Genomic DNA, 144,179 nt, shown 5'->3' on the forward strand with positions numbered 1-144,179 from the left:
AACGTCTACTTCCCCTACACCGCATCGAACTCGAACCCCTCCGATAACGCACTCTTCGAAGGTATAACCCCGAGACGACCGCCCGTGAACAAATGCATGTGTGATGTATGAGATGCTCGTGCTTGCTCCGTGCTCGAATTGTCGGTGCACGTTGCCCCTCTTTTTCCTTGTCACCGTCGTCGACCCATGGGAACCCGGTAACCGGGATCACCCCACCATCTTTTACACGCTCCCGCCACACATTCTTTTGCACTGACGTCTCAATAAGTTGTCGAAATTGGAACGTTGCCGTGGCACCGTTTCGTTATCGTCGCCGTGGCACCCCTTTTTGTTTCCGCCACGATGACAAATGCCTCATATCTTATCATGCCAACATTTTCATAAATATTGCATAAAACTTGCATGTCATCCGCATCATGGTAATAACATTTAAAATGTTTAAAATTGTTGTTGCATTAAATTGCTAATGCATATGGGGATTTACCGGAATTGTTGTTTGTTATTTCCGGCCTCATTTAAACTTGCCTAAATGTTTAGTTTACTTATGCTCCACCTCTTGCCATGTTAACCAACATTTAATATTGTTGGGTACCTAAACGAGAGAGAACTAAATAAGTCCCGTGGTGTTTCGTCAATATGCAATTCGTTGCATATTGAGCTCCACTTAACTTGTAGTTTTGCTTGTGCACTTTGCCATGTCATGCCCTCTTTAAACCGGACATGCTTCATACTTGGTTGTGCATCGTGCCATGCTTATGTGGTGTTTGTTTACTATGTTGTTTGCTTCTTTCCGGGTTGCTTCTCGCGTTAGCCTTGGTTTCGTTCCGGAGTTGTGAGGATCCGTTCGACTACGCCCGTTTGTCTTCTTCATGGACTCGTTCTTCTTCCTTGCGGGATCTCAGGCAAGATGACCATACCCTCGAAATCACTTCTATCTTTGCTTGCTAGTTGCTCGCTCTTTTGCTATGCCTATTCTGCGATACCTACCACTTGCTTATCATGCCTCCCATATTGTTAAGCCAAGCCTCTAACCCACCTTGTCCTAGCAAACCATTGTTTGACTATGTTACCGCTTTGCTCAGCCCCTCTTATAGCATTGTTAGTTGCATGTGAAGATTGGAGCTTGTTCCATGTTTGGAACATGGAAATTTTGTTGGGATATCACAATATCTCTTATTTAATTAATGCATCTATATACTTGGTAAAGGGTGGAAGGCTCGGCCTTATGCCTGGTGTTTTGTTCCACTCTTGCCTCCCTAGTTTTCGTCATATCGGTGTTATGTTCCCGGATTTTACGTTCCTTACGCGGTTGGGTTATAATGGGAACCCCTTGACAGTTCACCTTGAATAAAACTCCTCCAACAAGGCCTAACATTGGTTTTACCATTCGCCACCTAGCCTTTTCTTTCCCTTGGGTTCTGCAGACTCAAGGGTCATCTTTATTTTAACCCCCCCGGGCCAGTGCTTCTCTAAGTGTTGGTCCAACTGAGCGATGTCCGGAGCTACCAGGGACAACTCTGGGCTGGCCCACCCGACGTCTTGCTCATCCGGTGTGCCCTGAGAACGAGATATGTGTAGCTCCTATCGGCAGTTGTCGGCACATCTTGGTGGCTTTGCTGGTCTTGTTTTACCATTGCCGAAATGTCTTGTAACCGGGATTCCGAGTCTGATCGGGTCTTCCCGCTAGAAGGAATATCCTTCGTTGACCGTGAGAGCTTGTGATGGGCTAAGTTGGGACACCCCTGCAGGGATTTGAACTTTCGAAAGCCGTGCCCGCGGTTATGGGCAGATGGGAATTTGTTAATGTCCAGTTGTAGAAAACCTAAAGTTGATCTTAATTAAAATACATCAACTGCGTGTGTAACCGTGATGGTCTCTTTCCGGCGGAGTCCGGAAAGTGAACACGGTGTTGGAGTTATGCTTGACGTAGGTTGTTCTAGGATCACTTCTTGATCATAGTTGCTCGACCGTGCTTTTGCCTTCTCTTCTCGCTCTCGTTTGCGTATGTTAGCCACCATATATGCTAGTCGCTTGCTGCAGCTCCACCTCATACCTTTTACCCTTCCTATAAGCTTAAATAGTCTTGATCGCGAGGGTGTGAGATTGCTGAGTCCCCGTGACTCACAGATACTTCCAAAACCAGTTTGCAGGTGCCGATGTTACCGAGCAGGTGACGCAACCAAGCTCAAGGAGGAGCTCGATGAAGATCTTGTCCTTTGTGTTGTTTCGTTCTCGTTGATCAGTAGTGGAGCCCAGTTGGGGTCGATCGGGGATCTGTGTAGCTTTTGGGGTAGTCTTCTTTTTATTTTGGTTCCGTAGTCGGACCTTGATTGTATCTGGATAATGTAATGCTTTATTCATGTAATTGTGTGAAGTGGCGATTGTAAGCCAACTATGTAACTCTTTCCCTTATGTATTACATGGGTTGTGTGAAGATTACCTCTCTTGTGACAGTGCTTTCAATGCGGTTATGTCTCTAAGTCGTGCTTCGACACGTGGGAGATATAGCCGCATCGAGGGTGTTACAATATCGGCTAGGGTAGTAAAGGGAGAACTACTGCGATTGTGTCCTGGTTTATCTGGATGAGCACCTCAGCAGAGAAAGCCAAAAACTGACTGTCATGATGCGGCGTGAGCCGGTCAGCTCTTCAGAGGTTTCAAATCTTTAGTGATTTTTCCGCATTATGCGATGAATCAGTTCTTATCCGATCAGGTGTTTACATCACCCTAGTTCGAATACTAGAGGCTGTGCCTAAATTTTTTATTGTCAAACTCCTCTAAGTGAGGGTGATAAAACCACATAGTCCAATTGCCTGGTTCGTTGCGCTAAACACCTCCTTCAAGGACCAAATTCGTGGATAAGAGTGTTTAGATTCATCCCGAACACCCCCGTACTACCTACATGGGGGCGGAAGCCGACGACTGGCCAACTCTTAGACTTGATTAAACGGCCGCACAGGAGGTAAAACTTTAAATAATAAATAGCAAAGCATTATATTACATATCAGCATTGTTTTCATCATACAGGATGGAATAACATGAATGTATTCATTCAAAAATAATGTCCTTAGCACATTGCTCCGCTACAATGCAGGATCCCTTCAGAACATCTTCAAAATACCGCTTGGGCGTGCAGTGCTCCTTGCCCGCAGGCGGTCCTTCGGTCGCGAGCTTGACGGCGTCCATCTTCGCCCATTGTATCTTGACACGGGTGAAGGCCATCCGCGCACCTTCTATCAGACCGACCGCTTGATGGCGTCAAGCTGAGGGCAGGCATTGACCAGTCGCTTCACGAGTTCGAAGTAGCTCCCGGGTAAAGATTCTGCAGGCCACAGCCGGATTATTAAATCCTTCATGGCTAGCTCAGCCACCCTATGCAGCTCGACCAACTGTTTTAGCTGGTCGCTGAAGGGCACCGGATGTTCTGGCGCAAGGTATTGCAACCAGAACAGCTTCTCCGTTGAGCTCCCCTCTTCGGCTCAGAAGAATTCCGCAGCGTCAGACACACTGCGCGGCAAATCCGCAAACACCCCTAGAGAACTCCAAATCGGGGCCAGTAAGTGATACGTCTCCAATGTATCTATAATTTTTGATTGCTCCATGCTATATTATCTTCTGTTTTGGACATTATTGGGCTTTATTATCCACTTTTATATTATTTTTGGGACTAACCTATTGACCCAGAGCCCAGTGCCAGTTCTTGTTTTTTCCCTTGTTTCAGTGTTTCGAAGAAAAGGAATATCAAACAGAGTCGAAACAGAATGAAACCTTCTGGAGAAGTTATTTTTGAAAGGAAAGCAACCTGATAGACTTGGAGTACACGTCAGGAAAGAAACGAGGGAGCCACGAGGTAGGGGGGCACGCCCACCCCCCTAGGGTGCGCCCTCCACCCTCGTGGGCCCCTCGTGGCTCCCCTGACGTACTTCTTCCTCCTATATATACCCATATACCCTAAAACGATCGAGGAACACAATAGATCGGGAGTTCCGCCGCCAGAAGCATCCGTAGCCACCGAAAACCAATCTAGACCCGTTCCGGCACCCTGCCGGAGGGGGAATCCCTCTCTGGTGGCCATCTTCATCATCCCGGTGCTCTCCATGATGAGGAGGGAGTAGTCCTCCCTCGGGGCTGAGGGTATGTACCAGTAGCTATGTGTTTGATCTCTCTCTCTCTCTCTCTCTCTCTCTTTCGTGTTCTTGAGGTGGTACGATCTTGATGTATCGCGAGCTTTGCTATTATATTTGGATCCTATGATGTTTCTTCCCCCCTCTACTCTCTTGTAATGGATTGAGTTTTCCCTTTGAAGTTATCTTATCGGATTGAGTCTTTAAGGATTTGAGAACACTTGATGTATGTCTTGCATGGGATAACCGTGGTGACAATGGGTTATTCTATTGATTCACTTGATGTATGTTTTGGTGATCAACTTGGAGGTTCCGCCCATGAACCTAGGCATAGGGGTTGGCACACGTTTTCGTCTTGACTCTCCGGTAGAAACTTTGGGGCACTCTTTGAGGTTCTATGTGTTGGTTGAGTAGATGAATCTGAGATTGTGTGATGCATATCGTGTAATCATACCCACGGATACTTGAGGTGACATTGGAGTATCTAGGTAACATTAGGGTTTTGGTTGATTTGTGTCTTAAGGTGTTATTCTAGTACAAACTCCAGGGCTGTTTGTGACACTTATAGGAATGGCCCAACGGATTGATTGGAAAGAATAACTTTGAGGTGGTTTCGTACCCTACCATAATCTCTTCGTTTGTTCTCCGCTATTAGTGACTTTGGAGTGACTCTTTGTTGCATGTTGAGGGATAGTTATATGATCCAATTATGTTATTATTGTTGAGAGAACTTGCACTAGTGAAAGTATGAACCCTAGGCCTTGTTTCAACGCATTGCAATACCGTTTACGCTCACTTTTATCATTAGTTACCTTGCTGTTTTTATATTTTCAGATTACAAAAACTATTATCTACTATCCATATTGCACTTGTATCACCATCTCTTCGCCGAACTAGTGCACCTATACAATTTACCATTGTATTGGGTGTGTTGGGGACACAAGAGACTCTTTGTTATTTGGTTGCAGGGTTGTTTGAGAGAGACCATCTTCATCCTATGACTCCCACGGATTGATAAACCTTAGGTCATCCACTTGAGGGAAATTTGCTACTGTCCTACAAACCTCTGCACTTGGAGGCCCAATAACGTCTACAAGAAGAAGGTTGTGTAGTAGACATCAAGCTCTTTTCTGGCGCCGTTGCCGGGGAGGTTAGCGCTTGAAGGTATATCTTTAGATCTTGCAATCGAATCTTTTTGTTTCTTGTTTTATCACTAGTTTAGTCTATAAAAGAAAACTACAAAAACAAATGGAATTGAGTTTGTCTCACACGCTTCATCTATTTAATATCTTTCGTGAGTATGATGGAAAGGAAAATTGTGCCAAGGTGTTAGAAGAAGAATGCATTAGAATGTTTGGCACTAAATATTTGAATGATGAGCATGATTGCAATGTTGTTAGTATGAATTCCTTGAATATCTATGATGCTAATGATATGCAAAGCCACAAGCTTGGGGAAGCTATGTTTGATGAAAATGATATTTTTTGTCCCCCAAGTTTTGATGAGCAAATTTATTATGATGAAAGCATGCCTCCTATCTATGATGATTATTGTGATGACACGTATGCTTTAAAGAACAATGATAACCGTGAATCTTGTCATCTTGATCTTAATTTTCAATCACATGATAGTTATTTTGTTGAGTTTGCTCCCACTATTATTCATGAGAAGAAATTTGCTTATGTGGAGAGTAGTAAATTTTCTATGCTTGTAGATCATGAAAAGAATGCTTTAGATGCTGGTTATATTTTTGAATTCATTCATGATGCTACTGAAAATTATTATGAGGGAGGAACATATGCTTGTAGGAATTGTAATAATATCAAGTTTCCTCTCTATGCGCTTAAAGTTTTGAAGTTATGCTTGTTTTGCCTTCCTATGCTAGTTGATTATTGTTCCCATAATTTGTTTGCTCACAAAACCCCTATGCATAGGAAGAGGGTTAGACTTAAATGTGCTATTCATATTCTTCATGATGCTCTCTTTATGTTACAATTCTTATCTACTATATGAGCATCATTGAAATCATCATGCCTAGCTAGGGGCGTTAAACGATAGCGCTTGTTGGGAGGCAACCCAACTTTATTTTTTGTTCCTTGCTTTTTGCTCCTGTTTAGTAATAAATAATTCATCTAGACTCTGTTTATATGTGGTTTTATGTTTTAATTAGTGTTTGTTCCAAGTAGAACCTTTGGGAAGACTTGGGTGAAGTCTTTATGATCATGCTGTAAAAAACAGAAAATTTAGTGCTCACGAGAATTGCTGCCATTTTTATTGGAGAGTGATATTTAGTTAATTCTTTTTTCAGATGATTAATAGACAAATTCCTCAGGTCCACCAATTTATTTGAGAATTTTATGGGTTCCAGAAGTGGTCGAAACCTACAGATTACTACAGACTGTTCTGTTTTTGACAGATTCTGTTTTCATCGTGTTGTTTGCTTATTTTGATGAATCTATGAGTAGTATCGGAGGGTATGAATCATAGAGAAGTTGGAATACAGTAGATATTACACCAATATGAATTTAGAATGAGTTCATTACAGTACCTTATGATGGTGATTTGCTTTCTTATACTAACGGAGCTTACGAGTTTTCTGTTAAGTTTTGTGTTGTGAAGTTTTGAAGTTTTGGGTAAAGATTCGATGGACTATGGAATAAGGAGTGGCAAGAGCCTAAGATTGGGGATGCCCAAGGCACCCCAAGGTAATATTAAAGGAAAAACAAGAGCCTAAGCTTGGGGAAGCCCCGGATGGCATCCCCTCTTTCGTCTTCGTTCATCGGTAACTTTACTTGGAGCTATATTTTTATTCGCCACATGATATGTGTTTTGCTTGGAGCGTCATTTTATTTTATTTAGCTTTGCTTGCTGTTTGAATAAAATACCAAGATCTGAAATTCTTAAATGTTAGAGAGTCTTCATATAGTTGCATAATTATTCGAGTACTCATTGATCTTCACTTATATCTTTCGTAGTAGTTTGTTGTTGCTCTAATGCTTCACTTATATCTTTTTAGAGCACGGTGGTGGTTTTATTTTGAAGAAATAGATGAAATCTCATGCTTCACTTAGATTATTTTGAGATTCTTAAATAGCATGGTAATTTTCTTAAATAATCATAATATGCTAGGTATTCAAGATTAGTAAAAACTTTCTTATGAGTGTTTTGAATACTAAGAGAAGTTTGATGCTTGATGATTGTTTTGAGATATGGAGATAGTGATATTAAAGTTGTGCTAGTTGAGTATTTGTGAATTTGAGAAATACTTGTGTTGAAGTTTGCAAGTCCCGTAGCATGCACATATGGTAAATGTTATGTAACAAATTTGAAACATGAGGTGTTCTTTGATTGTCCTCCTTATGAGTGGCGGTCGGGGACGAGCGATGGTCTTTTCCTACCAATCTATCCCCCTAGGAGCATGCGCGTAGTGCTTGGTTTTTGATGACTTGTAGATTTTTGCAATAAGTATGTGAGTTCTTTATGACTAAAGTTGAGTCCATGGATTATACGCACTCTCACCCTTCCATCATTGCTAGCCTCTTCGGTACCGTGCATTGCCCTTTCTCACATTGAGAGTTGGTGCAAACTTCACCAGTGCATCCGAACACCGTGATATGATACGCTCTTTCACACATAAACCTCCTTATATCTTCCTCAAAACAGCCACCATACCTACCTATTATGGCATTTCCATAGCCATTCTGAGATATATTGCCATGCAACTTTCCACCATTCCGTTTATTATGACACACATCATCATTGTCATATTGCTTTGCATCATCATGTAGTTGACATCGTATTTGTGGCAAAGCCACCGTTCATAATTTTTCATACATGTCACTCTTGATTCATCGCAATCCCGGTACACTACCGGAGGCATCATATAGAGTCATACTTTGTTTTAGTATCGAGTTGTAATCATTGAGTTGTAAATAAATATAAGTGTGATGATCATCATTTTCTAGAGCATTGTCCCAAGTGAGGAATATAAAAAAAGAGAAAGGCCATAAAAAAGAGAAGGCCCCCCCAAAAAAGAGAAAGGCCATAAAAAAAGAGAAGGCCCCAAAAAATGAGAGAAAAAGAGAGAAGGGACAATGCTACTATCCTTTGCCACACTTGTGCTTCAAAGTAGCACCATAATCATCATGATAGAGAGTCTCTTGTTTTGTCACTTTCATATACTAGTGGGAATTTTTCATTATAGAACTTAACTTGTATATTCCAACAATGGGCCTCCTCAAGTGCCCTAGGTCTTCGTGAGCAAGCAAGTTGGATGCACAACCACTTAGTTTTTTTGTTGAGCTTTCATACATTTATAGCTCTTGTGCATCCGTTGCATGGCAATCCCTACTCCTTGCATTAACATCAATCGATGGGCATCTCCATAGCTCATTGATTAGTCTCGTTGATGTTAGACTTTCTCCTTTTTGTCTTCTCCACATAACCCCCATCATCATAATCTATTCCACCCATAGAGCTATATCCATGGCTCGCGCTCATGTATTGCGTGAAGGTTTATAAAGTTTGAGATTACTAAAGTATGAAACAATTGCTTGGCTTGTCATCGGGGTTGTGCATGATGAGAGCATTCTTGTGTGACGAAAATGGAGCATGACTAAACTATATGATTTTGTAGGGATGAACTTTCTTTGGCCATGTTATTTTGAGAGGACATAATTGCTTAGTTAGTATGCTTGAAGTATTATTATTTTTATGTCAATATGAACTTTTATCTTGAATCTTTCGGATCTGGATATTCATACCACAATTAAGAAGAATTACATTGAAATTATGCCAAGTAGCACTCCGCATCAAAAATTCTGTTTTTATCATTTACCTACTCGAGGACGAGCAGGAATTAAGCTTGGGGATGCTGATACGTCTCCAACGTATCTATAATTTTTGATTGCTCCATGCTATATTATCTTCTGCTTTGGACATTATTGGGCTTTATTATCCACTTTTATATTATTTTTGGGACTAACCTATTGACCCAGAGCCCAATGCCAGTTCCTGTTTTTTCCCTTGTTTTAGTGTTTCGAAGAAAAGGAATATCAAACGGAGTCGAAACGGAATGAAACCTTCTGGAGAAGTTATTTTTGGAAGGAAAGCAACCTGATAGACTTGGAGTGCACGTCAGGAAAGAAACGAGGGAGCCACGAGGTAGGGGTCGTGCCCTCCACCCTCGTGGGCCCCTCGTGGCTCCCCTGACGTACTTCTTCCTCCTATATATACCCATATACCCTAAAACGACCGAGGAACACAATAGATCGGGAGTTACGTCGCGAGAAGCCTCCGTAGCCACCGAAAACCAATCTAGACCCGTTCCGGCACCCTGCCGGAGGGGGAATCCCTCTCCGGTGGCCATCTTCATCATCCCGGTGCTCTCCATGACGAGGAGGGAGTAGTTCTCCCTCGAGGCTGAGGGTATGTACCAGTAGCAATGTGTTTGATCTCTCTCTCTCTCTCTCGTGTTCTTGAGGTGGTACGATCTTGATGTATCGCGAGCTTTGCTATTATATTTGGATCCTATGATGTTTCTCCCCCCCTCTACTCTCTTGTAATGGATTGAGTTTTCCCTTTGAAGTTATCTTATCGGATTGAGTCTTTAAGGATTTGAGAACACTTGATGTATGTCTTGCGTGGGATAACCGTGGTGACAATGGGTTATTCTATTGATTCACTTGATGTATGTTTTGGTGATCAACTTACAGGTTCCGCCCATGAACCTAGGCATAGGGGTTGGCACACGTTTTCATCTTGACTCTCCGGTAGAAACTTTGGGGCACTCTTTGAGGTTCTATGTGTTGGTTGAGTAGATGAATCTGAGATTGTGTGATGCATATTGTATAATCATACCCACGGATACTTGATGTGACATTGGAGTATCTTGGTGACATTAGGGTTTTGGTTGATTTGTGTCTTAAGGTGTTATTCTAGTACGAACTCTAGGGCTGTTTGTGACACTTATAGGAATAGCCCAACGGTTTGATTGGAAAGAATAACTTTGAGGTGGTTTCGTACCCTACCATAATCTCTTCGTTTGTTCTCCGCTATTAGTGACTTTGGAGTGACTCTTTGTTGCATGTTGAGGGATAGTTATATGATCCAATTATGTTATTATTGTTGAGAGAACTTGCAGTAGTGAAAGTATGAACCCTAGGCCTTGTTTCAGTGCATTGCAATACCGTTTACGCTCACTTTTATCATTAGTTACCTTGCTGTTTTTATATTTTCAGATTACAAAAACTATTATCTACTATCCATATTGCACTTGTATCACCATCTCTTCGCCGAACTAGTGCACCTATACAATTTACCATTGTATTGGGTGTGTTGGGGACACAAGAGACTCTTTGTTATTTGGTTGCAGGGTTGTTTGAGAGAGACCATCTTCATCCTACGCCTCCCACGGATTGATAAACCTTAGGTCATCTACTTGAGGGAAATTTGCTACTGTCCTACAAACCTCTGCACTTGGAGGCCCAACAACATCTACAAGAAGAAGGTTGTGTAGTAGACATCAGTAAGAGATACCTCTTCCTCACATAATTGCTTTGCATAATAAAAGCCTTACCCGTCGTGATCTTCTTGGCCTCTTGGATCTCCCGGAGGGCGCCTTGGGCTTCGGCCCGGGTCTCTTGTGCACTTTGGCGGGCCTTAGCGAGTTCGGACTCTTGGTCCACATTCTGGTGCTCCAAGGACTCGTATTTCTTCACGGCGTCCTAGAGGTCCTGCTGGACCTCACCAACCCCGGCCTCATGCTTTTCTCGGGCGCCTTTTTCCTTTACCGCTCTCTCCTCGGCCTCGGCCAGCGCCTTCTTGAGGGCCTCCACCTCGGTTGCCACCCCTACGAATATATCACGGCACCGTGGTCAGCGCAAAAACATTCATACTTTCTGGACATGCATAAAATGATTGAATACCTTGATTGTCCTCCGACTGCTTTTTTGCACGACCGAGCTCTTCCTCGGTCTGCTCCAGCCTCTACTTCAGTCCGGAGACTTCGGCAGCATGAGAAGTCGCGGCCAACAGCGACGCCTGCTTATTCACATAGACATATATGGTTAGTCTCCTGCGAAAAACTATTTGATCCTCTGTTTGGCTCTTCTTTCCGAACCCCGGACAGAGTCTCAGGGGCTACTGTCCACACTGTGACTTTCTTTTTACATAATTGTATTGCTTACCTCAAAGCCTGTTAGAAGGCTTGTGCAGGCTTCGGTCAGTCCGCTTTTTGCGTACTGAATCTTCTCAATCACCGCACCCATGAGGGTACGGTGTTCCTTAATGATGGAAGCGCTTCGCAGCGTTTCTAGTAGAGTATCCGGTGCCTCTGGTTGGACAGAGGTCACCGGCGGAATGGGCACACCTCCTTCTGACGAGGGAGGCTGCTCGCCGGACTCCGGAGACGTATAGGTCTTTGATACGTCCATTTTGCATCATGCTTTTATATAGATATTTATTGCATTATGGGCTGCTATTACACATTATGTCACAATACTTATGCCTATTCTCTCTTATTTTACAAGGTTTACATAAAGAGGGAGAATGCCGGCTGCTGGGATTCTGGGCTGGAAAAGGAGCAAATATTAGAGACCTATTCTGCACAGCTCCAAAAGTCCCGAAACTTCACGGAAGACATTTCCAGAATATATAAAAAATATTGAGCGCAAGAAGTTCACCAGGGGGGGCCACACCCTGCCCATGAGGGTGGGGGTGCGCCCTACCCCCTGGGCGCGCCCCCTACCTCATGGGCCCCATGGTGGCCCTCCGATGGCCATCTTCTGCTATATGGAGTCTTTCGATGAGGAAAAAAATCATAAGCCATCTCCTCGGATGAAACTCCGCCGCCACGAGGCGGAACCTTGGCGGATCCAATCTAGGGCTCCGGTAGAGCTGTTCTGCCGGGGAAACTTCCCTCCGGGAGGGGGAAATCATTGCCATCGTCATCACCAACGCTCCTCTCATCGGGAGAGGGCAATCTCCATCAACATATTCACCAGCACCATCTCCTCTCAAAACTCTAGTTCATCTCTTGTATCCAATTCTTGTCTCCAAGTCCGGGATTGGTACTAGTAGGTTGCCAGTAGTGTTAATTACTCCTTGTAGTTGATGCTAGTTGGTTTATTTGGTGGAAGATCATATGTTCAGATCCTATATGCATATTAATACCCCTCTGATTATGAACATGATTATGCTTTGTGAGTAGTTACGTTTGTTCCTGAGGACATGGGAGAAGTCTTGCTATCAGTAGTCATGTGAATTTGGTATTCGTTCGATATTTTGATGAGATGTATGTTGTCTCTCCTCTAGTTGTAACATCCCAAGATTCTAAATTTTGGAATGTTATAATAAATAGATAGATTGATTGATTGTTTGATTGTTGTGTGATTGATTGAGTGAATTTCGAAAGTTTTTGAAAGTTAAATGAGAGGGAATAAAAGGACTTTCCCAAACTTTCACCTTTTGCATTTTGATCTCCGTGAATTCAATCTTTTCATCACAAAACCCTGGAGAGAAGATGACATGACTTCTTCCATTTAATTAAATGAAAAGGGGTGTTGAAAATATTTGAATTTCATTTGAAAATATTTCCAGTTCAGAAACTTCAAGCAACTCAATGATTTTCATGGGAGAAGATAAAATGACTTCTTCAAATTATATGAAATATGAGTTGGGAGTTTAAAAGGATCAAAATTTAAAATCCTTTTTAAATTATTTTCAATTTGGAGTTATTTGGGTTTTATTCAAATTATTTTTCGCCAAAAATAAAATATATGGAAAATAGGGTAACATGATTCCCTACATCAGAAAATTGGAGAGAAATGAATTTGAATTAATTTTGGTATTTTTATAAAGATTTTTATTGGATTTTATTAGACCAGTAGCACTCTTTGAATTATCTGAATTTGTGTGAATTTTATTTAATGCTAGGAAAATGTTCACGTTGTAGAAAATCTTTTTCTGAAAATTTTGATATATTATATGCCTATATAATATTTTTGTTATTTCGTTTTATTATTTTAATTGTCTGGAAAATGTTTTTCTTAAAAAAACTTTCCCCGACTGGGCCGGCCCAGCCCAGCGCCAGGCCAGGCCAGCCCGCTCCGCGTCGCCCCCGACCTCCGGACGAACTCCGGCTCCCGCACGCCGCCGCGCCGCCATGGGAGGCCGTGCCCGCCCCGGCCTCCTCTGCCCCCTCGCCCACGCCACGGAGTCGCCCTGCCCCTCCATAAATAGCACCCCGCCGCCGCGCCGCTCCCGCCTCGTCTCGCCTCTCACCGCCCGCTGCCGCCGCCGCCGCCGCATCTCATGCGCCACCGCGCCGCTACCGCACTTCCCGCCGCCCGCCGCCTCCCCTCGCCGGTCGCCTGCGCTGCCCTCGCCCTCATCGCGAAGCCGCGCCGCGCTGGAGCTCGCCGTCGCTGCTGTCCCGCCTCGCCGTATAAAAACCGCTGCCGCCACCGGTTCATCTCACCCGACCGGTATAAACCGAGAAAACCCGTCGGTTTTTTGTATATAGTTCGGTTTTTCTTTTAGTACGGTTTAATTCTTTTGGTTTCGTTAAACAGCGAACATCCACTATTTGGATCTTATAAACGAGCGTTCGTTATTTAGTCTTTTCGTTTTCTGGTTATTTACGCCAGGGACCTAGTTGTAGTTGTTTTATTTTACAGTTTAGCCCCTGTTCTTTAAACGCTCATAACTTTTTGCTCGTTAGTCGGAATTCGATGAAACCAATGCCCACGTCTTCGTTATGATCCCCTCTATCCAGTAAAACAACTTAAACTTGTTTTTGAAAGTTTAAAATTTGAATTATACCAGATTTGAATTCAAACTTCATTTGAGCATAACTTGAGTTCCGTAGCTCCATTTGAGTTGATTCTTTTTGCAAATCGAAGCTCTTGACCTAAACTTTCTGATCAGGCCAAATTCACATAATTTTGGTACTGTTAGAATTTGTTTTATGTTGCAAGAGTTATTTGCTTGGTTTTTATGTTTCCCGAATCATTTTCTTCGATCTTTCTGATCTTTTGAGTGATTGCTTATGTGTGGTTACTATTGCTTGCCTATGATAGATTGACCGGAGTGTGACGAGTAGATCTATCAAGAGTTTTGAGTGCGAATCATCTTCATCAACATTGCAGGCAAGTTCACACTTTGATCATATCCCCTTTCACACCCAGTTTTCATGCATTAGTTTCACCCTCAAACATTGCATGAGTAGGATTGATAACATGTGGGTACTGGGAAGTAGTTGATGAGGTAGGAATCTATTGCCCTGCATTCAAACCTTGGGAGTTACTATTATGTTATGCTTATATTGTCATGCTATGCTCGTAGACATGGATTGGGCTTGAGAGTATTCATGACAGATGTGAGATTGTTACTTAATGGTTCAACTTAAGGTGGCAACTTTAACACACATTTGGGTGGATTGAGGCACCTGGGTATTACAGCGATTGCCTGTCTAGGCACCTGGGTATTCCAGGATTGCCTGTTTTTTTATGGACCGCCACCCAGGCTCAAAGGGATCATGAGATTATTCATACTAGAAACTTCCGTGTGCAGCCACAAGCTACTATGGGCTCTAGCATAGTTGACTAAGTCGTGCGAACTCTTATAGTGGTAGACTAGCAGATGTAGGGGAAAGTAGGTGTAACGGTCTACCCGATCGTAAGGTGCTAGCACTTCTGAAAGACTATGTCTTGGTCATCCGTTTCTCAAACATCATGTAGTGCGAGAATCCCAAGGGAGGAGATCAGGCCTTGTGGGGAAAAATGCGCAAACCTCTGCAGAGTGTATAAACTAATCATGGTTAGCCATGTCCCTGGTTATGGACAATTTGAGTATCTAGTACTTGGATTATCATGTGAATCTCATCACATTCCTTTAAATTAATTTTGTTGGGTTTAATGATGTTACTTAATTGGGATTGGGAATGCTCTCAACCATTCTCAATGTTTAACAACCACCATGATAGTTAAATAAAATTTATTCCTTTGCAGTAGGGAAAAATTGGCTTTTCGCAAAAACATTATAACCATAGAGCTTTTCCACCAGCCAAATATGCATGTAGTGATAGCCATTGTTCATCATTCCTCTTATGGTGTGAATTTGCCAGTACATTCAATGTACTGACCCTATGTGGCTGCAACATCTCATGTTGCAGGATTTCTTACGACGAGTAAGTGATACGTTAGGGTTGCGATTTCTACACTCAACTTTGCCGTTGGTGTTGATGGGAATCCACAACCTTGTTGCTTCCGCTATTTGGATTGAGGTAATAGTATTACTTTTACATGTGATTTACCTCTGTTATAAACCCTCGAGTACTGTGTGTGTCAGCATACCGATCCAGGGATGACACTTAAGCACAGAGACTTGATCCATTCGGGTCGGGTCGCTACACTAGTGGTGTTATGTGAACATCGACTACATAACACTTCACCATTGTTTGTGCCTAGAGGAAGGAATTGGGAAGTAATAAGTAGATGATGGGTTGCTAGAGTGACAGAAGCTTGAACCCTAGTTTATGCGTTGCTTCGTAAGGGGCTGATTTGGATCCATATGTTTCATGCTATGGTTAGGTTTACCTTAATACTTTTGTTGTAGTTGCGGATGCTTGCGATAGAGGTTAATCATAAGTGGGATGCTTGTCCAAGTAAGGACAGTACCCAAGCACCAGTCCACCCACATACCAAATTATCAAAGTACCAAACGCGAATCATATGAACGTGATGAAAACTAGCTTGACGATATTCCCATGTGTCCTCGGGAGTGCTTTTATCTATATAAGAGTTTGTCCAGGCTTGTCCTTTGCTACAAAAAGGATTGGGCCACCTTGCTGCACTTTATTTACTTTTGTTACTTGTTGCTCATTACAAATTATCCTATCACGAAACTATATGTTACCACTTATTTCAGTACTTGCAGAGAATACCTTGCTCGAAACCGCTTATCATTTCCTTCTGCTCCTCGTTGGGTTCGACACTCTTACTTATCGAAAGGACTAAGATAGATCCCCTATACTTGTGGGTCATCAAGAATCTTTTCTGGCGTCGTTGCCGGGGAGTGAAGCGCCTTTGGTAGGTGGAATTTGGTAAGGAAAATTTATATAGTGTGCTGAAATTTACTGTCACTTGTTACTATGGAAAGTAATCCTCTGAGGGGCTTGTTCGGGGTATCTTCACCCCGACCAGTAGGGCAAAGAGTTGCTCCTCAACCTACTGAACCTACTGAAAATGAAAATGTCTACTTTGAAATTCCTTCGGGTATGATAGAAAAACTGTTAGCTAATCCTTTTGCAGGAGACAGAACAACACATCCTAATGAGCACCTAATATATGTGGATGAAGTTTCTGGATTATTTAAGCTTGCAGGTGTACCCGGAGATGTTATTAAGAATAAGGTATTCCCTTTATCTTTGAAGGAAGATGCATTGACATGGTATAGGCTATGTGATGATACGGGGTCATGGAACTACAAACGATTGAAATTGGAATTTCATCAGAAGTTTTATCCTATGCATCTTGTTCATCGTGATCGCAATTGTATATATAATTTTTGGCCTCGCGAAGGAGAAAGCATCGCTCAAGCTTGGGGGAGGCTTAAATCAATGTTATATTCCCCAATCATGAGCTCTCAAGAGAGATGATTATTCAAAATTAATATGCCCGACTTTCTGATAACAATGACACCTAGTTTTGATTGTGTTAAATCTTTTATGGATACCGATATTTTTCGTAAATTTAGCACTAAATATGGACTTGACTCTGAGATAGTAGCTTCTTTCTATGAATCTTTTGCTGCTTATGTTGATCTCCCCAAGGAGAAATGGTTTAAATATCATCCTCCCATAGAAGTAAAAGTAGCTGCACCTATTAAAGTTGAATAAAAGACTATCACTTATAATGATCCTATTGTTCCTACTTCTTATGTTGAGAAACCACCTTTCCCTGTTAGGATAAAGGATCATGCTAAAGCTTCAACTGTGGTTCGTAAAAGCAATATTAAAACATATACACCTCCTGAGCAAGTTAAAGTTGAACCTAATATTGCTATTGTTAAAGATCTCTTGGCCGATAATATTGATGGGCATGTTATTTATTTCTGTGATGAAACTGCTAGAATTGCTAAACCTTGTGCTAAAGATAAACCTAGACCTGTGGTAGGCATGCCTGTTATTTCTGTTAAAATAGGAGATCGTTGTTATCATGGCTTATGTGATATGGGTGCCAGTGCTAGTGCAATACCTATTGACCTATATAGAGAAATTATGCATGATATTGCACCTGTTGAGTTAGAAGATATTGATGTCACAATTAAACTTGCCAATAGAGATACTATTTCACCAATGGGAATTGTTAGAGATGTTGAAGTCTTGTGTGGGAAAACTAAATATCCTGCTGATTTTCTTGTTCTTGGTTCCCCACAAGATAGCTTTTGTCCCATTATATTTGGTAGACCCTCCTTAAACACTGTTAATGCTAAGATAGATTGCAAAAAAGATGTTGTTACTATCGGTTTAGATGATATGTCTCATGAATTTAATTTCTCTAAATTTAGTAGACAACACTGTGAAGAAGAATTACCTAGTAAGGATGAAATTATTGGTATTGCTTCTATTGCCGTACCTCCTAGTGATCCTTTAGAACAATATTTGCTAGACCATGGAAATGATATGTTTATGAATGAAAGAAGGGAAATATATGAAGTATTCTTTAAACAGGAACCTATTCTGAAACACAATTTGCCTGTTGAAATCCTAGGGGATCCTCCTCCACCCAAGGGTGATCCCGTGTTTGAGCTTAAACCGTTGCCTGATAGTCTTAAATATGCTTATCTTGATGACAAAAATATATATCTTGTTATCATTAGTGCTAACCTTTCAGAGCATGAGGAAGAGAGATTATTGAAAACTCTGAAGAAGCACTGTGCTGCTATTGGGTATACCCTTGATGATCTTAAGGGCATTAGTCCCACTCTATGTCAACATAAAATAAATTTGGAAGAAGATGCTAAACCAATTCGTGATCATCAACGACGGCTGAATCCTAAAATGAAAGAAGTGGTGAGAAAGGAAATACTAAAGCTCCTTGAGGCAGGTATAGTCTATCCCATTGTTGATAGTCAGTGGGTAAGTCCTGTCCATTGTGTCCCTAAGAAAGGAGGTATTACTGTTGTTCCTAATGATAATGATGAATTGATTCCTCAAAGAATCATTACAGGTTATAGGATGGTAATTGATTTCTGCAAATTAAATAAGGCCACTAAAAAGGATAATTACCCCTTACCTTTTATCGATCAAATGCTAGAAAGATTATCCAAACATACACATTTTTGCTTTCTAGATGGTTATTCTGGTTTCTCTCAAATACCTGTGTCAGCCAAGGATCAATCAAAGACTACTTTTACTTGCCCTTTTGGTACTTTTGCTTATAGACGTATGACTTTTGGTTTATGTAATGCACCTGCTACCTTCCAAAGATGCATGATGGCTATATTCTCTGACTTTTGTGAAAAGATTTGTGAGGTTTTCATGGACGATTTCTCCGTCTATGGATCTTATTTTGATGATTGCTTGAGCAACCTTGATCGAGTTTGGCAGAGATGTGAAGAAAATAATCTTGTCTTGAATTGGGAAAAGTGCCACTTTATGGTTAACGAAGGTATTGTCTTGGGGCATAAAGTTTCTGAAAGAGGTATTGAAGTTGATAAAGCCAAGGTTGATGCTATTGAAAAGATGTCATGCCCCAAGGACATCAAAGGTATAAGAAGTTTCCTTGGTCACGCCAGATTTTATAGGAGGTTCATTAAGGACTTCTCAAAAATTTCTCGGCCTCTGACTAATTTATTACAAAAAGATATACCATTTGTCTTTGATGATGATTGTGTAGAAGCATTTAAAATACTTAAGAAAGCATTGATCTCTGCACCTATTGTTCAGACACCTGATTGGAATTTACCCTTTGAAATTATGTGTGTCGGTGTACTAGAGTAGGGGTACCGTAGTATCCCGAACTTGTGCACGGGCAGTCGCAGCATCCCGCGGCAAGGCTTGCCGGGTGACCGCCAAGGTCCTCCGTGGTTCCTTTGGAGCCATCCAAGGACAAAGTATCCAAGCCAAGGAGACAAGACCCCGGCAAGAGGAGTTTGCCGGGAAGGCCAACCAAGGCATCTCAAGGAACTTGCCGCGATGCGCCACGCGTCCCGGCAAGGCCCGGTGAGCGACAAGCTCCCGGGCGCGACAAGACAACGACCGCGGCAAGGCGCTTGCCGCGGCAAGCCACCACTCTGTGTCCGTGCTCCAGCACATCCACCAACGTGTCGCTCTGGGACCCTTCTAGGCGTATGTGGCGGGAGGCTGTGCAGCCAGCGGTGCGCGGTGGCAAGCGGCGCTGACAAGATTGCCATCGTGGCGAGCGGTAGCGTCCCTGACAGTCCCTTTTGCACTATTTAGGCGACGCAGACGGGCATTTAATGCCCTTGTCCCCTACTGTCAGGGTTAGGTATGATACACTGTAGCAGGTAGCTGTACCAACTGCAACACCTTTCCATTTTTACCCTTGTCTACGTTGCCACCTGTCGGTGACCCCTTGAGCATATAAAAGGAGGCCCATGCGCAACGTAGAGAGGGGGAGAAAAAGGAAGAGAACACTCACGCTCGGTCTCGTTAGCTACTTGGGTGTACTGTAGCACTCCGCGCTCCCGAGCAAGAACTCAATACAAACCACAAAGCAGGAGTAGGGTTTTACGCATCCGTGCGGCCCGAACCTGGGTAAACTGCTCGTGTGCTCCGCCTCGATCCGCTCTTCGTGCGACCTCCGCCCCCGCCGAATCGAAAGGGACTTGGTCCGCCGGTCCCATAGGTGCTCGTGGGTTAGTCCCCGACATCTTTGGCGCGCCAGGTAGGGGCGTCGAGGTTGTGTGAACCAGATCCGGCGTTCACACGAGCTAGATCTTCATCATCTTCATCGACATGCCACCGAAGAAGAAGGCTTCGGAGGCGGCTGCTCCGTCCGCGCCGAAACCACCACCGCCAGAGCAAACGGCTGATGGGGCAGACGCCGGCGGAAGAACGGGCATCGACGAGAGAGCTCACGGTGCTGCCAGGTCTAAGGACAAGGCTCGCTGCCCATCGACGGCGTAGCCGGCTCCCACAACGACCGGGCGCACTCCAAGACCTCGGCGTCCGTACATGCACCGCGCCCATCTCAGGAGGCGCGGGACCGGCAGCGTCATGATACTCACGGTACCATGCGTTTGCTGGACCAAGATCGAGCTGGTGGATCTCGGAGTGCTCAAGACCAGCATGCACGCCAACATGCTGGCACGAGCGAGGCACGGTTGCCTGGACGGGATACTGCTCCTTCTAACATAGTTAGAAGTCCGAGCATATCCCGCTCCTCGCACCGTTCGCCACCGCCACCCGCCACTACAGCAGAAGCTTTGGCGCGAGCTCAACTGCTCCTGGACTACCCTCCAACGACAGACAAGATCGACGACTGGAGGGCCACCATTCAGAGTCTCATCGGCTTCACCAACGGCGACACTCAACGGCAGCCGAGCACCTCGCAGCCGCAGCAAGTCAGCCAGGCACGAGCCGGTGGCGACAAGACCGGTGGGGGTGCAACCACTGTGCACTCTCCGCCCTGAAGGCCAAGATCGCCGACTCGCCGGATCCACCTCGACAGCGACTCCACCGCGTCATCAGATCCACGAGCTCGTCGCGATCAGCACCAAGTCCTTCACGAACGACAGCAAGAAGACGCTCGTACTCGCATCGAGCGCCGAAGAGAAGCGCGACGTCAATCGGACCAGCGCGCTGGGCCCTCTGTCGACATGCATGCGCCAGGGGAACCAGGCGACTTGCCGTACGCGGTAGGTTGCCCTGCGTTTACTCGTGAGCTGCGGCAAGTCCAGTGGCCCAGCACGAAGAATTTCAAGCCAGACGTACCAGAGAAGTACGACGGCAAGTCGCATCCGTCGGAGTTCCTCAGCATCTACACCATCGCGGTGCAGGCTGCTGGGGGGCGGGACGACAAGATCCTTGCCAACTACTTCCCGCTGGTGCTCAAGCCCAACGTCAGGTCCTGGCTCATGCACTTGCCGGACAACTCCATATCCTCCTGGGCAGACCTATGCCATCAGTTTGTCAGCGCCTTTACAGGCGGCCACAAACCTCATGGCCAAGAGAGTGACCTTCATCTGCTCGCCCAGAAGGAAGGAGAGCCCCTACGCAAGTACATTCAGAGATTCAGCCGTGTACAGCACAACATCCCAGATGTCCACCCTGCCGCGGTCATCAGCGCGTTCCATCAGAACGTGCGTAACCGCAGGATGCGGGAGGAGATGGCGATGTGCAGGATCAGAGACGTCAGTGAGCTGTATGCCCTGGCCGACAAGTGTGCACGTGCTGAGGAAGGGAGGAAACTCCCCGGAGAGAATACAGGAGCAGGAGGATCTGACAGCGAGGATGCTGCCCCGACAAAGAAAAACCGGCGGCGGAACAACAGGAAGAAGAAAGGCAAAGATGTGCTAGTCATTGAGCAGTCCGGCAACGAAGGTGGCGCCAAGAAAGCCAAAGCTGGTAGCTCCGGCAAGGAGATTGCTGCATGCACCAACTGCCAGACTGTGGCGGTCGTCGACAAGCAGGACGGCACCGACAAGCAGTACTGCAAGATCCACCGCACCAAGGGCCATGACCTCCAGAGCTGCAAGAAGGTCGAGCAGCTTGTCCAGCAGCAAAAGGCTGAATACGAGCAACGCGACAAGGAGAGGGCCCAAGGAGGCGCTGGAGAATCCTGCAAGAAGCGCGCCGGCCGGGGAGGACGCCGCGGCAAGGCCAAGCAGCGGCAAGGAGACAGACCTCCCCGCGGCCACAACAAGGATGAAGATGACGACGACGACGAAGACATGGATGGTGTCGAGACCAGTGAGCAGGAGTTCCAGAAAGCCACAGAGGTCTTGTGCGTTGACGGCGGTGCTTCTCTGCATACTTTGCACCGCCAACTCAAGCAGTGGGTGCGGGAAGTCAATGCGGCGGAACCACCTGTCGAGTCACACAAGCTTCTAAAATGGTCCAGCACGCCTATCATCTTTGATATTGAGGACCACCCTGATCGCACAACTACGGTCGGGTGCTTGCCGATGTTGGTTTCACCAACTATCCGCAACCTCAAGGTCACTAAGATGCTAGTTGACGGCGGGGCCGGCTTGAACCTGATCTCCTCCGCTGTACTCCAGAAACTTCAGATCCCTGACAGCGAGCTTGAAGAGACCGGCACATTCCAAGGAATCAACCCGGGAAGGAGCAAGCCGAAGGGGAAGATCACGTTGCCAGTAACATTTGGCAGCGAGGTGAACTTCAAGACTGAGAGGGTCACTTTTGACGTTGCCGATTTTCCATTGCCTTACAATGGGATACTCGACCGTCCAGCACTCGCCAAGTTCATGGCAGCCTCTCACTACGCATACAACATGCTGAAGATGCCAGGCCCGATAAGCGTCATCTTTGTCCCTGGCGACAAGAAGGATGCTCTTATCTGCGCCGACAAGATCTACCGGGAAGCGGCAGCCGCAACAGATCGCAAGTCACCTGCCGTTGAAGCTCCCGGGGGGAAGAAGAAGACCAAGTCCGGCAAGAGTTCTGATGCCCACTCCGGCAAGCGCACCTCTTTGGAGTGCTGCGCTGCCATCGAGGACGCACCATCGAGCTCCACCGGCAAGTGTAAGAAGACAATGGCAGCTCCGCCAGAGACCAAGAAGGTGTCCGCCAAGGAGGACGGCACTGGTGGTACCTTCACCATCAGTGCCACTCTCGACCCTAAATAGGAAAGCGCGCTCATTGCTTTCCTGCGGGCGAACGTCGACGTGTTTGCGTGGCAACCGTCCGACATCCCCGGTGTTCCCAGGAAAGTAATTGAGCACCATCTTGCCGTTTGTCCTCATGCGCAGCCCGTCAAGCAGAAGGTCAGGAAGCAAGCAGTGGAGCGCCAAGAATTCATCGCAGAAGAGATCAAGAAGTTGGAAGCAGTAGACCTTGTCAGAGGAGTGCTCCATCCTACGTGGTTGGCCAATCCTGTAGTCATGCGCAAGGCGAACGGGAAATGGAGACTTTGTATCGACTTTACCGATGTTAACAAAGCTTGTCCCAAAGACCCATTTCCTTTGCCGCGCATTGACCAGATTGTTGACTCCACGGCCGGATGTGACTTGCTTTCATTTCTTGACGCATACTCAGGATACCATCAGATCTTCATGGCAGAAGAGGATGAGGAGAAGACCGCATTCATCACTCCATGTGGCACGTACTGTTTCATACGGATGCCTTTTGGTTTAAAAAATGCTGGTTCAACATTTGCAAGGGTAGTCCATGTCGCTCTTGAGCCACAAATACATAGAAATGTGGAAGCCTACATGGATGACATAGTGGTCAAGAGCAAGGACAAGGCAACTCTGATTCAAGATTTAGACGAGACCTTTGCAAATCTGCGCAAGATCAGCCTCAAGCTCAACCCCGAGAAGTGTGTGTTTGGAGTCCCCTCCGGCAAGCTTCTCGGGTTCTTCGTGTCTCAGCGGGGAATCGAAGCCAATCCCGACAAGATCAAGGCCATTGAGCAGATTGAAGCACCAAAGCGCGTCAAGGATGTACAAAGACTTGCCGGTTGCGTGGCTTCTCTCAGCAGGTTTATCTCTAGGTCTGCTGAGCACACCCTGCCGTTTTTCAAAATATTGAAAAAGGCAGGTCCAATGAAATGGACTCCGGAAGCGGAGGCTGCGCTGCAAGACTTGAAGAGATACCTGTCCTCCACTCCAACACTTGTCGCACCTAAGCCACAAGAGAAGTTGCTGCTGTATATAGCGGCAACCAATCAAGTAGTTAGTGCTGCGTTAGTAGCAGAGAGGGAGGCAGATGACGAGCCAGCAACCACGGCAGGCGCATCCAGCGACAAGCAGGGGGCTTCCCCGACAAGCTCTGGTCCCGACAAGGATGGATCTGCGCAGACGCGTGAGGAGATACAGAAGAGAATGGTACAACGCCCAGTTTACTTTGTCAGTTACCTTCTGCAGGGGGCTAGGTCAAGGTACTCTGGCGTGCAGAAATTGCTTTTCGGCCTTCTCATGGCCTCGAGAAAGCTGCGCCATTACTTCCAAGCACATGAGATCACAATTGTCACTCGTTTTCCGCTGAAGAGGATACTACAGAATCCAGAAGCGACAGGCAGGATTGTTGAGTGGGCACTGGAACTGTCAAGCTTTGGCATCAAGTTTGAGAGTACTTCAACTATCCAAAGCAGAGCATTGGCAGAATTCATAGCAGAATGGACGCCAACACCAGATGAAGAAATTCCAGAAACGAGCATCCCCGTCGAGGAAGCAAGCAAAGAGTGGCTGATGTACTTTGATGGTGCCTTTTCGCTGCAAGGCACCGGCGCTGGCGTGCTGCTTGTCGCACCCACCGGAGAGCACCTCAAGTACGTAGTCCAGATGCACTTTCCAAAGGAGCAAGCAACAAACAATACTGCAGAGTATGAAGGCTTGCTTGCCGGTCTCAGGATCGCGGCAGACCTTGGGATCAAGAAGCTCATTGTCAGGGGTGACTCGCAGCTTGTCGTCCGCCAAGTGAAAAAGAGCTATCAGAGTCTGTTGATGGAAGCCTACGTCGATGAAGTGAGAAAGCTAGAAGAGCACTTTGACGGCCTATAGATGGAGCATGTTCCAAGAGCTCAGAACGCCATTGCCGATGGCCTATCAAAGTGCGCCGCACTTAAGTTACCTGTGGAACCAGGGATCTTTGTGCTCAAGCTGACTCAACCGTCTGTAACGCCATCAACTGGATAGAGCAAGAAGAGGAAGTTGATTTCTGGTGACTATTTTCCGACAAAGCTTCCCGAAGCCGCCGCTAAGAAGGTCCCCAAGATCAACGCCAAGAGCGCTGAGGAGCAGTCTGCTCCGGCAAGCCCTAGGTTTTGTTCCGTTGAAGCAGAAACTCCCGACAAGTTTTGCTCCGGCGAGCTTGCCGGGGAACGTCAAGCTCCGGCAGAGCCGCAGGTTCTCGCCGTAGAAGCGGATGTTCCCGCAGCAGCAGATTTGCCTTTAGTCCTTGTTGTCGAGCCACAAGCTCCAGCATGGACACATCAGATTGTCCGTTTCCTTCAGACAGGAGAACTTCCCGAAGAGCAAGAAGAAGCGGAAAGAGTAGCCCGGCAGTCAAGTATGTACCAGTTTGTCGACAACACACTGTACAGAAGAAGACTCAACGGTGTGAAATTGAAGTGTATTCACCGGGAAGACGGACAAAAGCTGTTGGCAGAGATACATGGAGGCATATGTGGTCACCACATTGGTGCAAGAGCACTTGCCGGCAAAGCATTCCGGCAAGGTTTCTTTTGGCCGACAGCCCTCCAGGATGCAACTGCACAAGTAACCAAGTGTGAAGCGTGCCAGTTCCATTCCAAGCAGATACACCAACCAGCTCAAGCTCTCTAGACGATCCCTTTATCCTGGCCATTTTTGGTCTGGGGGCTCGACATCCTCGGCCCCTTTCCCCGAGCAGTCGGGGGCTTTGAGTACTTGTACGTTGCAATCGACAAGTTCACAAAGTGGCCGGAAGTGGAAGCAGTGAGGAAGGTGACAGCACAGTCAGCAGTCAAGTTCTTCAGGTCGATTGTTTGCCGCTTCGGGATCCCTAACAGGATAATCACCGACAATGGTACGCAATTCACGAGCCGCACCTTCATGCAGTACGTCCAAGATCTTGGCGCCAAGGTCTGCTTCGCTTCTGTTGCTCACCCGAGAAGCAACGGTCAAGCGGAGAGGGCAAATGCTGAAGTGCTACGTGGGCTCAAGACCAGGACTTTCGATAGGCTGCACAAGTGCGGAAGAAACTGGATCGAGGAGCTGCCGGTGGTTCTTTGGTCGATCAGGACGACGCCAAATCGAGCCACTGGCCGGACACCTTTCGCTCTAGTCTATGGAGCAGAGGCAGTTCTCCCCACGGAACTCGTATATGGGTCACCTCGAGTGCTCGCTTATGATGAGCTTGAGCAAGAGCAGCTGCGACAAGATGACGCGCTACTCCTTGAGGAAGACCGTCTTCAGGCTGCTGTACGAGCTGCTCGCTACCAGCAAGCTTTGCGCCGCTACCATAGCCGCAAAGTTAACGCTAGAAGTCTCGAGGAAGGCGACCTTGTTCTTCGGCGTGTTCAGTCCGCCAAGAATTCCAACAAGTTGACGCCGAAGTGGGAAGGCCCTTACCGGGTGAAACGAGTCACTAGGCCTGGCGCTGTCCGCCTTGAGACTGAAGATAGCATTCCGGTGAGCAATTCCTGGAACATTGAGCATCTTCGTAAGTTTTACCCGTAAGGCACGGTTGCCGGAACCTGTTCCGGCAACCACCTTTTGTACAAGTCTTGCCGCTGTTGCATGTAATCCTTTGTACAAAGCCGGGCGCAGACCCCGTGCATAAGTAAAGCTCATATGCTCCGCACATCTTGTCAATTTCATGCTTTCTATTTTTTGCATATGTGATCTGACATTTTGTGCAGCACCTATTCCCCAGTAAGCAATAACGAGCCGTAAGGCTCCATATCTTTATTTTCTCCTCTTTCTTTTTTCTCAAGGAAAGGAAGGTTCCCTCGCCCACAAGTTTGCCGGGGGGAAAGGAGAAGATAATGGTATGGACCAGGCGTCGTTCAAGAAAGTTTCGCCTTACCGGGAAGCAAACAACAGAAAAGCTAAGTTGCCAAAGTTTGAGCAATCAGATTTTTAAATTTTTTAAGTTATCTCCCTTGAACGACCGCACTTTGTATGGAAAACCTGTGCGCGGAGGAACCAACTCGTAGCTAGTTGCGCCCTTACTTTGTTTCGAGTCCGCTCAACAACTTAAGTGAGCTGCGACTAGTTGCGATAAGGTTTCTTGTCGGTAGCGGCACCGCCAGCAGGCTGCTGACGTCCCGCACTCAGCGCTCGCGGCTAAGGTGCCTCCACCGGCAAGTTCCCTAAAAGCGTAGGGCAAAAACATACAAAGGGAGGAATCAAGTAAAGGGAATAACATTGCAATCATTACCCGGAATAGAGTTATATTACAAGGTAGCTTGTCGCGGCTCTAACAGATTGTTCTCATAACATGACCAGCAGCGACAAGAAAAGAAGAAAACGGGCGGCCTAGTCTACGCGATCGCCCTCAATCCTCTTGATCCCGCTCACCTTGTCCACAATGGGTGCGACAAGGGTCTTGAGAGCCTCCAGATCAGCATCCGGCGGTAGGGTCTTGAGGACGTTGGTGAGGTTGAGGCCCGGGTTGCGGAAGGTCACCTTCACCAACACCTTTTGAAGAGCTCCCGCGCAGATCTTGCGCGACTCGTCGGCCAGCTGCTTTGGGATCCTCTCCCGGAGTCGCTGGAGGGCCTTCACCACACCTTTGAAGAACAAGATGAGCTTGGCGCTGGGTTGGAGGTTCTCGTTGGAGGGATACCCGAGATCCTCCATCCCCAGCTGCGCCAGCTCCCTGTCAATGCCTGCGGCAACATTCACGAGACCCTCCGTCCAGTGCTCCACATTCTCCCTAAAAGTGTTCTGGGCGGCAGCAGCACTCGCTAGCAGCGCCTTGTCGGCCTTGACCTCCTCCTTCAAGGCCGCCTCCTGCTCCCTGGCGCCGTCCAGCATCTTGATCAAAGTAGTCAGCTTCAACTCAAGATCTGCGATGGAGTCCTTGGCGGCGCTGAGCTCCTTACCCTTCTCGGAGAGACGAGCCTACAGCTCTGAGTGGCTGTAGGCGTCCTTCTCCCGCTCACGCTTGAGCGCGGCAAGCTCCTCACCGCTCGCCTTGAGATCGGCCTCCAGCTGCGCCACCTTCGTCTCCAGCTCCATCTTGGCGGCCTCGGCGGCTGCGGCAACATCCTCCGCTTGCTTGAGGGCTCCCCCGAATGTTCGCTCGCGCGCGGCAAGCTCCTCCTCGTGGGCGTCAAGGTTGACCTTCCGCTGCACCAGCTCGCCCTCCTGCGCAGACAGTTTTTCAGCGGCAAGCCGCTGTTGCTCTTCGACTTCAGCCTTCTCGAGGAGGAAGGCCTTCTGCTCCTCGGCGAGTTGCTCCCGCTCCTCTGCCAGGGACCGGAGAGCTTCCTGGTTGAGACCCCAGAGCTCCTCCGTGCGCTTTTCGATGTCCACTCCCGCCTTTGCAACAAGCGCCTCGCGGGATTCCAGCTTGGCTTGCCGGGCATGATAGAGCGACACCAGCTTCCGCAGCAGCCGCTCCTCCTCAGGCTCGCTGTTGCTGCTGCTCGGCGCGTCAACCAGCTTCAGCCCAACGGAGGCGAGCACCTCTCCGTCGAAGCTCTCTCCTTCGACCAGCGCCCTGGAACTCGACGCCCAGGGGAGGTTGATGAAGACGCCATCGCCGACCTTCAAGTAGACGCCTGGTTGGGGCTCTTCAGAGCCTGACGCTGCGGCAGCGGCGGAGGGATCAGCGGTCGGCGTAGCGCTCCTGCGGCCTCAGGGCCATCAGTGCGATCGCCAGACCCCCCGCCTGCTTCTGCGGCGGCAGCTTTGGCGGCCTCTGCGCCGACGGGATCGTCAACACCGGCTGCTTCTTCGGTGGCAGCGGCGTCATCGGCGGCAACCTCGGTCTCCATCGGCTCTGCAGCAGATGGGTCTGACGGCCGGAAAAGGGAGAAGAGTCAAGCAAATACCCCAAAAGAAGAAGAACCCAAGGGAAGCTTTGAAGTGAGAGGATTACCTGTACCGGGTTGTGCAGTCGTGGCCTCCGCCGCCGGGGGGCCGCTGGTGCTCTCCCTTGCCGGAGACTTCTCCCTTGCCGGAGAACTCTCCCTTGCCGGAGGATTCTCCCTTGGCATTTCGGGGGCGGCCTCCGGGCGCTCCTGGTGGGGCTGCTCTGCTCCTACACAAACCAACAGTCAGATGTCAGCAAAGAAAGAGTATCCATGCGCGCCTAACAGCGGAAAGTGAACCATATACTTACGCTGGGGGCTGCTCTGGAGAACAGTTGCCGGGTCCGGCAAGGTTGTCTCGGACGCACCCCCTGCTGCCGCGGTGGGTTCGTCCTCGATGATAATCACCGGGACCTTGGCTCTCTTCGCTGCTCTCTGGGCCAGAGTCCTAAAAAGGAATAAGTTCAGAGTATAGCAAATGAGATACAAGACAAAACAGCAAGAATTGAAGAACTACAAGTGCATCAAGAGAATCTTACTCTTTTTCTTCCTCGTTGGAGCTGAACGCGGAGAAGTCGAAGTCCGGCTCACGTCCGGCGCGAGGAGGCGGAGGAGTAGTTTCCCTTGGCCGCTTGGCGGGAACAGTGGCGGTGGTCTGAGACGACCCCGCTCCGGCTGCCGCCGCGGCGTGAGAAGCGGCAGGAGCAGAAGCGGTGGTCCGGGTGGACCCCGCTCCAGTTGCCGCAGCAGCGTGAGGTGCTCCCGCGGCAACAGTGCTTGCCGCGGTGGAGCGTGTCGCACGGTGCGGCGACTGTTGACTCGCCCGCCGCCCCGCTACGTCCCCGGCCCTGCGGAGACGCCTTCTTGGTGGGGATGGAGGCTCTGCTTGCGGCGAGCTACCTGAAGATGAGGAGGAAGAGGAGTTGATCTCCAGCGAGCCGCTCGTATCCTCGGCGGGCTCGCTCGACTCGACGTCATGCCCGGCAAGCTCTTTCTCGCCGACAAGCTCCTCTCGCTCGGCACGGCTTGCCGCCTCTGCTGCCTCTGCCTCCTCCACGGTGAATCCAAATTCGCCCGCGGCTGCGGCTGTCGCCGCCTCTTCCAGCCTAGTGGCGATGCGTGTCATCTCCGCATCGGTGGTGTCGCGGGTGAGGCTTTTCTTTTTGTCGGAGCGGACCGGCACTTCTACCAAGCCGTCAAAGAACTGCTGCACGACGTCGTCTGCAGGCTCTTGCCAAGTTGGGACAATTCCATGCGAATCGCACAGCGGCATCATTGCGCGGATGCGGTCGAGCGCGGAGTTGTTGCACAGTGGAACGACACCCTTCGGCAACCTGAACACTTCGGGATGTAGAGGGTCGTACTTGAACAGCTCCTGGAGCATCGCGTTAAGCTCCAGAACAGTGAAGTTGAAGTTGAGGCCCGGCCATAGCCTCATGATATCCGCTGCATTCTTGAATTCCCAGGCGGGTCTCCTCCGTTCCTGCAGGGGGGCGATGCGGCAGCGAAGAAAATCTGCGCCAACAGCGCCTACAGTGAGCCCGGCAAGCCTGAGGCGTTGGATCCGAGTGACGGCAATCTTCAGCCTATCGTCTTCCGGGGCCACGTCACTCCAATCGCTGCCGCGTGCTACTGGGGCTTGGCGCCGGGCGATAAACGGCTGCAGGTTCTCCTCGACAATCCAGCACCAGTCTGCTCTCCATTCCTCCCACTTGCCGCGGAACTCTCCCTCCAGATAAGTGTCCTTCTTGCCGGCCCTCGAGATCCAGGCGATTCCGCCGGATAAAGGCTCTCCTCTCTCTACTCGGGGCATAAAGAAGTGGCGAAAAAGGGCTACATTGGGATAGACTCCGACAAAGTTTTCGCAGAGATGTGCGAAAACTGCCATGGTTAGAACAGCATTGGGGGTGAAGTCAAGGAGGCAGAACCCGTAGGTGTTCATAATATCGCAGAAAAACTCAGAGAAGGGCGGGCAGAGCCCGCAGTAGAAGAACAAGGCAAAGAAAGGATATCCGTTTGGAGCCATTTTCCGAGCGGCGGCTGGAAGTACCTTCGTGCGCGGATGCGCTCGCGTCTCCGTCGACCAGAAGAGGTAGTAATTCTCCCTCAGCTCCCTCGCGGCGAGCTTGGGGGGGGGGAAGATTGCCCGCTCCTTTCGCAGCGCCGCAAGCCGCTGCGCCTCGGTCGACTTCACAACCTTCCCTTTGTCAGCTCTCGGAGCCATGGCGGAAGTGGTGGAGGAGGTCGACGGCGTTGGTGGTGCTGGTGGTGATGGGGGGCGGGGCGCTGCTCTCTTTCAGCTTTGGGAAGACGAGGGAGCGGCGGAGGTTTCCGAGATTGGAGTAGCAACCGGCGAATGGGCGAACTACCCCTGTTTCCCATGCTTATAAACAGGGAGGGGGCGGACATTCCGCCTTTCTGAATAAAGAAACCGCCCACGATCTCTCCCACGATGCCGCATTCAACGCGTGCCATTCGGGAAGGGCGCGGTGGATACGGGGAGAGATACGGCGTAACCCAGGCCGCGCGTGCCCGTGCCCTATTTTGGGCCTGGCCCAACAGCGCTCGGCACCGTGTATGGCCCAGGCCCGGGGGCTCCTGTCGGTGTACTAGAGTAGGGGTACCCTAGTATCCCGAACTTGTGCACGGGTAGTCGCAGCATCCCGCGGCAAGGCTTGCCGGGTGACCGCCAAGGTCCTCCGTGGTTCCTTTGGAGCCATCCAAGGACAAAGTATCCAAGCCAAGGAGACAAGACCCCGGCAAGAGGAGCTTGCCGGGAAGGCCAACCAAGGCATCTCAAGGAACTTGCCGCGACACGCCACGCGTCCCGGCAAGGCCCAGTGAGCGACAAGCTCCTGGGCGCGACAAGACAACGACCGCGGCAAGGCGCTTGCGGCGGCAAGCCACCACTCTGTGTCCGCGCTCCAGCACATCCACCAACGTGTCGCTCTGGGACCCTTCCAGGCATACGTGGCGGGAGGCTATGCAGCCAGCGGTGCGCGGTGGCAAGCGGCGCTGACAAGATTGCCATCGTGGCGAGCGGTGGCGTCCCTGACGGTCCCTTTTGCACTATTTAGGCGACGCAGACGGGCATTTAATGCCCTTGTCCCCTGCCGTCAGGGTTAGGTATGATACACTGTAGCAGGTAGCTGTACGAACCACAACGCCTTTCCATTTTTACCCTTGTCTACGTTGCCACCTGTCGGTGACCCCTTGAGCATATAAAAGGAGGCCCATGCGCAACGTAGAGAGGGGGAGAAAAAGAAAGAGAACACTCACGCTCGGTCTCGTTAGCTGCTGGGGTGTACTGTAGCACTCCGTGCTCCCGAGCAAGAACTCAATACAAACCACAAAGCAGGAGTAGGGTTTTACGCATCCGTGCGGCCTGAACCTGGGTAAACTGCTCATGTGCTCCGCCTCGATCCGCTCTTCGTGCGACCTCCGCCCCCGCCGAATCGAAAGGGACTCGGTCCGCCGGTCCGATAGGTGCTCGTGGGTTAGTCCCCCGACAATGTGTGATGCTAGTGATTATGCTGTAGGTGCTGTTCTAGGGCAAAGAGTTGATAAGAAATAAAACGTTATTCAATATGCTAGTAAAACCCTAGACAATGCTCAAAGAAATTATGCTACTACTGAAAAAGAATTCTTAGCAGTTGTATTTGCTTGTGATAAGTACAGACCTTATATTGTTGATTCTAAAGTAACTATTCACACTGATCATGCAGCTATTAAATATCTTATGGAAAAGAAAGATGCTAAACCTAGACTTATTAGATGGGTTCTCTTGCTACAAGAATTTTATTTACATATTGTTGATAGAAAGGGAGCTGAGAACCCCGTTGCAGACAACTTGTCTAGGTTAGAAAATGTTCTTGATGACCCACTACCTATTGATGATAGCTTTCCGGATGAACAATTAAATGTCATAAATACTTCTCATGCTGCTCCATGGTATGCTGATTATGCTTATTATATTGTTGCCAAATTCATACCACCTAGTTTCACATACCAGCAAAAGAAAAAGTTCTTCTATGATTTGAGACATTACTTTTGGGATGACCCACATCTTTATAAAGAAGGAGTAGATGGTGTTATTAGACATTGTGTACATGAGCATGAACAGGAACAGATCCTACGCAAGTGTCACTCCGAAGCTTATGGAGGACACCATGCTGGAGATAGAACTGCACATAAGGTATTGCAATCTGGTTTTTATTGGCCTACTCTCTTCAAAGATGCCCGTAAGTTTATCTTATCTTGTGATGAATGTCAAAGAATTGGTAATATTAGTAGACGTCAAGAAATGCCTATGAACTATTCACTCATTATCGAACCATTTGATGTTTGGGGCTCAGACCAGATGGGACCTTTTCTTGCATCTAATGGTTATACACATATTTTAGTTGCTGTTGATTACGTTACTAAGTGGGTAGAAGCTATTCCAACTAGTAGTGATGATCATAACACTTCTATTAAAATGCTTAAAGAAGTTATTTTTCCAAGATTTGGAGTCCCTAGATATTTAATGACTGATGGTGGTTCACATTTTATTCATCGTGCCTTCCGTAAATTGCTTGCTAAGTATGATGTTAATCATAGAATTGCATCTCCTTATCACGCTCAGTCTAGTGGTCAAGTAGAATTGAGTAATCGAGAGATCAGATTAATCTTGCAAAAGACTATCAATAGGTCTAGAAAGGATTGGTCCAAGAAACTTGATGATGCATTATGGGCCTATAGAACTGCATATAAAAATCCTATGGGTATGTCTCCGTATAAAATGGTTTATGGAAAAGCATGTCACTTACCTCTCGAACTAGAACACAAGGCATATTGGGCTATTAAAGAGCTCAATTATGATTTTAAACTTGCCGGTGAGAAGTGGTTATTTGATATTAGCTCACTCGATGAATGGAGAACCCAAGCCTACGAAAATGCCAAGTTGTTTAAAGAAAAAGTTAAAAGATGGCATGATAAAAGGATACAAAAGCGTTAGTTTAATGTAGGTGATTATGTATTTCTATACAACTCTCGTTTAAGATTTTTTGCAGGAAAACTTCTCTCTAAATGGGAAGGTCCTTACGTTATCGAGGAGGTCTATCGTTCCGGTGCCATAAAAATCAATAACTTCGAAGGCACAAATCTGAAGGTGGTGAACGGTCAAAGAATCAAACATTATATCTCAGGTAATCTCATAAATGTTGAAACCAATGTTATTGAAACCATAACCCCGGAGGAATACATAACGGGCACTTTCTGGAACGTTTCAGACTCCGAAAAGGAATAGGTATGTGGTACGGTAAGTAAACCGACTCCAAAACAGTTTTTAAGTCAATATTTCTCTGTTTTGGAATATTTAGAAAAATAGAAAAATAAGAAGCAGTCCGGGAAGGACACGAGGCCCCCACGAGGGTGGAGGGCACTCCCTACCCTACTGGGCGCGCGCCCTACCTCGTGGGCACCTCGTGCGCTCTCTGGACTCCGTTTTCTTACACGACACATATTTTGGTTGGTAAAAATTCATTATATAATCTCCCGAAGGTTTTGACTCCTGTATCACACAAATATCCTTTGTTCTTGTTTCGAGCTGTTTCCTGTCAGGATCGTCAAGGCCAGGCATCATGTCATCCCCCTCCTCCAACAATGGTGACAATGATGCTTGGCTAATGAAGATAGAGCTGAAGAGGGAACAACCCATGGAGATGAACAAGGATGAAGGGATCAAGAAGGCCACGGAGGATCACGCTCCGGCAGCAGAAGACATCCTTCAACTTTACCGCAATCTTCTTACCCCAACTGAGATCGAAGCTTTCAAGATGATTGAGTTAGCTCGTATACAAAATAAGTATCTCACACGTGAAAATATTTTGTTGAAGGAGCATATCATCGCACTCAAAGGCATTATCCGCAATTTAGAAGACCTCCTACACTCGATGTGCGACTATCCATCATCAACAACTCCACCTTATTCACAAACAAAGAAGAAGTGAGCATCGGGTATGGGCACTCCCCTTGGCAACTGCCAAGCTTGGGGGAGTGCCCCGGTATCGTATCACCATCACTTTTATCTTTACCGTTTTTCTTAGTTCGATCCTTTTGGTAATATTTTGATCTAGTAGAATAAAGTTTATGGCATCATCTAGTTTTGAGTTTTGCTTTATGATCCCTCTATGTAATCGAGTCCGTGAGCTATATATAATAAAGATTAATGTTGAGTCAAGGGCTTGATTATTTTGCCATGATCCTAAGTGAATAAAAGAAAAGAGAAAAAAGGGGAAACAAAGTGATCATATGGATCTTATGGAGAGTAATGAGCTCGCATAGAGAAAGTATGATGAATAAAAGTTGTTGAGAGTTGACAAACATAGTTTTGGTCATCATTGCAGTTAATAGGAAGTAATAAAGAAAGAGAGGTCTTCACATATAAATATACTATCTTGGACATCTTTTATGATTGTGAGCACTCGTTAAAATATGACATGCTAAAGAGTTGACGTTGGACAAGGAAGACAACATAATGGGTTATGTTTTTTTACATCTGAGATAAATTATATTTTCATGAATCATCCAACATGGTTGAGCTTGCCTTTCCCCCTCATGCTAGCCAAATTCATCGCACCAAGTAGAGATACTACTTGTGCTTCCAAATACCCTTAAACCAAATTGTCATGAGAGTCCACCATACCTACCTATGGATTGAGTAAGATCCTCCAAGTAAGTTGTCATTGGTGCAAGCAATAAAAATTGCTCTCTAAATATGTATGAATTATTAGTGTGGGAGAAAATAAGCTTTATACGATCGTGTGATATGGAAGAAATAAAAGCGACAGACTGCATAATAAAGGTCCATATCACAAGTGGCAATATAAAGTGACGTTCTTTCACATTAAGATTTTGTGCATCCAACCATAAAAGCGCATGACAACCTCTTCTTCCCTCTGCGAAGGGCCTATCTTTTACTTTTATCTCCTACCTTGCATAAGAGTCATGGTGATCTTCACCCTTCCTTTTTAAATTTTATCCTTTGGCAATATAAAGTGACATTCTTTCGCATTAAGATTTTGTGCATCCAACCATAAAAGCGCATGACAACCTCTGCTTCCCTCTGTGAAGGGCCTATCTTTTACTTTTATCTCCTACCTTGCATAAGAGTCATGGTGATCTTCACCCTTCCTTTTTACATTTTATCCTTTGGCAAGCACAGTATGTTGGAAAGATCCTAGTATATATGGCTAATTGGATGTGAGTTTTCATGAACTATTATTGTTGACATTACCCTTGAGGTAAAATGTTGGGAGGCAAAACTATAAGCCCCTATCTTTCTTTCTGTCCGATTAAAACTCCATACCCATAAGTATTGTGTGAGTGTCAGCAATTGTGAAAGACTATATGATAGTTGAATATGTGGACTTGCTGAAAAGCTCTTATATATTGACTCTTTCCTATGTTATGATAAATTGCAATTGCTCCAATGACTGAGATTATAGTTTGTTAGTTTTCAATGAAGTTTACGATTCATACTTTAAATTGTGATTGAATTATTACTCTGGCATAGGAAATCATATGACAAGAATTATGTAAGTTGATGTTCTAAGAATGATCATGATTCCCTCATGTCCGTATTTTACTTTTATCGACACCTCTATCTCTAAACATGTGGACATATTTTTCGATTTTGGCTTTCGCTTGAGGACAAGCGAGGTCTAAGCTTGGGGGAGTTGATACGTCCATTTTGCATCATGCTTTTATATCGATATTTATTGCATTATGGGCTGTTATTACACATTATGTCACAATACTTATGCCTATTCTCTCTTATTTTACAAGGTTTACATAAAGAGGGAGAATGCCGGCAGCTGGGATTCTGGGCTGGAAAAGGAGCAAATATTAGAGACCTATTCTGCACAGCTCCAAAAGTCCCGAAACTTCATGGAAGACATTTCCAGAATATATAAAAAATACTGAGCGCAAGAAGTTCACCAGGGGGGCCACACCCTGCCCACGAGGGTGGGGGCGCGCCCTACCCCCTGGGCGCGCCCCCTACCTCGTGGGCCCCATGGTGGCCCTCCGATGTCCATCTTCTGCTATATGGAGTCTTTCGATGAGGAAAAAATCATAAGCCATCTCCTTGGACGAAACTCCGCCGCCATGAGGCGGAACCTTGGTGGATCCAATCTAGGGCTCCGACAGAGCTGTTCTGCCGGAGAAACTTCCCTCTGGGAGGGGGAAATCATCGCCATCGTCATCACCAACGCTCCTCTCACCGGGAGAGGGCAATCTCCATCAACATCTTCACCAGCACCATCTCCTCTCAAAACCCTAGTTCATCTCTTGTATCCAATTCTTGTCTCCAAGTCCGGGATTGGTACTAGTAGGTTGCTAGTAGTGTTAATTACTCCTTGTAGTTGATGCTAGTTGGTTTATTTGGTGAAATATCATATGTCCAGATCCTATATGCATATTAATACCCCTCTGATTATGAACATGATTATGCTTTGTGAGTAGTTACGTTTGTTCCTGAGGACATGGGAGAAGTCTTGCTATCAGTAGTCATGTGAATTTGGTATTCGTTCGATATTTTGATGAGATGTATGTTGTCTCTCCTCTAGTGGTATTATGTGAACGTCGACTACATAACACTTCACCATTGTTTGTGCCTAGAGGAAGGCATTGGGAAGTAATAAGTAGATGATGGGTTGCTAGAGTGACAGAAGCGTAAACCCTAGTTTATGCGTTGCTTCATAAGGGGCTGATTTGGATCCATATGTTTCATGCTATGGTTAGGTTTACCTTAATACTTTTGTTGTAGTTGCTGATGCTTGCAATAGAGGTTAATCATAAGTGGGATGCTTGTCCAAGTAAGGACAGTACCCAAGCACCGGTCCACCCACATACCAAATTATCAAAGTACCGAACGTGAATCATATGAACGTGATGAAAACTAGCTTGACGATATTCCCATGTGTCCTCGGGAGCGCTTTTCTCTATATAAGAGTTTGTCCAGGCTTCTCCTTTGCTACAAAAAGGATTGGGCCACCTTGCTGCGCTTTATTTACTTTTGTTACTTGTTGCTCCTTACAAATTATCCTATCACGAAACTATATGTTACCACTTATTTCAGTACTTGCAGAGAATACCTTGCTGGAAACCGCTTATCATTTCCTTCTGCTCCTCGTTGGGTTCGACACTCTTACTTATCGAAAGGACTAACATAGATCCCCTATACTTGTGGGTCATCAGTCTTTGAGACCGTATTCGGCTGGGGGCTGAATTGGACATGGCCCCCATCGCTAGTCTCCATGGGGATATGCTCCCCCATGTGTCCGGCGGCCGAGGTCTCGCCCTCTGGCACCGCCCCGATGGCCTCCTGTGTCTCTCCCTGGCATGTGATCCTTCGATACAACACCTCAGTGTCATCCATGGCCCTGGGAGAGGAGGCCGCCGGAAGGGACCCGCTGTGCATCACCTTCGGGTCCAGCGAGTTCCCTGAAGACGAGGATCGCTCGAGGGCGAAACGAGCCGGACTGCAAGTACATGATTCAACATGTTAAAATTATGAAGTAAAGAGGCTGATATATGAATGCGTCAGGGTCTTTTGAATACTCATGATTCGGCCAGGGGCTTATCTCGGGGGCGCCGTTCTGGACTGCTGTCGACATCCCACGCGGAGCTATCCACGAGGGAGACCTTCCCTTTTTGGACGCCTCTGCCTCCAGATTTGTGGAGGCCTCCCTCTTCTTCATTCCCCCCTTGGGGTGGGGGAGTTGCTTTCTTCTTCCTCTTCCTCCTCCTCATCCTCTTCGGCGGCGGAGTGGGTTTCGGCGTCTTTAGACGCCACATCCGAAGTACCCTTGGGACGGAGGCCACCTCTGCTCCCCTTGGCCTTCTTCTTGGCCTTCTTCTCCGGCGCCTTGTAGGGCACCGGAACCAGCATCTTCATCAGAAGTGGGATGGCTGGGTCCTCGGATAGCGGAGCCAGACACTGAATCTGCTCTGCCTTCTTCGTCCAACCCTGAAAAAACAAATAGGGTAGTTCGGACATCCTCCTTGAGTAAGCAAGTAAGGGATACACCTTGAAATACGAAAAATCTACCAAATTGGCGGGATGGGCCAGGTCATGCCTGCGGTCCTCGGTCGTCTTCGGCCACGTCTCGTTGGCCTTGAAGAGCACATTCTAGATATCTTCGTGTGTAGTTCCGAAGAACCATTGCAAGGTCTTGTGCTCGGCCGGATCGAACTCCCATAGGTGGGAAGCCCGGTTCTGGCATGGAAGGATCTGGCAAACTAGCTTCACCTGAATCACATCGACAAGCTTGACGTTCTTTTCCATCATGCTCTTGATGCGCGTCTGGAGCGCTGTCAGCTCGTCCAACGAAGACCAATCCAGACCCTTCTCTTGCCAGGAGGTAAGCCGCATTGGGACCCCGGATTTGAATTTGGGAGCCGCGGCCCAGGTAGTGTTGCGGGGCTCTGTGACATAGAACCACAACTTCTGCCACCCCTTGACGGTCTCCACGAAGGTGCCTTTGGGCCATGGGACGTTGGACATTTTGCTCACCATGGCGCCTCCGCACTCTGTATGTTCGCCACCCACCACCTTCAGCTTCACATTGAAGGTCTTCAGCCACAATCCGAAGTGGGGTTGGCTGAGGAGGAAAGACTCACACATGATGATGAATGCCGATATGGTGAGGAAGGAATTTGGGGCTAGATCATGGAAATCTAGCCCAAAGTAGAACATGAGCCCGCAGATGAAGGGGTGGAGTGGAAATCCCAGCCCGCGGACGAAGTGGGGGATGAAAACTACCCTCTCATGGGGCTTCGGGGTAGGGATGACATGTCCCTCGGACGGAAACCGATGGGAGACCTCCTTGGCCAAATATCCGGCCTCCCGAAGCTGGATGATGTCCTTCTCCTTGACAGTGGAGGCCATCCACTTGTCCTGCGCTCCGAACATGGTCGGAGTGCTTTCTTGAGGCAGAAAAGATGAGAACTTGGGCGCTGGAGCTCGAGAGTGGGTAGGTGGAAAGAGAGAAGGCGTGGGTGAAAGAGGTGGATCCTTATCTCCTTATAAAGGCAGTAAATATCAAGCGCCTCCCCACTTGCCATGAAACTTGCCTATTCCCCAGGAGCCGTGCAGGCAGCACGGTTGGATTACCCATACCCGTATTGATGAGAATCTCGCAATAAGGGGACACTATCTTTGCTTTGACAAGACATGCCAATAAAGCCGCATCTCAAAATATGGAGCGGCAGGCCGAAAAACGGTTCAAAATAATAACCGGATAGGGACGTGATATCACGTTACAAAAAAGTTGTTAGCAGATTGGACTCGTGAAATATTATACTCTCTGCGATGGTGTGTGGTACTTGTTTTGCAGATCCGGATATGTTCGTTGTGTTCAAAGACTGTGTTGGGGTATTTGGAGGAGGAACCCTCCTTGCAATGTCGAAGACAATCTGCGCGCCAGACACCTCGTCATTGAAGCCTAGTTCAGGGGCTACTGAGGGAGTCCTAGACTAAGGGATCCTTGGGCGTCCGACCTGTTGGACATGGGCCGGACTGATGGGCTATGAAGATACAAGACCGAAGACTCTCACCCGTGTCCGGATGGGACTCTCCTTGGCGTGGATGGCAAGTTTGGCGTTCGTATATGAAGATTCCTTTCTCTGTAACCAACTTTGTATAACCCTAGTCCCCTCCGGTGTCTATATAAACCGGAGGGTTTAGTCCGTAGAGATAATCATAATCATATAGGCTAGACTTCTAGGGTTTTAGCCATTACAATCTCGTCGTAGATCAACTCTTGTCATACTCATATTCATCAAGATCAATCAAGCAGGAAGTAGGGTATTACCTCCATAGAGAGGGCCCGAACCTGGGTAAACATCATGTCCCCTGTCTCCTGTTACCATCGATCCTAGACGCACAGTTTGGGACCCCCTACCCGAGATCCGCCGGTTTTGACATCGACATCGGGCAAGTAACATACCGATGACAAAGGGAATAACGTATGTTGTTATGCGGTTTGACCGATAAAGATCTTCGTAGAATATGTAGGAACCAATATGAGCATCCAGGTTCCGCTATTCGTTATTAATCGGAGATGTGTCTCGGTCATGTCTACATAGTTCTCGAACCCGTAGGGTCCGCACGCTTAACATTTGATGACGATTTGTATTATGAGTTATGTGTTTTGGTGACCGAAGTTTGTTCGGAGTCCCGGATGAGATCACGGGCATGAAGAGGAGTCTCGAAATGGTCGATAGGTAAAGATTCATATATTGGAAGGTTATATACGGACACCAGAATGGTTCCGAAGAGGTTCGGGGATTTTTCGGAGTACCGGGAGGTTACCGGAACCCCCCGGGAAAGTTAATGGACCTAATGGGCCATAGTGAAGGAGAGGAGGCAGTCCACGGGAGGTGGCGCGCGCCCCCCTTGCCCAATCCGAATTAGACAAGGGGAGGGGGCGTGGCCCCCCTTTCCTTCTCCTTCTCCCTCCTTTCCCCTTTCCTCCTCTCCGTCGGAAGGAAAGGGGGGCGAATCCTACTAGGAACGAAGTCCTCGGAGGACTCCCCCCTCATGGCACGCCACCCCCTGGCCGGCCACCTCCTCCCCCTCCTTTATATACGGGGGCGGGGGCACCCCAAAGGCACACCAACATTTCTCTTAGCCATGTGTGGTGCCCCCCTCCACAGTTAATCCTCCGGTCATAGCGTCGTAGTGCTTAGGCGAAGCCCTGCGCAGATCTCATCACCATCACTATCACCACGCCGTCGTGCTGTCGGATCAAGAGCTCAAGGGATGTCATCGAGCTGAACGTGTGCTGAACACAGAGGTGCCGTACGTTCGGTACTTGGATCGTTTGGATCATGAAGACGTTCGACTACATCAACCGCGTTAACATAACACTTTCGCTTTCAGTCTACGAGGGTACATGGACACACTCACCCCCTCTCGTTGATATGCATATCCTATATAGATCTTGCGTGATCGTAGGATTTTTTTTGAAATTACATGCTACGTTCCCTAGCAGTGGCATCAGAGCCAGGTCTATGCGTAGATGATATGCACGAGTAGAACACAAAGAGTTGTGGGCGAAAATAGTCATACTGCATACAACCAATGTCTTACTTTGATTGGAGCTATTGTTGTATGAAGCGGCCCAGACCGACATTACATGACCGCATTCATGAGACTGGTTCTACCGACGTGCTTCGCACACAGGTGGCTGGCGGGTGTCTGTTTCTCCAACTTTAGTTGAATCGAGTTTAACTACGGCCGGTCCTTGTTGAAGGTTAAAACAACACACTTGACAAAAAATCATTGTGGTTTTGATGCGTTGGTAAGAACGGTTCTTGCTAGAAGCCCGAGCAGCCACGTAAAACTTGCAACAACAAAGTAGAGGACGTCTAACTTGTTTTTGCAGGGCATGATGTGATATGATATGGTCAAGACGTGATGAGATATAAATTGTTGTATGGGATGATCATGTTTTGTAAAAGTTATTGGCAACTGGCAGGAGCCTTATGGTTGTCGCTTTATTGTATGAAATGCAATCGCCATGTAATTGCTTTACTTTATCACTAAGCGGTAGCGATAGTCGTAGAAGCAATAGTTGGCGAGACGGCAATGACGCTATGATGGAGATCAAGGTGTCCAAGCCGGTGACGATGGAGATCATGACAGTGCTTTGGAGATGGAGATCAAAGGCACCAGATGATGATGGCCATATCATGTCACATATTTTGATTGCATGTGATGTTTATCCTTTATGCATCTTATTTTGCTTAGTACGGCGGTAGCATTATAAGATGATCCCTCACTAAATTTCAAGGTATAAGTGTTCTCCCTGAGTATGCATCGTTGCTACAGTTCGTCGTGCCGAGACACCACGTGATGATCGGGTGTGATAAGCTCTACGTTCACATACAACGGGTGCAAGCCAGTTTTGCACGTGCGGAATACTCGGGTTAAACTTGACGAGCCTAGCATATGCAGATATGGCCTCGGAACACTGAGACCGAATGGTCGAACGTGAATCATATAGTAGATTAGTAGATATGGTCAACATAGTGATGTTCACCATTGACTACTATGTCGGTGTCAAAACCGGCAGATCTCGGGTAGGGGGTCCCGAACTGTGCGTCTAGGCCGGATGGTAACAGGAGGCAAGGGACATGAAGTTTTACCCAGGTTCGGGCCCTCTCGATGGAGGTAAAACCCTACGTCCTGCTTGATTAATATTGATGATATGGGTAGTACAAGAGTAGATCTACCACGAGATCAGAGAGGCTAAACCCTAGAAGCTAGCCTGTGGTATGATTGTTGTTGTCTATGTTGTCCTACGGACTAAAACCCTCCGGTTTATATAGACACCAAAGAGGGTTAGGGTTACACAAAGTCGGTTACAATGGTAGAAGATCTGCATATCCGTATCGCCAAGGTTGCCTTCCACGCCAAGGAAAGTCCCTTCCGGGCACGGGATGAAGTCTTCAATCTTGTATCTTCATAGTCCAGGAGTCCGGCTGAAGGTCTTGTCCTTCCATCCGGACACCCCCTAATCCAGGACTCCCTCAGTAGCCCCTGAACCAGGCTTCAATGACGACGAGTCCGACGCGTAGATTGTCTTCGACATTGCAAGGCGGGTTCCTCCTCCAAGTACTTCATAGAAGATTTTGAACACAAAGATAGTGTCCGGCTCTGCAAAATAAGTTTCCACATATTGCCATAGAGAGAATAATATTTACATAAATCTAATCTGCTGACGTATTCCGTAGTGTGATACACCACGGCCAAGCCTTTATCCGAGTCGTTTTATTATCCCACCTCAACGCGTCACGCGAGGCGGTTTCCTTGACACGTCTTGTTAAAGCAGAGATCGTGTCCCCTTATTCCCGGATTCTCATCAATACGGGCGTGGGTAACCCAACCGCTTCTAGGACTCCTAGATTATAGGCAAGTCCAAACGGACACGGAGAGGACGCTTGATATTCACCCTCTTTATAAAGGGGACAAGGCTTTTATTTTTCCCTCCCGTGCTCAATCGAATCCTTCCCCCACCTCAAGCTCAAACGCCCGAAGTTCAGGTCAGGTGCTTCGAACCTTCAGTCATGTCCGGATCTAGCCTTCAAGGCCGATGGATGCCTTCCTCCGTCACGGAAGAAGACATCAAAAAGTTGAGGGAGGCCAGATATCTGACTGCCGAGATTTTGCATCGGCTGCCTCCCCGAGGGCAGGCCGTCCCCACCCCTGAATCCAACGAGAACGTCGTGTTCGTCTTCCACTTCCTCCAAGGTCTAGGCCTTGCTCTGGATCCTTTCATCAGGGGTTTGATGTTTTATTACGGGCTAGACTTCCATGATCTAGCTCCGGACTCCTTTCTTCATATCATGACATTTATTGTTGTGTGCGAGGCCTTCCTCCGGGTTACCCCTCACTTTGGCCTATGGCTCAAGACCTTTGAAGTAAAGCTGAAGATGATCGAGGGGCAACATGCAGCGTGTGGAGGTGCCTCAATACGCAAGATGATGGGAGCTCCGTGGCCCAAAGGTTCCATCCCAGAGGTGTCTGAATTGTGGCAACAGGAGTGGTTCTACATCACGGCTCCTAGAAGTGCCAAGTGGGCGGCCGCCCCTGTTTTCCGCTCGGGCCCTCCACCACAACTGATGTCATGGATCAGCAGAGGTCTGAGCTGGGGTCCAGCCAAGGACGTGCCTATACTGCAAAGCCGCATTCGAGATCTCTTCAATGGAGATTTCAGTTTGGTTGCGGTAATACAAGTTATGCTGGTTCGTCAAGTCCAGCCTTGCAAACGCCGGCCTCTTCTCCTGTGGGAGTTCAATCCCGAGGGACCGTGTGTCATTCAAAATTTTCTCGGCCTGACGCACGAGAAGATGTACAAGTCATTCTTCAAACCTCAGGTGGAGTGTCCGGAAATCACCGAGGACGTGGGCCTGAGTAGTAACCGCGCCGCCGAACAGGTAAGGCATCTTTCGGCCGAACATACTATCTCTCCTTTGTTATGAAGTTATTTCTGAGAGTTTGCTTTTTGACCAGGACTGGCTAACAAAGGCGAAGTTGATTCGGTGTTCGGCCCCCCTCCCCGAGGGTTTGGAAAATCCGGTATTGGAAAATATGCTCCAGACCACACCTTGCCCGGAGCCCTTGAAGGAAGATACTGTGGAGGATAATACGGGTGGATGCGGGTCCCCAACGCTGCCCATTCTAACCGAGGGAGCGAGCGTCTCCATGAAAGAAGACGACCAGAAGAGGAAAAGGACTGCGCCCAGGGATTCGGAAGCCGAAGCTTCCAAACAGGAGAAGATGTCTCCCACAGAGGGTCCTACCTTGGGGGGCACTGTTGCCGCACAAAGTCCGCGGGGGGATCAATTCTCCCGCGAGTCGTAAGTGACCCGAAATACTTTAATAGTACAGATATGCCATCTTTTTCTTCTGAGAAAATAACCACCGCATATATCTTTGTAGTTCAGGCCTTAGCCCCTCTCAAATGAGCTCGTCTTCGGGGGATCTTCTTCCAGAGATGATGGAGTGTGAAACGCCTCCTCCGGACTCCTCCGCTCCGAAAGCGGGCGACCCTGAAGTGTCGTCGCGGAGGGCCTCTCCGAGTTCGGTGAGGCCAGAAGATAATCCCATGGACCCCCGAAGCTCCCAGTGTCCAGCTCCCGTAGGGAGCAGACAAAAGAGTCCGGCATCGTCTAGTGTGCGATCGGATGTTCTGAGGGAGTTGGTGGGGCGAGCGGCCATCTCAGATGAACACCGTGTGCTGATGAATACGGTGATGTAGAGGATATCGTCCGCCGAAAGCGGATTGCATGAAGCTTTTATGAGTCTTCTAACAGGCTTTGAGGTACGTAAAAGATAGTCCTGCACATGCTAGGTGTGCCCTGTGTAGATAGTAGCCCCTGAGACTCTGGTTGTCGTCGGAAACGACGACGAACAGAGGATCATATTCCCAAGTAATAACCATACTGCCTTTATGTGCAGGTGATGGAAGCTCCGGTGGCTAGCCGGACTAGCGAGTTTGCCCATTTAGAACGACAGTTGGATGCGGCAGACACCGACATCGAGCTTGTTAACAAAAGGCTTGACGAGGCACAGGGTAAGTGTCATTATCTGGTAAATGCCACATAGGAAGAGCAGCATGATGCCAATATCTTTAACATGTTGTGACTGCAGATGGAGCTGCCACTGTTGAAGCCTTGCGGGCGGAACTTGCCCGAGCCAAGGAACAAGCGAGGTTGGGTAATGCGGCTGCTTTGAAGGCGGCCGAAGAGTTGCAAGCCGAGAAGGCCGCTCATGGCGAGAGCCGAGAGAAGATGGCCAAGATGGCCATAGAATTAAAAGCCGCCGCCGACCGTTGCCGCGTTCTCGAAAAGGAAAACCAAGCGAAGGCATCGTACCTTGAGAAGGCTGTTGTGACAAGAAAGGACCTCCGCTCTGCTATGAGGGCAAAGAAGGAGGAGCTGCGGGAAGCCGGAGATATTGTAGCTAGGAAATCCTTTATGTTGCGGAGGAAGTTCGGAGATCCACGGTATGCCCCTCTGGATTGGCTGTGGAGTTCGGAGGATGTATATATGGATTTGGCGGCGAGCGCTGCCGATGCGGCCAAGTATTTCCAGGGTCAGACGGACTGTGAAGTAGACCAGCTATTTTGGAGACAATTCCATTCTCCCGAGCGTTCGCTTTCATTGAATGACCAATTAGCCAAATGGGCCGAACTAAATAGGTTGTCCGGACTCTCCATGAGGTCTGTTGTGGATCAGCTATGGCCGGAAAGGTCAAAACCGAACAGCTATTTCAGCTTGGTGCAGCAGTTCCTTGACATGGTGCCGCGCATTATGCGATGAAGAGGTCGGCGTGCATAGAGGGCGCACGGATGGCCTTTGCCCGTGTTAAAGCATACTGGGCGGAGATGGATGCTACCACTGTTGCAGCGCAAGATTCGGCCATAGGTCGAAGGGCTGCCGAGCACTACTTTGAAGAAGTTCTTGAGGGTGCCCGTTTGATAGAGACCCATTTCTCAAAAAATATTATGTTTGAGTGATATGTAATCTCATTGTAAGCGAAGTGCTTTTATAAATTTTTATAAGGCTATTTTTATACTTTTTCTTGAAAGTAATATGATGCCTCCTGGGCTGCCATTTATGTATACATGTGTATAACCTAAAAGATTGCAGTCGTCGGCTTCAACCCCCACGCATATAATGCGGAGGTGCTCGCAAAAACACGCGTTCACACTTAACCCAACGTCTTGGTCCTATTAAGGAGGTGATAGCGGAGCGAGCGAGGCAACCGGACTATAATGCTTTAGCACTTTCACTTAGCCATAGGAGTTTGACAGTGGGGCTACTAGATAGCCCCTGGTGGCTCCGCACTCTCCCGATTCCGGGGTGCGTACATGCCTGGCCGGAAAATGGCCCTTCGTTAAGGCGGAGGAATTCTAACATTCCCATAGTTCATCGAGTGGTTGACCAGTCTCACGCTGTATCATGACAGTCAGTTTTCGGCTTTCTCTACTGAGGTGCTCGTCCGGATGAACCAGTGCACAATCGCAGTAGTCCTCCTGGTGCTACCTTAGCCGGTAAAGCGGAACGTAAGGCACCAAAACACAGGAGCCGGGCAAACCCAACATTTGACCAAAGACAATGATTCGGAGCTGATGCATATAGGGCCAAACTCGCGACGCCGAACACTCCCTAAGGTATTCAGTCTTTGTGGTATAAACCGGGCCTAAATAATGGCCTTTGTAAGAAGCCCCTTGTGTCCAGGTACGTGCATTGTTCTGGCGTGGCCACATGCCAAGACGTCAGCATCCTTCTCAATGGTGGATATGTATCAACAAGAGACAGTAAAGAAGGTTTACGTATGGTCTTAATCTAAAAAGAATGCTTGGAGTGGGTCCCTGCTGCACGTCTGCGCCTGTGTCTCCGTTGTGCCGTATCCTGGACGGGTGTGGCACGATGATCGCCTGTAAAAGAGAGGAATTTAGGTGAAAAAGTTGTCGTGCAAAAAGATAGTTTGTTAAAGAAACCATGTATAATTCAAGATGAGAAGAAATTGCCACTCGTCTGCGCGTGTTGAGCCCCTTGTATTGACAAATAGGGGTGTGACCATTTATTTGGTATAAGTAGCGGCGCCAGACTCGATTAGTTGTATCTGAGGTCTTGACGACCTATTGGATGCTTTCGCTTGTTCGGGCGCCTTTAGTGTGCGGCTGCCAAGGCAGCCTCACTCTCTTCGGCGCACAGAGATCGCTTGATATTTCCGTGCACTGTAATGATGCCACGTGGACCGGGCATCTTGAGTGTGAGGGAGGCGTAGTGTGGTATTGCATTAAAGCAAGCGAAAGCTTCACGTCCGAGCAGTGCTTGATAGCCACTTTGAAACGGAGCGATGTGGAAAGTTAAGTGCTCGTGACGGAAGTTATCGGGGGAGCCGAATATAACTTGTAGTAGGAGGGAGCCGGGCGTTACTCCTTTAAAGGTAGTATTGCTATGGCGAATTTGTGTTGGGTCTAACCCCATCCCGTGGATTGTATCATGATATATTAGGTTTAGGCTACTGCCGCCGTCCATCAAGACTCTTGTGAAGTGATATCCGCCAATTACTGGGTCTAATACCAGGGCAGCCCATCCTACGTGTCGGATACTTGCTGAGTAATCGCGATGGTCGAAAGTGATCGGTTGAGCTGACCAGTGGCAGGACTTCGTGGTGACAGGCACTTGGGTATATTTTCCTGGGAGTGCCGCGTTGTTTTTTCCCTTGATTACGTGTAACACGTTTACTGTTTTGACTTCTGGTGGAAATTTCTTTTGTTCCCCCGTGTCTTGCTTGGGAGGCTCGTCCTCGTCTTCACTTGGTGTATCCTCCCCATTGTGTACGGCGTTGAGCTTGCCAGACTGCTTGAAGACCCAACATTCTCTGTGGGTATGATTAGCAGGTTTACCAGGGGTACTATGGATCTGACATACTTGGTCCAGAATTTTGTCGAGGCTGGACAGTTCATCCCTGGTGCCTTTAGGGGGCGGCTTTTGACCTGGCCGAGAGCTTTTGAATCTGGCATTTACTGCCATGCCCTTCGTGCTGTCTTCTTTATTCCGGCATTTGTTATTGCTGTTGCGCCGTGATTTCTCGTTTCCATCTCTAACTTCAGATGTACTGGGGTCGCTGGTGCTGCATCTGGCTAGCCAGCTGTCCTCACCCGCGCAAAAGCGGGTCATGAGGTTCTTTAATGCGGCCATCATTCTCAGCTTATTTTGGCCGAGGTGTCTGGCGAGCAATTCGTCGCAGACGCTATGCTTGAAAGCTGCCAAGGCTTCGGTGTCCGGACAGTCGACAATCTGGTTCTTTTTAGTAAGAAACATGTTCCAAAGCTTTCGGGCTGACTCTCCGGGCTGTTGAGTTATATGACTCAAATCATCCGCGTCCGGAGGTCGGACATAAGTCCCTTGAAAATTTTCTCGAAAGGCGTCTTCGAGCTCTTCCCAACTTCCAATGGAGCTTTCGGGGAGGCCTTTGAGCCAGTGACGAGCTGGCCCTTTGAGCTTGAGGGGTAAGTACTTGATGGCGTGGAGATCATCTCCTCGAGCCATATGGATATGAAGGATATAGTCCTCAATCCAGACCCTAGGGTCTGTTGTTCGGATGTTTGTTGTGTTGCATTGTATGCTGGGGCGCGCTTGCGTGGTCCACAGATGGATCTTGTTGCGCCGTCCTTTGGGTGCGAGCCCTCGTATGGGTCGTGTGTTGTAGTGTGAGTGGTGTTATATGCCGCTTTGTGTTGATAGAGGGGTCGTCTATCCGACCAGGTGGCTGCTTTGATATTTGGTTGTGGGGTTCTGAGGCCTCCTCATCGAATTCGGGTAGCAGCTTCCACTTTGGGTAGCTTTTGGAGGGGCGATTGCCGCCGTACCTTGCTGAAGTGTTGAGTATTTTACTCCATCTGATTTGGAGTGTGTCTTGCGCGGCCTTGAGCCTTTGCTTCTGCTTTTTCAGACTCCTCGCGGTGGCAACAAGCCTTTTACGGGCAGGCTGCTGCTCCGGGTGTCTGTCCGGCGTTATGTCAACCATTATCCTTGATATAATTTGTTTGTTCGGTTTGATTATCCGGATTGCCGTTGTCCGGCAGCGGTTCGCTCTGGTCCAGTGCTGGGTCTGTGTGATCGCTATTTCTGTCGAGGCGGGATTTGGGGCGGCGCTTGCGTCGCCGCTTTGACTGCTTTTCAAGGGAACAAGCCTTCAGTGCGTCCTTCCGCTCCTCGTCGTCATCTTTTGGTGCGTCCACCATGTATACGTCATATGACGAGGTGGCGTTCCAGGGCCCAATAGGCGCTGGTTCTTCATCGTCTCCTTCATCGGCGTCCGTACCGTCGATGTCTTCGGAGTCGAAGTCGAGGATGTCGGTTAAATCATCGATAGTGGCTACAAAGTGGGTGGTGGGTGGGCTTTGAATTTCTTCATTGTCCGCATCCCAATCTCGCTGACCGTAGTCCGGCCAGGGCTCTCCTAATAAAGAGAGAGACTTTAGTGATTTTATAATATCGTCAAAGGGCGAGTGCTGAAAGATGTCTGCGGCAGTAAACTCCATGGTTGGCGCCCGATCGGATTCGACCGGCAGAGGCGCGAATGGTTCGGAGTCCAGAGAGGAGTCCGGCTCCTTGGAATCATGAGTCTCGCGGAGTGCGGGGCTGGTGTTTGGCTCGATTGCTGTTAGGATCGCAGCCCCCGAGGCGGCGTCCAACCACCCATCCTCGATCAGCGTGGTTGGCTCCGAATTAAGGGTCGAAGCCGATGCGGGTGCGGCCTTCAAGGCACTGTTAGGCGGCAGAGCTAGATCATGCTCGTCGTGGCAGTGCGGTGCGCTCGGCAGTGGCTCGAATCCGTCGAAGATCAAGTCCCCGCGGATGTTAGCCGTGTAGTTTAAACTTGCAAATCTGACCTGACGGCCAGGGGCATAGCTTTCGATCTGCTCCAGATGGCCAAGTGACTTGGCCCGTAGTGCAAAGCCGCCGAAGACAGAGATATGTCCGGGGAGACAAGTTTCACCCTGGACCGCATCACTATCGATGATCGTAGGAGCCATCAAGCCTGACAGCGACGACACAGAGGAACTCTCAATCAAAGCAGCAATGTTGGTGTCAAAAGCGGCGGATCTCGGGTAGGGGGTCCCGAACCATGCGTCTAGGCCGGATGGTAACATGAGGCAAGGGACACGAAGTTTTACCCAGGTTCGGGCCCTCTCGATGGAGGTAAAACCCTACGTCCTGCTTGATTAATATTGATGATATGGGTAGTACAAGAGTAGATCTACCACGAGATCAGAGAGGCTAAACCCTAGAAGCTAGCCTGTGGTATGATTGTTGTTGTCTATGTTGTCCTACGGACTAAAACCCTCCGGTTTATATAGACACCGGAGAGGGTTAGGGTTACACAAAGTCGGTTACAATGGTAGGAGATCTGCATATCCGTATCGCCAAGCTTGCCTTCCACGCCAAGGAAAGTCCCTTCCAGACACGGGACAAAGTCTTCAATCTTGTATCTTCATAGTCCAGGAGTCCGGCTGAAGGTCTAGTCCGGCCATCCGGACACCCCCTAATCCAGGACTCCCTCAGCCAATCTTCAGGTGACTTCTTTGGAGTACCGGACAGGTATCCAGTATCGGCGATGCGCCATATTTCGGCTCCGCCTACTTGATAAAGTGACCCCCTTTGTGTGTGAGGGATGAGGCAAAATAGCCTTTTCTACAGCTCAAAGTGAGCCTCGCAGCCCAGGAACAACTCGCAGAGAGCCACATAGCCGGCGATATGTAGGATGGAGGCGGGGGTGAAATTGTGTAATTGGAGGCCGTAGAACTCCAGGAGCCCGCGGAGGAACGGATGAATTGGAAATCAGAGTCCCCTTAATAGAAAGGGAACAAGGCAGACCCGTTCCTTCATAGAGGGACAGGGAAAGCTCTCCGCTTGCTCCCGCCATTATAGGTGGCATGCCCGGCTCGAACGGGCACCATGTACGCCGGAGGGAGAAATCCCTTAGTCTGTAGTTCGGCTAAACGATTGTGTGGGACTGAACACCTCTCCCAATCACCGGGCTTAGGGCTTCGGGGGCGGGAGGAGGAGCTGCGGAGGTCGGCCATGCTGGAATGGATCTTTCCGGAACGCGCTTTGATGGACTCTCGCTGGGGGAGGATGGTATGGATCAGATCTAAGGATCCCCATCCCTTTAATAGACAATTCATTTGTATGGCTAGGGGGCGAATGTAAAAATGCCCTGGCGCCTCGTATTCATTCGACGCGTGGGAGAAAACCCTTATTGGGCACAGAAGCCAAGAGGTCCAAACATTTATGGGACCGGACACTGCTTTACAAACGTTCGAAAGATGGAGAAGAGCCCGCCTTGCAATGCCGAAGACAATACTACGCGCTGGACTCATCGTCATTGAAGCCTAGTTCGGGGGCTACCGAGGGAGTCCTGGATTAGGCGGTATCCGGACAGCCGAATTATATCCTTTGGTCAGACTGTTGGACTATGAAGATACAAATTGAAGACTTCGTCTCATGTCCGGATGGGACTCTACTTGGCGTGGAAGGAAAGCTAGGCAATACGGATGTGTATATCTCCTCCTTTCTAACCGACCTTGTGTAACACTAGCTCCCTCTGGTGTCTATATAAACCGGAGGGTTTTAGTCCGTAGGACAACATACAATCATACCATAGGCTAGCTTCTAGGGTTTAGCCTCTCCGATCTCGTGGTAGATCAACTCTTGTAATACTCATATCATCAAGAATAAATCAAGCAGGACGTAGGGTTTTACCTCCATCAAGAGGGCCCGAACCTGGTAAAACATCGTGTTCCCTGCCTCCTGTTACCATCCACCTTAGACGCACAGTTCGGGACCCCCTACCCGAGATCCGCCGGTTTTGACACCGACAGTGACTTTGGAGTGACTCTTTGTTGCATGTTGAGGGATAGTTATGTGATCCAATTATGTTATTATTGTTGAGGGAACATGCACTAGTGAAAGTATGAACCCTAGGCCTTGTTTCAACGCATTGCAATACCGTTTACGCTCACTTTTATCATTAGTTACCTTGCTGTTTTTATAATTTCATATTACAAATACCTTTATCTACTATCCATATACCACTTGTATCACCATCTCTTCACCGAACTAGTGCGCCTATACAATTTACCATTGTATTGGGTGTGTTGGGGACACAAGAGACTCTTTGATATTTGGTTGCAGGGTTGCTTGAGAGAGACCATCTTCATCCTACGCCTCCTACGGATTGATAAACCTTAGGTCATCCACTTGAGGGAAATTTGCTATTGTCCTACAAACCTCTGCACTTGGAGGCCCAACAACGTCTACAAGAAGAAGGTTGTGTAGTAGACATCAAGCTCTTTTCTGGCGCCGTTGCCAGGGAGGTGAGTGCTTGAAGGTATATCTTTAGATCTTGTAATCGAGTCTTTTAGTTTCTTGTTTTAGCACTAGTTTAGTTTCTAAAAGAAAACTACAAAAAAATATGGAATTGAGTTTGCCTCATACGCTTCATCTTTTTAATTTCTTTCGTGAGTATGATGGAAAGGAGAATTGTGCCAAAGTGTTAGAAGAAGAGTGCATTAAAATATTTGGCACTAAATATTTGAATGATGAGCATGATTGCAATGTTGTTAGTATGAATTCCTTGAATATCCATGATGCTAATGATATGCAAAGCCACAAGCTTGGGGAAGCTATGTTTGATGAAGATTATATTTTTGTCCCCCAAGCTTTGATGTGCAAATTTATTTTGATAATAGCATGCCTCCTATTTATGATGATTATAATGATGAAAGTGGATTTGGAGAGGTCATGACTTTATTTAGTAATGATTCCACTATTCCGGAAGAGGTTCCAATTGATTATGAGAACAAAGTTGCTATCTATGATGATTATTGTGATGAGTTGTATGCTATAAAGAATAATGATATCCATGAAACTTGTCATCATGATTTTAGTTTTCAATTGGATTACGCCTCACATGATAATTATTTTGTTGAGTTTGCTCCCACTATTATTCATGAGAAGAATTTTGCTTGTGTGGAGAGTAGTAAATTTTCTATGCTTGTAGATCATGAAAAGAATGCTTTAGGTGCTGATTATATTGTTGAATTCATTCATGATTCTACTGAAAATTATTATGAGGGAGGAACATATGCTTGTAGGAATTGCAATAATATCAAGTTTCCTCTCTATGTGCTTAAAATCTTGAAGTTATGCTTGTTTTGCTTGCCTATGCAAGTTGATTCTTGTTCCCACAAGTTGTTTGCACACGAAATCCATATGCATAGGAAGTGTGTTAGACTTAAATGTGCTAGTCATATTCTTCATGATGCTCTCTTTATGTTTCAATTCTTATCTTTTATGTCAGCATCATTGAAGTCATCATGCCTAGCTAGGGGCGTTAAACGATAGCGCTTGTTGGGAGGCAACCCAACTTTATTCTTGTTCTTTACTTTTTTCTCCTGTTTAGTAATAAACAATTAATCTAGCCTCTGTTTAGATGTGGTTTTATGCTTTTAATTAGTGTTTGTTCCAAGTAGAACCTTTGGGAAGACTTGGGGAAAGTCTTTGCGATCATGCTGTAAAAAACAGAAACTTTAGCGCTCACGAGAATTGCTGCCATTTTTATTTGGAGAGTGATATTTAGTTAATTATTTTTGCAGATAATTAATAGACACATTCCTCAGGTCCACCAATTTATTTGAGAATTGTATGAGTTCAGAAGTATACGTTTGATACAGATTACTACAGACTGTTCTGTTTTTGACAGATTCTGTTTTCGATGTGTTGTTTGCTTATTTTGATGAATCTATGAGTAGTATCAGAGGGTATGAACCATAGACAAGTTGGAATACAGTAGATATTACACCAAGATAAATAAATAATGAGTTCATTACAGTACATTATGATGGTGATTTGCTTTCTTATACTAACGGAGCTTACGAGTTTTCTCTTAAGTTTTGTGTTGTGAAGTTTTCAAGTTTTGGGTAAAGATTGGATGGACTATGGAATAAGGAGTGGCAAGAGCCTAAGATTGGGGATTCCCAAGGCACCCCAAGGTAATATTCAAGGACAACCAAGAGCCTAAGCTTGGGGATGCACCAGAAGGCATCCCCTCTTTCGTCTTCGTTCATCGGTAACTTTACTTGGAGCTATCTTTTTATTTACCACATGATATGTGTTTTGCTTGGAGCGTAATTTTATTTTATTTAGTTTTGCTTGCTGTTTGAATAAAATACCAAGATCTGAAATTCTTAAATGTTAGAGAGTCTTCATATAGTTGCATAATCATTCGACTACTCATTGATCTTCACTTATATCTTTCGGAGTAGTTTGACATTTGCTCTAGTGCTTCACTTATATCTTTTTAGAGCATGGTGGTGGTTTTATTCTATAGAAATAGATGAACTCTCACCCTTCCACCATTGCTAGCCTCTCTAGTACCGCGCAACTTTCGCCGGTACCTTAAACCCACCATATACCTTCCTCAAAACAGCCACCATATCTACCTATTATGGCATTTCCATAGCCTTTCCGAGATATATTGCCATGCAACTTTCCACCATTCTGTTTATTATGACACGCTTCATCATTGTCATATTGCTTTTCATGATCATGTAGTTGACATCGTATTTGTGGCAAAGCCACCGTTCATGATTCTTTCATACATGTCACTCGTGAGTCATTGCACATCCCGGTATACCGCCGGAGGCATTCATATAGAGTCATATCTTGTTCTAAGTATTGAGTTGTAATTCTTGAGTTGTAAGTAAATAAAAGTGTGATGATCATCATTATTAGAGCACTGTCCCAGTGAGGAAAGGATGATGGAGACTATGATTCCCCCACAAGTCGGGATGAGACTCCGGACGAAAATAAATAAATAAATAAAAGAGGCCAAAGAAGCCCAAATAAAAAAAGAGAAAAGAGGCCATAAAAAAAGAGAAAAGGCCCAAATAAAAAAATGAGAGAAAAAGAGAGAAGGGGCAATGCTACTATCCTTTTACCACACTTGTGCTTCAAAGTAGCACCATGATCTTCATGATAGAGAGTCTCCTGTGTTGTCACTTTCATATACTAGTGGGAATTTTACATTATAGAACTTGGCTTGTATATTCCAATGATGGGCTTCCTCAAAATGCCCTAGGTCTTCATGAGCAAGCGAGTTGGATGCACACCCACTAGTTTCTTTTGTTGAGCTTTCATACATTTATAGCTCTAGTGCATCCGTGGCATGGCAATCCCTACTCACTCACATTGATATCTATTAATGGGCATCTCCATAGCCCGTTGATACGCCTAGTTGATGTGAGACTATCTTCTTCCTTTTTGTCTTCTCCACAACCACCATTCTATTCCACCTATAGTGTTATGTCCATGGCTCACGCTCATGTATTGCGTGAAGATTGAAAAAGTTTGTGAACATCAAAAGTATGAAACAATTGCTTGGCTTGTCATCGGGGTTGTGCATGATTTAAATACGTTGTGTGGTGAAGATGGAGCATAGCCAGACTATATGATTTTGAAGGGATAGCCTTCTTTAGCCATGTTATTTTGAGAAGACATGATTGCTTAGTTAGTATGCTTGAAGTATTATTATTTTCATGTCAATATTAAACTTTTGTCTTGAATCTTATGGATCTGAATATTCTTTCCAAAATGAAGAGAATTACTTAGATAAATATGTTAGGTAGCATTCCACATCAAAAATTCTGTTTTTATCATTTACCTACTTGAGGACGAGCAGGAATTAAGCTTGGGGATGCTGATACGTCTCCAACGTATCTATAATTTTTGATTGTTCCTTGCTATTATATTATCAACCTTGGATGTTTTATATGCATTTATATGCTATTTTATATGATTTTTGGGACTTACCTATTAACCTAGAGCCCAGTGCCAGTTTCTGTTTTTTCCTTGTTTTAGAATTTCGCAGAAAAGGAAAATCAAACGGAGTCCAATTGACCTGAAACTTCACGGAACTTATTTTTGGATCAGAAGAAGCCCAGAAGACTTGGAGTGCACGTCAGGGGATCAACGAGGAGGCCACGAGGCAGGGGGCGTGCCCACCCCCTGGGCGCGCCCTCCACCCTCGTGGGCCCCTCGTGGCCCCCCTGACATACTTTTTCTGCCTACATACCCTAAAACGATCGAGGAGCACAATAGATCGGGAGTTCCGCCGCCAGAAGTGTAGCGACCCGACCCGAATGGATCAAGTCTCTGTGCTTAAGTGTCATCCCTGGATCGGTATGCTGACACACACAGTACTCGAAGGATTTATAACAGAGGTAAATCACATGTATAAAGTAACGTAAATACTATTACCTCAATCCATATAGCGGAAGCAACAAGGTTGTGGATTCCCATCAACACCAACGGCAAAGTTGAGTGTAGAAATCGTAACCCTAACGTATCACTTACTCGTCGTAAGATAATCCTGCAACATGAGACGTTGCAGCCCGAAACGGGTCAGTACATTGAATGTACTGGCAAATTCACACCATAGAGAAAATGATGAACAATGGCTATCACTATATGCATATATGGCTGGTGGAAAAGCTCTATGGTTATAAGGTTTTGCGTAAAGCCAATTTTTCCCTACTTCAAAGGAATAAAATTAATTACTATCATGGTGGTTGTTGAACATTGAGAATGGTTGACAGCATTCTCAATCCCAATTAAGTAACATCATTAAAACCCAACAATATTCATTTAAAGTAACGTGATGAGATCAATAGGATAATCCAAGAACTAGATACTCAAGATGTCCATAACCGGGGACACGGCTAATCATGATTAGTTTATACACTCTGCAGAGGTTTGCGCACTTTTCCCCACAAGACTCGATCGCCTTCGTTGGATTTCTCACACTGCATGATGTTTGAGAAACGGATGACCGAGACATAGTCTTTCAGAAGCGCTAGCACCTTACATGTGGGGTAGACCGGTACACCTACTTTCCCCTACATCTGCTAGTCTACCCGTAAGAGTTCGCACGACTTAATCGACTATGCCAGAGCCCATAATGGCTTGTGGCTGCACACGGAAGTTTCTAGCATGAATGATCTTATGATCCCTTTGAGCCTGGGTGGCGGTCCGAAATAAAAACAGGCAAGTCCTGATAGACATCAGGTGCCTCAATCCACCCAGATGTGTGTTTAAGTTGCCACCTTAGATAAACCATTAAAATTATCAACTCACATCTGTCATGGATATCACTCACCCAATCCACATCTACTAGCATAGCATGGCATAATAAGCAAACGTAGAAGTAACTCCCAAAGGTTTCATAATAATACAGGTGATAGGTACTACCTCATCTACCTCCCATCCCACAGTTTAATTAGATCCTAATCATGCAATGTGAGAGGATTGATCTAATGCAATAAAACTGGGTTGTAGAGAAGGTATGATCAAAGTGTTACTTGCCTGCAATGTTGATGAAGATGATTCGCACTCAAAACTCTTGATAGATCTACTCGTCACACTCCGGTCAATCTATCGTAAGAAAGCAATAGTAACCACACATAAGCAATCACTCAAAAGATCAGAAAGATCGAAGAAGACGATTCGGAAACATCAAAACCAAGAAAATAGCTCTTGCAACATAAAACAATTTCTAACAGTACCAAAATTATGTGAATTTGGCCTTATTAGAATGTTTAGGTCAAGAGCTTTGATTTGCAAAAATAATCAACTCAAACGGAGCTACAAAACTCAAGTTATGATCAAACGAAGTTTGAATTCAAATCTGATCTAATTCAAATTTTAAACTTTTCAAAAACATGTTTGAGTTGGATTACTGGATAGAGGACATCATAACGAAGACGTGGGCGTTGGTTTCGTTGGATTTGGGCAAACGAGTAAAAAGTTACGAGTGTTTGAAGTTCAGGGACTAAACTGTGAAGAAAATATTCACGGATGGGTCCCTGGACTGAAATTAAAAAGAAAAAGAAAAATCCTACCGAACGAACGTTGGCTACAGAAGCATATGCGATGAAAACCGTTCGCTCCAAAGGTTTAAACTATGGACGTTTGCTAAATAGAGAATACCTATTCGAAAAAAAAACAAAGCCGATCTAATCCCAGCCATCTATTCTAGATCGGACGAACGAGAGGATTCCGGTGGCTCACCGCGGCGGTGGAGGTCGCCGGTGACGAAGAAGAAGAAGGCAGAGGCGTCAGGGTCGTGGGGGTGGCTGCTCCGGCGGTCCTCCGGCGTGGCCGCGGGGTCGGGGAGAAGCGGCACGAGGTGGTGAAGCCGATGGCGGGGTCGACGCTCGGCTGCGGCGTCAGAACAGCGCGGGGCCTGGCGGCGGAGCTCGTCGGATCTCGCGAACTCCGGCGAGTTCGCGTGGAGCGCGGGGAGGGTCTCGGGCCTTCCGGTTAGAGGCAAAACGAGGCCGGGGCCTGACTATATATAGGAGGAGGGAGGCTTGGGCGAGGGGCAAGGTGGAGAGGAGAGTCCAGGGCGGACTCGGCGTCGGCTGGCGTCGGCGTACAGGAGAAGGACTCCTGCTGCCTTGCGGGAGGAGGAAGAGGACGCGGGGCCCACCTGTCGGCGTCCGCGGGAGAGAGAGGGAGGGAACGGGCGACTGGGGCAAAGGCGGTTCGCGCGAGGGGAAAAGGCCATGGGCCGATTCGGCTGGGCCGTGGGGCGGAGAGAGGGAGAGAGAGAGAGAGCAGTGCTGGGCTTCGGCCTGGCACTGTTTTTTTTAAACACAAACAAATGAAAATAAAACAAAAGCAAATAAAATATTATATAGGCATATAATATATCAAAATTTTCAGAACACGGTGAACATTTTTCTAGCATTAAATAAAATACACACAAATTCTAATAATTCAAAGAGTGCTACTGGTCTATTAAAATCCAACTAAAATCATTTTAAAAAATACCAAAATGATTTCAAATTAATTTTTCTCCATTTTTCTGTTGTAGGGAATCATGTTACCCTAATTTCCATATATTTTATTTTTGGAGAAAAATAATTTGAATAAAACTCAAATAAATCCAAATTGAAAATAATTTCAAAAGGACTTCTGAATTTGATCCTTGAAACTCCCAACTCATATTTCATAATTTGAAGAAGTCATTTTATCTCCTCTCGTGAAAATCATTGAGTTGCTTTAAGTTTCTGAATTGAAATATTTCCAAATGAAATTCAATTATTTTCAAATACCCTTTCATTTAATTTTAAATGGAAGAAGTCATATCATCTTAGCTCAAGGGTTTTGTATTTGAAAAGAATTTGAATTCATGGAGATCAGAAAGCAAATATGAAAGTTTGGGAAGGTCCTTTTATTCCCTCTCATTTAAGTTTCAAAAGTTTCGAATTCACTCACTTTCAGACAATCAATCAAACAATCAGTCAAATCTATCTATTTATTATAACATTCCAAAATTTAGAATTTTGGGATGTTACAAACCTACCACCCTTAAATGAATCTCGTCCTCGAGATTCGGAGAGGCTAGCAAGAAATAGGTTAGGATTGGGGTCTCCTAAAAAAATTCATCAATCGTCTCCGGGGTGTGGGGTGCTACCACCCTTAGAAGCATGGTTACTGTTCCATCTATACTCATACACTCCATCCTTATTCTTGACAGTGTCAGTCTTCTCAGATCCTCTAGAAAATTTCTTCTCTGAGCCCTTCCGGTAGTGGCATAACCTTTTCCTCAATTCGTCTGTCCTTTCCTCTTGGTAAGGTTATTCCGAGATTGGATCTTCTTAGCTGATGGGTCGGGCGCCAAAACTAAACAACTATCGATATTTCATGGTGGTCAACAATTTATGGTTTCTCCTGCAGGAAATGGGTCTGGGTTGATCCTCACCGTATAACCTACGGTTGGCAAAGCTCCCTTGTACAAGGGAAAAATACCTATACCATTCTAAGGCTTAACAAGGTTTAATATCGTCGTCTCTCTACTATAGGTAAGTCACTCAGATTTACCATCCCATATAGCAAGGTGAATAATGAGAGTAAGTCGGTATGGTGATCAATCCATCCCGCACCCAAATCATTACCTTGTATACAGTTTAGCGAATCTCGCATTCTAACACTCGGTCATCCTCACAAGCATTGCAGAATTTCTCTTGTCGACGAACCAAGTTTGGATAAATCCATAGATTTTGCAAGCCAAACAAACATCTATCGTTCCTTCACAACTCTCAGGTTTTGCGTAAACTCCTATAAAATCGTCTGTCGACAAAGGTATATCCACTTCCAGGGTTTTTCCTTCAGCAAGAATGTGCTTGCTTCTTGGCAGGTCCTGGGGCCTGTGGGTTATGGCCCATCTCATCACTTGTAGTCCTTGAACTTATCATCGGGCAACTGATTGTTCCAACTTCCAACTTCCTAGTATTCTTAAATCCATCCAATTGTATTGTCTTCCTTCCTTATATTGGCACCAAACTAAAACATGATTACTCAAACTCATCACGGAGTTTCCATTGATCCATATTTCCAACATCATACCTCCTTTATATCCAATAGTACTTCATCTCTTCATCCTCGTGGGATATCCCTTATACCGAGATAAAAACTTATACTTATGAAGTCCATATTCCACTTCGTGGAACATCATTATCCTTTCCGCGGTCAAGCGTCCTTACAAGGGAATATTGGCCATCTCTGCATGGCACTTCTTCAACTGGGAAACGTGAAACACATCCTGAACTCCTGACAGTCCTTCGGATAACTCCAACTTGTAGGCCACTTCTCTCATACGCTCCAAAACTCGGTATGGTCCTACAAATCTCGGGGCTAACTTTACCTTAACTCCAATTCATTTAACTCCTCACAGAGGGAACACATGAAGACATGCTCTGTCTCCAATTTCATAGACTACCTCCTTGAGTTTTTGAGTCTACATAACTCTTCTGCCTGGACTGAGCTACCTTCAGTCTACCTCGAATCAACTTAACATTCTCTTCTGACTCCTTTGATCACCTTTGGTCCAAACAACTGTCGGTCTCCAACTTCATCCCACATACTCTTGGGGCATCACACATATCGAGACAAAACTCGTATTCATTTTGTCTGAAGTCCATTACAGGGTACTACCACCCTTAAAATGCACAAATCTTCCATAGACCATATTTCTCTTATCCTCAAAAGGGTCAAAATTCTTCTTCATAGAGTAACAACTCATAAGATCCATATCAGTACCAACGATGCTAACTTTATTTACTCTCAACTAATTACAATCTCTCGCTTTTCCATTACATGTCTCAACTCAACACCTCAAGAAAATGTTCTCACTTCTACTACTCCATTACTTCTGTTGCAAACTCAACTATCTAGCACAAGTTTCCTTCTCCTTGGGGAATTCTCTGGCAAAGTGCCCTGCTTCATTACAACGAAAACATATTACTTCTGGGAAGATTCGAGGTTTCGTTGTGATTATATAGCCTACTTGGGTCCTTGGCTTCCTTTTTGGGCAATTGTTGTGGTAGTGCCCTAACTCCTTGCACTTATAACAGGTGACATGACTCAGATCCTTCCTGGAATCCAATCTACTTCTCTTTCTGGACTTTTCCATTCCCATCAGAGCTTCTATTTCCAGTGGGTCATACTCTACTTCCTCTATCGGGAATTCTACTAAATCCCCATTCATACAATTCTGGGAGATGTGTCCTTCTTCTCCACATGAATAGCAAGACTTGGTGCAGGGTTTAATTGGTTATTCTTTGGGTGTGTCCTCCACCTCTTCCTTCATCACAGGTTCTTCTAAACTTTCCATAAGGGCTCCTTTCATTGCTTCTTTCTTCTGCTGGATGGTTCGTTGTACCATGGGGTAAATGTGACACTGAGCAGGATAGTGGGTAGTATCTTCACACAAGAAACAAGTAATCTGCCTAGTTGGGCATTCTTCAACTGGGTGACTTTCTTCACAATTCGGGCATTCATCCTTGTGTTCTTTATGGGTGTGTCCTATTTCTCCACAAATCTTGCATGCATAAGTTTTCTTCATATCCTTTCCATAAGGCTTCAATTTCTAGGACACAAACTGAGACTTTAGCAAAGTCAACTTAAATTCTTTCCAAGTGGTTACTCCTCGCCATCCATTGATGGTTTGGTACATCCTCCACCAAGTAGCAGCACCTCTTTCAAAGCATTGAAGAGCATGCTGGGCCATATCCTTTCCGACTATAGGGTTGTTCTCCATATGATCCTCCATGTTCTGAATCCATCGGTCTGTCTCCAATTGACTCATCGGTCCCGAAAATACAAGCTCATCTCCATTCATCCTCTATTGGGTCCATGGGTTTGGGGTGAGATAAGAGAGATAGAGAGGGATGCACACAATGCAAAAAACAGTTTTGAAAAGATAGATTTTATTTGTGGCCGTCGGGAAAACATCAAACAAATGACAGCTCACAAACGTCGCATCTAACGTAGGTATAAAACAGGGGTTTGGTCTGCTAAGGTCATCGTCGCCAAACTCTTCAAGTCTTGTTCATGCCTCCAATGGCTTCTTCCGATCATGCTTGTCTTCTCAAGTTCTTTTGCCAGATCATCTCTGTTGACGTGAAATCTCTCGTGACATCCTTTAATACTCCGGAGTTGTATTCCAAACTTCTAGGTTTCAACATCCTTGGCATGAACCATGGTCATACTATCCTTCAGTTCCTGACAATTCTCCGGTATCTCGAGGTTGTAGCTCCTCCAGCTTGGCTACTCTCATCTTCAGGGTCCTGAGTTCCTCATGAAATACTTCCTTGTCTAATACGACTTCCTGGAGCTCCATTTTAAACTTCTTGATGTACTACTCCAGATCCTGGTGATATACCGGCTAGGGCTAAAACTTCATCTTATTCTAGGTGCTCCATCAGCCTTCTTCCATCAAATCCATTCTGAAGACTTGCATCCTTAACTCAGCACGGTGACAATAGCATTAGCGGGTGATGACATCACGGAATACCATGTTTCTGCTCTTATCATTTCCATGAGCTACCATTCCATAGTTGATATCTCCTGCCTTAGGGTTTTCAAAACTTCGAATTCTCAACTATCCATGTTTTGGTCTTTCTCCAATACACCTTGGTCTCGGGTATTGACAACTTCCATAGTCTGCCAAGTTCCTTAAGGGTAGCCTTCCTAGGTCATACAAATCTAGGGATTCTTCAGAGCCTTCAAATTCTTCTAGTTCTTCAGAGTCTTCATAGCTGTAGTTTCCATTATCATAATGTATGGTAAAATCCTCTTCATTCCGAATGGTCTTACTAGTCTGATATCCTGTACTTCTTGGAGTGGTTTCATCAGTCGAATCTTCGTGGTCAAAAGGGAAAAGGGGTATGGTCTCACTAAAAAAGGAATTTTTGAATAAGCTCAGAAGAGAAGAGAGGTAAAAGATCTTTTTGAATGGGAAAGTTGTAGAGAAAAGTCTTTGCTATGGGCTTGCCAGTTTCTAGGGTCACGTCCTACAGTCAACATGTGCTCTGATACCATCTTGTAGCGACCCGACCCGAATGGATCAAGTCTCTGTGCTTAAGTGTCATCCCTGGATCGGTATGCTGACACACACAGTACTCGAAGGATTTATAACAGAGGTAAATCACATGTATAAAGTAACGTAAATACTATTACCTCAATCCATATAGCGGAAGCAACAAGGTTGTGGATTCCCATCAACACCAACGGCAAAGTTGAGTGTAGAAATCATAACCCTAACGTATCACTTACTCGTCGTAAGATAATCCTGCAACATGAGACGTTGCAGCCCGAAACGGGTCAGTACATTGAATGTACTGGCAAATTCACACCATAGAGAAAATGATGAACAATGGCTATCACTATATGCATATATGGCTGGTGGAAAAGCTCAATGATTATAAGGTTTTGCGTAAAGCCAATTTTTCCCTACTTCAAAGGAATAAAATTAATTACTATCATGGTGGTTGTTGAACATTGAGAATGGTTGACAGCATTCTCAATCCCAATTAAGTAACATCATTAAAACCCAACAATATTCATTTAAAGTAACGTGATGAGATCAATAGGATAATCCAAGAACTAGATACTCAAGATGTCCATAACCAGGGACACGGCTAATCATGATTAGTTTATACACTCTGCAGAGGTTTGCGCACTTTCCCCACAAGACTCGATCGCCTTCGTTGGATTTCTCGCACTGCATGATGTTTGAGAAACGGATGACCGAGACATAGTCTTTCAGAAGCGCTAGCACCTTACATGTGGGGTAGACCGGTACACCTACTTTCCCCTACATCTTCTAGTCTACCCGTAAGAGTTCGCACGACTTAATCAACTATGCCAGAGCCCATAATGGCTTGTGGCTGCACACGGAAGTTTCTAGCATGAATGATCTTATGATCCCTTTGAGCCTGGGTGGCGGTCCGAAATAAAAACAGGCAAGTCCTAATAGACATCAGGTGCCTCAATCCACCCAGATGTGTGTTTAAGTTGCCACCTTAGATAAACCATTAAAATTATCAACTCACATCTGTCATGGATATCACTCACCCAATCCACGTCTACTAGCATAGCATGGCATAATAAGCAAACATAGAAGTAACTCCCAAAGGTTTCATAATAATACAGGTGATAGGTACTACCTCATCTACCTCCCATCCCACAGTTTAATTAGATCCTAATCATGCAATGTGAGAGGATTGATCTAATGCAATAAAACTGGGTTGTAGAGAAGGTATGATCAAAGTGTTACTTGCCTGCAATGTTGATGAAGATGATTCGCACTCAAAACTCTTGATAGATCTACTCGTCACACTCCGGTCAATCTATCGTAAGAAAGCAATAGTAACCACACATAAGCAATCACTCAAAAGATCAGAAAGATCGAAGAAGACGATTCGGAAACATCAAAACCAAGAAAATAGCTCTTGCAACATAAAACAATTTCTAACAGTACCAAAATTATGTGAATTTGGCCTTATTAGAATGTTTAGGTCAAGTGCTTTGATTTGCAAAAAGAATCAACTCAAACGGAGCTACGAAACTCAAGTTATGATCAAACGAAGTTTGAATTCAAATCTGATGTAATTCAAATTTTAAACTTTTCAAAAACATGTTTGAGTTGTATTACTGGATAGAGGACATCATAACGAAGACGTGGGCGTTGGTTTCGTTGGATTTGGGCAAACGAGTAAAAAGTTACGAGTGTTTGAAGTTCAGGGACTAAACTGTGAAGAAAATATTCACGGATGGGTCCCTGGACTGAAATTAAAAAGAAAAAGTAAAATCCTACCGAACGAACGTTCGCTACAGAAGCATATGCAATGAAAACCGTTCGCTCCAAAGGTTTAAACTACGGACGTTTGCTAAATAGAGAATACCTATTCGAAAAAAAAACAAAGCCGATCTAATCCCAGCCATCTATTCTAGATCGGACGAACGAGAGGATTCCGGTGGCTCACCGCGGCGGTGGAGGTCACCGGTGACAAAGAAGAAGAAGGCAGCGGCGTCGGGGTCGTGCGGGTGGCTGCTCCGGCGGTCCTCCGGCGTGGCCGCGGGGTCGGGGAGAAGCGGCACGAGGTGGTGAAGCCGATGGCGGGGTCGACGCTCGGCTGCGGCATCGGAACAGCGCGGGGCCTGGCGGCGGAGCTCGTCGGATCTCGCGAACTCCGGCGAGTTTGCGTGGAGCGCGGGGAGGGTCTCGGGCCTTCCGGTTAGAGGCAAAACGAGGCCGGGGCCTGACTATATATAGGAGGAGCGAGGCTTGGGCGAGGGGCAGGGTGGAGAGGAGAGTCCAGGGCGGACTCGGCGTCGGCCGGCGTCGGCGTACAAGAGAAGGACTCCTACTGCCTTGCGGGAGGAGGAAGAGGACGCGGGGCCCACCTGTCGGCGTCCGCGGGAGAGAGAGGGAGGGAACGGGCGACCGGGGCAAAGGTGGTTCGCGCGAGGGGAAAAGGCCATGGGCCGATTCGGCTGGGCCGTGGGGCGGAGAGAGGGAGAGAGAGAGAGAGCAGGGCTGGGCTTCGGCCTGGCACTGTTTTCTTTTCTTTTTTTAAAACACAGACAAATGAAAATAAAACAAAAGCAAATAAAATATTATATAGGCATATAATATATCAAAATTTTCAGAAAAAGATTTTCTACACGGTGAACATTTTTCTAGCATTAAATAAAATACACACAAATTCTAATAATTCAAAGAGTGCTACTGGTCTATTAAAATCCAACTAAAATCATTTAAAAAAATACCAAAATGATTTCAAATTAATTTTTCTCCAATTTTCTATTGTAGGGAATCATGTTACCCTAATTTCCGTATATTTTATTTTTGGAGAAAAATAATTTGAATAAAACTCAAATAAATCCAAATTGAAAATAATTTCAAAAGGTCTTCTGAATTTGATCCTTGAAACTCCCAACTCATATTTCGTAATTTGAAGAAGTCATTTTATCTCCTCTCGTGAAAATCATTGAGTTGCTTTAAGTTTCTGAATTGAAATATTTCCAAATGAAATTCAATTATTTTCAAATACCCTTTCATTTAATTTTAAATGGAAGAAGTCATATCATCTTCGCTCAAGGGTTTTGTATTTGAAAAGAATTTGAATTCATGGAGATCAGAAAGCAAATATGAAAGTTTGGGAAGGTCCTTTTATTCCCTCTCATTTAAGTTTCAAAAGTTTCGAATTCACTCACTTTCAGACAATCAATCAAACAATCAGTCAAATCTATCTATTTATTATAACATTCCAAAATTTAGAATTTTGGGATGTTACAAGAAGCCTCCGTAGCCACCGAAAACCAATCTAGACCCGTTCCGGTACCCTGTCGGAGGGGGTAATCCCTCTCCGGTGGCTATCTTCATCATCCCGGTGCTCTCCATGATGAAGAGGGATTAGTTCTCCCTCAGGGCTGAGGGTATGTACGAGTAGCTATGTGTTTGATCTCTCTCTCTCTCTCTCTCGTGTTCTTGAGGTGATACAATCTTGATGTATCGCGAGCTTTGCTATTATATTTGGATCCTATGATGTTTCTTCCCCCCTCTACTCTCTTGTAATGGATTGAGTTTCCCCTTTCAAGTTATCTTATCGGATTGAGTCTTTAAAGATTTGAGAACACTTGATGTATGTCTTGCCGTGCGTATCTGTGGTGACAATGGGATATCACGTGATTCACTTGATGTATGTTTTGGTGATCAACTTGCGGGTTTCTCCCATGAACCTATGCATAGGGGTTGGCACACGTTTTCGTCGTGATTCTTCGGTAGGAACTTTGGGGCACTCTTTGAGGTTCTATGTGTTGGTTGAATAGATGAATCTGAGATTGTGTGATGCATATCGTATAATCATACCCACGGATACTTGAGGTGAAATTGGAGTATCTAGGTGAAATTAGTGTTTTGGTTGATTTGTGTCTTAAGGTGTTATTCTAGTATGAACTCTAGGGCTGTTTGTGACACTTATACGAAAAGCCCAACGGATTGATTGGAAAGAATAATTTTGAGGTGGTTTCGTACCCTACCATAATCTCTTCGTTTGTTCTCCGCTATTAGTGACTTTGGAGTGACTCTTTGTTGCATGTTGAGGGATAGTTATGTGATCCAATTATGTTATTATTGTTGAGGAACTTGCACTAGTGAAAGTATGAACCCTAGGCCTTGTTTCAACGCATTGCAATACCGTTTACGCTCACTTTTATAATTAGTTACCTTGCTATTTTTATAATTTCCTATTACAAATACCTTTATCTACTATCCATATGCCACTTGTATCACCATCTCTTCGCCGAACTAGTGCACCTATACAATTTACCATTGTATTGGGTGTGTTGGGGAAACAAGAGACTCTTTGTTATTTGGTTGCAGGGTTACTTGAGAGAGACCATCTTCATCCTACGCCTCCTACGGATTGATAAACCTTAGGTCATCCACTTGAGGAAATGTGTGGAGGAGGAGAGAGGCCTACCTCATGTATTAAGGGAGATCGATTGGCATCCATGCATATGTGTAGGAGAGGAATAAGGTTGGGAGAGAGATAGAGCTAGAGTGTTGGAGGGGGTGGTAGTGGAGTTGCTTCCAACAAATGGTGGGATAGGCTTGCTAGACAACCCGAGGGCACACATGCAATATCAATAAGAGAGGGGATGGCTGCCTGTGTGTGCACGTGCGTGTGAGAGACGGGTCAGGAGGCATGCATGAATTATGAGGGGGGCGATATGGCTGTGGTAAGCAGACAAAACTACATAGGAAGATCAATCGTCCTTTGTCAGAGAAAGGAGAGACATAACTTGTGGGGTACGTCGATCAATGGGGGGGATAGTTAAAGTCGACCTAGGTATATGTTGGGAGATCGATCGGTATACATGCATGTGTGTGTTAGAAGCAAATGAGGCACAGGGAGAAGGATAGAGAGAGAGGGATGCATCTAGGAGCTGGTGCGAGAGTCATACTATATCAAGGGGGAAGGAGTGTGCGAGTACGAGATCGATGAAAAGAGTGGTGGAGTGAGGCATGGACAATGATAAGAGAAGAGGGGAAGCTTATGTTTTGTGCTAGGCACACCTGGCTAGAGAGGCATATCGATCGATGTGTACCGTAAAGAAGGAGCTGGGGGGCCTACACACACCATGGGTGAACGACCTAAAGTGAAAAGACGAATTTGCACGATGGAGCTAGAGAATGCTGAGGGAGGGTGAGAGGGATGCGGGCGTGTGCATGCATGATAGAAAGTTAGCGCTAGCTAGCTACAAAGATAAGAGGATTGTGAGGGTGTAAAAGATGAATAGAGATCATACTTCATTATAAAAAGCGAATTCAGATATTTGAAGAATTTATCATAGTGTTTTAAACCGACGCATGTGTGCATATATATAACGGTGATACACATGGTGTGGTTATGAACATGTTATACTACATATAATATATTTCATCTCTACTCTTATAAAAAACAGAGTTGTTGATGATGGTGCGTCTGCCATCCTGCAATATAGGCCGTCCGATTTATATCTGACGGATAGGAAGGAAACTATTGCAATTTTGAAAAAAGATACCCACACCCCTCTCCATATTTGAAAATTAGGCCTCCCCTTGATCATGTTGATGTTCTGTGGAACGCATGGGCATCTTACTAGTACTACGTATAATATATAGAACATTGATCATAATTTGGGCTAATGTGTGGCTTTTGCAGCTCAGGTCTAAATACTTATCATAATGTAGGGGGCGGGGCACTATACTATGTGTGATAAACACGGTGTACACGTATGGAACATGGTTTAGATTATGAATATATAATTAGTACATCAAATGTACTATTATTTGGAATCAACATCAAGTGTATTCAAAAAATAGAATTTGAGTTCATGTAGTACACATAGTTCATATCTATCTCTATAGTAATCATGTGGTGTGTTATTAAGGTAATACACGAATGATGGTTGAAGTTGGCAAGAATCATGATTGTAGATTCTTATTGAAATAGAGAAATGAATTCAAATTCAGTTCGAATTGCAGCGGTAGTATAGACATTTGGAATGCACTAAAATGTTGGTATGAGTAGGTTACATGCATTGTACAGCAAGGGAAAAAAATTAATTGGACATAACATGGATTCATACTCCCTCCTTCCATCTATATAGGGCGTAATGCGTTTTTTAAGACCGCCTTTGACTATTGACAAGATTAATAGTACATGACAAGCACAATGTGAAAATTATATCACTGAACGAACCTTTCACAGACGAATTTAACGGTATGCTTTGTGTAAGTTGCATGTCATATATTATTGCTCTAATAATTGGTCAAAGTTAGCATCGAAAAAAGGCATTAGGCCCTATATAGATGGAAGGAGGGAGTAGCTTTGAGTAGCATTTTTATAGTAAAACGGGGCAAGACTCTCTCTTTGTGTGGTGTGAATATTTTTATTTTTTTCGTTTTCTTTTTGGTTGAGGGAAGTGAGAATTGATTTGGTACATACAAGTACAATATTACACGTTAGGCTTGTCCCTAAAATTCAACCCGCGCCTTGTTATATCCCAAAAATTCAGATATCGTGCTCCCAAAACTGGTGCCTTCACAACCTGCGCCTTGCTATCCTGAAACTCCCTCCAGCTGCCAAATCCCGACACGTGAAATCCCCCTTGTAACCCTGAGCCGAAAGGGCCGCTAGTTCAAATTGGTGGGGGGAACTTTGGAACACACCCTACATTTTGGACAAGCGTGTCCCTAAGTCATGGTTCACTCCCTCCCATCGCCTCCTTATTGCCATTCAAAATCCCAGGCCGCCATAAACTCTCCGCTCCAGCCGCGAAACCCCACCCTCCTCCGTCCTCCACCTCACCGCTGCCCAGCAAGAGCCTCTTCCCCGACGACGTCGTCCACCGCAACAGCTCAACGTCCCTAGTCCACCTCCCCGGATGAGGATCCGTCGTCCATCTCGTCGTGCCGCCGGTTCAGCCGCCCCGTCCTCCACCTCCAAGGAGCTACTCTGATGATCGCCTTGTCTATCGCGGCTGCTCCATCCCCACACCGCCGCCTTAACCTGCTCCACCAGAACTGCAGCATCCTCACCGACTCCTCGGACGAAGCCGAGGCCTACTCGGCGCCACCAAAGAGGTTGTACACTCATCGCATCGCACCTTCTCCTTAGCTCGACCTCCCGGCGCCGACGGTGCTCCATCCCGCACCCCCATGGAGCGGCTACCTTGAAGCCGGCGAAGCGGGCGACATCTCCACGGTGGCTGTCCCCTAGTGCGAGGCCCCTTCGGCGGCGGCGGCGGCTATACTAGCCAGATCTGCTGCTGCTCTCCGGCTCTCGCTCGCTCGCTTGCGCTGCTGCTGCTGCTCCGGCTCTCGCTCGATCGCTCGCTCGCCCAGCTGCTGCTGCTCCGGCTCTCGCTCGCTCGCGCTGCTACTACTGCTCTCCCCCTCGCTCGTGCTGCTGCTCTACTCCGATTTAGCTACACTTCAGTCGACTGAATCGACTTTTGGGTCAGTTGATTTTCAGGGGGTGGGGGGCTCGCCGGAGTTAAGGAAGAACCACCCGCAGTGGGGATGGGGGCTCGCTGGAGAGGTACCCCACTATCTATCTTAGGGTTTAGGGTGGGGAGGGGGGACTATAGGGCTGGCTGGGGTGGCGTCGGACCGGCAGTGGGGAGTTGTTTCGGGGCGGCGAGGCGGCGCTGGGGCCGGCGATTCGGCCAGTGGTGGCTGGCGGCTCAGGGGGTGCAGGTTGAATATGAACTGCACGCCCCCCTAAACTACATGTCAAGTGCCTCTCTGCTACCATTGCGTTCAGTTTCGACAGTAACATTCAGATTCCGTAGTAAATTTCAGTTTCGATAGTTAAGTTCAGAGTCAACAGTTTTTAGCTCATCTATTGTAGTCAGGTGGTTTTTGGTGATTTAAATTGTACATCTATTTTACATCATCTATTGGAGATGCTATTAGAATCCCACTTGAGATTGGCGATGTTTGTCTTATCCTGCTTCAGCCTTAACTTCTTACGACTCACCGGGGCTGCTCCAACGATAGAACGATCCATCACAACAGAGCAGTGCCCTGGACACCATCTACAGATTCCTCAGATCTTCCTCCACACCTCAGACAGCCACCTCTGCCTCAATTGCTTCAGCGACCAACCCAAAGATGTTGAGGTCGACACGGCTACGGCAAAGAGGTTGTACACTTGTTTCATCACTTATTACTATACATTCATGTTGATCCATTAGGGCTATTTTGGTTCGACGGAAAAACATAGCAATAGGGAATTTTCCAATGGCACTCTACTATTCAATTATTCATGCATTTTGTTGAAAGGAATGAAGCAAAACATCCACCTGGACCTACTTTTCAAAATCTTATGCATGAAAACAAGACCAAGTGCATTAGTGGCAGAATAACATTCTAACTGTACACGCTTTCATATGGTTTCACTTTACTTTGGCCATGTTTCTTTGCAATCCTCTGCTCTTCCAATTCCTGTAAACCAAACACTCAAGTTGACAAAAATCCTGTGTTCACAAATGCTCTGTTTACCATGTGCATTCCTATCCTATTCCGGTGTTTTTCCTATCCCTGTGTTTTAGAATCATGCAAGCCAAATGAGCCCTTACAGAATTACTTCAGTTACAGGTAGGTGTCGAAGGGAACTTTGTGTGGTTTGTCCTGCTCCTGCCGCGACATCGTCCACCTCAACTGAGCTGCTCCATCGACAAAAACATCCACCAAACCAGACATCACGACTCCTGGCCATATTTCGCCACCTTAGATCTCCTTCCCTGCCGTCGGCACCCACCGAAACGGCATCATCATCATCGACTCAGCAGATGAACCTGAGGAGTACACGGGTCCACAAGAGAGGTCGCACTCTTTTGTTTCTGCTTATGTTATGCATTGCTTAAAATTACCTGCTACTTTATCATCCTTTTCACCTCTTGGACTCCAAGTCAGGTCCAAATTAATGTTCAAACTTGAGTTCTAAATTAGTTGTGGGGCACATATCAAGGAAGGAGTGAATAGTATCTCTGTCTAATATCTGGTTCACCTAGGGTATGCCTATGTTGTTCATCTTGGGTGGGAAACAAATAGTAAAGCAATCATCATCTGTCTTTTTATTAAATTAAAGCAATTATCAGCCTCCTATCATTATTTGTGGATCCATCCACTGGTTGTTACCATCACTCTAAATTTCTGCATGCTCTCCTTACATAATCTCACCATATCTTTTTCGTATGCATGTCAGATATTGTACACAGTCATGGTGAACATGTAGAGAAAAAGAGAAGAGTTTTGCGCGACAATACAATGTCATGCAGACATCGCTCCATGGTGGGTTCAACGGAAAACCCTCCCCACCCCTCTCCAGATTGTAATCCAGAGGAAGCTATCTGTTCTGAGGCGGATTCAGACACCGTTGACCACTACAATTTACCCCCCAAGGTGTTTTCTCTACCTTGGCATGATGATGTTAGTCATGTCATGCATATGTTGCCTTGCAGTGCCTACTTTTGACATCATATATGTCATCTGCTTAGTTTAGACATGTTCTATAATGCCACCTATTTAGTTTCTATATCATATATGGGAACTATGCAGTCTCATGTCTTTTAGCCAACCATAATATACGTGAAATGTGCAATGCCATCCTGTTGAACCAGGCATCATATATTTGAATGATATCTTTCCCATCCTTTTCTTCATTACATTCCCATTTGTCAACAATGTTTGTACATTAAACTACTCTTCCTGTGAATCAGCCATTGGGGTGGGAGATTGAAAAATCTGGAGTGAAAACAAGGCCTTCAGAGCAGCCAGTGCTACTTGTCGAAGCAGATCTCTTGTTGGGTCCCGATAGCTCCTCAGAGATGGATTCAGAGATAGATGACCAGTCCTATTCCCCCACCGAGGTGTATGCTCTAACTTGGCACGGTTATACTACTCATATCATGCATATGGTTTCTTGCATTGCATAGTTTAGACATCATATACACAATATTCAACACCATGTTCTTAGTTCAGACATCATATCTAATGCCCTCTGTTTAGCATATAAATCACATATGTGAATTAAATGATGCTATCATGATTACTTAGATAACATGTAGGTGAATTATGTCATGTGTTCCTGTTTAGTTATTCATCATATCTTTGAATTATGTTATGCTATGCTATCCAGTTTAGATAGACATCATATATGTGAAATTATATCATGCTATCTGTTTTAGTTAAACAATATACATGTCAACTATTTCATGCCCTCTTTTTTCCACACTATCTATTGCATCTGTCTCTCATACAATGTCTGTACATTCAACTATGTTTCCTGTTTATCAGCCATTTGAATTGGAGCGGGTGATGCCAGCATCTAGCGGACAAAAAACACAGTCTTCAAATAAAACAGTGCTACCTCTTGGTGGAGATAGCACCCCAGTTGTACATGCACGAGAACCAGCCCTGCCACACATAACCCAAACTCTCACAGATTGTAACCCTACTGCGATGGACAGAGAACCAGCTAAAACAGTGCTACCTCTTGGTGGAGATAGCACCCCGATTGTACATGAACGAGAACCTGCCCTACCACACATAACCCAAACTCTCGCAGATTGTACCCCTACCGCGATGGACAGAGAACCAGCTTCACCCAATCTAACCCCAACCCCAGCAGATAGTAACCCAGTTCTTGTTGACACAACACCATCTCCACCACAGATCTCCCAAACAAGAGCAGTTAGTAAGGTAGCTCCAGTACCCAAAGGGCCAGTACTACCATGGCGAACCCCAACTCCACGACTTAGTACGCCTATCTTTGTGGAGGAAGCACAACCAGCTAGTCGTAGTTTAGCATCTATCGCATTTGATGTTGTTAAATCATAGTGCGTATCTTCCCATCTTGGAAATATTATACTGAAGATGAAGGAAAATGCCAGTTTGCAGGTGTTTCTCCAGGAGTTACGTGTAAGTAATGTTATTCATGGCAATTACTTTGCTTTGTCCCATACATCCTACCTCCATGATGGTTATAATATAGCAAATTTTCCCATTTTTCTCTACAGAGAAGGACCGATTTGGAAACTCAGGATGAGGTAACCTGTGCTAATACCTCTGCTGTCTTCAAGAATGCTTGGTGGAAGTATCGGAATTACCTGAAGAAAACGTACTTCACCGGCAAAGAAACTCATCAAATTCCCTTACGTTCTCCTGAGACACATTTACTGGACGATGACTGGGAACGCCTTGGTCTGTACTGGTCCTGAACCAAGAATGTGGTAAGGTCTATGAGCTCATTTTCTATTTTGAAGTACTATATTCTCGCGTCTTACTGTACTATGTTCATGTAGAACAAGTGCCTAAACCTGAAGAACAACTGTTCTAATTTAAGGTTCCATTGCTATCATAGTTCAAAAAAGCGCTAGGCGTTAATTGTGCGTTTTGCCACCGCCTTGCGCTTTACTTACCAAAGCGCATGCATATGCGCAGTTATGCACAGATTAAGCGTAGTTATGCGCAATGCGTTTCGCCAACCACAAGAGCCTAGGCGCGCTTAAGCACTCGCTTAGGCGCGCCTTTTTTTAACTATGATTGATGTCGTGCATACTGCTTTGCTCTTGTATCATTGTATTTACTCATACAAACTTATTTTGAAATTGAAGGATCCAATCGAAACTTCAATGGCACAGCAGGTATGTTCACGCATGTTTCTTTAACAGGCTTCCTCTTATCAATAGCTCTGTTGATTTCAATTTCAATTGTGTATACAGTTGACTTCTCATATCATGCACATTACTAGCATCACAACAGAGCCAATAGTGTTGTTGTACATGTAGACCCGTGGTACCCATCTGAAATCTTGTTGTGCCGTGTAGTTTCCCATGCTTTGTATTCTTTCACCGCTGCTTTGTCTTGAACTGGTATGATTTGAACTGTGTCTCTATTTTGATTTGGCAAGACAATGCAGTGACCATAGTACATAGATATATGGTTGTTTGATGCTTTTATTATGTACTAGTACTTGGCAGTAGAAGACTTGGTAGTTTAATCCTGTCCACCTTACTAATGAACTGGTTCACCGAAATGAGTTTCATATACTAGTACATGCTAAACCTGTTATGTGTCTGCTTGTTTCTTATTTTAGAATGCTGACAGAATATTGGGGAAGAGTGCCTTATTAAGCAATGGTAAAGGAAGTAATGAATATAAGGTTCAGGATAGTGACACATCCTTGTTGGTCTCCAACAAAGCTGATAAAACAGCTAAGGAAGACTATCTCGAAGATAGTGAGACAACCCCAAAGTCATGTCTTGGTTTAGTGTTCGAGTTACTGACCACTATCGCTTCCACATGCTATTCAAACTCACTATCTGAATCAGTTCGGTTTCTTGAGTCTCAACTACAAGCTGAAAGACATCGATCAGCTGTGCTGCGAGAAGAAGCGGAAGGACTGCGGAAGTCCCTGGAGCATTCAGATGCATACTTTCTGGCGCAACAGCAAGCGTTGGAGGACTTTAGCGCCAAATAGTACAAAGCTAATAAGCTTGCTAAGCTTATTGCCAGCATGGTGGATACCATGTTTCTTGAGCTCTTCTGAAGTTGTTTCAGTTATGCTCTTGTTTTGCTGCCGCGTTTATTTGCACTGGTAGCCAATTTTGACGGCCAGTGTATGTAATATGCTGCTTTGTTCCCTATATTTGCACTGGTGGCGAACTTTGATGCCCAGTGGATGTAATATGTGTAATAGCGGTAATAGGCTAGCGTTAATTGCTTGCTTATTTATTTCCTTATTGCTTGTTTAGTTGTTTGCTTGTAGTCACTGCAGCTCTTTTTCTGTGTTTTTCTAGTAGTCCCAATAACCTATTTTTGGAAACTAGGCCAAAATAATCATGGCAACACATGGACTGTTGTAACCATGGGCCTCCTATGGGCCGTATGATCCATGGGCCTTCTACGGGCCATAGGATCCATTGGCCTTCTATACGGGCCGTAGGATCCAGTGGCCTTCTACGGGCCGTACGATCCATGGGCCTTTTACAGGCCGTAGGATCCATGGGCCTTCTATGGGATGTATCATCATTTCGCCAATCATGGGTCGTACTATTGGTGGACAATAACGGGCCGTTAATAGGCCCTATTTGATAACTCTATGAAAATAGCCCAACGGGTTTTTTTCGACATGAAAACGGTCCAACGTATTAATGGCCCACAAACGGGCCGACTGTAACCACGGGCTGAATTTGGCCCACAAGCAGAAAATAACAATAACAGGCCGTAAGTAACCGAATGCTGGAAATGAGCCCAAGAATAAATGGGCCCTGAGAAGGCCGAAAGATAACATGGGCTGGAAACAACCCAACAGAATAATGGGCATAAAGTGGTACACTATTCATTACGGGCCAGTTTTACCACAGGCCGTTAAGGGGCCGAGGGTAACTAAGGGCCTCATATGGGCTGAAAGACATCATGGGCCATACATTGGCCGGAAGTTAAAACGGGATGGAATTATATTGGACGGCCCAGATGACGCTACTGGGCCTAATTCGGATAGGTCGTAAACAGGCCCTGAGATAGCGGGTTGTAAATGGGCTATATGCGAACAGGCCGTTAACAAGCTTGTCGTGGGCTGGGCCGCCACCTTTTGACCAAGTCAAATGGGCTGGCCTTTTCACAGGAATGGGCCTTTGTTGGGTCATGCCATGTGTCAACGTATCATAGGCGCCTTGGGTCCAGTGAGTGGATGACATCTGTCCCAACAGTGAGCCGACACGTGTTTCCTCCAGCCAATGATGATTTTACACGTGGAAAATCCCCATTGGTCGGGGCTGTTAACGGGTTATCGGATCCAAAACCGGACCCGATAGCTTAACGGCGTTCTATTACGGTGGATGCCACGTGTCAGTCACCCTTGACGAAAGCACTTCTGTGACACGTCATTTATCGTCATGGAAGTGGACACTTCCGTGATGATAATTTTGGTACTGTCATGGAACACTTCTACGACAGCACAGGTATGACTATCTTGATTCTGTCATAAATTTGTCATGGATGTACATGCATGACAGAAAACGTGACCTACTGTGACAAACACGTATCATCACGAAAATGTATTTTTTGTAGTGAAGTATTGTCGAAGAGACTAGGTATCGAACCCGCATCTAGGTTGAAAAGGGGAAATCAGTAGCTAAGGAACGAGTCTCATGTCTCTTGCTTGAAAAAGGGTGAAAAAGGGTAGAAAGGCTTGACAACGCAATAGAGAATAACCAGGGCGATCGGTTTGTTGTCCTCACATAGGAAAAAGGTGGCTAAAGAGAACAAAAATGGGACGTAATCCACATATGCTGCATGGATATTTGTTGCTCTAGGCAACCATACCTCCCTCACCACTCTATGCGTCCATGGAGGTACATCGTACTGGTGCGCCCACTGCCCGAATGGGCCTGCTATTAGTACAACGCCAGTGGTAAAGTCAAGCAATTCTACTGCTAAAGTGATGCCACATTTAACTAATGTCGCAGTCAGTCTAATGCCACTGATAAATTTAATCAATGCCATTTAAGGTCACTGGATTATTTCAGGGTTAGCTGTTGACTGTGGATGTATTAAAGACTTTTCAGCTAAGGCATTCTAATGTTGTTGCACAACCAGTATACCAACGATGAAACTTGTTACTACCTTCAGATTTTTGCACTGTTAATGCTTATAGATTACTCCCTCCGGTCCTTTTTAGTTCACATATAAGATTTGTCTAAAGTCAAACCTTGTAAACTTTGACCAAGTTTATAGAAAAAATACAAACATTTAGAATGTGAAATCACCAACATTAGATGCGTCATGACTTTACTTTTCATATTGTATAAATTTAGCATTGTAGATGTTAATATTTTTTTCATATAAATATGGTCAAACTTTACGAAGTTTGACTTCAGATAATCCTTATATGCAGAGAAAAAAGGACCAGAGGGAGTACATACCTCACTTTCATGAGATAAGTCAATGTTTTTTGTACAGTTTCACCAAAATGACAAGGCGCTGATGTCATTTTATTTTGGTTAAACTACACAAAAAATTATGAAGAGAAGAGGCAAGGTCAAGAGTGGGCACCTCCTCCTCCGACTGTTCTCTTGATTATGTACCTTTTGATAGCAGTTTTATATCTTCGGGTGCATCTGTTAACTTCCTTACATGATCTGCAAACCTGTCAACGAACTATGCCTTGTGCTAGCTTCTGCTCCAATTTCGCACACCCCTTTTCTTCAATTCTTCATTGTGAACCCTGTGGAGAAGAAGTAAAGTAGTCATGAACTTAGTTAAGATATACTCGTCCACAACATTGTAGTGCGACTTAGTTAGGTGATTGGAACTTACTCCATGTACCTCTCTTCTGGACAATTATTAAGTATATATCTATGCATTTTGCCCCAATTCCCAGAGCATGTTTTCTTGTTGGCAGCCCCAATGCCAACACGACCACATCCGAAAATATGCCTAGGCTTCTTGTAGATTTCTGCCCTTTTCTACTTATCATACTTACTCATGTTCTGGCTTCTTAAAACTGACCTCTATGTCTTCTTTCAAATATCTGTATCAAAAGATCAAGCACTCGTCACCGATATAGGACTCCAAAATTGAGCCTACAGGCCTTGCTTTGTTATGCATAGTTGACTTGAGGTACCCAAGCCTTCTCTCAACTGGAAACATCCAACCATACTAGACAGGTCCACTTAGTAGTGCCTCATCCGGAAAATGTACAACTAGGTGCACCATTGCGTCGAAGAAAGCAGGTGGGAAGAGCTTCCCAAGCTTGCAAAGAACTTCAAGAATGTCATCTCTCAATTTCTTCATGACGTCGATTCTTAATGTCTTAGCACACAACTCCTTAAATAATCTTCCTAGTAAAGCGATAGCCTCACACATCTCCTTAGAGACAATGCCTCTAAGACTAGTTGGTAAGATGGTCTACAGGAGTATGTGGTAATCATGTGTCTTCACACCGTGTAATTTACCAGTCTCAACATCCACATATGTAGCCAAGTTTGTAGCGATCACCATGGTGCCAAAGGTGTTGAGACTTTGCCCACTCTCTCCCTCTCGTGTCGCTCCCGCAGGCGACTGGGAGGGAAAACCCTAGCCACCGTCGGCCTAGGACCCCCTCTGCTCCCACTCTCCTCATTGCCGCCTGGGTGCGCCGTTGGTCAAAGCCCGACTGGCGTGGGTGAGGGAGTCCTGGATTATGGGGTCCTCGAGCGTCCGGGCTATGCAACATGGGCCGGACTAATGGGCCATGAAGATACAAGATAGAAGACTTTCCCCCGTGTCTGGATGGGACTCTCCTTTGCGTGGAAGGCAAGCTTGGTGTGCGGATATGAATATTCCTTTCTCTGTAAACCGACTCTGTACAATACTAGCCCACTCCAGTGTCTATATAAACCGGAGGGTTTTGTCCGTAGAGAAAATCATAATCACATAGGCTAGACATCTAGGGTTTAGCCATCACGATCTCATGGTAGATCAACTCTTGTAACCCCTATACTCATCAAAGTCAATCAAGCAGGACATAGGGTATTACCTCCATCAAGAGGGCCTGAACCTGGGTAAACATCGTGTCCCTTGTCTCATGTTACCATCGATCCTTAGACGCACAGTTCGGGACCCCCTACCCGAGATCTGCTGGTTTTGACACCAACATTGGTGCTTTCATTGAGAGTTCCTCCGTAGCGTCAACTGAAGGACCGATGGCTCACCTTGTCATCAATGACAATATCACTTCTGAAGGAGCCCTAATTCCAGGGCAAACCCTCCGACTCGGCGACTTCACTGTGGGTGCCCGTCCGGCCATTAAGCCAAAGGCAACCCCCCAAGTCACCGAAAATCCCTTTCGCATCAGCCCCGAATATTCCGACAAGATGGACCTGACAGATCTATCGTCTTTGAACAAACTGCTAGATTGCATCGCCGCCCTAGGAGTCTCAACTGACTATGATCGGATCAGGCTTAAACCCGATCAGATAGAAATTAAATCTCCGCCGGTCACCCATCAAGTAGCGGTTGTGGAGGAACGGGCTGACAATAACTCCTCTCCTACATTGAGAACCAACTATGTTCGGATTTCCGAACCCGGAGAACTGGATACCCACCCTCAAAAGGACACTCCCTGTCCTCCGAACACAAAATCAAGCTTTAAGCCTGAGAATTCCCCGGACACTCCGAATCCTAGGCTGGTAACCTCAGAAATTCTTCAAGCTCCGGACTCCAAGGTGGGTCAAGGCGCGAATTTGAATCCACCCACCCACCACAAGCAATATTCTCCAAGAAACTCCGGCTCTCCGGACATATGCGACCTAATGTACGTGCGGCAGCAGCCTCGGGAAACAGTCCATCACTTTTGGGCTAGATTCCTCCTTGTTAAAAACAAGATAAAGGACTGCCGCGATGACGACACAATTTCAGTATTTCGCAACAACTGTACGGACGAGGGAATCCTTAATGCCCTCAATCGCCGTCGTGTCCTGCACTTCGCAGATTTGGCACATATAGTACAGAAGTACCGCACAATGGAAAGTGCCTGGAAAAGTTAAACAGCCCGCTGGGAACCGCAGGCCTTTAAGCCATCTCCCGGATGGGCAAAAAGGGTGCACCCTCACGGGGAACCTAATCATCCTCGCGTGGACAAGAAATTCAAGCCCTTTATGGGACACAGAACCATCTTCGAAGAATGGCTCGACAGGCCCTATCAAATACATAAGACACCGAATATCGAACCAACTCACTGCCTATGGGCATATAGGATACTCCGGCGGGTGGCCAAGAGCGGTGAGGGTATCCTCACCAATACTACACCAGAAAAGTACTCTTCGGAACACGATCTCGAAGTACTCACAGTCATCGAGACCTTCTCATCAAATAATTGGTGCAAACGGGCGCTTCGCGACCTTGCCGAAGTCTGCCATGTAGCAGTAATAAATCCTTGGAATGATATGGCAATTACTTTTAATGCCAATGACGAACCAAGATCCCGCTCAGTCCGGGCACTAGCCGCTCTGGTCCTCAACCCAATTATGGATGGTTTTCGGCTCACTAAAGTGCTAATGGACGGTGGCAGCGGACTGAACCTCATCTATGAGGACACGCTCAATAAAATGCAAATGGACAGGAGTCGCATTGAGCAGAGCAATACATCCTTTAGGGGAATCATTCCCAGCAGGGAAGCAAGATGCTCGGGGAAAATTAAGCTGGATGTGGTATTCGGCACGCTAGAAAACTATAGGTCTGAAGAGATAATCTTCCAGGTGGCTCCTTTTAATAGCGGATATCATGCCCTGTTAGGGCGAGATGCATTCACACGCTTTCAAGCTATACCTCATTACGGGTATATGAAGCGAAAAACGCCTGGGCCCAATGGTGTTATCACAATCTCTGGTGATTCAGACATAGCACTCCGCGCCAAAAATAAAACCGCATCCCTGGCCCTTGAGGCATTGTCCGAAGCCCTAGCGACCGAGTAACTCACTGCACTGCGTTCCACAGTGGATAGGGATGACATAATTCTTGACAAAAGGCCCAAATCCACATCTTTCAAGCCAACTGACGAGATAGTCAAATTTCAGGTCCACCCAACGGATCCCAAGAAAACAGCTTCCATTGGGGTGCAACTGGACCCGACGGTCGACGCCGCATTATGCGTGTTCTTGCGTGAGAATTGGGACATATTCGCCTGGCATCCCTCAGATATGCTAGGAATCCCACGCGCCCTGGCCGAACATAGTCTCAATATACTGAAGGGATACAAGCCGGTCAAGCAAACGCTCCGGCGATTTTCCAAACCCAAACAGTAGGCTATGGGGGAGGAGCTGGCCAAACTACTCGAAGCCAGGTTTATCAAAGATATCAAACATCCGGACTGGCTAGCAAACCTGGTCATGGTACCAAAGAAGGATAAATCTTGGCACCTGTGTGTCGATTTCAAAGACCTTAACAAGGCCTTCCCTAAGGACCCCTTCCCACTACCTCGCATCGACCAGATTATCGATGCAACCGCGGGACACGATTCACTATGTTTCCTCGACGCATACTCCGGATACCGTCAAATTAAGATGAAGGAATCCGACCAAGCCACCACGGCATTCATCACCCCGTATGGGCCTTTCTGCTTCAACACTATGCCTTTCGGGCTCAAAAACGCCGGCGCCACTTACCAATGCATTATTGAAACGTGCCTGGAAAAACAAATCGGCAAGACTGTGGAGGCATATGTAGATGAAGTGGTCATCAAAACCAAGCATGTTGAATCATTGGTGGACGACTTACGCCTTACATTCGACAACCTCCGAACATATGACATAAGGGTCAGTCCGGAAAAGTGTGTTTTCGGTGTTCCCTTCGGCAAACTACTCGGGTTTATTGTCGCCAATAGGGGAATCGAAGCAAACGCAGCCAAAATTCGAGCCTTGTAACAATTGGCAACACCAACCGACCTCAAGCAGGTCCAAAAACTAATCAGGCGCGTGGCAGCCTTGAGCCGCTTTATCTCCAGATTAGGAGAAAAGGTGTTGCCACTGTATCGCCTGCTCCGACGCACCGACCACTTTGTGTGGACGGATGCTGCAACAGCCGGGCTGGAGGAAATAAAAACTTTGCTAGCAAGCAACCCCATCTTGGCCGCACCAAACGTCGGTGAACCAATCCTGCTTTACATATCGACAACTCACCAGGTGGTGAGTGCGGTGCTCGTCGTCGAATGAGAAGAGGAAGGACGTAAATTCCCACTCCAAAAACTAGTATATTATGTATCGACGGTCCTCACACCATGCAAATCCCGATACCTGCATTATCAGAAGATAGCATATGCGGTCTTTATGGCATCCCGTAAGCTACAACACTACTTCAAATAATGCTCAATCATTGTGGCTTCCGAAGTACCACTCAATGATATTATAAACAACCGGGACGCCACCGGCAGGATTGCTAAATGGGCCATTGAGCTCCTACCATTTGACATAACGTACAAACCACGTCGATCCATTAAATCTCAGGTGTTGGCTGACTTCGTCGCCAAATGGACTGAGGCCGAACTCCCTAAAGAGTACGGCACATATTCCAACTGGGTGATGCACTTTCACAGCTCTAAAATGTTAGCTAGATAGGGGGCTAGTGTCGTCTTGACATCCCCCATAGGACACACAGTTCATTATGTACTCCAAATACTGCATACAACGCCTTGAGGTGCGTGGGGATTCCAACCTCGCAATATCCCAAATAAACGGAGACTTCAACGCAAAAGATCCAAAGATGGCGGCCTACCGCAACGCCATACTCCAAATATCAGCCCTGTTTGAGGCTCTCGAGTTTCATCACGTGGCTCGAGAGAGTAATCAAGTCGCGCACATCCTTGCTCGCATGGGAGCTAAACGCGACCCCGTCCCACCTAAAACCTTTGTGGAAAGGCTCTTCAAGCCATCCGTGGTGTGGCAGGACAAGAACAGGAGCACCGACCAGGAGCCAATCGTACCCCCCGATTCCGAACACAGTCCCGATATCATCGGGGCCTCAGACACCAAAATAACACCATCGACCCACGAAATTATGGTTGTAATTGCCCCCATGGACTGAGCCTTTCCTTTCCTACCTCACTAGGAATGAGCTCCCTGAGGATCAGACTGAGTCCCGTCGCATCGCTCGACGTTCTAAAGCCTACAAAGTTCATGAAGGAGAACTATATAAGAAAAGTACTACCGGGGTCCTTCAACGATGTATCTCCAAAGACGAGGGACGACAACTCTTGGCTGAAATACATGTTGGTCTTGGGGGCCATCATGCCATAGCCTGAGCCCTTGTAATTAAAGCCTTCCGCATGGGTTTCTTTTGGCCCACAGCTTGGGCAGATGCACAAGACCTTGTGAAGCATTGTGTTGGATGGCAGCTTTTCGCTAACCAAATCCACATGCCGCCTACTACCTCTGAACAATCCCCATTACTTGGTCATTTGTAGTCTGGGAGCTCGATATGCTCGGACCTCTTAAAGGGGGAACCCATAATAAGAAATACTTGTTGGTAATGGTCGACAAGTTCACTAAGTGGATAGAAGCTAAACCAGTTAAAACGGCTGAAGCCGGACCGGTGATAGACTTCATATCCGGCGTCGTACACCGTTACGGTGTCTAGCACAACATTATTACTGACAATGGCTCTAACTTTACAGCCGATGATACGTCTCCAACGTATCTATAATTTTTGATTGCTCCATGCTATATTATCTACTGTTTGGGACATTATTGGGCTTTATTATCCACTTTTATATTATTTTTGGGACTAACCTATTAACCGGAGGCCCAGCCCAGAATTGTTGTTTTTTGCCTGTTTTAGGGTTTCGAAGAAAAGGAATATCAAACGGAGTCCAAACGGAATGACACTTTCGGGAACGTGATTTTCTCAACGAACAAGACCCGGGAGACTTGGAACCTATGTCAAGAAAGGAAACAGGAGGCCACGAGGTAGGGGGGCGCCCCCACCCCCACCAGGCGCGCCCTCCACCCTCGTGGGCCCGCTGTTGCTCCACCGACGTACTCCTTCCTCCTATATATATCCACGTACCCCCAAACGATCAGATACGGAGCCAAAACCCTAATTCCACCGCCGTAACTTTCTGTATCCACAAGATCCCATCTTGGGGCCTGTTCCAGAGCTCCGCCGGAAGGGGCATCGATCATGGAGGGCTTCTACATCAACACCATAGCCTCTCCGATGAAGTGTGAGTAGTTTACTTCAGACCTACGGGTCCATAGTTATTAGCTAGATGGCTTCTTCTCTCTTTTTGGATCTCAATACAATGTTCTCCCGCTCTCTTGTGGAGAACTATTCGATGTAATCTTCTTTTTGCGGTGTGTTTATTGAGACCGATGAATTGTGGGTTTATGATCAAGTCTATCTATGAATAATATTTGAATCTTCTCTGAATTCTTTTATGTATGATTGGTTATGTTTGCAAGTCTCTTCGAATTATTAGTTTGGTTTGGCCTACTAGATTGATCTTTATTGCAATAGGAGAAGTGCTTAGCTTTGGGTTCAATCTTGCGATGTCCTTCCCCAGTGACAGTAGGGGCAGCAAGGCATGTATTGTATTGTTGCCATCGAGGATAACAAGATGGGGTTTTCTTCATATTGCATGAGTCTATCCCTCTACATCATGTCATCTTGCTTAAGGCGTTACTCTGTTTTAACTTAATACTCTAGATGCATGTTGGATAGTGGTCGATGAGTGGAGTAATAGTAGTAGATGCAGGCAGGAGTCGGTCTACTTGTCTCGGACGTGATGCCTATATACATGATCATACCTAGACATTCTCATAACTATGCTCAATTCTGTCAATTGCTCAACAGTAATTTGTTCACACACCATAGAATACTTATGCTCTCGAGAGAAGCCACTAGTGAAACCTATGGCCCCCGGGTCTATCTTTATCATATTAATCTCCTACTACTTAGTTATTTCCTTTGTTATTTACTTTGCCTTTATTTCACTTTGCATCTTTATCACAAAAATACCAAAAATATTATCTTATCATATCTATCAGATCTCACTCTCGTAAGTGGCCTTATAGGGATTGACAACCCCTATTTGTGTTGGTTGCGAGGTTTTAGTTGTTTTGTGCAGGTATGAGGGACTCGCGCATTGCCTCCTACTGGATTGATACCTTGGTTCTCAAAAACTGAGGGAAATACTTACGCTACTTTGCTGCATCATCCCTTCCTCTTCGGGGAAAACCAACGCAGTGCTCAAGAGGTAGCAAGAAGGATTTCTGGCGCCGTTGCCGGGGAGGTCTATGCAAAAATCAACATACCAGGTACCCATCACATACCCTTATCTCCCGCATTACATTATTTGCCATTTGCCTCTCGTTTTCCTCTCCCCCACTTCACCCTTACTGTTTTATTTGCCCTCTCTCTCTCTATCGTCCCTCTCTATTTGCCTCTTTTTGCCCGCTTGCTTTTTGTTTGCTTGTGTGTTAGTTTGTTTGTTTGTCGTTATGGCTAGTCCCTTATCTTCTCCGTTGTCTCCCGAGAATGAAATTCTAAATTTTAAGCAAAGGGAGGGAGAAAATCTAAAAGATGCTTGGTATAGAATTTGCAATGCTCAAAATAGATCTATTAGGAAGCAATCTACTTCCGTTCTTCTCCGCAATTTTTATGTAGGAATTACTCCTTGTCACCATTATGTTCTTGATACTATTACCGGAGGGAATTTTTTGGGTAGCCATACTTTTGATTCTTATAATGCTATGTTAGATTTATTTGGCTCACCTCCTCTCTTGGTTATTGGAACTATATTAACTTTGGAGCATGTAATGCAAAGGCTTGACATTATTGAAAATAAGGTTGCTACCGTAGAATTTATTGAAAATTTGGATAAAAAGATCCACATCTGAATCTCTCAATATGGATCTAAAGTAGGAGTTACTTTGAAAGATATTAAAGAAAAGGAACCCATAGTTAATGAGAAAATAAATCACGATTCCATTAGGATCGATAAACTTGAGAATATCATTACCAACTTGGGAACCGCTTTTTCTTCCGTAAATAATACTCCAAGTCCTTGCACTAAAGTTGCCAAGCTTATGTACGTTCCTAAAAATAAGGGTGAATCCTCCAGTAAGGATGCGGATCTCAAATCTATAAGTATTCATCCCATTCTTTTTTCTATCATTAAGGAACCATTTGTTACAAATGAATTTTTAGATCTTGTACCTAAAAGTTTGATAATTAATAAAAATAAAGAAATTTCTAAAGATGGTAGATGCCTAATTGAAGAATTGCCTACCGAAGATGGAAGTACCTAGATCTATTCTTGCTTGTTATGCCTAGCTAGGGGCGTTAAACGATAGCGCTTGTTGGGAGGCAACCCAATTTTATTTTTATTCCTTGATTTTTGATCCTGTTTAGTAATAAATAAATTATCTAGCCTCTGTTTTGGTTGTGTTTTTTGTGTTTAATTAGTGTTTGTGCCAAGCAGAACCGTTGGGAAGATTTGGGGAAAGTCTTGTTGAACTTGCTGTAAAAAACAGAAACTTTAGCGCTCACAAGAACTGCTGCCATTTTTATTTGGAAAGTGATATTTAGTTAATTATTTTTTCAGATAATTAATAGATAAATTCCTTACGTCCAGAAATTTATTTTAGAATTTTTGGGGTTTCAGATCTTGCGCTAGATGCAGATTACTACATACTGTTCTGTTTTTGACAGATTCTCTTTTTCGTGTGTTGTTTGCTTATTTTGATGAATCTATGGTATTAAAATAGTTTATAAACCATAGAGAAGTTGGAATACAGTAGGTATAACACAAATATAAATAAAGAATGAGTTCATTACAGTACCTTGAAGTGGTCTTTTATTTTCTTTCGCTAACGGAGCTCACGAGATTTTCTACTTTAAGTTTTGTGTTGTGAAGTTTTCAAGTTTTGGGTAAAGATTTGATGGATTATGGAACAAGGAGTGGCAAGAGCCTAATCTTGGGGATGCCCATGGCACCCCCAAGATAATCTAAGGACACCTAAAATCCAAAGCTTGGGGATGCCTCGGAAGGCATCCCCTCTTTCGTCTACTTCTATCGGTAACTTTACTTGGAGCTATATTTTTATTCGCCACATGATATGTGTTTTGCTTGGAGCGTCTTGTATGATTTGAGTCTTTGCTTGTTAGTTTACCACAATCATCCTTGCTGTACACACCTTTTGAGAGAGCCATACATGATTTGGAATTTGTTAGAATACTCTATGTGCTTCGCCTATATCTTTTGAGTTATATAATTTTGCTCTAGTACTTCACTTATATCTTTTAGAGCACGATGGTGGATTTGTTTTATAGAAACTATTGATCTCTCATGCTTCACTTAGATTATTTTGAGAGTCTTAAATAGCATGGTAATTTGCTTAAAATCCTAATATGCTTGGTATACAAGATTAATAATAAAACTATCTTATGAGTGTGTTGAATACTATGAGAAGTTTGATACTTGATAATTGTTTTGAGATATGAAGATGGTGATATTAAAGTTGTGCTAGTTGAGTAGTTGTGAATTTATTTTTTGATTGTCTTCCTTATGAGTGGCGGTCGAGGACGAGCAATGGTCTTTTCCTACCAATCTATCCCCCTAGGAGCATGCGCGTAATACTTTGCTTTGATAACTTGTAGATTTTTGCAATAAGTATATGAGTTCTTTATGACTAATGTTGAGTCCATGGATTATACGCACTCTCACCCTTCCACCTTTGCTAGCCTCTCTAATACCGCGCACCTTTTCGCCGGTATCATACACCCACCATATACCTTCCTCAAAATAGCCACCATACCTACCTATTATGGCATTTCCATAGCCATTCTGAGATATATTGCCATGCAACTTTCCACCGTTCCGTTTATTATGACACACTCCATCATTGTCATATTTCTTAGCATGATCATGTAGTTGACATCGTATTTGTGGAAAAGCCACCATTCATAATTCTTTCATACGTGTCACTCCTGATTCATTGCATATCCCGGTACACCGCCGGAGGCATTCATATAGAGTCATATTTTGTTCTAAGAATCGAGTTGTAATTGTTGAGTTGTAAGAAAAATAAAAGTGTGATGATCATCATTATTAGAGCATTGTCCCAGTGAGGAAAGGATGATGGAGACTATGGTTCCCCCACAAGTCGGGATGAGACTCCGGATGAAAAATAAAAATAAAAAAGAGAGAAAGAAAAGAGGCCATAAAAAAGAGAAAAGGCCCAAATAAAAAAAATAAAAAAATGAGAGAAAAAGAGAGAAGGGACAATGCTACTATCCTTTTACCACACTTGTGCTTCAAAGTAGCACCATGATCTTCATAGTAGAGAGTCTCTCGTGTTATCACTTTCATATACTAGTGGGAATTTTTCATTATAGAACTTGGCTTGTATATTCCAATGACGGGCTTCCTCAAATTGCCCTAGGTCTTCATGAGCAAGCAAGTTGGATGCACACCCACTTAGTTTCTTTTTTAACTTTCATATACTTATAGCTCTAGTGCATCCGTTGCATGGCAATCCCTACTCACTCACATTGATATCTATTGATGGGCATCTCCATAGCTCGTTGATACGCCTAGTTGATGTGAGACTATCTTCTCCCTTTTTGTCTTCTCCACAACCACCACTCTAGTCCACCTATAGTGCTATGTCCATGGCTCACGCTCATGTATTGCGTGAAAATTGAAAAAGTTTTGAGAATGTCAAAAGTATGAAACAATTGCTTGGCTTGTCATCAGGGTTGTGCATGATTTAAATATTTTGTGTGGTGAAGATGGAGCATAGCCATACTATATGATTTTGTAGGGATAACTTTCTTTAGCCATGTTATTTTGAGAAGACATAATTGCTTAGTTAGTATGCTTGAAGTATTATTATTTTTATGTCAATATGAACTTTTGTCTTGAATCTTTCGGATCTGAGTATTCATACCACAATTAAGAAGAATTACATTAAAATTATGCCAAGTAGCACTCCGCATCAAAAATTCTGTTTTTATCATTTACCTACTCAAGGACGAGCAGGAATTAAGCTTGGGGATGCTTGATACGTCTCCAACATATCTATAATTTTTGATTGCTCCATGCTATATTATCTACTGTTTTGGACATTATTGGGCTTTATTATCCACTTTTATGTTATTTTTGGGACTAACCTATTAACTGGAGGCCCAGCCCAGAATTGCTGTTTTATTGCCTGTTTTAGGGTTTCGAAGAAAAGGAATATCAAACGGAGTCCAAACGGAATGAAACCTTCGGGAACGTGATTTTCTCAACGAACAAGACCCGGGAGACTTGGACCCTACATCAAGAAAGGAAACAGGAGGCCGCGAGGTAGGGGGCGCGCTCACCCCCACCAAGCACGCCCTCCACCCTCGTGGGCCCCCTGTTGCTCCACCGACGTACTCCTTCCTCCTATATATATCCATGTACCCCCAAACGATCAGATACGGAGCCAAAACCCTAATTCCACCGCCGTAACTTTCTGTATCCATGAGATCCCATCTTGGGGCCTGTTCCGGAGCTCCGCCGGAAGGGGCATCGATCACGGAGGGCTTCTACATCAACACCATAGCCTCTCCGATGAAGTGTGAATAGTTTACTTTAGACCTATGGGTCCATAGTTATTAGCTAGATGGCTTCTTCTCTCTTTTTGGATCTCAATACAATGTTCTCCCCCTCTCTTGTGGAGAACTATTTGATGTAATCTTCTTTTTGCGGTGTGTTTGTTGAGACCGATGAATTGTGGGTTTATGGTCAAGTCTATCTATGAATAATATTTGAATCTTCTCTAAATTCTTTTATGTATGATTGGTTATCTTTGCAAGTCTCTTCGAATTATCAGTTTGGTTTGGCCTACTAGATTGATCTTTCTTGCAATGGGAGAAGTGCTTAGCTTTGGGTTCAATCTTGCGGTGTCCTTTCCCGGTGACAGTAGGGGCAGCAAGGCACGTATTGTATTGTTGCCATCGAGCATAACAAGATGGGGTTTTCTTCATATTGCATGGGTCTATCCCTCTACATCATGTCATCTTGCTTAAGGCGTTACTCTGTTTTAACTTAATACTCTATATGCATGCTGGATAGCGGTCGATGAGTGGAGTAATAGTAGTAGATGCAGGCAGGAGTCGGTCTACTTGTCTCGGACGTGATTCCTATATACATGATCATACCTAGATATTCTCATAACTATGCTCAATTCTGTCAATTGCTCAACAGTAATTTGTTCACCTACCGTAGAATACTTATGCTCTCGAGAGAAGCCACTAATGAAACCTATGGCCCCCGGGTCTATCTTTATCATATTAATCTCCTACTACTTAGTTATTTCCTTTGTTGTTTACTTTGCCTTTATTTTACTTTGCATCTTTATCACAAAAATACCAAAAAATATTATCTTATCATATCTATCAGATCTCACTCTCGTAAGTGGCCTTATAGGGATTGACAATCCCTATTTGCGTTGGTTGCGAGGATTTATTTGTTTTGTGCAGGTACGAGGGACTCGCACGTAGCCTCCTACTAGATTGATACCTTGGTTCTCAAAAACTGAGGGAAATACTTACGCTACTTTGCTGCATCATCCCTTCCTCTTCGGGGAAAACCAACACAGTTCTCAAGAGGTAGCAGCCGACGAGGTGAAAACTTGGTGCACCAACTTGGGCATCAAGCTTGATTACGCCTCCGTATACCACCCTTAGACAAACGGTCAGGTCAAACGGGCTAATGGCATGATAATGAGCTACATCAAACCCAGACTTGTGCGATCTCTGCAAGAATCAGACAAACACTGGGTCGAGGAACTCGATTTTGTACTCTGAGGGCTGCGGACCATGCCTAATCGCATGACCGAATATACACCCTTTTTCATGGTGTACGGTGTAGAGGCAGTATTAGCTTGCAACATTATTCATGACTCACCTCGAGTGCGCATGTATGAAGAGAGAGAAGTCGAGCTCGATCGGCAGGATGACCTGGATGGCCTGGAGGAGGAGCGTGATGTCGCCAAGGCCCGTTCCGCATTTTATCAACATCAGGCTCGGCTATACCAAAGCAGAGAAGTACGGGCAAAGACCTACAATGTCGGTGAACTAGTTTTACGCCTACCAGAAAAGAAAAAGGACAAGCTCCAGCCCAAATGGGAGGGTCCCTTCATTATAGATGAAGTTCTCACTGGAGGAGCCTATCGTCTTCGCAATGCTTCGGACAATCGCTTGGAGCCAAACCCATGGAACGCCGCAAGGCTCTAAAGATTCTACGCCTAAGTCCGCACATATACCTTTTTTCTCGTTCTGCCTTTTATCCTTTTTACAAATTTTCCCCTTTTTTGCCTCATTTCTATACGACTTCTAGTTTGTGTTCGGATAAACCGTACACCTGAAGGGTAGACATCCTCAAATGTACTTACCCCACAATACCTGGGGGCTTCTTTTCACAAGAAGCTTATTCTTGTTATTATTTTTCAAGCATCAAGCTCACCATATATATGTGTCATCTATCCATATATGTCTTTTCTTCACCATTATATGCACCGTTATGACTTAAGTTTTGCCAAGCTGGGTTCCCTAGCTCCTGTGCTTATGCCCTATGTTCCCGTTTGTTCGGCAAGGGCATAAAGGGAGCACCTCTGTGATTGTTACAGCCGGGTCATCCGGACATGTACCTCAGACGGGTGAAGCCGAAAGCTAGCGTTCTTAAGGGAATGATTGGTCGGTGAGTAAAAGACGAACTGCCCTCATGGCACTACAAAACCCCATAGTATAAACGCCTACTGTGATTTTTCAGCATCACAGCTTCGGTATGCACAGAGAACCGCATACCAGCCCAGGGAAAGGAACCCTTAACGGAACTATTCTCTCTGGAAGATGTTTCTTACAATCAAATGTAATATAACATAACTCCCCGAATAAACTTGTCTGTTCAAGCAATGATGACCGGACTACCTGGTTTCGGAACATACTTTGGTGTTTACCTATGGTATAGTGATAACCCACAAGTATAGGGGATCGCAACAGTTTTCGAGGGTAGAGTATTCAACCCAAATTTATTGATTCGACACAAGGGGAGCCAAAGAATATTCTCAAGTATTAGCAGCTGAGTTGTCAATTCAACCACACTTGGAAACTTAATATCTACAACAAAGTATTTAGTAGCAAAGTAATATGATAGTAGTGGTAACGGTAGCAAAAGTAATATTTTTGGGTTTTGTAGTGATTGTAACAGTGGCAACGGTAAAGTAAATAAGCGAAGAGAAATATACGGAAAGCTCGTAGGCAATGGATCAGTGATAGAGAATTATGCCGAATGCGATCGATCATGTAACAGTCATAACCTAGGGTGACACATAACTAGCTCCAGTTCATCAATGTAATGTAGGCATGTATTCCGAATATAGTCATACGTGCTTATGGAAAGAACTTGCATGACATCTTTTGTCCTACCCTCCCCTGGCAGCGGGGTCCTATTGGAAACTAAGGGATATTAAGGCATCCTTTTAATAGAGTACTGATAACCCGCAAGTATAGGGGATCGCAACAATTTTCGAGGGTAAAGTATTCAACCCAAATTTGTTGATTCGACACAAGGGGAGCCAAAGAATACTCTCAAGTGTTAGCAGTTGAGTTGTCAATTCAACCACACCTGGAAACTTAATATCTACAGCAAAGTGTTTAGTATCAAAGTGATATGATAGTAGTGATAACGGTAGCAAAAGGTAATAGTAATAAAAGTAATGTTTTTGGTATTTTGTAGTGATGATAGCAATAGCAACAGGAAAGTAAATAAGCGAAGAACAATATATGGAAAGCTCGTAGGCAATGGATGAGTGATGGAGAATTATGCCGGATGCGGTTCATCATGTAACAGTCATAACCTAGGGTGACACAGAACTAGCTCTAGTTCATTGATATAATGTAGGCATGTATTCCGAACATAGTCATACGTCCTTATGGAAAAGAACTTGCATGCCATCTTTTGTCCTACCCTCCCGTGGCAGCGGGGTCCTTACGAAAACTAAGGGATATTAAGGCTTCCTTTTAATAAAGAACCGGAACAAAGCATTAACACATAGTGAATACATGAACTCCTCAAACTATGGTCATCACCGGTAAGTATCCTGATTATTGTCACTTCCGGGTTAACGGATCATAACACATAATAGGTGACTATAGACTTGCAAGATACGATCAAGAACACTCATATATTGATGTAAACATAATAGGTTCAGATCTGAAATCATGGCACTCGGGCCCTAGTGACAAGCATTAAGCATAGCAAAGTCATAGCAACATCAATCTCAGAACAAAGTGGACACTAGGGATCAAACCCTAACAAAACTAACTCGATTACATGATATATCCCATCCAACCCATCACCGTCCAACAAGCCTACGATGGAATTACTCACTCACGACGGTGAGCATCATGAAATTGGTGATGGAGGATGGTTGATGATGACGATGGCGACGGATTCCCCTCTCCGGAGCCCCGAACGGACTCCAGATCAGCCCTCCCGAGAGGTTTTAGGGCTTGGCGGCGGCTCTGTATCGTAAAACGCGATGATTTCTTCTCCTTGATTTTTTTCTCATCGAAACTTAATATATGGAGGTGGAGTTGGAGTCGGAGAGGCAACAGGGGGCCCACGAGGTAGGGGCGCGCCCTAGGGGGGCAGGCGCGCCCCCACCCTCGTGGCAAGGTGGTGGGCACCCTCGCCTCCATCTTTTGCATGTATTTTTCTTATTTTCTGAAAAGTCGCTATGTGAAGTTTTAGGTCATTCCGAGAACGTTTGCTCCTGCACATAAATAACACCATGGTAATTCTGGTGAAAACAGCGTCAGTCCGGGTTAGTTCCATTCAAATCATGCAAGTTAGAGTCCAAAACAAGGGAAAAAGTGTTTGGAAAAGTAGATACATTGGAGACGTATCAACTCCCCCAAGCTTAAACCTTTACTTGTCCTCAAGCAATTCAGTTGACAAACTGAAAGTGATAAAGAAAAACTTTTACAAACTCTGTTTGCTCTTGTTGTATAAATATGTAAAACCAGCATTCAAGTTTTCAGCAAAGATTATAACTAACCACATTCACAATAACGCATAGGTCTCAAGTTTACTCATATTAATAGCATAATCAACTAGCGAGCCATAATAATAAATCTCGGATGACAACACTTTCTCAAAACAATCATAATATGATATAACATGATGGTATCGCGCTAGCCCTTTATGAGACCGCAAAACATAAATGCAGAGCACCTTTAAAGACCAAGGACTGACTATACATTGTAATTCATGGTAAAAGAGATCCAGTCAAGTCATACTCAATGTAAACTAACAATAATGAATGCAAATGACAGCGGTGCTCTCTAACTGGTGCTTTTTAATAAGAGGATGATGACTCAGCATAAAAGTAAATAGATAGGCCCTTCGCAGAGGGAAGCAGGGATTTGTAGAGGTGCCAGAGCTCGGTTTTGAAACAGAGGTGAATAATATTTTGAGCGGTATACTTTCATTGTCAACATAACAACCAAGAGATGGCGATATCTTCCATGCTACATACATTATAGGCGGTTCCCAAACAGAATGGTAAAGTTTATACTCCCCCTTCCACCAACAAGCATCAATCCATGGCTTGCTCGAAACAACGAGTGCCTCCAACTAACAAGAGTCCCAGGGGGAGTTCTGTTTGCAATTATTTTGATTTAGTTTGCATAAAGCATGGGACTGGGCATCCCGGTGACCAGCCATTTATCTCGTGAGTGAGGAGCGGAGTCCACTCCTCTTGAGAATAACCCGCCTAACATGGAAGATACAGACAGCCCCAGTTGATACATGAGCTATTCGAGCATACAAAACATGATATTTATTTGAAGGTTTAGAGTTTGGCACATATAAATTTACTTGGAATGGCAGGTAGATACCGTATATAGGTAGGTATAGTGGACTCATGTGGAATAACTTTGGGGTTTAAGGGATTGGATGCACAAGCAGTATTCTCGCTTAGTACAAGTGAAGGCTAGCAAAAGACTCGGAAGCGACCAGCTAGAGAGCGACAACAGTCATGAACATGCATTAAAATTAATCAACACCAAATGCAAGCTTGAGTAGGATATAATCCACCATGAACATAAATATCGTGAAGGCTATGTTGATTTTGTTTCAACTACATGCGTGAACATGTGCCAAGTCGAGTCACTTAAATCATTCACAGGAGGATACCACCCTATCATACCACATCATAACCATTTCAATAGCATGTTGGCACGCAAGGTAAACCATTATAACTCATAGCTAATCAAGCATGGCACAAGAAACTATGATCTCTAGTTGTCATTGCAAACATGTTTATTCATAATAGGCCGAATCAGGAACGATGAACTAATCATATTCACAAAAACAAAAGAGGTCGAGTTCATACCAGCTTCTCTCATCTCAGCCAGTCCATCATAAATCATCATAATTGCCTTTCACTTGCACGACCGAATAGTGTGAATAATAATAATAGTGCACCTGCATTGGACTAAGCTGGAATCTGCAAGCATTCAATAAACAGGAGAAGACAAGGCAATATGGGCTCTTTTGTCAGATCAACAATAATGCATATAAGAGCCACTTCAACAATTTAATTATTGTCGTCTTCTATCGACCCCCAAAGAAAAGAAAAGAAATAAAACTATTTACACGGGAAAGCCCCCAACAAGCAAAAGAAGAACAGGAAATATTTTTGGGTTTTCTTTTTAATTACTACTACAAGCATGGAAATAAAAACTAGCTAAAAGCTACAACTAATTTTTTTGGTTTTTCTTAAGGTTTATTAAACACACAAGAAGAAAGCATGAAAAGGAAAATATACTAGCATGGATGATACAATGAAAAAGTATGAGCACCGACATCTAGCAATGAGTGAACATAAATGTAATGTCGGTGAGAAATACGTACTCCCCCAAGCTTAGGCTTTTGGCCTAAGTTGGTCTATGGCCACGGCTAGCCTGGAGGATATCCATAATAGTAGCTGGGGCCGTACTGCGATGCAGCGGCTATCGCCTGCTGAGCTGCGGCGTGGCGACGAGCGGCCTCCTCTCTCCTCTCGTACTCATCTACCTCCTCTCTGGTAATAGTGTATCTTCCTCTTGCCTGATAATCAAATAAGGTAGGAGCAAGGAGAGTAATACGGACAGCACGACGTCTGTCAAAGATTAGTCGATACTGGAGAGGTGATTCGTTCCTCTCAACAAACTGGTGGTGAACCATAGCATTAAAATCTAAATAAGCAGGTGGTAATTCAATATCATCTTTGGTATGTCTATACAAAGAAAATTAGCTATGCGGGTTGCATAAATTCCTCCAAAGAAATCTCCATTATATCTATTAAGGTGCAACTTACGTGCAACAATGGCTCCCAAATTATATGATTGGTCTCCTAACACAGCACTCCTAAGAATACCGAGGTCAGGGACACACATGTGACATGCCTCATCTTTACCATTGATGCATCTACCTATGAAGAGAGAAAAATAATGTATAGCAGGAAAGTGAATGCTCCCTATGGTGGCTTGTGTAATATCTCTAGATTCTCCCACAGTTATGCTAGCAAGAAAATCTCTAAATTCAGATTTGCGAGGATCCCTTATACTACCCCATTGTGGAAGTTTGCATGCAGTGGTAAAATCCTCTAAGTCCATAGTGTAAGATTTATCATAAAGATCAAACATGACAGTTGGAGAATTACGTGAAGTTGAAAATTCAAACCTCAACTAGTGAGATTGTGATACTGGCTACACTTCTCTTCCTCGAAGCTCACAAGATCAGCGTTACACAAATACGCGTTAAATTCTTATTTAATTCCCGCTCGATCCATAAAGTTCTCAGAAGGCCATTCACAAGGATGCACTGGAGCGTTTCTTGGTGGCTCTTCGTCAGCATCACGCATTGCAAGCCTGGGTCCTTGCTTCCTTGAGGAACCACCTTGGAACATTTTCCTAAGAATTTTTCTTCCTCTGAAAAATTATGAAAAATTTTAGTGGCTTCAAAATAAAAGTAAACCAAACTCAATAATACTGATAGCAACTACTCCTACAAGTGCCTAGGGCCTATATCATGCATCAAAACTACTTTTGACCATATAAATTTGACATGCAAGCTCAAGAACAGGGTCACCTAAGCAGCAAAAATTTGCAATGAATAAAGCACTGGAACAAAAACTAATTGGACCAATGGAGGAGTCACATACCAAGGAACAATCCCCCCAAGCAGTTTTGTGAGAGGTGCTTTGAGCAAGGAGATTGAAAATGGCAGCAAAATGAGCTTGGACTTGGGTTTGAGCTGGATATTCGTGTTTGTGGGAGGAAGATGAAGTGTATGGGTGAAAGGATAAGTGGAGGTGGGCCACCATGGGCCCACGAGGCAGGGGGCGTGCCCTAGAGGGGTGGGCACGCCCTCCACCCTCGTGGGCAGGTGGTTGACCCCCCTGGTGTGTTCTCAGTTCCATAAATCCTCAAATATTCTAGAAAAAATCATATTTAAATTTCAGGGCATTTGGAGAATTATTTTTGAGGTATTTTTATATTGCATGGATAATCAGATAACAGACAGAAAAATATTTATTTTTATTTTATTTAATATGAATAACAGAAAGTAAAAGTGGGGTACAGAAGGTTGTGCCTTCTAGTTTCATCCATCTCATGATCATCAAGAGGAATCCACTAACAAGGTTGATCAAGTCTTGTTAACGAACTCATTCCGAATAACATGGAACCGGAGAAATTTCGAATAACAATATGTTACCTCAACGGGGATATGCACATCCCCAATAATAAGAATATCATATTTCTTCTTGACAGTAGGAAGAGGAAATTCAAAACCCCAAATATAATCGATGGAAATTTTCCAATAGAGTTGATACTATGAACTTGAGGTTGTTTCCTCGGAAAGTGTACCGTATGCTCATTACCATTAACATGAAAAGTGACATTGCCTTTAGTGCAATCAATAACAGCCCCTGCAGTATTCAAAAAGGGTCTTCCAAGAATAATAGACATACTATCGTCCTCGGGAATATCCAGAATAACAAAGTCCGTTAAAATAGTAACGTTTGCAACTAAAACAGGCACATCCTCACAAATACTGACAGGTATAGCAGTTGATTTATCAGCCATTTGCAAAGATATTTCAGTAGGTGTCAACTTATTCAAATCAAGTCTACGATATAAAGAGAGAGGCATAACACTAACACCGGCTCCAAGATCACACAAAGCAGTTTTAACATAATTTCTTTTAATAGAGCATGGTATAGTGGGTACTCCGGGATCTCCAAGTTTCTTTGGTATTCCACCCTTAAAAGTATAATTAGCAAGCATGGTGGAAATTTCAGCTTCTGGTATCTTTCTTTTATTTGTAATGATATCTTTCATGTACTTAGCATAAGGATTGGTTTTGAGCATATCAGTTAATCGCATACGCAAAAAGATAGGTCTAATCATTTCAGCAAAGTGCTCAAAATCCTCATCATCCTTTTTCTTGGATGGTTTGGGAGGAAAAAGGCATGGGTTTCTGAACCCAAGGCTCTCTTTCTTTACCATGTTTCCTAGCAACAAAGTCTTTCCCATCATAACGTTTATGTCAGTGTCAAAACCGGCGGATCTCGGGTAGGGGGTCCCGAACTATGCGTCTAAGGCGGATGGTAATAGGAGGCAGGGGACACGATGTTTACCCAGGTTTGGGCCCTCTTGATGGAGGTAATACCCTACGTCCTGCTTGATTGTTCTTGATAATATGAGTACTACAAGAGTTGATCTACCATGAGATCGAAGAGGCTAAACCCTAGAAGCTAGCCTATGGTATGATTGTTGTTGTTGGTCCTACGGACTAAACCGTCCGGTTTATATAGACACCGGAGGGGGCTAGGGTTACACGGAGTCGGTTACAAGGAAGGAGATCTACATATCCGTACTGCCAAGCTTGCCTTCCACGCCAAGGAGAGTCCCATCCGGACACGGGACGAAGCCTTCAATCTTGTATTTTCATAGTCCAATAGTCCGGCCAAAGGATATAATGCGGCTGTCCGGATACCCCCTAATCCAGGAGTCCCTCAGTTGATTCTTTGATTGTGGGTTATCAAGATCAACAACAGGTTCAATTTCTATGTCATTATCATTACTAGGTTGAGCATCATCATGAAAATTATCATTAACATTATCACTAGTTTCAGGTTGATTACCAGATTGTGTTTCAGCATCAGAAATAGAAATATCATTTGGATTCTCAGGTGTTTCAACAATAGGGTCACTAGAAGCATGCAAAGTCCTATAATTTTTCTTTTTCTTCTTTTTATAAGAACTAGGTGCATCTATATTATTTCTCTGAGAATCTTGCTCAATTCTCTTAGGGTGGCCTTCTGGATACAAATGTTCCTGAGTCATTCTACCAGTTCTAGTAGCCACTCTAACAGCATAATCATTATTTTTACTATTTAATTCATTGAGCAAATCATTTTGAGCTTTAAGTACTTGTTCTACTTGAGTGGTAACCATAGAAGCATGTTTACTAATAAGTTTAAGTTCACCTTTAAAATTAGCCATATAATCACCCAAGTGTTCAAGCATATTTGAATTATTTTTCAATTGTCTACCAAAATAAGCATTAAAATCTTCTTGCTTAGCCATAAGTTTATCAAACTCATCTAAGCATGGGCTAGCAAATTTAGTAAATGGGATTTCAGCTTTATCATAAATGTAGAGATAATTTACCTTTACTACCTGTGTCGGGTTATCAAGACCATGAGTTTCTTCAATAGGTAAAGGATTAAGATCATATGTTTCTTCAACAGGCGGTAAATTAAGACCATGTATTTCTTCAATAGGAGGTAAATTCTTAACATCTTCAGCTTTAATACATTTTTCTTTCATAGATTTCTTTGCCTCTTGCATATCTTCAGGACTGAGAAATAGAATACCCCTCTTCTTCGAAGTTGGTTTAGGAATAGGCTCAGGAATTGGCTCCGGAGGTGTCCAATTATTTTCATTTGTCAACATATTGTTCAATAAAATTTCAGCTTCATCCGGTGTTTTTTCCCTGAAAACAGAACCAGCACAGCTATCCAGGTAATCTCTGGAGGCATCAGTTAGTCCATTATAAAATATATCAAGTATTTCATTTTTCTTAAGAGGATGATCAGGCAAAGCATTAACTAATTGGAGAAGCCTCCCCAAGCTTGTGGGAGACTCTCTTCTTCAATTTGCACAAAATTATATATGTCCCTTAAAGCAGCTTGTTTCTTATGAGCAGGGAAATATTTAGCAGAGAAGTAATAAATCATATCCTGGGGACTACGCACACAACCAGGTTCAAGAGAATTAAACCATATCTTAGCATCACCCTTTAATGAGAACGGAAATATTTTAAGGATATAAAAGTAGCGAGTTCTCTCATCTTTAGTGAACAGGGTGGCTATATCATTTAATTTAGTAAGATGTGCCACAACAGTTTCAGATTCATAACCATGAAAAGGATCAGATTCAACCAAAGTAATTATATCAGGATCAACAGAGAATTCATAATCCTTATCAGTAACACAGATAGGTGAAGTAGCAAAAGCAGGGTCAGGTTTGATCCTAGCACTTAGAGATTGCTTACTCCATTTAGCGAATAACCTTTTAAGTTCATTTCTATTTTCGCAAGCTAGGATAGCGAAAGAAGCTTCTTGATCAAAAACATAACCCTTAGGAATAACAAGTGATTCTTCATCATCACTTTCATCAGTATCATCAGATTCAATATTTTCAATTTCTCTAGCCCTAGCAATTTGTTCATCAAGGAAATCACTAAGTGGCACAGTAGTATCAGGCATAGAGGTAGTTTCATCATAAGTACCATGCATAGCAGAAGTGGCATCATCAATAACATGTGACATATCAGAACAAATAGCAGAAGCAGGTGTAGGTGTCGCAAGCTTACTCATAACAGAAGGTGAATCAAGTGCAGAGCTAGATGGCAGTTCCTTACCTCCCCTCGTAGTTGAGGGATAGATCTTGGTTTTTGGATCTCTCAAGTTCTTCATAATGATAAGCATATATATATATATATATATATATATATCCCAAGTGACTCAAAGAATAGATCTGTGCTCCCCAGCAATGGCGCTAGAAAATAGTCTTGATAACCCGCAAGTATAGGGGATCGCAATAGTTTTTGAGGGTAAAGTATTCAACCCAAATTTATTGATTCGACACAAGGGGAGCAAAAGAATACTACCAAGTATTAGCAGCTGAGTTGTCAATTCAACCACACCTGGAAACTTAATATCTGCAGCAAAGTGTTTAGTAGCAAAGTAATATGATAGTAGTGATAACGGCAACAAAAGGTAACAGTAATAAAAGTAATGTTTTTGGTATTTTGTAGTGATGATAGCAATAGCAACGGGAAAGTAAATAAGCGAAGAACAATATATGGAAAGCTCATAGGCAATGGATCAGTGATGGAGAATTATGCCGGATGCTGTTCATTATGTAACATTCATAACCTAGGCTGACACAGAACTAGCTCCAGTTCATTGATATATTGTAGGCATGTATTCCGAACATAGTCATTCGTGCTTATGGAAAAGAACTTGCATGACATCTTTTGTCCCACCCTCCCGTGGCAGCGGGGTCCTTATGGAAACTAAGGGATATTAAGACCTCCTTTTAATAGAGAACCGAAACAAAGCATTAACACATAGTGAATACATGAACTCCTCAAACTACGGTCATCACCGGTAATTATTCCGATTATTGTCACTTCGGGGTTAACGGATCATAACACATAATAGGCGACTATAGACTTGCAAGATAGGATCAAGAACACTCATATATTGATGAAAACATAATAGGTTCAGATCTGAAATCATGGCACTCGGGCTCTAATGACAAGCATTAAGCATAGCAAAGTCATAGCAACATCAATCTCAGAACATAGTGGACACTAGGGATCAAACCCTAACAAAACTAACTCGATTACATGATAGATCCCATCCAACCCATCACCGTCCAGCAAGCCGACGATGGAATTACTCACGCACGGCAGTGAGCATCATGAAATTGGTGATGGAGGATGGTTTATGATGACGATGGCGACGGATTCCCCTCTCCGGAGCCCCGAACGGACTCCAGATCAGCCCTCCCGAGAGGTTTTAGGGCTTGGCGGCAGATCCGTATCGTAAAACGCGATGATTTCTTCTCTTTGATTTTTTTTCTCATCGAAACTCAATATATGGAGGTGGAGTTGGAGTCGAAGAGGCAACAAGGGGACCACGAGGTAGGGGGCACGGCCTAGGGGGGCAGGGCGCCCCCTCCCTCATGGCAAGGTGGTGGGCCCCCTAGCCTCCATCTTTTGCAGGTATTTTTCTTATTTTCTGAAAAGTCGCTCCGTGAAGTTTCAGGTCATTTCGAGAACGTTTGCTCCTGCACATAAATAACACCATGGTAATTCTGCTGAAAACAGCGTCAGTCCAGGTTAGTTCCATTCAAATCATGCAAGTTAGAGTCCAAAACAAGGGCAAAAGTGTTTGGAAAAGTAGATACGTTGGAGACGTATCAAGTACCGGACCAAAGCATTAACACATAATGAATACATGAACTCCTCAAACTACGGTCATCATCGGGAGTGGTCCCGATTATTGTCACTTCGGGGTTGCCGGATCATAACACATAGTATGTGACTATAGACTTGCAAGATAGGATCAAGAACTCTCATATTTTGATGAAAACATAATAGGTTCAGATCTGAAATCATGTCACTCGGGCCCTAGTGACAAGCATTAAGCATAGCAAAGTCATAGCAACATCAATCTCAGAACATAGTGGATACTAGGGATCAAACCCTAACAAAACTAACTCGATTACATGATAAATCTCATCCAACCCATCACTGTCCAGCAAGCCTACGATGGAATTACTCACGCATGGTAGTGAGCATCATGAAATTGGTGATGGAGGAAGGTTGATGATGATGATGGCGACAGATTCCCCTCTCCGGAGCCTTGAATGGAGTCCAGATCAGCCCTCCCAAGAGTGTTTAGGGCTTGGCGGCGGCTCTGTATCGTAAAACGCGATGAATCCTTCTCTCTGATTTTTTTCTCCCTGAACACGGATATATGGAATTGGAGTTGAGGTCGGTGGAGCTCTAGGGGGGCCACGAGGCAGGGGGCGCGCCCAGGGTGGTAGGGCGCGCCCCCCACCATCGTGGACAGGGTGTGGGCCCCCTGGCATGGATCTTTCTTCCAGTATTTTTTACATATTCCAAAATAGTTCTCCGTTGATTTTCACGTCATTCCGAGAACTTTTATTTCTGCACAAAAATAACACCATGGCAATTCTGCTGAAAACAGCATCAGTCCGGGTTAGTTCCATTCAAATCATGCAAGTTAGAGTCCAAAACAAGGGCAAAAGTGTTTGGAAAAGTAGATACGACGGAGACGTATCATATAGTATTCCGAAACACTCCTAACCTAGAGTTTTCGGAGGTCGAAGTAGAAAGTCTGCCATGACAATCGTTTTACAAATTTGGCTGGAGACAAGTTTGTTGACAAAAGTACATTGCTACTTAGACTCAAAAAACTTCTTCTTCCTCTAGACCCTCTAACAGGCTATCTAGTTTACAATCTTTTTGGGAGAACTTGGTGGCCACCTTCACTTGGTTGTACACCAGGCTGACCGGAATTTCCTGTCCACCGGATCCTCGAGGTCCGACCCGGGTCATATGATTGGGATCAAGTCCGGTGTACCATGTTTTTACCATGGCCAGGCTTCCCGAGCATCTTCTCGGCATGCCGATATCTTCCATAGCCCAAAACTGCGCCGAGCTACCTTGAATAAATTCACAAGGTCCTCCATACTTCCTGGAGGAGAATTGACTGGCCATAAAGCCTTAGCAGTGCGTCTCATCACCTTCCGTGCTCGCTCATGCACCTTGGACAACTCTTGTAGCAGGTCGCCTTGAAATCCGGACACCTCTTGTTCGGGCCACCCAGTCAACACACCTACAGACATAAAACTTGTTAGGATTTGCATCAGCGAACTATATGACAATAAGTTAAAAGACATATTGAATATGCCGCATCTCATCTTTTTGTTCTCCTTCAAGGAGTCTGCTAATTGGGCTCGCACATCTTTCAGCTCTTCGCCAAGCTGGGTGTTGGCGTCCTATAGCTTGTTCTTCTCGTCCCTAGTCCATGCCAGTACACGTTGACCAGCGGCCTCTTGCCTTTCGGCATGTTCTTTGTCCTCCTGCACGGCCTTCAGTTTCTCTTCTAGCTGTGTCACCGATCCTGCCATTGTAAAAAGAAATTGTGCTCATTTGCATACACATGACTGGCACATGATTATTTTTCCGGACAGAAGGGAACATTACCAATTGGTGCCTCCTTGGACTTCTCTAGTTCGGCAGTAGCAACAGTCAGCTGCGTCCGACACTGCTCCAACTCCCGAGATAGCACGGTGTTCTTCTCTGTGAGTACCTGATTACACATAGATCCTTAAAATCAGTTGCTTCAACTATTTTCAAGTCTCGGGGGCTACTGGTATGTGGCTATTAAATCTACACGAAATGATCTTACTCGCATATCCTTTGAAAGCTAGCGAGCGGCCCCAGCAAGTCCATCTCGAGCAGCTCGGATGTATGCGTCTGCCGAACTAAAGGCATTAAATGCCTCTTCAGTAAAGGTAGGATCGCGCATGGTGACCCTCTAACACCGATGGTTCATGGCACTCTCCACCTCGGAGTTGGTGACGGATACATTGTCCGAATCGTCGGAGAGAGGACAGTCCGGCATCGCACCCGTATCGACTCCAGCTCTAGAGGCAAGGTCCGGGGTCGGATTGACGGACTTGTGTCCGGTTAGGTTCCGGATATAGTCTGGTGAGTGCTCTTCCTGAAATATGAGGGAGGAGAAAAATGTCACAGTTCAATATGCTTGCCACAGGGCATATCAAAGGCAGTACCTTTTTGATGAAGGACAAAGCTAGAATCATCGTCCGCCTTTCTTTTCGAAGATCTGCCTTGTGTCGGCATACCCTTTTCAAGGGACAATCCCGATGCAGCGTGGCGAGACGAGCGCCGCCCCATTGAAGCACGAGATAGTGCAGCGGGTGAGGTATAATGGGAAGACTCTTTTCAAGGAGATGCTCCCTGGGCACTTACATGGGAAGACATAAGGAGGCCGGGGTAATCGGCTTCAATGGCCACTTCTGTGTTGTCATATCTCGCCTGATAGAAGACCCCCTCCTTGAGCTCCACGGATATATTCGGACCCTCCTTGAATCCGGGATCCAGGTCCCGATTATGGTCCTTCGGCTGCGGAGCGGGGCTGTAGATCCCCGCAGTAGCCTTTCTCCATTCCTGATAAAAATGGTCGGGTTAAGATTGACTAATTACGACTCAGGAAGAAGATTAAGTGAGGTGTTGGATTGAAAGCTTGCCCAGCTAGGGGGGGGGGGTTGTACATGGAAAAGCCATCTCAGCACTTGAGGCGAGTGAATTCTTCTTTCTCCCCTTTGTAAAGATCAGCCAACATGGCGGCAGGGCGGTGAAGTTATCCAGACCCTTGCACCCATAGAGGGATGTATCATCCTCCCCGTTGTAGTTCCACATGGGGAGTCCTCTGGATTGGAGTGGTTGGACACCGCGCGTTATGGAAATCGCCATGACTTCAATTATGGACAATCTGGACTGGGCGAGTACCTTTATCTTGTCCATTAACTTCTTAACTTTCGCACTGTCCTCCTCCTCGAGGCTCCGGGGGCGCCAATTGTGGTGTTTCTTTAACGGGCTATTGGAAAATTTAGGTACGCCACATCAGATTGGGTCCGAAAGAACGACGTCTTTGACATAGAACCACTCTAAGGGCCACTCCTCAGATGCCTTGTTTGGAGTGCCGGGCAGGTATCCTGTTCCGGCTATGCACCATACTTCGGCACCGCCCACCTCGAATATGGATCCCTTTTGGGAGCGAGGTACGAGACAGAGAAGCTTTCTCCATAGCTCGAAATGGGCCTCGTAGCCTAGGAACAGCTCGCAGAGAGCTACAAAACCTGCGATGTGCAGAATGGAGCCCGGCATGAGATTGTGCAGTTGAAGGCCATAGTACTCCAGGAGACCTCAGAGGAAAGGATGGATTGGAAATCCAACGCATCTTAGGAGAAAGGAAACAAAACATACTCGCTCCCCTTCTGAAGGGTTTGGGAAATTTTCTGCCAGGGCTTCGCCGGTAAAGGAGGTTAATCCCGCCCGAGCGGGGACTAGATCCGCATGGGGGAGATATCCCTGCATCTGGAGCTTGGTCAGCTGGGTGCGGGATATAGAACAACTCTCCCAATCGCCTTTTTGCGGACCGTGGGGGTGGGAAGAAGAACTGGGAGCATTGGCCATGTTTGCGTGGTTTCTTGTGACATGCTCTAAGGATTTTCTGCCTGGTGTGGAATGGCATCTGGGATTCAATCTCCTTAAATAGACGCCTTCCTTACATGGCCCGAGTTTTATGTGTAAAAATGCTTGGACCCTTTGTATTTGTCTGACACGTGGGAGCTGGAGCGGCGATGGCGCAGAAGCCGAAGGATATAACATTTAATGTGAAGCCGAAGACCGAAGACCGAAGATGTAGATCCGAATACAGTCCTTTTGTTTAGATGCTTGGAGATCTGCGGAGGAGGAATCCTCCTTGCAATGCCAAAGAAAATTTCCACGCCAGACACGTCGTCATTGAAGACTGGTTCGGGGGCTACTGAGGGAGTCCTGGATTATGGGATCCTCGGGCATCCGGGCTATGCAACATGGGCCCGACTAATGGGCCGTGAAGATACAAGATAGAAGACTTTCCCCCGTGTTCGGATGGGACTCTCCTTTGCGTGGAAGGCAAGCTTGGCGTGCGGATATGAATATTCCTTTCTCTGTAAACCGACTATGTACAGCCCTACACTACAAAAAAAGACACATCTGTGACATTTTGGGCCGAACAAAAAATTTTCTGTCATACTTATGACACTTCTATGACGATAATTGTGACAAAACCCGGTATCATCATAGATGTGGTGGGGTCCTACTTCTATGACAAAAAATCATGACAGAAAATGGGCTTTTCATCCTGGGCATGCCGGAGACGCAGCTGCATGACATTCTTTGGGCCGTCCATGACGGAAAAACTATGGTAGAAGCGAGGGTGAGGAAAATATCGGGGTGTTCCTGGTTACGGTGGGTGGTCGGAGCCGAGCGATGCACGGAGGTTTGCACGTTTCTCTCATACACGGACGCACGTGGGTGCGAGGTGTTGGGCTCTAACTGAACCCGAGCGAGGCGTTCGCCTACTGAACTGAGCGATTGAACTACAGTCTACGCATTACTAAACCCGAGCGATCGATCGATGGCTGTAAACTGAACCCGATCGAGCGATTCCTTCGCTACTGCTGCTAACTGAAGCCGATCGATGCTGCCTCTGGATGAACAGTGAGCGTTGCTGGGGGGGGGGGGGGGTTGGATGAACAGTTCCTGGTGGGGGTGGATGAACAGAACCTTGGTGTTGCCTCTGGATGAACAGGACCACGATCGATCGAGCCGGTTGGGGCTGGACGAACAGGACCCCGTGGAGGGCTGGATGAACAGGACCACCCCATGGAGGGCTGGATGAACAGTAGATGGTGGAGGGATGGATGAACAGTGGCCCATGGAGGGGTGGTTGAACAGGAGCCCATGGAGAGGGCTGGTTGAACAGTAGCCGGTGGAGTAGCGCGCGGTGGAGGCTGGATGAATAGGAGCCCATGGATGAACAGTCGCAGGTGGAGGCTGGAGGAGGTCGACATGGATGAAAAGTAGCCCGTGGAGGCTGGAGGGGTTCGACGGTGGAGTTGAAAAGTATCCCGTGGAGTCCCGTTTTGCGGTACGCCACACCCCTCCCGATGAACAGGACCCCGTTTCGACCATGGCGCTCGAACACAAGTCTGTTTCCTCCATTTTGCGGTACGCCACACCCCTCCCGATGAACATGACCCCCATTTCGACCGTAGGAGGTCCGTTTCCTCCGTTTTGCGGTATGCCAGACCCCTCCCGATGAACATGATCCTGTTTCGAATGTGACCGGTCGAACACAAGGCCGTTTCCTCTGTTCTGAGGTATGCCAGGCCTCGCTTCCATCGGTTGTTCTATCCAAGCCCTCCCGATGAACACAATGACGCATTCCGTTCCGACCTAGCCGGTTGGCTCCCCATGAACACGACGACGACGCAGTTTCTCCGTTTCGGCCCAGCCATGTACACGAGCCCTGGCTGTACGTATGCGCGAGTAGGCATTCGAGACCCCGCCTGTATGTCCGTACGTGGTCATATTTTCTTTCTTGCACACTGGCCGCTATACATACGTGTACATGCTACGTGCACGCCTCTACTACGACATGTGCGCGCCTCTACATCGACCAGTATGTACGTACACATTCGCGACTAGAATGACAATGCTACGTACGCTTCAACCAGATGGGTCCCGACTGTCAGGCACTTCCTTCCGTGCGAAGATATAACTGGTGGGTCCCAGCAGTCAGGGGGGAGAATCGTTTTTTTTGCCCGAACGCACATCCTTGCGTGCGAAGATTTAGCTGGTGGGTCCCAGCAATCAGGGGGAAATGTTTTTTTCATGAAATACGGTGGCCTGTCCGGTGGGTCCCCGTTGTCAGGTGTAGGAATAATTATTTCCCGCGTAATAAGGAGGCACTTCCTTGCTGCGGTTGTGGACCTAGCTGTCAGCCTCTCCACGTACAGTCCACGTCCGATGGAAGCCGTTTCTTGACCACATTGATCATGCCGCGCCGAGAGAACCAGGGCGGTGGACGATGGCGAGGCCTAGGAAGGGGACGACGCGGAGCCGGGGAAGACACGGAAGTGGATGCCCACGCGTAGAGGAGTATGAGGGTTCACTGGTTCGCTGCGGTGTGAGGCTGCCGTCACCGCAGAATAACATGGGGTGTGGGTGAGTAGAGGGATGGCCTGGCCAGCGGTGGGAGTAGTAGGGGTGGTGAGGCCTCCATGGCATCGCAGCCGGCCACGGGAGGCAGGAGCACGAGGCACGACCAGCGCTGGTTTGGGCGGCTGGAGCAAGAAGACCAGAGGTTGAAGAAGCACTACGGCCGTTGGATGGACATCGTACGGTCACTGGAGCTAGAATCGTGTATATTGACCAAGTTAACAAAGCCCTCCGTCCCCGTCAACTTAGTAGGCCCAGAAGTCAGCCTCCCACTATACTGGGTCCCAGCTAGCAGGGGGAGTATTCATTTTTTGTGCGTAATAAGGAGGCACTTCCTTGTGTGCGAAGATGTAGCTGGTGGGTCCCAGCAGTCAGGGGGAAACATTTTTTTTCACAAAATACGGTGGCCCGTCCGGTGGGTCCCTGCTGTCAGGTGGAGGAATAATTATTTTGCGTGTAACAAGGAGGCACTTCCTTGCGGCCGCCGTGGACCCAGCTATCAGCCTCTCCACATACAGTACTCTTCCGATGGAAGTCATTCCTTGACCACGTTGACCACGCCGCACCGAGAGCACCAGGGCGGTCAACGACGGCGAGGCCTAGGAAGGGGACGACACAGAGCCAGGGAAGACGTGGCAGTGGAAGCCTGGGCGGAGAGGAGTACGAGGGTTCACTGGTTCGGCTGCGGTGTGAGGCTGCCATCACCGTAGAATAACAGGGGGTTTGGGTGAGTGGAGGGATGGCCTGGCTAGCGGTGGGAGTAGTAGGGGGCGGTGAGGCCTCCGCGGCAACACAGCCGGCCACGGGAGGCAGGAGCAGGCGTCACGACCGGTACTGCTTTGGGCGGCCAGAGCAAGAAGACCAGAGGTTGAAGAAGCACTACGGCCGTTGGATGGACATCGTACAGTCACTGTAGCTAGAATCGTTTATATTGACTAAGTTGACAAAGCCCTTGGTACGCGTGAACTTAGTAGGCCCACAGGTCAGCCTCCGAAACAGTGTACCCTAGATGTCAGGGGGAGGAATCATTTTTTGGGCGGCCGAAGCTAGAATATCCGAGATTCAAGAAGAAGCATGACATCCAACGGCCACTGCTGCTAGAACCGTGTGTTGACTATAATAAGTTGACAAAGCCTTGCATACGCGTCAACTTAGTAGGCCCACAAGTGTGTGGCAGAGAACTTATAGCCCATTTGCGATTAGTAAGAATGTAGATCCCATTTTTGAATTCTAATGGAATTTACAACAGCCCATTTACAGTTTGTTAAAAGTACAGCCCATTTTCTAGCTAGGACAACGATTAATAATTTCAACCAACCGTTCAAGATTTATTAAAAAAACAACCGTTCAAGACAGAATTCAATAAAATTTCCCACATTTTGATGGGATCCGAAATATTTTTATCCCGAAATTTCTAGTCAGATTAAATATAAATTTGTATTACGTAAAAATCCAACGAAACATTGCCCGCACAACAATTAAAAATTAAGATTTTCAAAATCCATAAATAATATTTTATAAACTAATTTCGGTTTTGGTGCATTTTTTTATAGTTACTGCCCAGTTTTTATAATTACATCCCATTTATTATTTTTAAAGCCCATTTTACTGTTAACCTAATGCATCCCTCCTAGGAAAGATTTGTAGCCCAGAGGGGCGGAGAATAACAAGTTGACCTTGCCTGGGTATTCCACAAAAAATGTATAGCTGGGCTAGCAATTTTCTTCTTGAAAAAAATTAATGTCTGGGCTGGATATCTGTCCTGGGCTAGATGGGCCACAGCCCGCCCAGTTAATACCCTGCTCTCCTCTGAACAACAACGAAAACATCGCCAAGAAAAACTCTGCAGTGCTCACGCCTCAAAAACACAAATACTGCTCGAGCTGCTTGGTCCCAGCTGTCGGCCGCACTTTGTGCAATTCTCTCATTTATATTGACTACATAGGTTGACAATGGTGTGGGACCATGATGTCAGGAAACCAGGTGGAAGCAAAACAAATATAGTTGTACATAATAAGGAGGCACTTGCGTACATACGGCTATGGCCCCAGTGGGTCCCTACTGTCATCCAGTCAAAATAAAGTCATCTCCTGAATCCTCATGTTCATTGACCATGTTAACAATGCTCGGCGCCACGATGAGCGCAACAACTCAAAGGAAGACGGAGAGGGCCTCGGGGGCCCTACGGATGGTCTGATACAGCGCCCGCTGCTCATTCAGGAAGCCAGGATCATCGGACACCTATGAGCACCTTCAAGAGACTGAGACGGCATGTAAGGAAGCGCTTGGGAGCTCTGGTTTATTTCACACATGTATTAAGATACAAGTGTAATTTACTCGTCATCGGAAACAATGCGTAAAATACAGGCGTAATGAAACCGAGGGCCTGAGGTCTGTAAGTAAAACCAGCGGGCTACGCGTGTAATTTGAGAGACCAGTGTATATTTTACTAGTCGAAATCAACCAATCAAGCGCTTCGCCCGATACCATCTGCTTTTATTTACAAGCATCAATTTTACAAGTGGTTTTGGTTGGAAAATGATGATCCAATCACGGCCTAAGATGATGAGTTGGTCGGAAGATCATATGGTTTCATGTCTAACCTACCCGACTTGTCGTATAGGCTATGAATGAAACATAAGACGATGAACTTCTTAAGCACTGAAACAACAGAAGAGGATGATCTTATTAACAAGCAAATCACTGGCATTAGATCAACATGCAAAACAATATGAAGCATTATTCTCAGGAGGCATGGTGAACAGCTCATGATGCCTCATGCCACAACATTCCAAGCTCAACTTTGCAATCAAACACAAGGCTTGGCATTACATAGACAATATTCAGAACAAACTCTTAAAATACCTTACATAAGTCAACATTCATGTGACTATGCATCTCAGCAGAGTAAATATTTACTTCCGAACTGAAGATAGGAATAGGAAAAAATGATCGATGTTGCTCACAACAAAGGGCGTTGTCAGGACCCCGATTCCAAGCCACATCGATCCAGCCGGTAACACCGCATATCACTTTGCGGCCTCACGCACGGTATCCCACGGGTGTCGCCTTACCATGGCCCGGGACCGTTTGCGCCTTTTGGCTCACGTATATGGTAGTGTCGCTAGCATCCATATGACAGAGAACCCGGGCCGACATGGCTAGTCGTGAACCCAAAGCGACACAGACCTATGGAGACAGGCATACATGAATCACATCGAGCATGTCGGTCATCAGCGAGTGATTCCGGGCTGTAGCACTGGGCTAACAGGACTCCGGGGAACACGGGCTGTAGCAGGCTAGGCAGGACACCGGAAGTCACCGCGTGACATTTCCCCGAAGGGACAGACATAGGAACGAAGTGAAACACATGCCGGCCAGTCAAGTGTCCTGAACAGTAGTGCTGGGCTAGCAGGACTCCGGTGTACCGGGCTGTAGCGGACTACTATGGCTCGAGGAACACTAGACTACATTTCCCCATAAGAAAGGCTGCCAAGGATAAACAACTAGATTGTCGGATCCCACTCATACCAAGCATTTCAATCATACACACAATATGCCCGATATGAGTACATACAACATGGCATCACAACAAAACTCTACAACTCAAGTACTTTATTTAAAGGCTCCAGGGAGCCATACATAACATGTTCATACAGATAGGGTCAGATGACACGACACTCAAGTCATACAAACATACAAGCACATGCGGAAGAAACTAGTCTGAGTACAGACTCTAGAAGAAAGAAGGCTTCTCGAAGCCTGTCTATCTACATAGGGCCCTCCATGGCCAGGATCACCACCTGGGTGGCTAGTCACTCGTCGACGTCAAGGTCTACGTAGAACCCATCGGAGGGGGCGGTGTTGTCGTCTGAAAACAGTAATTAAGCAAACATGAGTACAAAGGTACTCAGCAAGTCTTACATCAGAACCTACTATACATGCTTATTCTCAAGAAGGTGGTGGGGTTAATGCAGCAAGCCAGCTTTGACTCTTGGCTAAGCTATCCTACGGAACTCCACCAGTAAAATAGTTTTCGCACACGAGTCCACTACTCACCAACACAATACTCCACCGGGGATCCTCCCTCGTCATCCTACGAGAGGGCCATCCTCGGTACTCACACTTATCTTGAGTCTTTTAGTAGTATCCATTAACTTGTCTATGAACTATGCAAGGGGTCCAAGTTTCCATATCCGAGGAATCCGGCTATTCGAATAGATAATGATAACCCTGCAGGGGTGTACTTCTTCACACACGCTCCCACCACTTACCGTCGTTTACACGACATGTACTCGGCAACCTTCAAGCGGAAGCCCAACGAGGGTGTCGGCCACGGCCTACCTAAACACCTAAGTCTCTAGTCCAGGTTTATCGCCTATCCAGGTTCCATCCGCAGGGAGTCCGGCCGAGGTTTCCACATACGGCCCCGAACGATGTGAATAGGGTTCCCGAGACACCAAACGGGCGCCCGGTACACCGTGCCACGGTGTATCTACCGCAACATAGCCCACCCCTAGGGTCAGCGCTACGCACGGCCGCCAACACATAACCTACAAACACCAGAAACTAGTTGCAACTCCTGGACAGAGTACTAGGGTGATTAAGAAGCCGAGAGGGTCCATCGGTTTCGGGCCCAATGTGTGGTAGTAACTGTTTCATGGATCACAAACACAGAACTCAGTTCCTAAGGACGGCTCCAATGAGACAACCCACCATGTACTCCTACATGGCCTCTCACCGCTACCTTTACCAAATCGTGTTCACACATTTAGCTCTCAACAGTAGGACATGTTCACACACCTCCGATTCATTCCCGATGAATCAGACCTGACTCAACTCTAAGCAGTAGCGGGCATGACAAACAAACATGAATGAGTAGGCACATCAGGGCTCAAACAACTCCTACTCATGCTAGTGGGTTTCATCTATTTACTTTGGCAATGACAGGTCATGCAGAGGATAAGGGGTTCAACTACCGCAACAAGTAACAGAGGAATCGTGTTGTCCTAATGCAGTAAAAGAGATCAGGATCGAGAGAGTGGGATTGTATCGGAATGAACAAGGGGGTTTTGCTTGCCTGGCACTTCTGAAGATATCATTGGATCTTCATCAGTGTCAACGATCATAGCGTCGGTACAACATCTATCGAGAGGGGACAACCACCGGAAAACACAGAAAGAACACAATCAATGCAATGCACAATATGATGCATGATCATGACATGTCAATATGCTGTGTTTTCAGCTAATGCAACTAGCAACGGGTTAAATGGGGTTGGTTTGAACCCTAAGTTCAAATTCAAACTCCATATGTGATTTCTTAAATGCCATTTAATTGGATTGTCCTAAACAGCAACTTTAAGTTGTTCCAACATGCATGAAAATGCCGGATTCAGATTCTTTGGATTTTTCTGATAATTTTTCATATATAAATCTTTTCAATCTGAGTTATAGATTATTTTCTATGATTTTTCAGAGTTTTGGATATTTTCTGAAAATAAATAAATCATTTAGATTTATTTAAAATGCAGAAAAGGTTTTACTACATCAGCATGACGTAAGAGTGACGTCATCAGCTCAACTGTGGCTGGCCAGGTCAAACATGACCAGTGGGGCCTACTGGTCAGTGACACAGTGCTGGCTCGAGTCAATGACAGGTGGGACCGGTCAAAGGCCACGTCAGCAAAGTCAACCTGACGTGTGGGCCCAGTGGTTTAGTCTAAGTTAAACAGGGAATAAATCATGGGGTTAATTAGCGCGTGGGGCCCATCCGTCAGTGGCACAATAATTAGCTAATGGCGTCATTAGTGTTAACTAAGTGTGCCACGTCGGAGTCACCGGAGTTCAGCCGGCGGCGACCAAAACCGTGGCGGCAACTCGCTGGAGTTGCTCGGGTTTCGCGTATAGGCCGCGGTTTGAGCCGCGGTTGGTCTCTACGGGTAGCTGGCATTGCAGCGCGTCGCCTGGTGGTAGTAGCCGGGCCTGGGGTGGCCGGAAAAGACGCCGACGACGACGTTGGCGGCTGCCGGAGCTCGGGCGAGCTCGGGGTCGTCGCTAGGAGGCACAGCAGGAGGTGCGGAGGGGTGCTGCGGGCTCCTGGGGACACAGCGAGTGCGGTGAAGTGCTCGGTTGCGAGCTTGCGCGGGTGTGGCCACGGCTACGCCATGACCGGCAGCGAGATGCTCTCGGGCTCGAAGAGGGCGGCGACTACACAGTGCAAACGAGCAGGGGGGAAGTGGGGATCGAAGGAGAAGCTCACGGGGAGTGCAGCGGTGGTCTTGGGGAGCTCGGGGAAGCAACGGAGCGGGCGCACGGTCGCCGGCGATCTCGGTGGACCGAGGTTGAAGAAGACGGCGATGGCGGTGCTGCGGTGCGTCCTGGCTTGCTTGACTTGGCGGAGAGGTCAGGGACGATGTGGCGGAGCGCCTGGACTGGTCGAGGAAGCGAGGGGGAGGCGGTGGACACGGCAACGACGAGCGGCGGCGATGGCTCCGCTCGGCTTTGGGAGAGAGAGCGAGAGAGAGCGAGGTAGGGAGAGAGCGAGAGCGTCAAGGGGGTCCAGGGGGTAGCGTGGCATCACAGAGGGAGTCCAGGGCGACGAGGGGGCAGCCAGGCAGGCAGCTGCCGGCGTGGCACGCCACGGCGCCGTGGCTGTCTTCTCCTCTGCGTTCTGGCAGGAGGAAGAAGACGCCCTTGCCCTCGGTGGGCAGGCCAGGTGGATGGACTGCCAGGTGGCTGGGCCTAGCACAGGGGAGGCCCAGGTTTGTTCCTTCTCTCTCTCTCTCTCTCTTTTATTTAGTTTCTGTTTTCTGTTTTTCTATAATTGTTTTGACTTAATTAAAATGCTAAGGCATTTTCTAAAACCCTGAAAATAATTGTGGGCTCTGTATGGAATATTTCCAACAGCCCTCACTTAAGTTCGGAATTATTTGGACATTTAATATATTATATAGCATTTAATTGTCCAAATGCAAATACGTATGAATTAACTCCAAAATCCAGAAATGTCCTAGAAATGTGTGCATCATTTTTGGAAGAAGTTTTCACCCATTCCAAAATTGATGAACTTTTCTAAAAGCCATTTTGGGTAGATGGAAAAGATTTAATTTGACCCTAGTTGTATTTCACTTGCTGCTAGGGTTTATCAGTCCCCATTTCAAAATTAATAGAATTTAGACATGATGCATGGAGGCTAATGCAAAGGCAGGCAAGGCCTGAACTGGGGCTGTGACAACTCACCCCCACTAAACAAGAATCTCGCCTCGAGATTCAGGTGTAGGGTAAGATGAAAGGGGAACACAAACTAACATAATCTTCACGATCCAGGTTGCACCTCTTAGGGTTGTTGATTCGTTGCATACGTTGACTCTGACATCCTTGCCTTTGAGATCTTCATCCACGTGATGACGAGAAGAAAAGAAACTCTCGAATAATCGATCTTCTTGAAGATCGAGCAACCGACGATCAACTCACAGAACGAGACATAGCGACATCTGTCGAGATGAGACACAATACACACATCAAGAATGATGGAAATGAGCATATGACAAGGTTTAAGTAGCGGAATTCCCACACCTAGGAGGGTGGTGAACGGTGTCAATGTAGCGAGGGGTTGGGTTGCCATGATACCATAGCGAGACATCTTAAGGAAGGTGACTCGCAGAAATATTCCCTTAAGTGGCAAAAAGAATTACTTTTGATACAAAGATCATTGAAACTCTTTATACCAGCCGGAGGTAATCACAATCGATCATTGGAAGGGGTTTGAAAGAATGGCATACTCTGACTAGGATGGATGATGTGGACTATCTTGTTGAAGACAACGCCATGGATGATTTTTGCTTATCATCGGAAATGGATGGGACCCATGGTAAGTCCACTTTTGAAGATGATCCTGAACAACAACTACTGAGGTGCAAGCTGGGAACAAAATGCAAATGTTGGGAATGATTTTGGTAACTGGGGAAGAGCTCAACAGTCGAGAGTGAGTCCACTGTTTGAAAAGGTTATAACCTAACCGAGGAAACTGGAGGCAAATCCCAGTTAACGCCAATGGTAAAACGTGGTGCTTGCGCGTGCTCTCAAGAACTTGAGTGTCTCCATATTCGTCAAGGTTTTACCAATATCCGTGTCAAGGATCCTGGCAACACAACATACCACCATGATGAATGGTGATGGATGATGCCGATGCAAAGGAAGATAACACTTTCTCAGATTTCACCTTAGCGAGGCCAAGGAAACAAAATCTGGATAATCGACCGAGAGACATTTAGCACTCCGCTTCTAATGTTCTCCTTGATGTGCTAGGATAACTCATTTATTGATATGGTTTGGTATCTAGGACATCAAGTGAAAGGTCGGACTTCGGGAGCACAAGAATCCGTAAGGATTAACTACGGAGGTAAATCCTACGAAATCCTCATGGGAAGGTGGCCAACTTTCTTCAATCGAGATACTACAATAATAGATCTTCCGGCTGGATGTGTTGGCCACGACATCCACTTTACCGGTTATCGAGAGACCAATATTATAGTTCTTGAAAAATGCTCCAACCATCATATCTGCCTGAGATTCAGATCTGGTTGGTGTCAGGATATTCCAGACTCATCGAGTCTACAAAGGAAATGAAGGTTTGCAACACAAATCGATGAGACGACGTTGCGAGATTCTCGGGGGAATGAACTACGGTAGTAAGCTCCAAAACATGAGCCGGTTCTACTACAAGCATGTGAACACGTTGTCCTAGACAAGCATGGTCACCTGGTAGTCTTAAAATGAAACACTACCGAGTTCAGGGGGACCATCAATGAGGATATCGAAGTCCTTGCGTAGGTCTAACTCTTAAGAAGAAACTTCTTCTCCTTGAACAAATCAATCAGTGGCTTGGTGTGCTAGGGATACGTATAGAATGTAGATGATCAGTCTATCAGACCATAGAATACTTCGCACATGCATGACTGACTTGGGATGATTCCAGAGGAAGCAAAAACAAACTTTCTCGAATTCACGGCGGCAACTTACATCAGATGCACATGAATTATAGGAAGTCACATCTTTCAACCGGACATATGCTTCATGATCGGGACATGAGGGCAATGCTTATAAAGTTTCCAACACTAGTGTAATGTTCAACGTGAATCATGGGGGAGACAAAATGCTGCTGATGGGCTTAACAGCAACTCATCGGGATCTCCATATCACTGGACTTCCACCACTATGTGAACAATGTGATAGTATTGGTCAGACCAAAGATATAATGGTGTATGCTCGAGGGACAACCGCAAGTAAGACAACATTACGAAAATCGTTGGTTCTGATTTGATTTGACGATAGCCCACACTCAAATCAACGTTTGGACAAGATAATAGATTCAACAGCTGATCACGGGGATCAGTCGATGAAGATATCATCTTTCTTCAACACACACACACACAAGGATATCCCTTAGTGATGAACTAAGTCGGACAAGTTTTCATCTTCCAACTCTCCAAGTTGTTGTCTAGCTTAACCAACTAGCTCAGGGTATCCAACATAGATTCCTGGAGAAGAGGGTGGCTACAAGAAACCAACTTGATCACGAGCTCAACATAGCGATCAGGTGACAGCCTGGTGATACCTCCGAGAAGATATTCGGAAAATCACGAACCACCAATATGTTATTAAGCTCGAGAACAATCTTGCTTTTCAGGGCAAGACGATATGATCAAGGAGCGAGGGATTATCACAGTCCTTACTCATTGGTCGATGAGTGCACCCGGAAATATGGACTAGGTAGCACGTCAATCTTAGAATGATGATTTAATTACCAGCACGCTAAGAATGAGAGTATTTTCCATTAACTACCAAGCAACAGAGTTGCTAGGAATATTGCTTTCACACATCACGGTTCACTTGTCGGCATTCCGGTTATAATAACACGGAGCTGAGGAATGAACAATGATGGCAAGAAATATTACTGCGTCAAGAATTTATAAAAGGTGGTGCAATTCCCATGACATTCCTGATATAAAGATGGTAATACCCCAAGGTAGAATAGAACAAAAACTAAATTGGCATTTGATCTGTGGAATACAACTACTTTGACCCAATCCTAGAAGTGGACGAGGTATTGGAGTTTGTTTCTCCTAGTCATTCTGGAATAGATTGGCTTGACGGACCACAAGAATTATAGGCATCGATGAACACAAATGCACACATACTCTTGGCTATCAACTGATAGAAGATGGTCGGAATACAACTGAAGAGGAACAACTCGAGGAACATATAATTTTCTGAGTTCTGGATGCATAGATTAGTGTGTCGAGCATAGCTCAACATTTCTTCCGGACAACCCATGCAGAATGGTAGGACTGGCAGATTCACAATGAAGAATGGAGAACTCATCAAGAGCACTCTGGTTGTGATCTTATGGTTCAAAGAACTTCTGCATAGGCGGTTCATAGTATTTGGAAGAAGGATATACCACGGACCTCGAGGACTAATGCAAAGGTTACTAATATCCTAAAGGAACTAGCAACACTATCAACATGAGGTAAGTGGGGTGAATCTCAGGTTCAAAACCCAGTAGTAGAATACCTACTAACTAAATGGCATCACGGGATGCTTTTGAGAATAATGGCCAGAATCACACACTGGGGATACAAAACATGGCTAGATCACTAGGTGACTCCCTAAAACACCTAGGGTCATAGTAATAGCTCCAGCATATATGTCGAGGCAATAGAGTACCTCAACTGACCGGTTAGTGTGATTAATCTGGCCCAAATGGACATCAGGAACAGGAGGAAGGGGTTTGCAAATGCATCAGACTATTTAGAAACCTGGAATGACTCGGACAACATAACGGCTGTAAATGCTCAAAAAGATTTGAGACAACCTGCAAAAATGGTGGCATAGCCACTCAACAACAATATCAAGGTTACGAGATCAACTACCAACATACGGAGGTAGTAGGAACGGAACTGAGGCTTGAAACTATCAATTCTATAAGTCTATGGATTAGTAACACGTCATCCTGATAGATAGATGAGAAGGCCTAGTTCTTAATCCCCGTAGAAGAGAAGAGAATGACTCAGATCAGAGGCATAGGGTAAAGGAGTAAAAGAGCCTTACGTTCCCTCCCATAATCAATTCCCCTACATATAACTAAAGCATTTCTAGACTCGACATCGACCAGCTTGGCTCAACGAACCTACAGGCAACCTGGCTCTGATACCAACACTGTCGGGACCCCGATTCCAAGCCACATCGATCTAGCCGGTAACACCTCATATCACTTTGCGGCCTCACGCACGGTATCCCACGGGTGTCGCCTTACCATGGCCCGGGACCGTTTGCGCCTTTTGGCTCACGTATATGGTAGTGTCGCTAGCATCCATATGACAGAGAACCCGGGCCGACATGGCTAGTCGTGAACCCAAAGCGACACAGACCTATGGAGACAGGCATACATGAATCACATCGAGCATGTCGGTCATCAGCGAGTGATTCCGGGCTGTAGCACTGGGCTAACAGGACTCCGGGAAACATGGGCTGTAGCAGGCTAGGCAGGACTCCGGAAGTCACCGCGTGACATTTCCCCGAAGGGACAGACATAGGAACGAAGTGAAACACATGCCGGCCAGTCAAGTGTCCTGAACAGTAGTGTTGGGCTAGCAGGACTCCGGTGTACCGGGCTGTAGCGGACTACTATGGCTCGAGGAACACTAGACTACATTTCCCCATAAGAAAGGATGCCAAGGATAAACAACTAGATTGTCGGATCCCACTCATACCAAGCATTTCAATCATACACACAATATGCCCGATATGAGTACATACAACATGGCATCACAACAAAACTCTACAACTCAAGTACTTTATTTAAAGGCTCCAGGGAGCCATACATAACATGTTCATACAGATAGGGTCACATGACCCAACACTCAAGTCATACAAACATACAAGCACATGCGGAAGCAACTAGTCTGAGTACAGACTCTAGAAGAAAGAAGGCTTCTCGAAGCCTGTCTATCTACATAGGGCCCTCCATGGCCAGGATCACCACCTGGGTGGCTAGTCACTCATCGACGTCAAGGTCTACGTAGAACCCATCGGAGGGGGCGGTGTTGTCGTCTGAAAACAGTAATTAAGCAAACATGAGTACAAAGGTACTCAGCAAGTCTTACATCAGAACCTACTATACATGCTTATTCTCAAGAAGGTGGTGGGGTTAATGCAGCAAGCCAGCTTTGACTCTTGGCTAAGCTATCCTACGGAACTCCACCAGTAAAATAGTTTTCGCACACGAGTCCATTACTCACCAACACAATACTCCACTGGGGATCCTCCCTCATCATCCTACGAGAGGGCCATCCTCGGTACTCACACTTATCTTGAGTCTTTTAGTAGTATCCATTAACTTGTCTATGAACTATGCAAGGGGTCCAAGTTTCCATATCCGAGGAATCCGGCTATTTGAATAGATAATGATAACCCTGCAGGGGTGTACTTCTTCACACACGCTCCCACCACTTACCGTCGTTTACACGACATGTACTCGGCAACCTTCAAGCGGAAGCCCAACGAGGGTGTCGGCCACGGCCTACCTAAACACATAAGTCTCTAGTCCAGGTTTATCGCCTATCCAGGTTCCATCCGCAGGGAGTCCGGCCGAGGTTTCCACATACGGCCCCGAACGATGTGAACAGGGTTCCCGAGACACCAAACGGGCGCCCGGTACACCGTGCCACGGTGTATCTACCGCAACATAGCCCACCCCTAGGGTCAGCGCTACGCACGGCCGCCAACACATAACCTACAAACACCAGAAACTAGTTGCAACTCCTGGACAGAGTACTAGGGTGATTAAGAAGCCGAGAGGGTCCATCGGTTTCGGGCCCAATGTGTGGTAGTAACTGTTTCATGGATCACAAACACAGAACTCAGTTCCTAAGGACGGCTCCAATGAGACAACCCACCATGTACTCCTACATGGCCTCTCACCGCTACCTTTACCAAATCGTGTTCACACATTTAGCTCTCAACAGTAGGACATGTTCACACACCTCCGATTCATTCCCGATGAATCAGACCTGACTCAACTCTAAGCAGTAGCGGGCATGAAAAACAAACATGAATGAGTAGGCACATCAGGGCTCAAACAACTCCTACTCATGCTAGTGGGTTTCATCTATTTACTATGGCAATGACAGGTCATCCAGAGGATAAGGGGTTCAACTACCGCAACAAGTAACAGAGGAATCGTGTTGTCCTAATGCAGTAAAAGAGAGAAGGAGCGAGAGAGTGGGATTGTATCGGAATGAACAAGGGGGTTTTGCGCCTGGCATTTCTGAAGATATCATTGGGTCTTCATCAGTGTCAACGATCACAGCGTCGGTACAATGTCTATCGAGAGGGGATAACCACCGGCAAACACAGAAAGAACACAATCAATGCAATGCACAATATGATGCATGATCATGACATGTCAATATGCTGTGTTTTCAGCTAATGCAACTAGCAACAGGTTAAATGGGGTTGGTTTGAACCCTAAGTTCAAATTCAAACTCCATATGTGATTTCTTAAATGCCATTTAATTGGATTGTCCTAAACAGCAACTTTAAGTTGTTCCAACATGCATGAAAATGCCAGATTCAAATTCTTAGGATTTTTCTGATAATTTTTCATATATAAATCTTTTCAATCTGAGTTATAGATTATTTTCTATGATTTTTCAAAGTTTTGGATATTTTCTAAAAAATAAATAAATCATTTAGATTTATTTAAAATGCAGAAAAGGTTTTACTGCGTCAGCATGACGTAAGAGTGACATCATCAGGTCAACTGTGGCTGGCCAGGTCAAACATGACCAGTGGGGCCTACTGGTCAGTGACACAGTGCTGGCTCGAGTCAATGACAGGTGGGACCGGTCAAAGGCCACGTCAGCAAAGTCAACCTGACGTGTGGGCCCGATGGTTTAGTCTAAGTTAAACAGAGAATAAATCCTGGGGTTAATTAGCGCGTGGGGCCCATCCGTCAGTGGCACAGTGATTAGCTAATGGCATCATTAGTGTTAACTAAGTGTGCCACATCGGAGTCACCGGAGTTCAGCCGGCGGTGACCAAAACCGTGGCGGCAACTCACCGGAGTTGCTTGGGTTTCGCGTACAGGCCACGGTTTGAGCCGCGGTAGGTCTCTACGGGTAGCTGGCGTTGCAGCGCGTCGCCTGGTGGCAGTAGCCGGGCCTGGGGTGGCCGGAAAAGACGCCGACGACGACGTTGGCGGCTGCCGAAGATCGGGCGAGCTCAGGGTCGTCGCTAGGAGGCACAGCAGGAGGTGCGGAGGGGTGCTGCGGGCTCCTGGGGACACAGCGAGTGCGGTGAAGTGCTCGGTTATGAGCTTGCGCGGGTGTGGCCACGGCGCGGCGAGATGCTCTCGGGCTCGAAGAGGGCGGCGACTACACGGCGCAAACGAGCAGGGGGGAAGTGGGGATCGAAGGAGAAGCTCACGGGGAGTGCAGCGGTGGTCTTGGGGAGCTCGGGGAAGCAACGGAGCGGGCGCACGGTCGCCGGCGATCTCGGCGGACCGAGGTTGAAGAAGACGGCGATGGCGGTGCTGCGGTGCGTCCCGACTTGCTTGACTTGGCGGAGAGGTCGGGGACGATGTGGCGGAGCGCCTGGACTGGTCGAGGAAGCGAGGGGGAGGCGGTGGACACGGCAACGACGAGCGGCGGCGATGGCTCCGCTCGGCTTTGGGAGAGAGAGCGAGAGAGAGCGAGGCAGGGAGAGAGCGAGAGCGTCAAGGGGGTCCGGGGGGTAGCGTGGCATCGCAGAGGGAGTCTAGGGCGACGAGGGGGCAGCCAGGCAGGCAGCTGCCGGCATGGCACGCCGCGGCGCCGTGGCTGTCTTCTCCTCTGCCTTCTGGCAGGAGGAAGAAGACGCCCCTGCCCTCGGTGGGCCGGCCAGGTGGATGGGCTGCCAGGTGGCTGGGCCTAGCACAGGGGAGGCCCAGGTTTGTTCCTTCTCCCTCTCTCTTTTATTTAGTTTCTGTTTTCTATTTTTCTGTAATTGTTTTGACTTAATTAAAATGCTAAGGCATTTTCTAAAACCCTGAAAATAATTGTGGGCTCTGTATGGAATATTTCCAACAGCCCTCACTTAAGTTCAGAATTATTTGGACATTTAATATATTATATAGCATTTAATTGTCCAAATGGAAATACGTATGAATTAACTCCAAAATCCAGAAATGTCCTAGAAATGTGTGCATCATTTTTGGAAGAAGTTTTCACCCATTCCAAAATTGATGAACTTTTCTAAAAGCCATTTTGGGTAGATGGAAAAGATTTAATTTGACCCTAGTTGTATTTCACTTGCTGCTAGGGTTTATCAGTCCCCATTTCAAAATTAATAGAATTTAGACATGATGCATGGAGGCTAATGCAAAGGCAGGCAAGGCCTGAACTGGGGCTCTGACAGGCGTCCCACTCAAAAATATCAAATGCATGTCTTCTGGCTAACATCAATGAGCAAAAATTGACAAGGTTTTCCAATTCCAATATATTAAACTAATGTCAACTTTGACAAGCTTTTCCCATTCAAAATATGTAATGCCTAGGATTGTGGAACGGGCAAGGTTTGTCATCAGTTTGTCATCTAATAGTCTGGTGGATCAAGGTGACAACGAATGATTAGAGAACCATTCGATGTATTGTGCATGATGAAGTATTATGGAGGACACGAACCATCTGAACATTTTGTGCAGTTCCACTAAAATCAAGCTGGGCATCCCTGTGGATTTCATATTTATATGCTGCCAGAAAACAAAGACACATCAGCACACACATGAATATTGGCCCCAGTGTCAACCCACCAATCAGTGGACTAACAAACTGAAAGTACGGTAAACAGATTACCATACCTAGATGCCCCATCATTGTTGCTTAGAGTGACATTGACAGTCTTGGAGTCCTGTCCTGGCTTCTTGGTACTTGCTTGGGCACTTGTTTGCCAAGTGTTCCTCCGAACCACGAGTAAAGCAGCCATCTCTCTTTTTGTCTTTCTTCTTACCCTTCTTAATGGCGACGCTGGCAACACCATTCAAACATATAGTCCGGTGGCTCAAGGTGACGACGAATGATTAGAGAACCATTCGATGCACTATGCATGATGAAGTATTATGGAGGACACAAACCATCCGGACATTTTGTGCAGTTCCACTAAAATCAAGCTGAGCATCCCTGTGGATATCGTATTTATATGCTGCAAGAAAATAAAGACACAACAGCATGCTACGTCTTGAGCTTGCGTTGGTTTTCCCCGAAGAGGAAGGGATGATGCAGCAGAGTAGCGTCAGTATTTCCCTCAGTTTTTGAGAACCAAGGTATCAATCCAGTAGGAGCCCACGCTCAAGTCCCTCGTACCTGCACAAAGCGATAGCTACTCACAACCATAGCGATTAGGGGTTGTCAAGCCCTTCACGGTCACTTACAAGAGTGAGATCTGATAGATATAATATTTTTGGTATTTTTGGTATAAAGATGCAAAGTAAAAGGTAAAAGCAAAGTAAAAAAGCAAAGCAAGATTAAAGTAATGGAGATTGATATGATGAGAATAGACCGAGGGCCATAGGTTTCACTAGTGGCTTCTCTCAAGAGCATAAGTATTCTACGGTGGGTGAACAAATTACTGTTGAGCAATTGACAGAATTGAGCATAGTTATGAGAATATCTAGGCATGATCATATATATAGGCATCACATCCGTGACAAGTAGATCGAAACGATTCTGCATCTACTACTATTACTCCTCTCATTGACCGCTATCCAGCATGCATCTAGAGTATTAAGTTAAAAATAGAGTAACGCCTTAAGCAAGATGACATGATGTAGAGAGATAAATTCATGCAATATGAAATAAACCCCATCTTGTTATCCTTGATGGCAACGATACAATACGTGCCTTGCTGCCCCTTCTGTCACTGGGTAAGGACACCGCAAGATCGAACCCAAAGCTAAGCACTTCTCCCATGGCAAGAACTACCAATCTAGTTGGCCAAACCAAACGGATAATTCGAAGAGACTTGCAAAGATAACCAATCATACATAAAAGAATTCAGAGAAGATTCAAATATTATTCATAGATAGACTTGATCATAAACCCACAATTCATCGGTCTCAACAAACACACCGCAAAAAGAAGATTACATCGAATACATCTCCACAAGAGAGGGGGAGAACTTTGTATTGAGATTCAAAGAGAGAGAAGAAGCCATCTAGCTACTAAATATGGACCCGAGGGTCTGAGGTAAACTACTCACACTTCATCGGAGAGGCTATGATGATGTAGAAGCCCTCCGTGATGACGGCTCTCTTCCAGCGGAGCTCCGGAACAGGCCCCAAGATGGGATCTCGTGGATACAGAAAGTTGCGGCGATGGAATTAGGTTTTTGGCTCCTATTCTGATCGTTTGGGGGTACGTGTGTATATATAGGAGGAAGAAGTACGCCGGAGGAGCAACGAGGGGCCCACGAGGCAGGGGCGCGCCCTAGGGGGGGTGCCCCCCACCCTCGTGACCGCCTCTTTTGTTCCTTGGAGCAGGGTCCAAGTCTCCTGGATCACGTTCTGTGAGAAAATCACGTTCCCGAAGGTTTTATTCCGTTTGGACTCCGTTTGATATTCCGTTTTTCCGAAACACTGAAATAGGCAAAAAAAACAACAATTCTGGGTTGGCACTCCGGTTAATAGGTTAGTCCCAAAAATAATATAAAAGTGGAAAATAAAGCCCAATATAGACCAAAACAGTAGATAATATAGCATGGAGCAATCAAAAATTATAGATACGTTGGAGACGTATCAGGCATCCCCAAGCTTAATTCCTGCTCGTCCTCGAGAAGGTAAATGATAAAAAGAGAATTTTTGATGCGGAGTGCTACTTGGCATAATTTCAATGTAAATCTTCTTAATTGTGGTATGAATATTTAGATTAGAAAGATTCAACACAAAAGTTTATATTGACATAAAAAAAATACTTCAAGCATACTAATAAAGCAATTATGTCTAATCAAAATAACATGGCCAAAGAAAGTTATCCCTACAAAATCATATAGTCTGGCTATGCTCCATCTTCACCACACAAAGTATTTAAATCATGCACAACCCGGATGACAAGCCAAGCAATTGTTTCATACTCTAACTTTTTCAAAAAAAATTCAATCTTCATGAAATACATGAGCCTGAGCCATGGATATAGCACTATAGGTGGAATAGAATGGTGGTTGTGGAGAAGACAAAAAGGAGAAGATGGTCTCATATCAACTAGGCATATCAACAGGCTATGGAGATGCCCGTCCATAGACATCAATGTGAGTGAGTAGGGATTGCCATGCAACGGATGCACTAGAGCTATAAGTATATGAAAGCTCAAAAAGAAACTAAGTGGGTGTGCATCCAACTTGCTTGCTCATGAAGACCTAGGGCAATTTTTGAGGAAGCCCATCATTGGAATATACAAGCCAAGTTCTATAATGAAAAATTCCCACTAGTATATGAATGTGATAACATGAGAGACTCTTTACTATGAAGATCATGGTGCTACTTTGAAGCACAAGTGTGGTAAAAGGATAGTAACATTGTCCCTTCTCTCTCTTTCTCTCATTTTTTATATATATTTTTGTTTGGCCCTTTTCTCTCTTTTTTTGGCCTCTTTTTATTTGAGCTTCTTTGGCCTCTTTTTTTCGTCCGGAGTCTCATCCCGACTTATGGGGGAATCATAGTCTCCATCATTCTTTCCTCACTGGGACAATGCTCTAATAATGATGATCATCACACTTTTATTTTTCTTATAACTCAACAATTACAACTCGATACTTAGAACAAAATATGACTCTATGTGAATGCATCTGGCGGTGTACCGGGATATGCAATATGACAATGATGGAGTGTGTCATGATAAACGGAACGGTGGAAAGTTGCATGGCAATATATCTCGGAATGGCTATGGAAATGCCATAATAGGTAGGTATGGTGGCTGTTTTGAGGAAGGTATATGGTGGGTTTATGGTACCGGCGAAAGTTGCGCGGTAGTAGAGAGGCTAGCAATGGTGGAAGGGTGAGAGTGCGTATAATCCATGGACTCAACATTAGTCATAAAGAACTCACATACTTATTGCAAAAATCTATTAGTTATCAAAACAAAGTACTACGCGCATGCTCCTAGGGGGATATATTGGTAGGAAAAGACCATCGCTCGTCCCCGACCGCCACTCATAAGGAGGACGATCAATAAATAAATCATGCTCCAACTTCATCACATAACGGTTCACCATACATGCATGCTACGGGAATCACAAACTTTAACGCAAGTATTCTTTAAATTCACAACTACTCAACTAGCATGACTTTAATATTATCACCTCCATATATCAAAACAATTATCATTCTTCAATCTTCTCTTAGTATTCAACACACTCAAAATAAAGTTTCACAAATCTTGAATACCAAGCATATTATTATTAAGCAAATTACCATGCTATTAAGAGACTCCCAAAATAATTTAAGTGAAGTATGAGAGATCAATATTTTCTTTAAAACAAATCCACCACCGTTCTCTAAAAGATCTAAGTGCAGCACATAGAGCAAAATTATAACGCTCAAAAGATATAAGTGAAGCACATAGAGTATTCTATCAAATTTTAGTTCATGTATGGCTCTCTCAAAAGGTGTGTACAGAAAGGATGATTTTGGCATACTAAGACACAAAGACACAAATAATACAAGACGCTCCAAGCAAAACACGTATCATGTTGGTGAATAAAAATATAGTTCCCAGTAAATTACCGATGGAAATGGACGAAAGAGGGGATGCCTTCCGGGGCATCCCCAAGCTTTGACTTTTTGGTGTCCCTGGATTATCTTGGGAGTGCCATGGGCATCCCCAAGCTTAGGTTCTTGCCACTCCTTGTTCCATGATCCATCAAAAGAATTCACCCAAAACTTGAAAACTTCACAACACAAAACTCAAAATAGAAAACTTGTGAGCTTCGTTAGCGAAAGAAAACAAAAGGCCACTTCAAGGTACTGTAATGAACTAATTCTTTATTTATATTGGTGTTAAATCTACTGTATTCCAACTTCTCTATGGATTATAAACTATTTTACTAGCCATATATTCATCAAAATAAGCAAACAACACACGAAAAACAGAATCTGTTAAAAAACAGAACAGTCTGTAGTAATCTGTAGCTAGCGCAAGATCTGGAACCCCAAAAATTCTAAAATAAACTTCTGGACGAGAGGAATTTATCTATTAATCATATTCAAAAAGAATTAACTAAATAGCACTCTTAAAATAAAAATGACAGCAGTTCTCGTGAGCGCTAAAGTTTCTTTTTTTTACAGCAAGTTCAACAAGACTTTCCCCAAATCTTCCCAACGGTTCTGCTTGGCACAAACACTAATTAAACACAAAAAACACAACCAAAACAGAGGCTAGATAATTTATTTATTACTAAACAGGATCAAAAGGCGAGGAATACAAATAAAATTGGGTTGCCTCCCAACAAGCGCTATCGTTTAACGCCCCTAGCTAGGCATAAAAGCGAGGATAGATCTAGGTATTGCCATCTTTGGTAGGCAATCCATAAGTGGCTCTCATGATAGTTTCATATGGTAATTTTATTTTCTTTCTTGTAAATTGTTCCATGCCCTTTTTTAATGGAAATTGAAATCTAATATTCCCTTCCTTCATATCAATAATCGCACCAACCGTTCTAAGGAAAGGTCTACCAAGAATAATAGGGCTAGAAGGATTGCAATCTATATCAAGAACAATGAAATATACGGGCACATAATTCCTATTTGCAACAATAAGAACATCATTAATCCTTCCCATAGGTTTCTTAATAGTGGAATCCGCAAGATGCAAGTTTAGAGAGCAATCATCAAAGTTACGGAAATCTAGTAGATCACACAAAGTCTTGGGAGTAGTAGAGACACTAGCACCCAAATCACACAAAGCATAAAACTCATGATCTTTAATTTTAATTTTAATAGTTGGTTCCCACTCATCATAGAGTTTTCTAGGGATAGAAACTTTCAACTCAAGTTTTTCTTCATAAGATTGCATCAAGGCATCAACAATATGTTCGGTGAAGGCTTTATTTTGACTATAAGCATGTGGAGAATTTAGCACGGATTGCAACAAGGAAATACAATCATTTAAAGAGCAACTTTCATAATTAAATTCCTTGAAATCCAATATAGTGGGTTTAGCAACATCTAGATTTTTATTTCTTTTCAATCCCACTTTCATCAATTTCATCATTAAGATCTAAACACTCCGAATTTTTAGAACGCCTTCTAGGTAAAGGAAGATCATATTCAGTTTCATCAAGATTCATATTGCAAAATAAAGATTTAATAGGAGACACATTAATAACTTTTAGATCTTCATCATGATTTTCATAGGTATTGGAAGAACACGCTTTAATAAAGGCATCTTTGGAAGCACGCATCCTAGCTGTTCTTTCCTTACACTCATCAATTGAAATTATCATGGCTTTTAGAGACTCATTGATATCATGCTTAGGTGGAATAGATCTAAGTTTCAAAGAATCAACATCAAGAGCAATTCTATCAACGTTCCTAGCCAAATCATCAATTTTAAGCAATTTTTCTTCAATCATAGCATTAAAATTCTTTTGCGAAGAAATAAATTCTTTAATATTAGATTCAAAATCAGAGGGTATCTTATTATAATTTCCATAAGAGTTATTGTAGGAATTCCCATAATTATTAGAAGGATTACTAGGATATGGCCTAGGATTACAATTCCCTCTATAAGCGTTGTTACCAAAATTATTCCTACCAACAAAATTCACATCCATAGATTCATTGTTATTCTCAATCAAAGTAGACAAAGGCATATCATTAGGATCAGAAGAAACACTCTTAGTAGCAAATAATTTCATAAGTTCATCCATCTTTCCACTCAACACATTAATTTCTTCTATCGCATGCACTTTTTTATTAGAAGATCTTTCAGTATGCCATTGAGAATAATTAACCATAATATTATCTAGGAGTTTAGTAGCATCTCCTAAAGTGATTTCCATAAAAGTGCCTCCCGCGGCCGAATCTAAAAGATTTCTAGAAGCAAAATTCAATCCGGCATAAAAAAATTGTATAATCATCCACAAATTCAAACCATGAGTAGGGCAATTACGTATCATTAATTTCATTCTCTCCCAAGCTTGTGCAACATGTTCAAGATCAAGTTGTTTAAAGTTCATAATATCGTTTCTAAGAGAGATGATCTTAGCGGGAGGAAAATACTTAGAGATAAAAGCATCTTTGCACTTGTTCCATGAATCAATACTATTCTTAGGCAAAGACGAAAACCAAGCTTCAGCACGATCTCTAAGCGAAAAAGGAAATAGCTTCAATTTAACGACATCATATTGACATCTTTTTTCTTTTGCATATCACATAAATCAACGAAGCTATTCAGATGAGTAGCGGCATCTTCACTAGGAAGGCCGGTGAATTGATCTTTCATAACAAGATTCAACAAAGTATTAATTTCACAAGATTCAGCATCAGTAAGAGGAGCAATCGGAGTGCTAAGGAAATCATTATTATTGGTATTGGTGAAGTCACACAATTTAGTAGTATCTTGAGCCATCGCAACAAACAAGCAAACTAACACACGAGCAAACAAAAAGCAAACGGGCAAAAAGAGGCAAATAGAGAGGGAGGATAGGGAGAGAGAGAGAGAGGGCGAATAAAACAGCAAGGGTGAATTGGGGGGAGAGGAAAACAAGAGGAAAATGGCAAATAATGTAATGCAAGAGATAGGGATTGTGATGGGTACTTGGTATGTTGACTTTTTGCGTACTCCCTGGCAACGGCGCCAGAAATCCTTCTTGCTACGTCTTGAGCTTGCGTTGGTTTTCCCCGAAGAGGAAGGGATGATGCAGCAGAGTAGCGTAAGTATTTCCCTTAGTTTTTGAGAACCAAGGTATCAATCCAGTAGGAGCCCACACTCAAGTCCCTCGTACCTGCACAAAGCGATAGCTACTCGCAACCAACGCGATTAGGGGTTGTCAAGCCCTTCACGGTCACTTACGAGAGTGAGATCTGATAGATATAATATTTTTGGTATTTTTGGTATAAAGATGCAAAGTAAAAAGTAAAAGAAAAGTAAAAAGCAAAGAAAGATTAAAGTAATGGAGATTGATATGATGAGAATAGACCCGGGGGCCATAGGTTTCATTAGTGGCTTCTCTCAAGAGCATAAGTATTCTACGGTGGGTGAACAAATTACTGTTGAGCAATTGACAAAATTGAGCATAGTTATGAGAATATCTAGGCATGATCATATATATAGGCATCATGTCCGTGACAAGTAGATCGAAACAATTCTGCATCTACTACTATTACTCCACTCATTGACCGCTATCCAGCATGCATCTAGAGTATTAAGTTAAAAATAGAGTAACGCCTTAAGCAAGATGACATGATGTAGAGAGATAAATTCATGCAATATAAAATAAACCCCATCTTGTTATCCTCGATGGCAACGATACAATACGTGCCTTGCTGCCCCTTCTATCACTGGGTAAGGACACAGCAAGATCGAACCCAAAGCTAAGCACTTCTCCCATGGCAAGAACTACCAATCTAGTTGGCCAAACCAAACATATAATTCGAAGAGACTTGCAAAGATAACCAATCATACATAAAAGAATTCAGAGAAGATTCAAATATTATTCATAGATAGACTTGATCATAAACCAACAATTCATCGATCTCAACAAACACACCGCAAAAAGAAGATTACAACGAATAGATCTCCACAAGAGAGGGGGAGAACTTTGTATTGAGATTCAAAGAGAGAGAAGAAGCCATCTAGCTACTAACTATGGACTCGAGGGTCTGAGGTAAACTACTCACACTTCAGCGGAGAGGCTATGATGATGTAGAAGCCCTCCGTGATGACGGCTCTGTTCTGGCGGAGCTCCGGAACAGGCCCCAAGATGGGATCTCGTGGATACAGAAAGTTGCGGCGGTGGAATTAGGTTTTTGGCTCCTGTTCTGATCGTTTGGGGGTATGTGTGTATATATAGGAGGAAGAAGTACGCCGGAGGAGCAATGAGGGACCCACGAGGCAGGGGGCGCGCCCTAGAGGGGGCGCCTCCCACCCTCGTGACCGCCTCTTTTGTTCCTTGGAGCAGGGTCCAAATCTCCTGGATCATGTTCGGTGAGAAAATCACGTTCCCGAAGGTTTTATTCCGTTTGGACTCCGTTTGATATTCCGTTTATCCGAAACACTGAAATAGGCAAAAAAACAGCAATTCTGGGCTGGGCCTCCGGTTAATAGGTTAGTCCCAAAAATAATATAAAAGTGGAAAATAAAGCCCAATATAGTCCAAAACAGTAGATAATATAGCATGGAGCAATCAAAAATTATAGATACGTTGGAGACGTATCACAGCACTCACATGAATATTGGCCCCAGTGTCAACCCACCAATCGGTGGACTAACAAACTAAAAGTACAGTAAATAGATTACCATACCCAGATGCCCCATCATTGTTGCTTAGAATGACACTGGAAGATTTGGAGTCCTGTCCTGGTTTCATGTACTTGTTTGGGCACTTTTTGCCCAGTGCACTCCACGTGTTGTTGAGTTTCCTATGCTCTCTGCAAACTAGTCATGTCACCGGTGTCTACTAATACTCTGTAAAGCTTCTCGATCATTCCTTGTGTAATGTAGTGCAAACAGTGAATGCTTCTTTCTACAAAGTGGTAAGACCAACTGGACCCACTAATGCAGTAGTTTGCCTTAGACACATTGGCTCCTTTTGTGCAGTTCAACTAAAATCAAAGTCGGAATAAAACCGAGCTTTAATTTTGATATCCCTATAAGCAAAAATAGGTATAAGGGAAACAATTACTGAGAAATAATGGTTGATGACTTGTACTCTCAGAAGAAAAACATCTACTGATCTACCTTATCTTAATGGGAAACAAAGCAGGAGAGTAGCAATTCTCAATCAGTGTGATTCATTCATATTAACTGAGACATTATCTTAACGATGCCTTGTTTCAACATGTATAAAGAATGACAAAGCAGAAAAGTATCATTCCTAAAACAATGCGACTGATTCATTTTAACAGAGACATTATCTTAACAATACCTTGGTTAAACATGTAGAAAGAACTACAAAGCAGGATAGTACCATTTATAAAACACTGTAACTGATATGTAGACATTATCTAAACTTTACATTTCTTAAACATGTACTCCGGCCGATCCCTAACAGAAATGGTACTCCCGTCGATCCCTAACACCATGGGCTTCCATCTAGTTATAAAGGGGGTGATGCAGAGTTTGTTGTAACAAAGCAACAAGCATCATGTCTGGGTTGGTACCATTTTTGTTCACTACTTAATGGGAAAAGAGAGCAATACAATAGCTTCAATTAAACATTTATTTTAAAAAGTACCAATACAAGTAGCACAACATCTCAAAACACACTGCACGATCATGTGGATGGGACATGGGACATGCCAGCACCATGTGCGTCCACACATATAAATGGGTGGTGCAGAGTATGTAGCCAAGCAGCCTATCTATGTTGGTCCCATATTTGTTCTCTTTGAAACTTTTTCCTATGTGAGGGCAGGAAATCTAGTCCTACACAAACTATTCGACCCCCCGGTTTCTTTCCCTTTTCAACAAAGAGTTCGGTTCCTTACAGATGTGTGTACTGGGTTACCCCCCTTTTCCCTTTTCGACCAAAAAATCGGCTGGATAGCTAGTCTATACTACTTCCCTCCCTCCTTTCCTTGAACCACGTCCTAGATTCATGCTCCACCCCACCGCACCCTTCTTTCCTCTTTGAACCAAGACCTAGATTACACTACAAAATCGAAAAAGATTCGCATGCAGCTAGACCAATGACGGTTTCAAAGAAACTTATACCTTAGGGTCGTCGGGATGTGGCAAGGCGTGCGGTGGGAGGTCGGATCTGCCCACACTACGTACGGCAGCGAGGAACAAGGGGTTAGTGGCCCTCCCGCACAGGTGCTGGGTGAAAGAGAAAAGCACAGCCGGCAGTGGATTGCCTCCCTCGCCGAAGGCGATAGAGTGAACACTGCACCTCCTCCCCTTCCCGATGCGACGGGATCCGGATGCCTCCTTCGCCAGCTGTGAGGGGGATGAGAGAGACAGAGGCCACAACACAGTCTTGTTTAGATCTGGTGAAGAGGGTGAGAGACTGTGAATATAGCAAACCCTAGAAAAGGAACACTGAGCCTCCAGCATGTGTATATATATATGTGTGTAGTGCGGCAAGAGTGTGGAGAGTGCAAACCCTAGCGAACAAGCACTGAGGCTCCAGCTTATATATATACTGTAGTACGGACTGAGCTCCGGTGCCTTAATTGCACCTGCTTTTGGCTATATGATAGGTGGGCCAGCCACATTTTGGGCCCACTTGTCATAAACCCAAAGGCAGGTGCACTAAAGTCAATGAAGTTGCGTCCATATAGTACTAGTGTATACGACTAATATATAGTGGAGTGGTTTTCTTATTCTCTCCATAACAATCGTTTTTAAATTGTGTAAGTATGAAACAAAACTCTTTATTTAACATACTAGTGAAGAAAACTACTACTCCTACTTCCGATGAACTAACGATCCACGCGTCCTGGTCGCACTTCCTGTCCTTCACATGCGGTACACTACCCTCCCTTAAGTGAACAACCACACATGCGCCAAATTATCGGAAACGTGTGAGAGTGTGTACAAATAAAGAATTTTAATTTCAATTATTGGAAAGGTTTGAGGGTATGTACAGTTTGCCCTCTCTAATAATTATGGTTTGTTGTGTTCGGCCTAAACTTGGTCAAACTTTACAAAGTTTGACTTCAGTCAAATCTAATATGCGGAGTAAATAAAAATGGAGGGCTACTACGCCCATCGGGTTTTTAGTCCACAACATTTTTTTAATCAAAGTTAATAGCTGGATAAATAAAATTACATGAGAGCTGGAGACAAAGTTGTGAGAAGGCTTAGAAATCAATACAAAACTTATGCTCTTAGTACCAACGTCGATCCTTCATCGAGGAAACATTTGGTTCATAGCCAATTGTGTGATAAAATTGCACCAGCGTGGAAGACGACTGCGTCTCCAACGCAACCAAGGTGAACTGATGAAGGATATTATCTTTGTGGGTAACAAGCAAAGAGCACTGATGGAAGACAGCTTGTTTTTCATTGAAAATCGATCAGCTTGACCAGCCGACGCAACCATGAGGTGCAACCATGAGCATCGATAGGTCATCATGGTGATGCATCATCCATTTGGCATCAAGTTTGGGTGCGACACCTATGAAGTTTTACAAATCCTCACTGTGGTCTGTTTCTTCTCAGTAATCAAGCTCAAGGAAGGAAGAACCACGTGGCAGAGGACGGTGAGGCGGAACAACAATGGTCATCCAATTTTGTGCAGTTGCACTAAAATTGAGGAAGACATGCTCGGGTATGGAGATACACATCGCTGTTTCCAAAAATATAAAAAGGGATATAGTGTTGTTACTTTGTTTTACAAGATTAACAACGACATCTCAATTGTCAATAAGAATTATGAAAAGTACACAAACAAACAGAAGCATCATGATTATCTTGATGGGAACTAAACCAGGATACCCGAGAAAAAAGAATTTCTTCATTTAACCAGTGATAGTATTAGATTAGCAGCAGCAATAGGAGCATATGGACAATGACCGCACAACCACCATGTACTTTTTGTCGAAACAACATGTATACCTCCACCGAGGCATAAATCAGGACAACTTTTCGAGTGGCATTTTCTCTATAATAGTAGGTGATGTTGGACCAGCCGACGAACCCTAGCTATTATACATGGGGAGCTGGGGAGTAGTCGCACAGAAGAAAACCCGCATGTAGCGACCAGGGGAGCTGGACCAGTACAAGAAGTTATACCTCAGGTGGGCGAGATGTCGCTTAGGCAGGCGGGCGGGATCTGCCCACACGACGGTAGGGAACAAGGGCGCAGAGGACCTTCCTCCGCGCCAGTGCCGGCTCCGAGAGGATGGTGCGCATTGGCTTCCTCCATCACCGACAGCGACAACGTCAACGCTGCACCTCCTCACCTCCCGCAGTAGACGGGATTCGGCTGGATCTGTGACCACCGGTGAGGAGAGAGATAGTGTGGACACTGTCATCTTGTTTGATATGGAGAGGGTGAGAGAGCGAGACGCGAGAAACTCTATCAAACAAGAGGCTATAATGGAGTAAAAAAAATCTCTCCATAGCAGTGGTTTTAAATAGAATACGCGTGTTCCCAAAAAAAGAAACAAAAACTCGAACAAAAACACGCCCTCGCTTCCAGGTCGCGAGAGTCGTCGCGCACACACACATAGACATAGACATGCATATCCGTGTTTACGTAAAATTCCATTTCCATCTCCACCTCCAATCATATTTGTCCAACTCGCACATTATTTACGTTGTTAATTATATACATGGCAATATTAACGTACAACATCTCTTGTTTGCGGGCGTCCGGACCGCTGGCACGACCGCTCCTGACCAACCCGAACCCTCTTCATCACCCGCGTGTGCTTCCCGCCCGAAACGGTCAGTGCCGCATTCATGCCCGGACAGAGCGGACGCGACCTCTCACTGGCGACGGCATTGAAGTGACGCGCCGGCCAAGAGAGCATCGCCGGTGCCGCTTCCTGGGCACGCGACTTCTCCGCATTCAAAGGTCACAATAGCCGGCCACAACATGCATGTAAAAAGTTCTTGGGAGTCCGTGCTACAGCTTGCTATCCTCCCCCAACTCGTCAATCTCTTCCAGTAGTACTAGTACTCCATGGCACGATCCATCGACAAGCAGGCGGGAAAGTTATCGTATACTGGGTTTGCGGTGAGTGGCATGCCGAGCAACCATGTGGGGTCGAGTCGTGGAGGAGGGTGAGACATGAACGCGATACACGTGATTTAAAGAGCAATGCTACACGCACGAACAAGTTTTTATGGGATTCACGGGGTGGTTTAGCTGGCAGGTTTTCAGTGGATAGAAATAAGGTAAGGGGCCCACTCCCACTTAAAATCACTGGGGAGAGAAGATTAGTTGTGAATGACCCCGTAAAAGATCCATGTAAAAGCGCGTGAGTTTAGAATTTTCGTGATTTAAACGTTGGTTTTGCTCGATGGCGCGGTCCAACGAAATGAAACGTTGGTTTCTCTCCATTTCCATTTTTTCTCTGGAAAAACAGAAACTTTCCACTCCATTTTCATTCCTACTCCAAGGTTGCCCCGTTACAACATTCCATCAAATACAAAGGAAAACTAACACGCATGCTGATGCATCTCAATGATTCACAGATCATGGCCAATATTTACTTCACAACTAAAGACAAAAGTTGTGCGAGTGTGTACGAAAGAAAAACTACTGATGGGGTCACTACGACTTAAACCCTAAACCCTAAATAGGATTTAATTTCCTAGCCAGGTAGAACCTGTCGAAGGAAAGACGGCTGGCACCCTCGGATCATATGATGCTTTTGTGTAGTTCCACTAAAAAATCGAGCTGAGCATCCCTGATGGCAAAGATATTGAAGAAGTGTGATTAGAATAATAGTACTGGCACTAGTTCATGAGACATAAACTCATCACAAGTAGAAGCCGGTAGAAGTGGAGAAAGATCAACATGGGGATGGAGCTACGTGGGGAGCTGTGGCAGTGGAGCAAGCCGGCTCCAAAAGGAAGATGGACTACCTGGGGCGTCGGGCTGTAGCTAGAAGGGCGGTTGGGACGCGGCATCGACCCATCTCGCAGTGACCCCCGATTGGGACGCACCGACTGTGGATTTTCTCCCTCGTCGATGTCGACCGCGTCTACGCAGAACATTGTTCCCTTCCCCCAGCTGCGGGATCAGGCCGGATATGTGACCAGCGGTGTGCCCACTGTCATTCTATGCTTGTGAAGAGAGCAACCCAAGCAAGCAGGCTTGTAGCTTAGGCTCCTGCTAGTGTATATAGAGTGGTTTTATTTTCTCTCCATATCAACCATTTTATATTGCGTACGTGTCATTGAAGAGTGAAATAATGGTTGCTCTTCTGACTAACTTACTATGTGATTTTACTGCTCCTTTAGTGGCCCCTACACGTACTCCCTGTACGTGTATGCAACAGTCACATGTACACATGGACGCAAAAACGTGTGCGACGCCCTAATGCATGCATGTCCGAGCACACGACGGAACACACACGGTCACGCACAAGTGCTCAACCTACACGTGCATGCACACACATACTCAGCCAGGGTGAGCTAGTGACCGTATAAACACCGGAAAATGTATATATTGAGCGCAATGAGCGTATTATGAAGTCCACTGACCGTATTTTTACAAATATACATTGACAGACAATGTATTTATCTTGTTTGAAATTAAGCCATATTAACCGGAGAGGAGGCAGTATGGACTAGCATTACTTTGTTGTTTCCCGTCAACTTGCCGAATGAGGAGAAGCTTGCAGGATGGGAGAAGCTTGCGCGCAGTGGCTCGCAGGACAAGGAGAAACTTTTGACTAATGCAAGCTCTCCCTCGCTCAAGCGGTGGATGTGCAACAGTTAATTCGGTGTCAGATTGCCAGAAGCACACAATATACTAGTACTATTATTGTTCGACTTCCCGAAGAGGCGAATAGCCAAGCGCAAAGTTTACTAGTAGTACTACTACTACTATAGTCTATAGAGGTATGTACTATACTAGTACTAGGAACTGGATGGAGGAGCGTTTGCACTCTTATTATATTTTTAAAATGTGATAAAGCAATCTTCAACACATTTGGTTCTCTTTGAGGGTTCTCGCATGTGATAATGGAAGTTGATTGCATGGAACACTCGCCACAATTCTCGCTTAATTCTGGCTCATATCCTGTTACAAATAGGAGCGCTCGGTAATATTTCCTCTTTTTTGTTATTCAGCATGTAAACAGGTCAGCAAACCTTGTGGCGCATCTTTGTGCGAACCGTGCTTGCTTCACTTTGAATATGGCCGAGAGCTAGCTTGATGAAACACCTCTCTTCCTACTTCTTTTTTTGCAGGGTACCTCGCTTCCTAGTGACCAGTGTCTTGGCTGATTGTCCTAAGAATGCTTATATATGAATAAAGCTCTCTCATTTACCCGCAAAACAGATTAAGCCATATTAACCGGAAAGGAGGTAGTATGGACTAGCACTACTTTTTGGTGTTTCCCGTCAACTCGCAGAACAAGGAGAAGCTTGCAAGACAAGGTGAAGCTCGCTTATGCCTTTTGACTAATGCAATCTACCCTCGCCCATGCGGTGGACATGCATCAGTTCATTCGGTGTCAAATTGCCAGAGGCATACACTGTAGTACCGAACATGCGGAGTACCATCATTGTTCGACTTCACGAAGAGGCGAAGAGCCAAGCGCAAGGTTTAGTAGTACGAGTAGTAATACTACTAGAACCGCATGGTGGAGCGTATGTACTCTTTTTTTAATCTCTGATAAAGTACACATTTATTCTGGATAAGGGCGGAAAACGGCAGCCCAACATGTAATGATGATATCGATTAACCATGCTCGAATATATCTTGGCCTCCGTGCAAGCCTGTCTGTGTGTTCTCGCTCCTCGTCTCTCTCAAGGAACGATGGATTGGCCATTTTGCCATCAATTGAGATCGGTTTGCTCACACTCCGGTCCCACATGTCAGTGATATGCCAAGAGGAGGTTTGTTGACCGACTGGCCATACGCGTACTTGGTTTTGCACCTTCATACTACTCCTCCCTCCGTCACAGTTTACAGGGCACGCTTCATTATGATGCATTTCCACCACCAGAGAGACTTTAGACGCGTTTGGTTTAATGCTCAATTAATTAGGGCATGGTAACCGCAATCGAGTCCACAATTTTCTCTCGATGTACTACGGAGTGGAGTAAGTGCATGCATGTGTGTACCTGATAACCCACAAGTATAGGGGATCACAACAGTTTTTGATAAGTAAGAGTGTCGAACCCAACGAGGAGCTAAAGGTAGAACAAATATTCCCTCAAGTTCTATCGACCACCGATACAACTCTACGCACGCTTGACGTTCGCTTTACCTAGAACAAGTATGAAACTAGAAGTACTTTGTTGGTTTTGTTGGATAGGTTTGCAAGATAATAAAGAGTACGTAAATAAAAAGTAGGGGCTGTTGTAAGTAAAGAAGCAATAAAGTAAATATAGCAAGTGTGGAAAAGTGGTGGTAGGAGTTGTTAAATTGCCCCTAAGCAATTGACTACTTTACTAGATCGATAGCAAGTATTATGTGGGAGAGGCCACTCCTAGCATGTCATCCCTTACTTGGAATTCTATGCACTTATGATTGGAACTATTAGCAAGCATCCGCAACTAATAATATTCATTAAGGTAAAACGCAACCATAGCATTAAGATATATTGGTCCCCCTTCAATCCCGTATGCATCAATTTCTATGCTAGGTTGAAGCTTTTGTCACTCTTGCCCTCCAATACATAGTCCTATCAACATACAACTAACCCTATGGTATGATCCACGCGCGCGCTCATATGATGGGCACCAAAGGACAGCAACATAACCACAAGCAAATTAAATCAATCATAGCAATTCATCAACCACCGATAAGACAACGAAAATCTACTCAGACATCATAGGATGGCAACACATCATTGGATAATAATATGAAGCATAAAGCACCATGTTCAAGTAGAGGGTACAGCGGGTTGCGGGAGAGTGGACCACTGTAGATAGAGGGAGGAAGGTGATGGAGATGTTGATGAAGATGGCAGAGGTGTTGGTGAAGATCGCGGTGATGATGATGGCCACGGCGGCGTTCCGGCGCCACCAGAGGAGAGGGGGAGAGGGGCCCCCTTCTTCCTCTTCTTCCTTGACCTCCTCCCTAGATGGGAGAAGGGTTTCCCCTCTGGTCCTTGGCCTCCATGGCATGGTAGGGGCGAGAGCCCCTCTGAGATTGGATCTATCTCTCTGTTTCTCTCTGGTTCTGTGTTCTATTCTGGCTCTGTTTCACCGTTTCGTATGTATATGGAGATCCGTAACTCCGATTGGCCTGAAACCTTCGCCGCGATTTTTTTTCCAAATATTAGCTTTCTTGCGGTAAAATAAGAGCGTCAACCGCCTTACGGTGGGCTCACGAGGGTAGGAGCGTGCCCCCCCGCCTCGTGACCACCTCGGGCACTGGTTCGCGTTGATTTTCTTTCCAAATTTTCCATATTTTCCAAAAATAAGCTCCGTCCGTTTTTATCCTGTTTGGACTCCGTTTGATATTGATATTTTGCGAAACCAA

This window comes from Triticum urartu, chromosome 2A, assembly GCF_056163025.1.
Source record: "Triticum urartu cultivar PI428250 chromosome 2A, HENAU_Tu73, whole genome shotgun sequence".
Lineage (NCBI taxonomy): Eukaryota > Viridiplantae > Streptophyta > Magnoliopsida > Poales > Poaceae > Triticum > Triticum urartu.